This window comes from Dendropsophus ebraccatus, chromosome 14 (genome assembly GCF_027789765.1).
Source record: "Dendropsophus ebraccatus isolate aDenEbr1 chromosome 14, aDenEbr1.pat, whole genome shotgun sequence".
NCBI lineage: Eukaryota > Metazoa > Chordata > Amphibia > Anura > Hylidae > Dendropsophus > Dendropsophus ebraccatus.
In genome coordinates, this window is record NC_091467.1 from 42825365 (window position 1) to 42957370 (window position 132006).

The following is a 132006-nucleotide window of genomic DNA, read 5'->3' on the forward strand; positions in this document are numbered from 1 at the left end:
TGTGAAAAAATAGGGCATGTCCTAATGCAGAGCCGGATGGCGGCATAGACAATATGGCCGGAGATGTTGTGTGTGTACGCAGAGAGAATAGAGATGACGCCGGAAGCCTGCAGTGCTGCGCAGTAGGTAAGTATGGAGTCTTTTATTTTTTCTAAAGAGGCAAAGTGGCTACAGGGTTGTAGGGAGGTGGGACCATATGAGGTGTGAAAGTGACTTCCATTATTTAAAAAAAAAAGGGATCAAAAAGCATCTGTTTTTTTTTCAGCATAAACAGATCTGTTAAACAGACAGCCAGGCCGGGTTCGCACTACCGTATGCACAGCTGATGTTACGCTGTGAGATCGCAGCAAAATCTGCTGCGGATACCTGTCCATTCACTTTAATGGGATGACGTACTCGCAGGGGGATTGTCATTTCGCTGCAAGTATGTCAAAGTCAGCGCCCTTAACCCAGTTCATGCTGCCCTAGGTACTTTGCATGCTGACGAGCCCCCTCCCCCCCATGGTATATACTCAGGTTACACCATGATATATATACCCTGGCACTGGTAGGTTACATGCATAGTGTATTCCCCACAGGCCGGCACCCCAGCACTCAGTACTGCTGATCGGTGCCCCCTGCGCTGACAGTTTACTGCTGAGCACACCCTGTATCTATGTATTCTCATCTCCCACAAAGCATCCAGTGTATAATGCACCTAGTACTCAACTATAACAGCTGTAGGCACTACAATTCCCAGCATTTACTGACAGTTTGCAGCCTTCAGGCTTTGTGGCAAACACGGCCTTGCTTTCACCCCCTAGGCTCCCGGGTACATACTTTACCAGGTCCCTGCTCCGGCTTGCTTCTGGGGCTCCCAGCGCTCAGCCAACCAGTGCGCTGCGGCAGGGCAATCCCGCTGCGAGTATGTCATCTCATTGAAATGAATGGGCAGGTATCGCCAGCGGATTTTACTGCAAACTCGCATCGTAAAATGCGGATACAGTACTTGTGAGCCCGGCCTCATCATTCACCCCGTGCCCCAGCAGGCTGTGAAATTTTTTGAATTGCCGGACTTTTCCATTAAGAGCAGTCAACTGTCAGGGATTGAAGGGGTTGTAGTTTTTTCAACAGTGGAAGAGAATCTGTCTGTCATTGCTTGATAGGGAATGTAGTTCTACAATAACTGAAGTTTTTGCCATCAGGGTACGATGGGAGTATTGTAAAAGCTAGCGAGCCTTCAGATGTCAGCCCATGATGGGGGTTGTAGTGTTGTAAAAGCTAGCAATATTTTAGATGTCAGCACATGATGGGGGTTGTAGAGTTGTAAAGGCTATTGAGTCTTCCGATGTAAGTGCATGATGGGGGTTGTAGTGTTGTAAAGGCTAGCGAGTCTTCAGATGTAAGTGCATGATGGGGGTTGTAGTGTTTTAAAGGCTAGTGGGTCTTCAGATGTAAGTGCATGATGAGGGTTGTAGTGTTGTACAGGCTAGCGAGTCTTCAGATGTAAGTGCATGATGGGGGTTGTAGTGTTGTAAAGGCTAGCGAGCCTTCCGATGTAAGTGCATGATGGGGGTTGTAGTGTTGTAAAGGATAGCGAGTCTTCAGATGTAAGTGCATGATGGGGGTTGTAGTGTTGTAAAGGCTAGCTAGTCTTCCGATGTAAGTGCATGATGAGGATTGTAGTGTTGTAAAGGCTAGCGAGTCTTCCGATGTAAGTGCATGATGAGGGTTGTTGTGTTGTAAAGGCTAGCGAGTCTTCCGATGTAAGTGCATGATGGGGGTTGTAGTGTTGTAAAGGCTAGCAAGTCTTCCGATGTAAGTGCATGATGGGGATTGTAGTGTTGTAAAGGCTAGCGAGTCTTCCGATGTAAGTGCATGATGGGGGTTGTAGTGTTGTAAAGGCTAGCGAGTCTTTAGCTGTAAGTGCATGATGAGGGTTGTAGTGTTGTAAAGGCTAGCGAGTCTTTAGCTGTAAGTGCATGATGAGGGTTGTTGTGTTGTAAAGGCTAGCGAGTCTTCCGATGTAAGTGCATGATGGGGGTTGTGGTGTTGTAAAGGCTAGCGAGTCTTCAGATGTAAGTGCATGATGAGGATTGTAGTGTTGTACAGACTAGCGAGTCTTCAGATGTAAGTGAATGATGGGGGTTGTAGTGTTGTACAGACTAGCGAGTCTTCAGATGTAAGTGCATGATGGGGGTTGTAGTGTTGTAAAGGCTAGCGAGTCTTCCGATGTAAGTGCATGATGAGGATTGTAGTGTTGTACAGACTAGCGAGTCTTCCGATGTAAGTGCATGATGGGGGTTGTAGTGTTGTAAAGGCTATCGAGTCTTCCGATGTAAGTGCATGATGGGGGTTGTAGTGTTGTAAAGGCTAGCGAGTCTTCCGATGTAAGTGCATGATGGGGGTTGTAGTGTTGTAAAGGCTAGCGTGTCTTCTGACATAAGTGCATGATGGGGGTTGTAGTTTTGCCACAGCTGGAGGCATAGGTTGAGGCATTCTGCTCCTACACACCATGCCTTGTTTAGTCCTATCACCCTTAATGTACGATAGAAGATACATCTTTATAAATGTCACATTTTCCCGTCAATATTGCGGCAGGTGACGGGGAGCAGCGTGTGTAACCGGCACACAGCGAGTACCCGCCATCCCCCGCACATAGCGCTATAGGCAGGCAGCCCGTGAGGTTTTGTCACGGAGACGGCGTTCTAATAAAGTTTGTTCAAAGACTTTCTCCGACGTCAGCCAAAATGGCAGCCAGCGGATCTGCGGTGTCGGTCCTGGCTCCCAATGGACGGCGACAGACCGTGAAAGTGACAGCAGGGACCCCGCTCCTTCAGGTAAATCCCTCCGGGGCGCACACCAGGGCGGCCATGACGTATAAACACCCGGCAACCCCGCCCCACACCCCCGGGGTGGGCTTCTTCATAAGAAAGGCTCATGTCACGTGACACACCGTGAATCACGTGACCCAAGCTAAACTACTGTCCTTGCACGAAAGTGTCCGCTAGAACTGCCGCCGTGGGCTGCTAGGACTTGTAGTTTCACAGGATCACGGCCTGTTCCTGCTGTGTCATTGTGTGGCTATGGGTTACACAGGGTTATTCATCAGACATTGTGGGAAATTAGTGAGTCACGTGATCACTATTGGGAGTCAGTAGGTGGGCACCACATACAGCAGCATGGGTAGCCTGGGGCCCTGAGCTTCAAGTAAACTGTACAGCAGTGTTTCATTAGCTGTGGCAAAACTACAACCCCCATCATACCTGGGCAGGTTGGGGGACACAGCAGTGGAGGGAGGAGATACATAATAAGCTGGATGCAGGTCTGCACAGCAGGTGGTCGGGGGCAGTGGGCAGGGCTCAGAAGCCCACTCACTGTCACCAGCAGTGGGGGGTCTACTAGGTCAGACCCTCAGCCATCATAGAGCTGTGACATAATGTGGATGTACACTTGTGGAAACAGCTAGCAGATACGCAGAAGATTATATCTAAATAACTGAACACAGCATCAGATCTGCTGCATATACGGTGTGTGTGTTTGTACCCTCACGAGGCTGAAGTTGGTTTCTTATTCGGCCAGTTTCTTATTCGGGGCTGAAGTTGGTTTCTTATTCGGCAGTTTCTTATTCAGAGGATTTTTCTTTTTCCTGTTTTAGCTATTATTCTTACAGAAAATGTATAATATTCATACCCTACCGTAAGTGAGGGGCCCTGAGGGGACTGGTGATAAAAATGGCAAAAAAGACCCCACGGTTGGCATAAAAATGGGCATGAAAGTAAAACCACAAAATTATTATTTAAAAATAAAATTGACTTTGGGCCACTGATCTCACACTGATAATACACAGAGAGGGATCCCCCGCATCACACCCAAGTGAGTCCAGCCTGGCCCAAAGTGGTTCTGGGTATAAAAACTGGCATCAAAGTGGGCAGATTGGCATTTTTCCCAATTTGAATAAGTAACAGGTATTTTCAAAGGGTTAAATGAGTTTGGGCCACTGATCTCACACTGATAATACACAGAGAGGGATCCCCCGCATCACATCCAAGAGAGTCCAGACTGGCCCAAAGTGGTTCTGGGTATAAAAACTGGCATCAAAGTGGGCAGATTGGCATTTTTTCCTAATTTGAATAAGTAACAGCTGTTTTCAAAGGGTTAAATGAGTTTGGGCCACTGATCTCACACTGATAATACACAGAGAGGGATGCCCCGCATCACATCCAAGAGAGTCCAGCCTGGCCCAAAGTGGTTCTGGGTATAAAAACTGGCATCAAAGTGGGCAGATTGGCATTTTTTCCTAATTTGAATAAGTAACAGCTGTTTTCAAAGGGTTAAATGAGTTTGGGCCACTGATCTCACACTGATAATACACAGAGAGGGATGCCCCGCATCATACCCAAGAGAGTCCAGCCTGGCCCAAAGTGGTTCTGGGTATAAAAACTGGCATCAAAGTGGGCACATAGCCATTTTTCATGATTTGAATAAGTAACAGCTATTTTCAAAGGGTTAAATGAGTTTGGGCCACTGATCTCACACTACATACACACAGATAGGCATGCCCCGCATCACATCCAACAGAGTCCAGCCTGGCCCAAAGTGGTTGTGGGTATAAAAACTGGCATCAAAGTGGGCAGATTGGCATTTTTTCCTAATTTGAATAAGTAACAGCTGTTTTCAAAGGGTTAAATGAGTTTGGGCCACTGATCTCACACTGATAATACACAGAGAGGGATCCCCCGCATCACATCCAACAGAGTCCAGCCTGGCCCAAAGTGGTTCTGGGTATAAAAACTGGCATCAAAGTGGGCAGATTGGCGTTTTTTCCTAATTTGAATAAGTAACAGCTGTTTTCAAAGGGTTAAATGAGTTTGGGCCACTGATCTCACACTGATAATACACAGAGAGGGATGCCCCGCATCATACTCAAGAGAGTCCAGCCTGGCCCAAAGTGGTTCTGGGTATAAAAACTGGCATCAAAGTGGGCACATAGCCATTTTTCATGATTTGAATAAGTAACAGCTATTTTCAAAGGGTTAAATGAGTTTGGGCCACTGATCTCACACTGATAATACACAGAGAGGGATGCCCCACATCACATCCAACAGAGTCCAGCCTGGCCCAAAGTGGTTCTGGGTATAAAAACTGGCATCAAAATGGGCACATAGCCATTTTTCATGATTTGAATAAGTAACAGCTATTTTCAAAGGGTTATATGAGTTTGGGCCACTGATCTCACACTACGTACACACAGATAGGCATGCACCGCATCACATCCAAGAGAGTCCAGCCTGGCCCAAAGTGGTTCTGGGTACAAAAACTGGCATCAAAGTGGGCAGATTGGCATTTTTGTCCTATTTTGAATAAGTAACAGCTATTTTCAAAGGGTTAAATGAGTTTGGGCCACTGATCTCACACTGATAATACACAGAGAGGGATGCCCCACATCACATCCAAGAGAGTCCAGCCTGGCCCAAAGTGGTTCTGGGTATAAAAACTGGCATCAAAGTGGGCACATAGCCATTTTTCATGATTTGAATAAGTAACAGCTATTTTCAAAGGGTTAAATGAGTTTGGGCCACTGATCTCACACTGATAATACACAGAGAGGGATGCCCCGCATCACATCCAAGAGAGTCCAGCCTGGCCCAAAGTGGTTCTGGGTATAAAAACTGGCATCAAAGTGGGCAGATTGGCGTTTTTTCCTAATTTGAATAAGTAACAGCTGTTTTCAAAGGGTTAAATGAGTTTGGGCCACTGATCTCACACTGATAATACACAGAGAGGGATGCCCCGCATCATACCCAAGAGAGTCCAGCCTGGCCCAAAGTGGTTCTGGGTATAAAAACTGGCATCAAAGTGGGCACATAGCCATTTTTCATGATTTGAATAAGTAACAGCTATTTTCAAAGGGTTAAATGAGTTTGGGCCACTGATCTCACACTGATAATACACAGAGAGGGATCCCCCGCATCATACCCAAGAGAGTCCAGCCTGGCCCAAAGTGGTTCTGGGTATAAAAACTGGCATCAAAGTGGGCACATAGCCATTTTTCATGATTTGAATAAGTAACAGCTATTTTCAAAGGGTTAAATGAGTTTGGGCCACTGATCTCACACTGATAATACACAGAGAGGGATGCCCCGCATCACATCCAACAGAGTCCAGCCTGGCCCAAAGTGGTTCTGGGTATTTTGTGAATAAATGTTTAGAGCCGCACTATCCCTTTAAGCAAACAGGGCTAAAGTACTCAGGAGGCATTTGTCAGCATAACAGGATCCCAGAATTAGCTGTCCCATCTCTTCTTATTAAACATTTCTCGGCCCTGAATACATTTCTATAATAACAATACCTGCAGCAATGTTTTCTGCTGACAGGTCTGCTTTAGGCTATGTTAGGCCTCATTCACACATCCATAGTTCAGCCAGTGAATACGGACCTGTAATGGTGGACCGTACTATGAATGTGCAGTAACAGTGCTACGCAGTTTACGGAGCACTATGTAGAAGACAATGATTAGTGCCGCAAATCCAAGTCCACACTATAATCTATCCTTTATTTTTTTGTAGCGCGGGACGTGGACCTGAACACTTGTACAGATGTGTGAACAGGGCCATTGAAATATATTTGTCCTATGTGTTGCCTGCAATGTCAGGGTCCCCTTGTAGCCATATAGGACCCCTTTGTAGCCAGTAAGACCGCTCTTGTAGCCAGCAGATTACGGGAGCATTGATGTCCCTGTACCCAGTGGGATTAGCAGATGCATGCTGCAATACTAATGATCGCACTGCGCACGTGTAGGAAGGCCGTTCTGGGTACGAGAGATGGCTTTGCCCCCAAGTGCTGACGTCACCATACCCAAGAAGATGAAAGGAAGTAGGACATCACTGTAAGAAAGGTTGCATCATGTGACTAGACCAGCAATCTCCGAGTAAAGCCAACAAGGAATATATAAGTTCTTTAGTTAAGGGTTAATTTTGGTTCTTTTTTTTTTTTCAATTTTTCCAGGAATACCCCTTTAGGCTATGTTTAAACAAAGTAAAAATAAGGGCAAATAATGACCATTATTAAAGGGGAACTGTCAGCCAGTTAGATTAATCTAAACTGCTGATAGCCCCCTATTGCACCAAAAACACCATGGATAAAGGCGTGTTTTACCTTAATCCTCATTACCGTTTCAGTAAAGTTTGGCATTTGCTCCAAAGTCTGGTAAGGACCCACAGGGCATCCCTCTCTGTGTATTATCAGTGTGATGCGGGGCATCCCTCTCTGTGTGTTATCAGTGTGATGCGGGGGATCCCTCTCTGTGTATTATCAGTGTGAGATCCGTGGCCCAAACTCATTTAACCCTTTGAAAATACCTGTTACTTATTCAAATTAGGAAAAATGCCTATGTGCCCACTTTGATGCCAGTTTTTATACCCAGAACCACTTTGGGCCAGGCTGGACTCTCTTGGATGTGATGCGGGGGATGCCTCTCTGTATATTATCAGTGTGAGATCAGTGGCCCAAACTCATTTAACCCTTTGAAAACACCTGTTACTTATTCAAATTAGGAAAAAAATGGCTATGTGCCCACTTTGATGCCAGTTTTTATACCCAGAACCACTTTGGGCCAGGCTGGACTCTGTTGGATGTGATGTGGGGCATCCCTCTCTGTGTATTATCAGTGTGAGATCAGTGGCCCAAACTCATTTAACCCTTTGAAAATACCTGTTACTTATTCAAATTAGGAAAAATGCCTATGTGCCCACTTTGATGCCAGTTTTTATACCCAGAACCACTTTGGGCCAGGCTGGACTCTCTTGGATGTGATGCGGGGGATGCCTCTCTGTATATTATCAGTGTGAGATCAGTGGCCCAAACTCATTTAACCCTTTGAAAACACCTGTTACTTATTCAAATTAGGAAAAAAATGGCTATGTGCCCACTTTGATGCCAGTTTTTATACCCAGAACCACTTTGGGCCAGGCTGGACTCTCTTGGATGTGATGCGGGGCATCCCTCTCTGTGTATTATCAGTGTGAGATCAGTGGCCCAAACTCATTTAACCCTTTGAAAACAGCTGTTACTTATTCAAATCATGAAAAATGGCTATGTGCCCACTTTGATGCCAGTTTTTATACCCAGAACCACTTTGGGCCAGGCTGGACTCTGTTGGATGTGATGCGGGGCATCCCTCTCTGTGTATTATCAGTGTGAGATCAGTGGCCCAAACTCATTTAACCCTTTGAAAATAGCTGTTACTTATTCAAATCATGAAAAATGCCTATGTGCCCACTTTGATGCCAGTTTTTATACCCAGAACCACTTTGGGCCAGGCTGGACTCTGTTGGATGTGATGCGGGGGATCCCTCTCTGTGTATTATCAGTGTGGGATCAGTGGCCCAAACTCATTTAACCCTTTGAAAACAGCTGTTACTTATTCAAATTAGGAAAAAATGCCAATCTGCCCACTTTGGTGCCAGTTTTTATACCCAGAACCACTTTGGGCCAGGCTGGACTCTGTTGGATGTGATGCGGGGCATCCCTCTCTGTGTATTATCAGTGTGGGATCAGTGGCCCAAACTCATTTAACCCTTTGAAAACAGCTGTTACTTATTCAAATCATGAAAAATGGCTATGTGCCCACTTTGATGCCAGTTTTTATACCCAGAACCACTTTGGGCCAGGCTGGACTCTCTTGGATGTGATGCGGGGCATGCCTATCTGTGTGTATGTAGTGTGAGATCAGTGGCCCAAACTCATTTAACCCTTTGAAAACAGCTGTTACTTATTCAAATCATGAAAAATGGCTATGTGCCCACTTTGATGCCAGTTTTTATACCCAGAACCACTTTGGGCCAGGCTGGACTCTGTTGGATGTGATGCGGGGCATCCCTCTCTGTGTATTATCAGTGTGAGATCAGTGGCCCAAACTCATTTAACCCTTTGAAAATAGCTGTTACTTATTCAAATCATGAAAAATGACTATGTGCCCACTTTGATGCCAGTTTTTATACCCAGAACCACTTTGGGCCAGGCTGGACTCTCTTGGATGTGATGCGGCGGATCCCTCTCTGTGTATTATCAGTGTGAGATCAGTGGCCCAAAGTCAATTTTATTTTTAAATAATAATTTTGTGGTTTTACTTTCATGCCCATTTTTATGCCAACCGTGGGGTCTTTTTTTGCCATTTTTATCACCAGTCCCCTCAGGGCCCCTCACTTACGGTAGGGTATGAATATTATACATTTTCTGTAAGAATAATAGCTAAAACAGGAAAAAGAAAAATCCTCTGAATAAGAAACTGCCGAATAAGAAACCAACTTCAGCCCCGAATAAGAAACTGGCCGAATAAGAAACCAACTTCAGCCTCGTTGTACCCTCAGGGTACAAACACACACAGCGTATATGCAGCAGATTTGATGCTGTGTTCAGTTATTTAGCTCTAATCTGCTGCGTATTTGCTGCGTATCGCAGCAGTAAATACGCAGCGTATATGCCGTGTGTGTTTGTAACCTTAATAAGATCTCTGCATGGTGCTGTGCCTATCTTCCTCCTTTATACATAAGGCTGGTTTTACCCAGTGTTAGACGGTGGACAGGTCCCAGCACATCCTTTAAATGGCTCCATATCCTTGATGGAGGCCTCCATTCAGGATGGGCAACAGGATCTGCTGGATGGAATAGACTGGACCTCAGATTTTTCTTTTTTTTTTTAACTATGGGACTGTATGAATGACATATGCCACTAGGTGCAATTCATTATAAGGGTAGGTCAGACCTATATGTAGGTGACTTACTCCCTGACATGTGCATCTGGTGGACACTGAAAATGCAATGTAAATTCACATTTAAATGACAACTGGGTGTTACCAGTTAAAGGTGTTTTGTGGAAAGCTACACAGTGAGGTGTCGCACCACAGAAAATTGCATCCATGTCACACAACCACAACTTGGTGACACACGGCCGTTAAAAATAGCCAAATTGCAAACCACAGATGAATTTTTTTTTGCCGCTGTCAAAATGCGGCACTAACATGTAGGCCTAGCTTTATACAATACTGTAGGCCTTGCTTTACAGTACATGTAGGCCTAGCTTTATTCAATACTGTAGGCCTAGCTTTACAGTACATGTAGGCCTAGCTTTATTCAATACTGTAGGCCTAGCTTTACAGTACATGTAGGCCTAGCTTTATTCAATACTGTAGGCCTAGCTTTACAGTACATGTAGGCCTGGTTTTACAGTACATTTAGGCCTAGCTTTATTCAATACTGTAGGCCTAGATTTACAGTACATGTAGGCCTAGCTTTATTCAATACTGTAGGCCTAGCTTTATTCAATACTGTAGGCCTAGCTTTACAGTACATGTGGACCTAGCTTTACAGTACCTGTAGGCCTAGCTTTATTCAGTACTGTAAGCCTAGCTTTACAGTAGATGTAGGTCTAGCTTTACAGTAGATGTAGGCCTAGCTTTATTCAATACTGTTCTGTTTTAGGGATATTTTAGGGGCAAGTTTTTTAGACACATTCATTCTTGATGGTAGTATTTAAGAAAATTCTTGATTTTACAATGGTTGCATAAGGGAAAAAAATCTCCTGTATATATATCCTTTTAAAGGGAACCTGTCACTCCCCGTGCCGGGGTGACAGGCTCCCGACCCCCCGTTAGAGTCCCCTATACTTATCTAATCCCGCCGGGTCCCGCTTCTGGAGGTGGTCGGGTGATGAAGATCTCAGCCGCTGCAGCCCGGCGCGCGCGCTGAGAGATGAGTCCAACACCCATAGAGAATGACAGGAGAGTCCAGCGCTCCGTCATTCTCTATGAGTGTTGGACTCATCTCTCAGTGCGCGCGCCGGGCTGCAGCGGCTGAGATCTTCATCACCCGACCACCTCCAGAAGCGGGACCCGGCGGGATTAGGTAAGTATAGGGGACTCTAACGGGGGGTCGGGAGCCTGTCACCCCGGCACGGGGAGTGACAGGTTCCCTTTAAATGATTGTCCCACCCTAGAGTCTTATGGTGTATAAACTGTACATATGTATATCCCATTCACCTCACTGAAGAGTAGCCACACACCTGCAGTCAGTTCTATGGGAAAGGGGACAGGACATTCAGCTAGATGGAATATGACTTCTTATGCAGCATCAATGGTTTCGAAAGTGAATGAACCCGATAGTTGCAAGAATTCTTGGATGAACATCTGAGCAGTAATATTAAACACAACTTGTGGATAACTTTGATGCTGTTTTAGGGTGCCTTCACACCTACCGAGTCGGCTAGGTCCTGGCAGATCACTGTCAGTACATACACGCAGCAGTCTGAACGACCACTGCGTGTATGTAAATCTGCCGTGGCGTGTATGTACTGACAGTGATCTGCCAGGACCTAGCCGAGTCGGTAGATGTGAAGGCACCCTTAGGGTTCAAACACACACACCGTATACGCAGCAGATCAGCAGCAGATGTGATGCTGTGTTCAGTTATTTAGATCTAATCTGCTGCGTATCTGCTGAGTATTGCAGCAGAAAATACGCTGCGTATACGGTGTGTGTGTTTGTACCTTAAGGTTTTCTAATCCTGGACAACCAATTTAACCAATTGTGTTTGTTTCCAGGTTCTGGAAGAAGTCTGCAAGAAACAGAATTTTAATCCCAGAGAATATAATCTGAGGTGAGGTGTGGACTCTTGTATGATCACTCACCTCCAGTCTACACTTTCATGTTACAGTATATGTGTTTTCGCCATAAATCTGTCACCAGATATTTCTGAATGGTGCCCTAATAACATTACACTAGTAGCAGCTGAGTGGGCTCAGAGTCCTCATTACTGTCCCCATACACCTTATACTTTACAAGTACAGTTTATGAAATATGTGCTGTACCTGTATATAAATATATCTCTTGCTGTTATATTTCTTTTTAGGTGGTTTGAGTTGGCACGTTTATGCACTCTTTTCTGTCTTCTGTTGTTTCCTCTTTGTTTCCTCCTGGGCACGTGTAATAGGAGAGGGACTGTCATCGTGGTTGGGGCCAACCTATTAAGGAGGTGGGTTCCCCAAAAGGCAGGGGCAAGAGGTTATCTGGGTTTAGAGCAGGGTACACCATTACCCCTCTTCTTTTCCCTCCTTCCGTCTCTCATAGTATCCGGCCTACAGCCCTAATCTATCAGTACCCCCTGTATGTGTGGGACTAACAACTTCCTTATTTCCTAGTGCCCTTCAGGAAACTACACTGTATATAGAGTACACTATTGGGTGTTTATGTTTGTTTGTGTGGACCATGTTTTTAATTAATTATTAAAAGTGAAGTATTAGTTAGTCCCTAAGTGGTCCCTGTACGCCGGTGATAACTTTATAGTTTTTCTGACCACTGGACCTGATTCCATTATTGTGTAACGGCACATCTATCTCCGTCAGTTGGATTTTTATGTTCACACAATGGGAATTTGTTACAACGGCCGTGATTCCCACGGAACTTACGTAGTGCGGCCTTCTGAGGGAATCCCAGCCGGGTGTATACACAGGGTATACACTCCGGCCGGGATCACTAGCGGCGGCGTAAAAAACTGACATGTCATTCATTGAATAGCGGCTGCAGAAAACCCTGTCAGTGCACACTGTGGAGCGAGTGGCTCCGGCCGCATGCTCCATAGTGTGCTATGGGGAATTCTGATGGGGGCGCACAGATGCGCCCGCATCAGAACTTAATGGCTGTAAATATCATGGGATGATGTTTTCAGAGACCGGCCGGGTCACGGAATGGCCGGTCTCTTACTGTGTGTGCAGATAGCCTAATAATACAAATTACATAATGTACATAAAGTCACAATGAAAATGTACAAAATTTACTTACAAAAAATAAGCTATGTCAATTTCCCTCTATAGTATTTTGATCAGTATTTTGATATTTTTTATCAAGCCTATAATGGAAAGATTTCTACAATTTTGGACCCACTGCTGATTTTGACTAAAAATACTGACCAAAATGAGTTCCAAATGCTGACATGTGAACCCAATGTGGTAGAAGCTGCACCTTTTGTGGAGACCGTGAATCTCATCACATACACAGAAAGATTATCTGACAAAGATTTGAAGCCAGGAATGGATTTGAAAAGAGAAGAAATCTTAGGTTTACCTTTTTGACCTTATCTCTGTTTATGGGTATAAACACACACCGTATACGCAGCGTATTTACTGCTGCGATACGCAGCAAATACGCTACAAATACGCAGCAGATTAGATCTAAATAACTGAACATAGCATCAAATCTGCACCATCAAATCTGCTGCAGATCTGCTGCGTATTTGCTGTGTATACGGTGTGTGTGTTTGTACCCTATAGTTGGTTTCTGACCTGGATATAGGGCAGCCACAGCACCACACCAGCAGAATACCTTATTTACAAGTGAAATATTTAGGCTGAACAATACATGAATATAAAATATAATAAAGGCTGAATTGTAGCACTCGTGAATAAACCTTTTATTAAAAGGTATTCTTTTAGCAGGGTGCTGTCACCATTCTACATCCAGTTTAGGGCCCTATTCCACCGAACGATTATCGTTCAGATTATCGTCAAATCGTTCGAATCTAAACGATAATCGTTCGGTTGAAATGCAGTTAACAATTAACGACCGAACGAGAAATCGTTGATCGCTTTATAAGACCTGGACCTATTTTTATCGTTGCTCTTTCGCAAATCGTTCGCATTGAATAAGACATCGTTCGGTCGTTCGCAATAGATACGAACGCAATAGCGAAGAAAAACGATCGCAATTACGATCATAAGTAACGATTATCGTTCCATGGAAATGAGTGAACGTTTTCAGGTCTTTCGCAATAGCGGTCGTTTGAGATCGTTAACGATTATGCGAACGATAATCGTCCGGTGGAATAGGGCCCTTAGTCTTTTCTGTCACAAACTGCCGCCTACAGGCATTCAATAGGTAAGGGAGAGAGTGACTGCAGTATCAGACTATAGTGGTAGTCTATTATCCTGGGGTCACATAGCCTGCATAGGAGCTGTCACAGCTGCCATTTTTGCACTGCTTTCTGCATTGTCAATCAGTACACATGGTTACACTTCATATGTAGAGTCACATGTTAAAAAAAAAATGTGTAGGTCACAGTTGTCAAACTCAGGCCCTCCAGCTTTTACAAAACTACAATTGCCAAAGCTAAAGCTTTGGCTGTCCAGGCATGATGGGAAGTGTAGTTTGACACCCCTGCTCTAGGTGATGCTGGTGGCACTGTACTGTAATTGTGCACTTGCTAGTAGCATTCACCACAGATTATATGTGATCCCTGTGGGTCCTAGCAGAGGGACACACCCTGTGATCACCTTATTGTCATTTATCCCTTCTAATAAAGAGTGTTTTTCTTTATTTTTAGATGTGTAGATTAAGGAAATAAGTGCAGAAAATGCATCCCTTCCGATGTACGCTAGGTGTGAGACCATATGCTTACGTATATACCCCTCACGAGATGTTGATGTAGCCATCTTGAATGAGATGTTGATGTAACCGTTTGTTCTTGGATGATTCCGTCTAGGCTGTGCATTGTTATTAAGGTTACCGATTTTATTCATCAACAGATTTCAGAGGACCCTGCTGGATCTTTCTCTGCAGTGGCGCTTTGCCAACCTTCCCAATAATGCCAAACTGGAGATGGTGAGCCGCTCTGAGCAGCGCGCTGGAGCAGAGAGCACGGTGAGTTGCCTTCTTCGCGGTTCCAGGAATTTTGCCATTTTTTGCTGATGAGGAATATTTGTGGTTAAAGCGCGTATTGCATTTGCAAGCAGTTTCACAGTTTTACACGATACTGAGCTGCAATGTGTGCACCCTGTGGAGAGCCTTTCTTTTATGTGCTGCTTGCCTGGTGTCACACATGGATATTAGATCATTATAGGTCTAAGAATAGCATGACATAGTAAATCAGTTATAAAATGGCATCATTCTTTATGTCCTTCATTCATTTGGCTGCATTTCTGCTATTCTAAAAGTCACCACTGCCCATACCAATGTCCAGCCGCAAGGTTCTATATAAGGGCTCTATAATATACAAAATAAGTGTTAAGAACTGAACCCTAAAGCACAGTACGCCATACTTTAGGGTCAGAGTCAAAACACATGTGCTCTGAAAATTACCCAAACGTATTCACGGGCTGACTGTGTTCAGACCATTAAAGTCTATGGGGCCTGTGCCTATCTGTGCCTGTATATGTTGGCATCACATTTTGACAGGATGCTGATGTATATGTGCCACAAATTGCACGATTGTTGTCTGAATGAATTCTGAAATGAGTTACCCCACTGCTAATAGCTGAGAGAAGCCAGGTGTGCAGGATCATCTGGTTGCCAGGCTGTTGCTGTACCCCATACACACAAAATCAGCAGTCAGTCCCACCTAATCATCTGTTTACATCTGCTTAAAGAGGATGGCCACTTTATAGTATAATTGTTTTGTGTGTCGTATAAGTAAATACATTTACGTTACTTACTGGCAGCAGCTCCCTGTGTACCTCATAGAGGTAAAATCAGACTCCCCTCCACCAGGCTGGGCTGCCCTGCTCTGTGGTGAGGCAGTTCATAAGATGTCCGGCATTGAGGAGCATGTGACCATGCCACGCCCCCCAATGTCCTCCATAGGCATATACAGGCTCACTGGTGGTGGACACTGGGGGGCGGGGCATGGATACATGCTCCTCCATGTCAGCCATCTTATGGACAGAAACTCCACAGAGCAGGACAGCCCAGCCTGGAGGAGGGGAGTCGTATTTTAGCTCTTAGAGGTACACAGGGAGCTGCTGTTGGTATATACGGTGAGAACATTTACTAATACTGTACACTGAACTATTTTACTATAAAGTGACCAACCCCTTTAACCATATGTCATCGCGCCGTTAGGGGGGTTCAGAAAGGGGCTTCACTGCGACCCTAGCTGCTTTCTGTAGCCTGGGACCATGGCTATTAGCGGGTGCGGCCTAAAGGCATCCACTAATAAGGGCATTTAAACGCAGCTGTCAGAAATGACAGCTGCATTTAAATGCCTTGCAGAGCCTTGCAGGTCTCCCCTTCGTGATCACATTCTTCTGAGCCGGCTGGGACTGACGCTGATCCTGACTCGGCAATCCATGCATCTGGTCTGCTACAGACCAGAGAAATACAGCAACTATCTAATGGATCGGTGCTGTGTTAAGTATACTACACTGATCTCTATGAGGGGACTTCTAATTAATGTGTATGTTAAAAAAATAGTTTTTTTTATTAATAAAAATAAAAAATAAATAAAAAAAAATGAACATGTTTGGTATCTCCGCGTGCGCAATCGCCCGAACTATTAAATTATCACATTCCTAATCTCACGCGGTAAACAGCGTAAGCGCCAAAAAATTCCAGAGTACAAAATTGAGCATTTTTGGTTGCATCAAATCCAGAGAAATAGTGATCGAAAAGTCACATATATGCAAGTAAGGTACAAATAGAAAGTACAGATCATGACACCTCACAAAGCCCCATAGACCAAACGGGGGTAGGGAGGATGTGGGCGGGGGGAGGGAGGGTGTTTGTGTGCGGGGCCATGCGCTCTGCCCCTTCCCCTCTCTCTTCTCTGCCGCTGTCACAAGGTTGTGACAGCGGCAGGGGACAGAGGAGAGGGGGCAGACATAGGGACATCAGCTTATGGGATCATTATGATCCCATAAGCTGATGTCCTAAAACGACCTCGGCATTGATGCATTCAGGGTTTTTTTAAGAATAAAATTTTTTAAAAGATGTCAAATAAAATAAAAGTTATGCAAGTTGCATATCATTGTAATCGTAACAACTTGAGGAACATATATAACATGTCAGTTTTACCATAGGGTGAACTTAACCCCCCAAATAAAAAAAAATGTGTTTTCTTTTCAATTGCACTGCACATATACATTTTTAAGTCTGTCATTGCAAAGTACAATTAGTCACACAAAAAATAAGGGCCCATGTGGGTCTTTAGGTAAAAACAATACAAGCGCTATGGCCTTTTAACCCTTAGGGGACACAGCCAGTTTTCATTTTTGCATTTTCGTTTTTTCCTCCCCGTGTATATAAGGCCATAGCGCCTGCATTTTTCCACCTAGAGACCCAAATGAGCCCTTATTTTTTGCGCAACTAATTGTACTTTGCTATGGCAGATGTCATTTTTGCCTAAAATGTGCTGGGAAACCAGAAAAAAATTATATGTGTGGTGAAATTGAAAAAAAAATAAATGTTTTTTTATTTTTATTTGGGGGGGTTTGTTTTTACTCCGTTTGCCCTAGGGTAAAACTGACTTGTTATATATGTTCCTTAAGTTGTTACGATTACAAGGATATGTAACATGTATAACTTTTATTTGATGTCTTGTAAAAAATTAAAACCTTTTAAAGAAAATATATGTTCCTTAGAATCGCTCCATTCCCAGGCTTATAGCGCTTTTATCCTTTGGTCTGTGGGTCTGTGTGAGGTGTCATTTTTTGCGCCATGATGTGATCTTTCTATCGGTACCTTGATTGCGCATATACGACTTTTTGATCACTTTTTATTACAATTATTCTGGATTTGATTTGACCAAAAATGCGCAATTTTGCACTTTGGGATTTTTTGGCGCTTACGCCATTTACCATGTGAGATCAGTAATGTGATTAATAGTTCGGGCGATTACGCACGCGGCGATAGCAAACATGTTTGTTTGTTTATTTATTTATTTATTTTTATTTATAAAATGGGGAAAGGGGGGTGATTCACACTTTTATTAGGGGAGGGGATTTTGTGTTATTAAAAATACATTTTTCTTTTACTTTACACATATACTAGAAGCCCCCCTGGGGACTTCTAGTATATGCACTCTGATCTCTCATAGAGATCCATGCAGTATAGTTATACTGCATGAATCCGTTAGATCGGTGTTCTATTGCTTTTGGCTGCTGCAGCCAAAAGCAATAGAATGCCGAGTCGGGATCAGCGTTATTACGGCGCAGACCCCGGCCCGGGATGGATGCGGGCATTCGCGCCGCGGGGGGCATCCCCCCACTAGACCACCAGGTATTGAGATGAGCAAGTATTTAGAAGCAGCTGTCAACTTTGACGGCTGCTTCTAAATACTTAATTAGTGGGCACGGCGATCGGACCGTGCCCGCTAATAGCCCCGATCCCGGGCTACATGCGGCACCCGGGATCGCGGCAGTTCAGAGGGGGGGGTCGCGCGGCTCTGAACTGCCATTGCGGCACGAGGACGTTCAGTAGTGTCCTGGTGCAGCTATGGTTTAAACACAAGGAGGAAAAAAAAAACGAAAGCGCAAAAATTAAACTTGGCTTAGACCTTTAGGGGTTAATGGCTATTTTTTCCAGTATTATGATAAACATCCTGACAGTAATTCAATAGATTTCAGAATAGTTATTGGGTTCCATCAGGCGCTGTTGGTGTCTATCATAAATAATCTGACACTGTCGTCACTTTCCCCCCCCCCCCCCCATAATAGAACTGCTAATGCATGTGTAAACCTAGCCTTAAATTGGGCCTTTTGCAGACTTTCTTTTATTGTATGGTTAACTAAAGGTTAGGTGCGACTTCACTCAAAGTAAATTGAATTGCTTATGCCTTCCAAACCTTTGCTAAATATCTTCCATCTTCTGTATTCGTGTCCTAGAAAGTTCGAGTCGCATTGCAGTTGGAGGGAGCGGCAAGGTTACAGGATGAATTCCTCAGCAGCCAAAGTCTATGGGAAGTCCTGACCCATTTTTCCCAGACTAGGTAAGAACAGAATGTGTCTCCGCTATCTTGGTGGCATCCATTGGAACGACTGTTCATTTCCATGAAATGGTAGGCAGTGTTGGTGTGTGCATTGCCTAAGCTGAAAGGTTTTCCAAGCTCAGTAGTTTCCTTTCTTTGGTCATTGTAGGTGCTATATACAGCAATGAGGGATGAGATTCAATGCCTTACACCTTGTATACTGACAATCCTCCACATAGCATTATAGCAGCAAGAAGGATAGAATACAGATCAGACTGCAGTCAGTATTGGTTCTTGCACTTCTATCCATCTGTTGCTTTGCTAAAATTGCTTCTGCTTAGTTATATATTTTTCCAGTGCAGCTGAAGGATAACCTTGCTTTCCCACCTCATTTTCATAAAACTATAAAAGTGGAATTTTCCGTGATGCATATTTCTTTACAGGGGGATGGGGAACCTCCATGCTTGGACAACCAAAGTGTTGTCCGTCCAGAAATGATGGAGGAGTGAGGGTCCTGATACCTGATCGGTAGTGTGCTGTATATCTAGGCCTATTTATGCAGTAGTCTGGCAAAGCTGAGCGGCACACAACAAATATACTGACAGCCATCTGCTGTTGTCACTGTTAAAGGGGTCCTCTGACAAATAAAATGTTTTGAAATCAACCGGTGTCAGAAATTTATATAGATTTACACAATATTTCTATTTAAAAATCTAAATTTTTCCAGAGGACAGAGGTGGCAGCAGAGAGCACTGTGTCAGACTGAAAAGAATACACCACTTCCTGCAGGACATACAGCAGATGAAAAATACTGGAAGACTGGAGATTTTAAATAGAAGTAAATTACAAATCTGTATAACTTTCTGCAACCAGTTGATTTTTAAACATTTTTTATCCGCAGGAGTACCTCTTTAAGATAAGGGTCGCCATTAGGCCTAAAAGAAAATAGTGAGAACAGAAAGAAATTTAAAGTGTAAGTGTGATTAAACAAAGCTTAGCGGGTTTACTCCCAGCTCTGTGTCACATGACTAGGATAAGAGAAACAGATCACTGATCTCAGGGAGACCAGCCAAACGATAACACTGCCGGCTGCTTTGCCCCCTGGGAGACATGAATATGTAAAAAAAGAACCTGTGGAACCTCATTTAGAAGTCGAGAAAAACAGTACTAGACAGATATCCCTCTGGGAAGGACCCAGCCAAGGGGTGGCTCCTGTAGGTTAACCACCAAAAACACCTTATTAAGTGGCCCTATAAGTCAATGTGATGACAAGGGAAAAACCAAAGCCAGAAATCCATCCACAGACAGGTGTTTCGGGGTGTTGCCCCTCATCAGTGTGGGGCAGGATTCTGGCTAGGCGGAAGCAATGTCTAGTAGAGCCATAAGAGAAACAGATCACTGATCTCAGGGAGACATTACTAGGATGGACTTCCATTAAAGGTTTATAGGACCATCCAGGTCTTGTAGATACAGAGCAGGTAGAGGAGCTGGCGGCAACACGGCTGTCTCCCTCTTTGCTGTATTTGCTGTCAAATGCTGTATTCTTAGGTATGGACAAGTGGGGTTTGCTCATCTCTTATTTATGTGTGATAAAATGCTCTATATAGAAATGAGCCTTAGTTTTGAGTTACTATTATTTATGTGTGATAAAATGCTCTATATAGAAATGAGCCTTAGTTTTGAGTTACACACTTTTTTTTTTTAGAAACACACTGCTGTTGTTTTCAATGCAGAAGTCAAAGCCAGGAGTGGATCCAGCAGTAAGGACAGGTCCTTCCTTTGTTTTTCTCCATCTCTTTTAGCTTTGGCTCAAAAAACTGGATCAAAACCAGCAGCAGTATTTTTCCTAAAAAAAGTAGCGGTGTGATTGTGACTCTGTTCTGTCTGGGAAGTATTGTTGTTCTGGCTGTCAGCAGCATAAATGAGAGGATTTTGTCTGCTTTTTAGGTTTGGTTTAAGTGATGTTGTTTCTATTTTTCAGGGAGTGTTTGGAAGATATTGCTCCTGGAAGCATTGCCGTATGCATTTATATGCGCGATGAGGTAAGGTGACACATAAGTGTACAGACAGCTTGTTAATGAGTGAATTGTGTACTCCTGCACTTCCAGCTCGCACCTCTCTGTGTCCTCAGTACTGAAGAACTGATGTATGACAGTGGCCAGAGAGAGTCCCATCCACAGGCTTTGAAGTTCTAATAAAAGTGCATCATTAAAATGGGCTTAAAAGGAACACAGATGACTTCATTATATACTTGGCATTGCGCTGTGTGTGCCCAGCGTCGCTTAAAAGGACATAGCTCATGTGAGATCAGAGAAAAGCTACTTGTATCTGCGGACATTAGCATCATGTTTCAATCAGTATTTCCGAGGTTTCTACTTTTATAGTCTAATCATCGGTTCCTAAAATATGTGCTGTTAAGCGGTCAGCCATATTGGAGGTATCTGTTTTATATTAATGAATTAGAGAAGTCCAGAATATATTTTTAGGTTAAATGATGTACACTGTAGTCTTTGTGTAAATTCAATGTAAATTTACAGTGAAATGGAGGCAAAGGTCACATGTACATCAGGGCTGTGGAGTCGGTAAGCCGCAGCTCCGACTCCAACTCCGACTCCTGAATTTTGTCAGGACCGACTCCGACTCCTGAATTTTATCAGGACCGACCCCCGACTCCGACTCCTGCTCCTTCATAAATGGCCGCCAGTCATATACCAGGGGAGTTATTTATCACACTGGCTCAGCAGCATGTCCTACATGATCCTGGGGCGACTTCTGAGGGAATAAAGGAATACTGTATATAAAGCAGATTCTCCTGTGTGTGCTGTGGATGCAGCTAGTCTCCAGCCTCAATGAACTACTCACAACTAGACTAGATGGAGCAGGTGGTCTTTTCCTGCTGACAGTCTTCTATGTTTCTAACTAAATATTCACCATACGTAAAGAAACACTGTTAACAATGCCAGATACCTGTAATATAGAGGTCAGTCATAGTGATATAGAGAGGGGTCACACATAGTGATATAGAGGTCACACAGTGATATAGAAGATCACTGTGGGGGCACGCAATAGCACGCACACACACACACACACACACACACACACACACACACAGCCTGCTGCAGCCATAGCATACACACACACCCACACAGCCTGCTGCAGCCATAGTGTGCACACACACACACACCCACAGAGCTTGCTGCAGGCAGCCATAGCACACATACACATAGCCTGCTGCAGCCATAGCACACACACATACAGCCTGCTGTAGTCATAGCACACACACAGCCTACTGCAGCCATAGCACAAGCACCCCCCCCCCCAGAGAGAAAACACCACACTGAGGACAGAGGTTACTGCTATACTACTTATGTCTTCTTCTCCTCCTCTATATTACACAGGATATCTTCATATTACACTGCTGCTCACATACAGTCATCCAGCATCCAGGAAGAGAACAGCACAGATCTCCCCCCACACAATGGACTCTTCCAGCTCAGAAACAAACTGCCAAATAGTGACCCACAACTTTTCCATGACCACCCTTATCTAATAGGGCCAGTGTCCTATTACTGATGTATTCCCTGACCACCCTTATGTAATAGGGCCAGTGTCCTATTACTGATATATCTCCCGACCACCCTTATGTAATAGGGCCAGTGTCCTATTACTAATATATCTCCCGACCACCCTTATGTAATAGGGCCAGTGTCCTATTACTGATGTATTCCCTGACCACCCTTATGTAATAGGGCCAGTGTCCTATTACTGATATATCTCCCGACCACCCTTATGTAATAGGGCCAGTGTCCTATTACTAATATATCTCCCGACCACCCTTATGTAATAGGGCCAGTGTCCTATGAGAATGTTGCTCATAATATACATTCATGAGCAAAACTTGTAAAATTCATATCAACATTCAATTCTAAATTTTTAAAATATTTTTTTTAAGCTGGAGTCGGACTAGCTCCGACTCCGACTCCAGCCAAAAATAGCTACAACTCCGACTCCGACTCCACAGTCCTGATGTACATGTAGATTTTGTCACATATTTGCTGAGGATTTATGGCAAATTGCATGTCCTTAAATCCACAGCAGGAAAATGCACTGCATGTTAATATGATTGTTAAAACCTAATATGGTGCATGTGTGATGGTCTTATGACATGGTAGACTGTACATTATAGGTTTGATCATATTCTGTCCCTCAGGTGTCAGGTGAACAGGCTTTGAAACAGACAAACCTTCAGTCTTTGGGCCTTACAAGTGGAAGTGCCATTATCAGGTGAGTATTTGTTGTATGTCTGGTTATTATTTAGATTTGACATTTGTCTAAATAAAATGGAATAATAACTTCTATCTCTACAAGGTTTATAGTGCGGAAGAATGAGCCATCTGAGAACAGACAGCCTAAGATACTTCAAGAGGAAACAAAAAAGAAGGACACTTATGTCGATGTAACTGAGTTACCAAGTACTTCTGCAATAGAGAAACCTTCTGCTGCAAGTCAGAAAGTGCAGCACTCCAGTGACAGTACTAAGCTAGATGAATCCAGTGTCCAGAATCCAGTGCAGGATTCTGGGCCATCATTGGCAGAGAGGCAGGACCAACATCATGTGAAGGTTGTACGGCCAGATTTGGAGTGTGATAAGCCTGGACCATCCTCTAGAGACTTAAGTGAAGCTTCTACTCAGCCTCAGGTGACTTCCTTTATGCCTTTCCAAGGAGGCGGCCATCGTCTAGGAGGTGCCAATGTCCCTACAGAAGCTAACATGCTTACTGCCACAGCCCAAGAGCCTTCTCATAGTCCAGGCCCTTCTAGGCCAAAGAAGTCCAAGACTGATGGAGAGGAAAGTACTTCAGGGGTGAGCATGGGTGAACGTTGGTCTGGATTTTCTCATTCCTGAAATACCAGACTGGGCTAATGTGTATTACATTAAAAAGTAATACCTAATATTAAAGAGGTATTCCCATCTCCGAAAGTTATCCCTTTTTCAAAGGTTAGGGGGTAGTAAGCTGACTGGCGCACACTGCACATGCACAGCCGGCATTGCATTCAGTCTCTGTGGTACTTCCTAAATGACATGTATGAGTTTTGTGCACATAAACTCAACATATAGAGTGGGAGGAAACTGGAGTACCAAACGGGGAGAACATACAAAGTCCAAGTCCTGGTAGATATTGTCCTTGGTGGGATGTGAACCCAGGATCTCAGTGCTGCAAGTTCTGAATGCTGAGCCACCATATTGCTCTTCTTGCTATTTTAGTTGAAAAGAGACATTTAGAGGGGCAACAGTTCCTGTAACTCCTGCTGGAGTGCCTAAAGGCTGTTTGAGGACAGATGCCCATAACAAGCTGTGATCTTTCTTCCTAATGTCCCCTACGGCCGTATTACACAGCCTGATGACTTGATGTTAGCGAGTGCTGATCTGCTAGATGTCTGTGCAGCAAGGGTTGCAAAGACATCATTATCAATGTCTGTGCAGCCCTTGCCTAATAAGTGTAAAATAATAAACTTATAAATACCTCTCCACGCTCCCTGATGTCCTGCTAGCTTGGGCCCGCTCCCCGCAGTGTCTGAAGTGACAGGCCGCTCAGCCAATCACAGGGACAGTTCTGCGGACAGTGATTGGCTAAACGGCTAGATGGACATCAGGGAGCGCAGAGAGGTACGTATAAGTTTATTATATTTTTTTGCATATTCATCAGGCACACGTAGCAATGGGCGCCCAACAGCAGATAATTTTAGGTCAGGCCCAAAAGATACGATCAGCCGATGATTGTTGTCTTTATTTCCCGAAGCAAATTGGCCTGACGTAGATTATTGCTATATGTAATAGGGCCCTTACATGGAGAGAACCAGGGGAAAAAAATCTCTTCATCTTGCTCCCTGTATATTGCATCTAAACTATTGAACCCGGTATTACCTGAATGCTAAGAATCTAGGCTTTTATATGATGACGGAATAATACGAATGAGATAAAGACGTGGAACAGATTAACTAGAACAAATTAAAGTGTTGCTGTCATTATAACTTTCAAAACCTAAATCAACAGTAGATGTGATATATAGCAAGTTTGCAATTTACATTCATTATTTTGTTTTAGTTATGTAGGGAAAACACAGCGCTTCCTGTGTTCTGACACTAAACACAAGAAGTCCTGTGTTTTCAGCTCATCTGTGCGCTCACAGAGAAGGCAGTCATGTGATTGACGGACACATTAAGCCGTGACACTCTGTACTGGCCAGGGCTTCATGTGTTAAGCCTCTTTTTTTCAACCAGCACAAGACTATAAAGCTACCTTCAGGACACTGGACCTGGATTTCTGGTAAGTATAGCTGTGTTTTACTTACAGCATGATAACTAAAAAAAATAATGAATATATATTGCAAGCTTGCTTTACATCACAAATACTGTTGTTTTACACTTTGAAAGTTGTAACGACAATGACACTTAAAGCTCATGATGTACTACTGTATATACTTCCTTAGCAGTGAATAAATTAAGGTCTAAAACCTTGACCTCTTTGATGTTGCTCCTTTTTTCAGCCAATAGACAGAGAGACCCTGGTGTGCCATTTGGATTTAGAGGAAAGTGCAAGTGCCAGTCTCCAGGAGCTCCCAGATGACTTTTTTGAGGTCACAATGGATGATGTAAGAAGAAGATTTGCTGAACTCAGAAGTGAAAGGTGAATAAGCCATATTTTTTTTAACATCTGTCATGTTTTATTTACTATCTTATGTGTACATCAATGTGTGTCAACAGCTTATCCGCAGCAAAAAACCTGCAACATCAAATCTGCTGCAGATCCTTTGTGTGAATAGACCCTTAACATAATTTCTCTCAACAGAAAGCGGCTTGAAGAAGCTCCTCTAATGACTAAAGCTCTTAGAGAGGCACAGCTTAAGGAGAAAATAGAGAGGTACCCAAAGGTAAGGTCCTGAAACCTGCATGCTCCACACTTATTTATCTCTTGTCCTTCTCTAACTGGGACCAGTATGATTTATCTCTGTCACCGGCTTAAATCAATTCCCGAAGCAATGCCAGTGGTATACAGACCATGTGTAACTGGAAGCTGCTATTCACATTTACAGGAAGGACTGCTCTTTTTATCACTAAATAGTAGTTGCTCTATGTCTGTTGTTTTGGTAATAAAGGGAAGTTTCCTGGTTGGAATCCCTCTTATCATGCTATCAAGGCTATGTTCACACAACGTATTTTTTATGACAAGAATGGCCGTTGTTTGCAATTAAAACAGTGGCTGTTCTTGTCATAGAAAAAAATGTGTTGCATTGAAGTCAATGCAAACAACGGCTGTTGTTCACACAGTGTATTGAACCTATACACTGTATTGAAAGTTTGGTGTGGCCGGGGAAATTGTCAATTATTTCTGGCCATTGTGCTTTTAAATCAGTGCAATTTTCATTGATAAGAACGACTTTTGTTTGATTCTCAAAACAGCTGCCGTTGTTTTTAGAGCCAAATAACGTCCATTGCTTATACGTTGTGTGAACATAGTCTAAAGCTGTGTGGGTATTCTCTGGCCATCTGCAATTTTTCATCTTGGGAACTTTCTATGACCTTTATATAATTCTACCTGGTAACAAAAGATATTGCAATTCCTTTTTATTTGTTTTTTTTATTTGTAAGGGGGCAGTACTGAGTGTACTGATATAATTTATAAGGCAAGACATGGGGCAGTACTATATGTGCCTACAAGATTTTAAAGGCAAACGATAAGTCTGTAGCAGGAGTACCCCCAACCTTAGGCTAGGTGGACACAGTATATTTGGCTGCCATTTAACGTATATGCCAGAAGGTGCTCCTATATTGTATATGTTAAACTCTTTGACTTTGACTGAATTAGTCTTTGATCCCACAGACTTAAGGCCCTATTACACCAAGCGATTATCGGATGTATTTGGCTGATTATCGGACGTTATGGCCAATAATTGCTTGGTGTAATAGCTCATGCTAAAAGGCAATGATCAGCCGACATGCACAATTTCAGCTGATCCTTGTCTTTCAGCATGTTGGAAAAAAATAGAACGATAACAGCCATCTGCTGGTCATCATTCCTAGTATTGGAGCGTTGGCAGCAGACCGCCACTATCTCCTATGGGCTCCCCTCCTTCAGCCCCCCGCGGCCCCCACCTGATCTTACCCACTCACTGTCGTAATAGCGCTTGCTCCTCTAGACCGGCCCGTATAATAGGGCCTTAATATGGGCTCCATTTAGGGGATACATTCCATTTTTTGAACTGTTTATTGAGGATTTTTCATGTACGAGACCCAACCATGTGCCAGCTAGCCAGACAGACAAAGAGAGATGTTGCAGTGCCTAAGAAACAAAATATTTCAAAAAAGGCATAAGAAATATTGCTAGCAAGAGAATCCTAACTGAACATTATTACACTGCACATAACATGAGGGTCAATCATGGGCAATCCGCTTTGCTAGAAAGGCTAATTCGAGTGGTGGTCTATAACCTACAATGGGAAATCAACAATGGGAGAGGAAGGGCAGCATATCAGGAGAAGAAGGCAAGTTTGATAAATAAATGTGCAAAAATACTCAACTTGATGAAGAGTACACGTTTAACTATGTTATTTGAGATGGGACTACCCCTTTAAGTTAAACCTTGTGAGCAACAGATGCAAAATTTTTCAAAGATTCTCTTTGTTCATGATTCCTTGTCAGGTTCCTCATCCAACCTGTGCGCATAGAAGAAAGGTTTAACATCTGCGTCCACTTTTTGTAGTTACCCAGTAGTTCTGAACTAATGGGCGTAACCACATGCCATGCCAAAAATCCATAGATGACATTTACACTTCAGCATTGTTTAACCCTATCCGAACAGGTTGAGGTGACAGAGAGTGTGGAAACCCTGATAGGAGTTATGTATTAACTTAAGATGAGTCTCAGCACTCTACCACTCATTAGGAACTGTTTTGCCAATGTATACCTATCATAATCATGCCCTTCCAAAACCTAGCGGATTCCCATTTAGAGAATTTCTGCAGCTTGAAAATAGCAGAAAAACATGAGCTGTAGCTTTGTAAAACGTAGAGGGTTATGTTTTCTGGGGACATGCATCCACAAAGTCTTTGATGGAGTTTGGGAGGTTGTCTACAGTAGGGGAGTACAGTCTAGATTCGAAAAAAGAGAGCTGGATTCTTTGGGGAAGTACCTCCAGTGGGGAAATCCGTCTCTTTAGTTGGGATTTGCAGTGTGTCAGACTGAAAAGAATACACTACTTCCTGCAGGATGTACAGCAGCTGATAAGTACTGGAAGACTTGAAGATTTTTAAATAGAAGTAAATTACAAATCTGTATTTCTGACACCAGTTAATTCAAAAATCAGATTGGCTGCTATGGACATCTGCTCCAGTGTGACAAGCTTTGGTAAATCTACCCACATGTGTCTTGTGGCATGCTGTCCCCTTGTTGTCGGCGTGTATGGCCTATCTCGGCACAGTGTTGCGCTTAGTGTGGTTGTTAGTTGTTTTTATTCCATGGTAACCGCACTTCTATTTATTAGAAGGGCAGACATTTGTGAAAGCTCCTCCTTAAAGAGGTGACAGTCCAATGACATAGCCCTGATGCCAGTAATCCACTGCAAATGTGTTTTTCCATAGAGATTACATTGCTTGGGCTTCATTCTTTGCACCTGTTGGGTATCTTCCCACCCTGCACTATCCATGCCAGTGTGAAGTATGAGAGGGGAGAAGGTTGAAATCATTGCAAAAAGATATTTCTCTGTTTGATTTGTTGCCAAATCATTCCTTGGGGCCAAAAATAGCCTTTTATATAGCCATCTTAAAGGGTATTTCATATACACAACACTGTATTTCTGTCAGACTGGTTTTTATAGCATTCGGCTGTAAGTGTTGCAATCAAATGTGAGATACAGATGTTTCCTCTATAAAGTGCTGGAAAAGAACCGTGCGGATATTAAGCAGCATTTTATACATAGTTAGGATCATGTCTAGGTCCCATGGTAATAAACATAAGTTACCTGGCGATAAATGTTTGCTTTTCTCAACCTGGGTAAATGAAGCACATAGCAAATTTGTCCCTTTACTGTATTTTACTTTTTAATTCTTGTGCAGTCAGTACACTGGTGTCAGGTCTTTGTTAAAGGGGTTTTCCAGGTTAAATGATTGATGGCCTATCCATTGATGGTTAGGCCATTAATTGCTGATTGTCAGGGTGCCGACACATGGCACTCCTTCTGATCAGCTCTTCGGTGCCCTGCATTACACAGTCAACAGAGTCGGAAAGTCTGTAACATTCATTGTATAGCGGTGGTGCCGCACAACTACAGCTTAGCCCCCATTCACTTCAATGGGACCCGAGCTGCAGTAACACAGCGCCACCACTATAAAATGATCAGTGGTGGCATATCCTGTGGATAAGCCATAAATACTGTACTCCTTGAAAACTCCTTTAATAAAGCATAATAATAATAATATTTATTTATATAGAACAAATTCTGCAGCACTTTTCGACTGTGAGGGTATATAAAGAGGCAATCAGACATTACAGAATTACAGCAATTACTGAAACAAGAAGAATGAGGGCCCGATCACAAGAGCTTACAGTCTATGAGGAGTGAGAATTGAGACAATTGTCAGTAAGTCCTTTATTTGGGTATAAATAGAATTGTATACGGTGGATGAGCGAGTCACCAGCCAATCTGTGTGCAGATACAAAGTGGAGGACATAGAGGACACTGCTGAATAAAAGATGAAAGGGGTATTAGGGAACATTATAGGTTGTCCAGGAAAAAAAATCACTTTTCCCCTATCCACAGGGTAGGGGAAAAGTAGGAGGGTAAGGGGGTGGGGGTCCGACCTCTGTACCCCCCGCCGATTTACGTATCAGGCCACGGTGGCTGTGTTATGAATAGAGCTGAGGGTCTCAATTCTTAAAACTGTAGGTGTTGGGATTGTGTCTGTGAGTATACTAGAGACTGGTGCAGCCAGAGCAAAGACTTGGAGATGGGGATGAGAAGGTCTGATTTTAGAAGATGTAAGTTTTAGAACAAGCTATTCCATTTTTTTATGAAATAAAAATTTTAGTAATGTTTTAAAGACTGACCCATACACTTATCATCCATAACCTTAGGGGAAGTGAAATACATTATTAGGTGACAGTGGCTTCTGAATGTGATCTATTAGACAGCAAGTAATCTGTTCTGGAAGTAGATATGATGGAAGCAGAAAAATGTGATGGCTAGGCGACATGTCTTCCCAGGATGTAGCACTTACAAAATGTGTTTCAAGGTCAACCAGTGAACCGGTGTCGGTCATAGGCTCCCAAGGTCATTGATGTGTGTGGGAGTAAACGCTAGCCCATATGGTCTAATCCTAAAGGAGCTGGGCACCTTTAGAGGTGTAGAGAAGTCTAGACCTCAACAAGTGATACCTATAGGTACTCACAAGTGTTACTTATAATATAAGGGAGGGGCATTCAGTGTTATGTAGTCCTTGCCATGGAAAGAAATACAGTAAAAACAATGTAGAACCTCTTTTGGTGTATGCACATGCTTTTTCTTCCTTGTGTATACAACATGGATATTGTAGCCACCTAAATGTCACGAGGACATTACTGGGATTCCCATGTGTGCCATACTGATACACTTATCATCCCCCTCCCTGGAGCTGACTTTTATATGTCCTTTCTTGGCCCCTCAGTAATTTGTCTATTTTTTTTGCCAGTAATGTGATCCAAATTCCAGAATTGTGAAACAGGTTTTTATCAGGCAATAAGAAAGTGTGACTGTAACCATAAGAGAATGAAGCCTTCCGGAGCACAAATATGCTTTCATCTGGATTAGTGGAAAGTCTGTATTCACCTCCTAAGCACTTCCTATTATTGACTCTGTTACTGATCATTTCACAGTGGATAAAGTGAGAATACCTAAGAAACAGTTTTCCTTTTTAAATAACTAAAGTTTATTGAGGATCCGTATTAAGGATACATCAGTGAAAGCAAAAGAAAGTTCATATATATGATAGACACATATCGCTGAACCCTTGAACACAGCGCCAAGAAAAGCATGACGAGGACCTTATAAATGTGTAAAGTTGCATACATCAAGTTTGGTGTAAGTAACTATACATGAGACATAGATGGAGAAAGAGTAGCTATGCAGTGGAAGATAGATGACCAGTCACTTTGAGGCTATGAAAGAAAATCATGATGTAGGTAACTATAAAAGAGACACAAGCCCTCACTCTCACTCTTGCGCTCACTCCTCATGTTTGACTTGATGTCTACATGTGTATACCAAATTTTTATCTATGTATGTTGAAGTTGTGGGGTGCCCACTGCAGGGTTCATCTTCAACATACTGTTGGAAGGACACTTCTCCCCAAGTGCTTGTGACAACTTAGTAAATGCCCATCACTGCTTGAGAAAGGCTAATACATTGCTTTGGAAGTGCTCGTTCTTTTAGTAAATGCCCATGACAACCCCTAACCCCAGACATGAAACTTGCTTCCTCTGCTGTCTCAAGTTCTACTTGCAATTAAAAATCTTAAACCTCTGATATTTACACAGTTAGGCTATGTTCACACGTAGTATGAGACTAGACATTCCATTCCTTCTCAGAAAAGATCATCCCTGCAGTACCGGCCTGATGATTTCTAGCGCCGCTAAGTTCTGATGCGGGCGCATTTGTGCGCCCCGCATCAGAACTCCTCACTGCACACTTTGGAGCATGCGGCCGGAGTCGATCACTCTATAGTATGCACTGACAGGGTTTTCTGCGGCCGCTGTTTACTGAATATATTATACATAACATATCATACTTTCATATAGTACCAAATTCATTTTTCAATTTCAACTGGAAGGGAGTAAAGCTGGGAACTTCTCAGCCCCCCTCGTATGTATGTATATACACTATAGCTATATCTACACCAGCCAGACCACTGGTTTTAAGCCCCATTTATATGGGCCTATCATTGGCAGAGCTCATTCAGCCAATAATCAGCCCGTGTAAAAGCACATCTCTTGTGTGGCAGCATAATTTAGCGCACATATCCGCCGCACATCTCCCTGTGTAAACAGGAGATTTGCAGCCAATAGCATTATATTTTAATGGCCACGTGATTAATCATGCCTTGTAAAAGCACTGCAAACAAGCGCTGATCTCACTGATTGGCGCTTGATTGCAACGCAGACGGCCATCATTGGCAGGTGTACGTGAACCCGTATAGCAGAGTGGTGGTCGGTAACCTAGACAACAAATTGTCAGCCATAGTTTGGGTATTTAACTTGATGAGCCCTGCAAGTGTAACTCAATACTGTTTGCAAAGCTTCTTTATCTATATATGTTGGCCAATATTCTTTAGAATATATTTTACACTAGTTTTGGTTAGAATCCTAAGGGAGTCCTTACATATAGCATGATGGGTTTTATACATCCTTTTTGATACTGCTGATTGGATACAAGGCCAGGTCTGATATAAGGGATTATATCTACAAAGAGCTTTTCATTTCCTATGATGTCTGCCGGTGTGATTTATTCCCTGCCGATAACCCCTGTCATGGTTCTGCCCACACTGTCCTTTCATGTAGGATTTGAGAAGAGTAGCTTTACGTTTGGTGTGAATGGTTTCCGTCTAGACAGGTTAGCAATCTCCCTCTGACAAAGCCATAAGAAGATAATGATGGATTCTAGCAATGTCTTTGTCACAACGGAAGAGCGTATAACCCAAACAGGAAGGATTTAATCCCCATACATAACCTTGATTGTCTGATTTTATGGCTTTTTATATATATATATATATATATATATATTGGCCCACATAGATTCAGACCTCAGCCACCACATTGCCCATGCCCATTTACCTGTTGCTCCTCCACTTGAACCATTCTTGTTCAGACCTTAAATCTGCCAGGAGATATTGGAGGTCAGACTGTATTTCAGCAGATGTATTGAATTCTAACAAAATCACCAGGATCTGACAAGAAATGCATACTGTGTATGTACCATACTTATACTGCACATAAAGGAGAGATTACAGTTTACATCTGTCAATTAATGAAAGAAAGATGATCCTGAATGGTGGCATTGAAGTTTGCCTTGCTCATGACTGTTCTGTGGTTACTTTCACAGATAGTCCTCCGTGTCCTCTTCCCAGACCGCTATATTCTGCAGGGATTTTTCCGTATATCCGAGACAAGTAAGTTACTAGCTATCTGTTAGTGTTTACTCTGCTCATCATTTACTTCATTAATTTGCCAATTGTTCTTTACTTTCTCCTGCAGTCGGTGCAGTCCGGGAGTTTGTGTCGAACCACCTGGAAGAACCGGAGATCCCATTCTACCTATGTATGTCAATGCCATCTCATGTGCCTCTAGTGCGCTACTAACACTAGTGACCCTATACTGTTTAGTTTTGGGTGGTATAGTGCTATGCTATTTAGTTACAAGTGACAGAAAACATGACTGAACAAGGACTATTATGACAGATGGTCCTAAAGCTGAGCTTTATGCCTGTTCATACAGGTAAAGTGAACAGGCAGATAGAAGTGAGAATTAGGACCACTGTAGACCCCACATACCAAGACTGTTGGTGGACTTACCCACACATGCTGTGCCAATTTTCCACAAAAATGTGGGATTAGGTTACTTTAAAAAAAAAAAACATGCGATTTGCAGTCGTTAGGGATGGTCCGAACCAAGTTCGTACGAACCCGAACCATCCGCAATGATTACCGTTGTCTGCCCGCTCCGTGCAGCGGGCGGATCCAGGGGGAGGAACACCTGGAAAACTAGGATACAGCCATAGCTATAGGCTGCATCCCAGTTTTCCAGGCGGTCCTCCCGCTGTATCTGCCCGCTGCACGGAGCGGGCAGACAGCGGTAATCCGATGCTGAGCGTTCGGGTTCAGCCGAACCCGAACCTCGGTGGGTTCGCACCATTCCTAGCAGTCGTTATTACCAGACCTCAGTCTCTGCAGTGTGGTGCTTCTAGACCCGCTCAGCCAATAACTGGCCACATTGGTGTCCTACTGTTTAGCTGAGCAAAGTTTCCCCCATTCCTGAACATCTTTATTCAATACACATACTTGATGACTGGGAATTTCATGTTTGCTTTGTTGGCTTTCAGTAACTTCAGATAGTTCCAGGTTCTTCCAGATAAAGTTTACCTATACTGATGCATCATTGTCCCACACTCCTTTGCTGTAAAAGTGTAAGGCTACATTCACACGTCCGTAGTGCAGACCGCGACCGCAGATCAGACTCCGAATGTGCATCTGTAGCGCTCCATGCTTCACTGAGCACTACATTGGCACTTCATTAAGATAGCGATCCGTGTCGCAAATTACGGTCCACGTTACAGCAGGTCCTATTTTTTTACATGTGAGTGGGGGTCATTGAATAACAATGGTTCTATGTTCTGTCCGCAATTGCGGACAATTACCCGCCGTGTGAATGTGGCCTTAGACAATTTCTCTTTTTGTTGCAGTTATTACTCCTCCAAGGACAGAGTTGAAGGATGACTCCCTTAGCCTTTTTCAGGTTAGTGAGACATTTATCACAACCAATGATAATACTCTGCACTAATTAACGCTTACAGCTGCCTCCACACTACTGGACTCCACTAGTCCCGTATCTTCAAATATTCAAATCTTCAATACACAACACGTATGGAGGAATAAAGGGTTTCTCACCACAATGTAGATTCAGTCGGTCCGAAAGGAACCTTCACGCTCCGATGATCCGGAGGAGAAAATACTCACAATGCCTTCATGACATATATTTTTTTATTTTCTTTTTAGTCACATATTAAAGCTCACAGCTGATGTACTCATCAGACACGGACGCCCAGGTACGTCCTCACCGCGGACGTTTCGGAGGAAACAAACTCCTCCTTCCTCATGCGCGAGGAAGGAGGAGTTTGTTTCCTCCAAAACGTCCGCACATCCTCTGTTAAACTAGAGATTTGGGGCTGACACAAAATAATTTTTAAGCATGTCACCAAAGGAGTTTTTGTCTGTTCGGCATCTGATTGCTGGCCCCACAACACTGGCCAATATCTGCCTATTTGGCCATTATCACATTATCAACCATGTTATAGCGCTCTTATTCTAGCCCCATGTGGTTTTCTTTCTTTTTTTTTTTTTAAACCATATTTTATTTTATTTTCAAAAATAAGTATACATACATTACCATGGTTGACACACTACTTTCGATGGGGACACAGTAGTAGAATCCAACATACTGTGACATTAGATTAATATAAACAGTTCAAAACTTTCTTATCCCACCCACAGCCATCCGCCATGGTCACGACCTGTAGGGCAACCGCCACCACCACCAAGACGCGCAAACCCTTTGAGATATCACCTGGGCCCTCCACTGGGCCACTTTATAGTAAACTAGTCCAGTGTACAGTGTTAGTAAGTGTACTCATAGCACTCACTGACAGGAGCTCCTGTGTACCTCATAGAGCTAAAATCAGATTCCCATCCTCCAGGCTGTGCTGCCCTGCTCTGTGGTGAGTCTGTCCATAAAATGGCCAACATGGAGGAGCATATGACCATGCCCGGATCCCAGTGTCCACCATAGGCATATACAGGCTCAGTGTTTGATACTGGGGGCTGGGACATGGTCACATGCTCCTCCATGTCGGCCATCTTATGGACAGACTTGCCACAAAGCAGGGCAGCCCAGCCTAGAGGAGGGGAGACTGGATTTAGCTCTATGAGGTGCACAGGGAGCTTTTGTCAGTAAGTACTATGAGTAGTTACTAGTACTGTACACTGAAGAATTTTACCCCTTTAAGTTTAAATAGAGTACCTGCCACATCTTTAGTTAGGTACCATTTTGTGTCCTTGAAGAGTAGAACAACCTGCCTTATTTCTACCTTTGTGAGAAAACAGCAAATAGAGGTTTTATTTCTTCATTTAAAACGAATCTTAAAGGGAACCTGTCACCCCCCGTGCCGGGGTGACAGGCTCCCGACCCCCTGCTACAGCCCCCTATACTCACCTGATCCCACCGGGTCCCGCTTCTGGTTCCGGTCGGGTCACGGAGATATCAGCTGCTGCAGCCCGGCACGCGTCCTGAGAGATGAGTCCAACGCTCATAGAGAATGACGGAGCGCTGGACTCTCCTGTCATTCTCTATGAGCGTTGGACTCATCTCTTAGGGCGCGCGCCGGGCTGCAGCGGCTGATATCTCCGTGACCCGACCGGATCCAGAAGCGGGATCAGGTGCGTATAGGGGGCTGTAGCGGGGGTCGGGAGCCTGTCACCCCGACACGGGGGGGGGGGGGGTGACAGGTTCCCTTTAAGCCACATACATGGGTGATATGGCAACTATTCTGTCAGCATCACCAGCATAGAGGCCAGAAAAATCCAACCATACATCACTGCATGATCACATGCCCGCCATCATTCTACATGTAGTATATTCCAGAAATTGTCGTAATGACCCTTTAGATATTTAGATCATCATTGGGTGTGGGAGATATGTGAAAATGTACATTGTGTGAAAAGTATAAACAAGCAGTATTGGCAGCCATTAGGTTGTTGATGCACTATATGTGCCCCTCCTGTTTATTTGCACCCTCAGCCAAACCGAGCATGCATGTGTTTTCTGTAGGGTGACTGCAGATTCCCTTTTCTAATTGTGGACAAATGGGGCTAAAAAATGTAGTACTCACCAGCAGCCATATCTGCTGCTGTTCCACTAGCTCCGGTCTCTACTTGTCACCCCCTAGTCTCCATCTCAACACAAGGAAGTGGTCGTTCAGCAAACCGATGATTCCCCATTACAGCCAGTGAATGGCAGAAAGGACATTTCCTTTGTGTCAAGGTGTGGGGAGGGCACTGCCTGATTGACAACAGTGGGGGGGGGGGGGGTTATGACAACTCAGTAATGCATATTTTTTTTTTTTTTTTTAGCCTGGTCACTTTTAAAATCAGCTGTATTAAGAAGAAGAGGTTTGGGTGCTGAAGTTACACCTGATCCTTCTTTTCCTCAACGTCATCTAGAAGTCAATAGGCCCCCCCATACACATAGCCATAGTGGGCATGGATTTTTTTTTTGTGTGTATGAGAGTGTTGTATGCATCTGAGTCCAACAGAGTCAGAGAATTGATGTGAATAATCCTAGAATAAGGCGGATTAGCTGTTAGACACCATCTCCACCAGAGAGGTGTACACAACCATTACTGCACTTGTTATATAGGATGCCTTCATACTCGCACTGACTACATCTCTACCTTCTCTTTCCTATGAGAGTCAAGCAGGGGGGTCTCCCCTGCAAGTCCCATACAAAACCCTGCTGGTCATTCTTTATATGATGAGTTTGCTGTGCAGGTCTTCCCATCCTCCTCTACAGTAGTAACCTGAGCCCCCTGCTTGTGTGTTCAGCCTGGAGTAGGTTTCTGGGAGGAGAGGGGGCTCTGAGCTCTTGGCAACTTGTGAAGGGGTCTTTCTTCTCTGTAACGTTCCGGCAGCAGAGCCTCTCCTGCCTCAGACTTTCATCTTGCTGGCAGCCCTGTTATTCTTGGCCGGCTTTCCATGACTGCTGTTCCTAATAGAGGCGCTTCCACTGAACCTTAAACTACTCAATAAAAGTGTCACCGTTAGAGGGAGGTCCTTCCTCAGGGCTCAGAGGGCAACAAGACACATCCTGTCATGATGAAGATTGTGTATGTTGGGGGAAGATCTGAAGGAGGACCGCTCATCTGTATACTGACACATGATTGCTGGGCGGCTATTGCTCATGTGGAAAAGTTATCAGCCTTCTATGCATGTTCTAATCAGAAGGAAAAGTGCTGTATAGATTTCCTCCTCTATAAATCTCTGAGCGGAAGCCAAGCTGATACATTTTATTGCATCTGGAAGATTTCTGCATTGTGTAGACTGAAAGATTCATATATGCCGCCATAAAAGCCTGTCCATGCAGGCTCTCATTTATTTATAAAGCAGGTAAACTATGAAGATGCCTATACAATTCTATGCTATAGACTTCTACTCCCATAATCATTCAGTTTTATCCAAGAAAGAAAAATGCTGAACTTGCGTAGCAAATTTTTTTTCTCTTTATTGAGTATACATATTTAAAACAATTCATAAAAAGAGAGAAAACCTAACATTAAAAAGAACGGTGGCTATCCCGGAGGTGGTTCTTGTATTTATTAACTCATACTATTTGCTGCAATCCCTGACACACAACACATGTTGTTCAACAGATGGATAAAGTGCAATACACTAAAAAATGCTAAAAAATGCTACATTTATCTTGACAATACCAAAGTGCTAGTGCATAAAGTTTATTAGATTAGCATACATCATAACATTAGTCCTATAATCCACCTATTTGTTGTTGTTGTTACCCCACAAATTCTAGGGATCCAGCAAGTAAACTACCTTAAAGGTCCGTTATTGTGTAAATCCTCCGGGACGCCACCACCCGACGCGCGTTTCGTTGCCTTCGTCCGGGGGTCTTTTTGGATAAAACTGTTAGCAAAGCTGTAGTAGCAGCACAAAGGCTGCATGCAATAAAATAGGTGATCATAGTGTATGCAATAGAGTACAAGGTATTGCATTTAGACAAAAGTGTGAGTTCCATAATCATTCAGTAGGTTGTTTTACAGCAGCCTTAACCCACTGCAAAACTGATATTGTACTGCTATTCTTGTTGTTTTGTTTCCACTTACAATGTGTAAAAATGAAATCCTAATAGGCGAGAGAAGGCTTACTGAAGTTCGACCTAAAGTTTACAGTATTGTAGAACTGTAATACTGTAGAAATACAGTATTGTAGTCTCCATTTACAGATCTACTGTAATACCTACTGTGGTTTTAATGAAATTAAGATAGATCAGAATAGAGCTCAGAAACTGACTAAAACGATGCATTCACTAGATCAGTGATTTTCAACCTTTTTTGAGCCGCGGCACACTTTTTATACTTAAAAAATCCCGGGGCACACCACCAACCAAAATGGCACAAAACAACACTAAAACAGTACATATTATACATATAATTAATAATATAGATTATAAATGTATTTATACTCAGTGTGAAACCTGGGCCTGTTTTCTTCTCCCCCCTGTGCTTCTCTCCACCATACTTCTCCCCCCTGTCTCTCTCCTGTGCTTCTCTCCACCATACTTCTCCCCCCTGCTTCTCTCCTGTGCTTCTCTCCACCATGCTTCTCTCCACCATACTTCTCCCCCATGCTTCTCTCCTGTGCTTCTCTCCACCATACTTCTCCCCCCTGCTTCTCTCCTGTGCTTCTCTCCACCATACTTCTCCCCCTGCTTCTCTCCTGTGCTTCTCTCCACCATACTTCTCCCCCCTGCTTCTCTCCTGTGCTTCTCTCCTGTGCTTCTCTTCCCCTTGCTTCTCTCCTGTGTTTCTCTACCCCATGCTTCTCTCCTGTGCTTCTCTCCCCCATGCTTCTCTCCACCATACTTCTCCCCGATGCTTCTCTCCTGTGCTTCTCTCCCCCATGCTTCTCTCCTGTGCTTCTCTCCACCATACTTCTCTCCTGTGCTTCTCTCCACCATACTTCTCTCCACAATACTTCTCCCCCCTGCTTCTCTCCCCCCTGCTTCTCTCCACCATACTTCTCCCCCCTGCTTCTCTCCTGTGCTTCTCTCCCCCATGCTTCTCTCCACCAAACTTCTCTCCCCCCTGCTTCTCTCCACTGTTTCTCTCCCCCATCCCCAGGTTTCTCTCCCCCCCCCCCTTCCTCCTCACCTCCTCCGAGATGGTCGCCGCTGCTGTCCGCCTAACCTACTGGCCGCCCGTAGGGCGCGGATGTGCTCCTCCAATCAGCAGAGACTGGGAGCGTGGTGCGCTGCGGCGGGCCATAGCGCACACGTTGATTGGATGCTTGCATCACGGCCCGCCGCAGCGCACCACGCAACCGCCCACATTATAATCCGCCACTGATCGCTGCGCATTGCCGGGGAACAAAACACAGGGGCACCATAGTTTGGGAAACTTTCCCCGCGGCACACCCGACCATGTGTCGCGGCACACTAGTTGAAAATCACTGCACTAGATAAGCTATAGCATTCCACTGAAAGGTACAGAACATATGACCATAGAAGAGAAAAGTTGGCTGAAGTTGTCCATCTTGGCCTAGCATGGACGGCTGATGTTAGATTACCACTAGTGTTGAGCGAGCACTAAAATGTACTTCTTACTTGAGACGATTATTTTTCAGTGCTCAAGTAACGAACCCCATTAAAGTTCTGCTGCTGGTGCCGAGCAGAGGGTACCTGGTTAACCTATTGCATTATTTTGTTGAAATATTTATTTATTTATTTATTTATTTATTTAATTTGCAGAAATGAATAGTCCAGGTGATTTAAAAAAAAAAACTTTGTAATTGGGTTTATTAGCCAAATATGCCATTATCTGCATTTAAAAAGCCCTTCCTCTTTTCCATTAACTGCAAAAAATCAGGAAATAGTGACTTGTTGCATCAGACGTACCCAGTCTGTTCTAGGGAGAGGGGAGGGGGGAGGAGGGAGTTAGCCAACAGCAGAAAGCTGAGAACAAAATATTACAGGCACTGAGCTGGGTGAACTCTGTATTCAGAGGTCAGAGAGGTCAGTGCTGACTGTCAGAGGAGATAGAGGGTGATGTATTTGTAGATTAACTCTTTGTTGTCCTGTTTTGGTGTTTTATTTAGCTCTCTCCATAGGAGAACAATGAAGACAGGGGCTAGAGCTTCAAACTGCTTTTTCATGATAATAATTTATTTTTCGGCTAATAAACCTAATTACAAAGCTTCTTAAAATCGCCTGGACTATTGATTTCTGCAAAAAAAAATTCACGTCCCTTTAAGGATGGGGCAATTTTCGTTTTTGCGTTTTCGTTTTTTCCTCCTTGTGTTTAAAAGGCCATAGCACTTGCATTTTTCCACCTAGAAATCCACATGAGCCCTTATTTTTTGCATCACTAATTGTATTTTGCAATGACAGGCTGAATTTTTGCATAAAGTACACTGTAAAACCAGAAAAAAATTCAAAGTGTGGTGAAATTGAACAAAAAAAAACGCATTTCTTTTATCGCCCTGGGGTAAAACTGACTTGTTATGCATGTTCCTCAAGTCGTTACAATTAAAATGATATATAACATGTATAACTTTTCTTTTATCTGATGGCCGGTAAAAAATTCAAACCATTGTTAACAAATATACGTTCCTTAAAACCGCTCCATTCCCAGGCTTATAGCGCTTTTATCCTTTGGTCTATGGGGCTGTGTGAGGTGTCATTTTTTGCGCCATGATGTGTTCTTTCTATCGGTACCTTGATTGCGCATATACGACTTTTTGATCGCTTTTTATTACATTTTTCCTGGATTTGATGCGACCAAAAATGCGCAATTTTGCACTTTGGGATTTTTTTGCGCTTACGCCATTTACCGTGCAAGATCAGTAATGTGATTTATTAATAGTTCGTGCGATTACGCACGTGACGATAGTAAACATGTTTATTTATTTATTTATTTACTTTTATTTAAAACCTGGGAAAAGAAGGGTGATTCAGACTTTTATTAGGGGAGGGGGCTTTTTACTTATAACAATACTTTTTTTTTTTTACACATATACTAGAAGCCCCCCTGGGGGACTTGTTACCACTTGTACCTTCGGATAGCTGCTTTTAATCCAAGATCTGTCCTGGGGTCCGTTCGGCAGGTGATGCAGTTATTGTCCTAAAAACAACTTTTAATCCTGCAGCGCTGTGTCTAACGGCCGGGGCTTACATTTGTATATGCATTAGGCTGGCACCACCTCTCCGTCCTAACTCCCCCCCCCCTCATCATTAGGAAAGATCCAGGAACATTTACTGCTGTTTAAGCTTTGCACAGGTGTATTAATGAACCAGCCCATGTTCATTATACACACAGGTGGGGAATAGGAAGCAATCTGCCTGGATCATTCCTAATGATGAGGAGGGTGGGGAGGAAGGACAGAGAGGTCGTGCCAGCCTAATGCATATACAAATGTAAGCCGGCCGTTAGAAACAGCGCTGGAGGATTAAAAGTTGTTTTTACGACAATAACTGCATCCCCTGCCGAACGGACCCCGGGACAGATCTTGGATTAAAAGCAGCTATCCGAAGGTACAAGTGGTTTGGGGGGGTCAGATTGTGGGTACAGAGTTGCTTTACCTAAATATCAAAAAATTAAAAAAAATGTGTTTATATTTTATACCTGTTATGCATAGAAAATATCCACAGGGCATTGAGCTTGGTAGAGATAGGACACCTACTTTTTATAGATCAGTGAAGGTCCCACAGCTCGGACGTTCTCTGATCACCAAGATGTTACACCTCTGTATAGAAAGTAAGACAAGTTACTGCAGTGAAAGAAACCCTTTAAAGAAGATCTGTGGCTTTTCTGGACCTGGCTGTTTTAGTAAATACTGTACTTGTGTTCCATTCTGGCATACCTTTTCCTATAGCTCTGTTTTGTGCCATTCCTCTGTTATTGTTACTAGAAATGTATGACTAAATAGGTTAACCTATTGGGTGTGGCCAGTCAGAGAGAGGGCTGTCCCCTACACTGTCTGAAACTATCCAATCAGTGCTAATACTGTCAGACAGCGGTAACACCCAATTGGCTATTTAGTCAAAGTAATAATAACAGAGGAGCAGTACAACACAGAGCTATAAGAAAAGATATTCCAGAAATATTGTTTCAGGAAGAATACAAATATTTAGGCTACGTTCACATGTAGCAAAACTAGCGGAATGGTCCGCCGTGGAATGCCGTTAGCCTCCCTCACATAATGGGAGTCTATGGGAGAACATGTTCATTCTTCAGCGCAGAGAGACGCTGTGAGAACAGCAGCGCGCGCCTCCCATAGACTCCCATTATGAGAGGGAGGCTAACGGCATTGTCCGCCGCGGAATTCCGCTAGTTTTGCTATGTGTGAACGGGGCCTTAAAGTGGATCAGTCATGAATACCATCCCATTTCCCCCAGCAGCTTCCCGCCACCCCACTAGATATTAATAAATCTCTCTCTATTTGGGTATAGAGTGAGATCTATCAAGGCCAGCGAGGCAGGCAGAAGCCACCAGGGACTATCCTGGTGACTCAAGGTTCAGGCTGCATTTATGGTTCAGGCAGGTCAGGAGAGTCCTCAGACCTTGTACATGTACATGTATATTACCTGCTACCCTACAGGCAGCTATGTATTCAGAAACCGGGGCCAAGCTGGTGGGAGGACATACTCACTACTATACTTGTAAAACATGTAAGATGGCCAACCCCTTTAAGCTACTCTCTGGCATGGTCCTCCGAGCACCTTTATTTTTGATGGTTAAAGTAACAGTTGGCATGTGTGGGGATCATCATGTATTGCCTAAGATGAAGCGCCGCAGCAATGGTCGAATATTACAAAGTTTGTCTATTGCTTGAAGACAACATTGGAAATCATTGTCCTTTAAATAATATATACACGTAATATAACACAATATATACACACACATATAACAATAATTTGTGCTAGTGTGTAATTCATGGAATCACTCTGTCCTTCGACCATCACAATCACAGGATGTTTTTGCCAAATGCTAGTAGTAGTTTTAATAATTGAAATAGTTTGGGGTTTGTCGGGGTCGCACTCGGATTCCCCTGGTCGGCCGCAGACCCCATAATTATAGCCTACTTGTTCTGGGTGCCTAAAACTCGGTGCTCTGGTTCCTCTCGGTTGTTTGCTGGTGGTTCCTTCCTGTCTGGAGCTTTTGATCTACTCCCTGTGAAGAAATCCTCAACCCTTAAACGTCATTTCAAAAGCTGGCTTTGCCTTCCAGCTCGTCCGATGTGTCTGTAAATGTTTGCGCTCTGGATTCTGCCAGTCATCCCTGCTCGCCCCTTTGAAGTGCTCTCGCTTCCATTGATCTTCAAACATCAAACTAAAAAGACCTGTGGCACTTTAATCAACGACCATCCCGGGATGGAAGGAATGCTTCACATGCCACCAGCTTTCCCTGCTTGGGGACACTCGATTGTTATGTTCTTCTAGAACAGTAGAGCTGTTTATGTCTAAAGAACCAAACATAGATTTGGTGACAGATGTACAGATCACCTCCCCTCTGTTCTCTCGTCTCTGCCTCTCTTTTTTCCCTCTCCACTATTTATTTTTATACTTTTTTTTTGTTCACTCTATGACTTTATTCTTTGTGTATCTGTGTCTCAGTGTCGCCGAGCCCTGTTGTCTTTGTGTTCCTATTGCTGGGTGTATGTGCGGCCTGTTCCTCCCTGCAATGAATTCTCTGTGACCCTCAGGGCCTTTTTCCTCACAAGGCTTTGAAGTGTTTGCCCAGAGATTGACTGACAAGGAAGTTTTTAGTGGCGGCACCAGGGGGAATGGACAGAAAAAAAGGGCCATGCTTTGAACTAAAGATCTTTCAGTGGGGAGATGCTGGCTTTAGTTATCTCCTTCACTATGTTAATTATTCAGCACGATAATTGGGGGGGAAGAGTAAAGAGCGAGAGGAGGTTATTAAAAAATTCCAGCACTAACACGCTACACAAACCTCATTTTCCAGCCTCCCGAGTGCATAAAAGAAATGTTGTGTTTAAAGGGGGCTAGTGCGTTTCAAGGGGGAGCGAGGGGCCCTTTCTAAGCTGTCCTTTCTCTAAATAGTGAAATCCCTACAGATGAAACTTCAAAGCGTTGGCGAGTGTTCTCTCTCTGAGTTTTGACCATGTCTGCTACTCTGTAATTAAAGTTTACGGAAAGCTGTCTTTGTTTTCAGATGGCATGCAACCTTACACAATAAAGACTGAAAAGGAAATGTTAAAAAGCCCCACACTGTGTCCTGCCGCTGTCCTGTTTCATGTGCTGCTCCCATCTGACCCGATAACACAGGCAGCACTCCTAAGAGGAGTCCGTGTCGCATCTCCTGTCAGAAACCCATCAGAACATGTTCTGAATGACAAGTGGAATATATGCTCCAGGAGTGACATAGGCTTGGCTTCATCCTTGATAATTATAGACTTTATATGTATGTGTTTTTGTACATATGCGTACTTATGCTTTATTTTAAGCCTATATCATGTTATTATCTAGTCCCATTGAATGATGTGATATCACCTGCTAAAAAGGAAGAGCAAACAGGCAGCAGTCCCACTACCAAAGTCCAAGAGAAGAAAGCTGTGACTATCATTGTATAGTAGATTGTGGTGCTTATAGAAATTGAAAGCTCTGTGCTGGTTTACATACCACAGAAGGAAGGAAGAAAGTTGGATAAACCTGCAGCTCCCACGTCACTGACTGCCATTGCCGTTCATCTTTCTAGTTACTTTTACATGCTTGCTTAAAGGGCACAGCACTGCCTCCTCTTCATTCTCAGTAATTCTGGGTCCTATCACAACGCTATTAGTTTGTAAAATTGGAATACCCCGTTAGTGCCCGGTCGGTCGGCAAGACCACCTGGAAGTCTCAGAATGCATAGATGTCTGTAGGATAAACATTGTACACGCTGGTGACAGCAGTTCTCACCACTTGTTTACACCAGTTGTCTTGGGTTGAGAAGAGCTTCGTTTGAAAAGGAGAATTGCCTAGTTTTTCTATGGTCCTCAGAGACCACCTTGTTACAATAAACACTTCCCACATTTCACTTCAAAGGCCTCACTTAATATGGAGTTTTATGTGAATTTCAATTGATGTATTTCATAGTCTCTTTCTCTTACAGTAAGTGTGTGTGCACAGGAGCAGATATACGACAGGTTATATTTATCATTGCCACCAGCTTCCTATGATTCATATATTTGCATTTTCCTGTGCCATTTCTTTCCTTTACTGGCTTCTAGCAGCCCTCACCTTTGGCGTAGCTACTATAGAGGCAGGGTAGGCAGCTGATATGGGGCCCTTAGGGGAGGGGGCCCGGGGATGCACAGGAAAGATGAAGAGTCTCCTGTGTCATTCTGCTTAACCTCTAATGTACTGCAGTTTGTAAGTTACCCAGTGTTCACTTACATGCTGCAACATAATAAAGGGATAAAAAGCAGAAGACAAGGAGATCTCTGCTTATTTGGGGGGCCCCGTACAGTTTGTTGTGCCATGGGGGGGGGGGCTACCTTTACACTTATTGCTGCCGATCCTCACGTTGGAAGAGATATTCCAGTAAACACGTTTGTATAATAACTTTCAAAATCAACACTTTTACTACGATTGCTATGTCAGTTCCTTCCTGTTCCTTTTATTTTTTTTTTCTGCCCTGGTCATGTGTTGGATGCATACTGTAGGTACCCGGCTTGTTACAGGACACAGCTGTAGACCTGTGTGACCACCATGACCTGGACAGGTTTTCATTTGCTGGATATAAACAATGAAGGTTTATATTGGAGAATAACAAGCAGTGTTGTCCACATTCAGTCATCCATTAGCCAGGTACTCTCATTGACTAAAAATAAATAACATACCATGGAAGAGTTGTTGGAATTGAATGAAAGTTACATGTGTAATTGTAATGATGATATATGTAAGTGATTAGAATATTGGAAACAAAGGGTAAGTTTATTAGGGAAAACTGTACAATAGAAGGGAGGTACCATGTTGGGCCATGTCTTGCCTGGATACAAGATGAGATATGGTTAGATATGGAAGCATACAGGTCCCATATGGCATTCTGTGGAAGATTTGCGCACAGGAGTTGTAGCTTAGCCTGTAGTTCCTGTGCACTCCTAGGGCTGTATTATACCAACCAATTATCGTCTGTACTTGGCCAATTGCCGGCCGATAAGTCATTTTAAAAGGCAACGATTAACTGACATGCATGATGTCGGCTGATCGTTGTCTTAAAACATGACCAATCAAAACAACAATGATAGCGGCAGTAGGAGCAGCGGCAGCAGACCACTACTATCGCATATGGGCCTCCCCGCTCAATGTCTGTGCATATAGTAGCACAGACAGCGAGCAAGGAACGAGGAGCAAGCGAGCTCTGACCTGACTGGTCGGTGCTTGCTTGCTCGTTACTTTCAGGTTGTGTAATACGGCCCTTATATTGCCAAAGCTGACATCCCAGCTGGTCCCATAAAAGCTCCATTGGTGATAAATTTGGTCACTGGGCAGCCCAAAGAAGTGTTACAATCTGGCAGAGCCATCCTGGAAAAGCCTTGCTGTGTATGGGGAGCATAATGCTGCTGAAAAACACAAGTTGTTAGCCCTATCATGAGAGGACACTAATGTTGAGCTGTTAGCACCCCTCGTGTCCCTACTAGGGCTGACAACTGTTGTATACAATGGCTGCTCAGGTCATCACCGCAGTAGTTGGGACAGTGTCTCGCTCAGAATTGAAGGGCTTCACAGGACACTCCATACTCAAACCTGACTGTCATCAGACTTCACACCAAATCTGGATTTGTCACTAAAGACGATACGATTCCAGTCTGTAGCAGTCCGGCTCATGACACCACTGCAAATAAAGGCGACGGTACATGGCTGTCAGTGGCATGATACATAATGGTTGCTGTGACACTAAATTTTTTTCTGGAAAATAGGGTGTGTTAGAAAGGTGCTTTGTCTGAATGGTGGACAAGGAAGCAGTGGGAACTGCTTTTACTTTTTGGCGGATCAAATCATCCCCTCTACTGGTGATCTGTATGTGCCTTCACATAATCACTGCTCCCAGAACCCCCTATCTTGGTTAAAAAAGTCTAGACGGCAGGCATTTCATTGAAGCAACCGTCCTACTACTACTCAGTCCAGTGATGTGAACCCCACTCAAATTCTGTCAGCTAGGCAGAATGTAAAGACAGTGAGTGCACCTTCTGTCTGTGATCTTTTCCTAAGAGGTACATTAAACTACCCAAAAGTTTGTGGCAAGACCCAGTGTCTATTCAGATGACCACACCTGTAATCATTTAGAAATCTGCCTGGTACATAACTGTATGCTGAATTTTGCTGCTATACGACCATTCTTTATGAACGGGTGTATTATATTATGTGATGCTTAGCAATTAGTAGTTCACTTTTCTGTGATGTTTCAGCTCTTCCTGTAGAAATCTTTCAGCATGATTAAGGGTATGTTCACACTACAGAATACAGGCAAAAATGTCACGCAGGGGCCGCACGGTGGACTCCTCTTGAAGTTTCGCCTGTCCAATTGACTCAATGCATTTCTCAAGCTCTATCTGCCGTCCGCAGAAAGAATTGTTCATTGGGACTTTGGGATATAAATTGTACATACAATATTTTATGCATACATTTATGTGTGTTCTTAGTTGTGTCATCTCTCCCTCAGGCCCAGCTTTTTCCTGCTGCTGTTATTCACTTTGGGTCACCAAAACAGAAAGGTAAGATCTGATACTACCTTCTATCACGACATATATTATTATAATGCGGGTTCATCATACATGGCTTCCATCAAGGTTATCTTTCCCTTCTGCTGAAGTCAATCATTTCTTTGGTCGAACGCAATCTCCATGTTCTCCATGTGGATAGAAAAGTGGCACACCATAATAAACGGGGTGGTGTGTCCTCCCTGTGCAAAAGATTTATTAACATTTGCACCTTGACAAATATTAGACTACAAATCTACACCAGCTCAGACATCTTTCGGCCTGCTGTGCAGCAGTCTCCTATACACTGAATTTATCAAGAGACACGTGCCTCCTGATAAAACCACTGGTGCGAACCCGGGGACATTTAAAATAAGTGTGGTGCTAAAAAAAGGCGGCTATTGATGCATCTTTTCACATGCCCTTTTATATCATAAAACCTACTATAGATCATTATAAGCATAAATATATTCAAATATCTCTATTCCTAGCACAGGAGTAAAACCACCTTCATAGCCCCACCTCACATTTGCCTGACAGGCGCCACTCTTATGTCGTGGACATATGTCATCAGCATCAGGCGACTTGACTCTATTCACTTGGCTGGTTAATCACTAGAACGACCACAGTCATATCGATTTGACATCCTGGGGAATGCCCCAGCTGCATCGCCCACTAAAGTAACACTGCACAAGTTGGCTCTTCTTATAACTCTTTAGAAGAGAGGATGTTTAAATCCATACAAAATCTATACATATCTCTAAAATATTAAAATGTTTATGCTAAATGCTGGATACAGCTTCTAGTGCACATTTATAACTGCAATGTATTAAAGGCCATAGCAATTATATATATATATATATATATATATATATATATATATATATATATTCAGCAATTTAAAAAAAGTTTCTATATCTAAAAATCAAATCATTAGAGATAAAGTGAATGGAACAAGTAGTTGTTTGCTTCTAAAACCATTAACTTCCCACCAGCTCTTTATATGCTCTCAAGTGTCTAACAGGGGCTAAGCCCTGTAGCCGGAATGTACAGTATGATTCCTGTTTATTCAGTGCACTCCTACATGGGTCACCCAGAATCTGCTCTGAGTTGATTTCTATAGCATCAAAAATCCCCACATGTTCTAATATCAAGAGACAGCATGGTTGAGAAGTTACACTTAACGTTATCTCTATGGTTATTTATGTGTTTTTGCAAAGATTGCGAGGTACGGCCTACATATTGCCAGCCGCACTCGGATACCAAGAGATATATTGTATAGCTGAAATCACAATCCATGTGGTCTGTCATAGTAGGTCCTATTACACCTAAAAGTTCTTTTTATAATAAAATAATAATAATATTCTTATAATATAGACATAATGGGACCCTACGTCTTAAAGAGTCTTTTGCCACTTCAGTGTGATCCTACATTTATCTATTATAAGCCATTATCACCATTATAAGCATAAGAAATTACTTTTATTCTCCCCTTTTTCTTTCCATTTTTACCTGAATCATATCCGGGCTACAGTTTTTAACTCCCTGATGACCTCAGTGAGACACTTGAGAACATATAAAGGGTTGGGGGGAAAGTTAGTGGTTGTATATGCGCAAACACCTATCTCTTTCATTTTTGGTATCCCTAGTTAGACTCTAGCTTAGACTAATCTAACCTGCTGATAGCCCCCTATAGAGGCCAGGAGGCTGAGGAGGAGGGTATGTGTCTTACCTTCCTCCTCTGCGATGAGCCTGCGCTTTTAGTCAGCGTTATCTTCGGCCCGGAGCACCATTGATAATCAATGGAGTGAGCGGACCGGATGATGCTGTGGGGGGGGGCAGTGCTCCTAACAGTGCTCCCAGCCAAAGATTATGTCGACTAACAGTGCAGGATCGGCACCAAGGAGGGAGGTAAGACACTTACCTTTCTCCTCAGCGTCTCCTGGCACTATAGGGGGCGAATCTAACTGATAGTTCCCCTTTAGTTTTTACATACAGAACCTTTATGAATACCTTATATTTCTATAGTATGCACACCGCCTTTATTTGTATTACTAATATTATTACCAGTATGATTACTATGGTCTCTATGTAATGCAGAAATAAATGTGCACTAGAAGCTGTAGAATGGATTGCATGCTCTACTTTTTATTCAGCATTTAGCATAAAATGTTTTATATTTTAGGGATATGTTTAGATTTTGTGTGTATTTAGACATTTAGTAAGAGCCAGCTTGTGCAGTGATTTAGTGGATGCTGTAACTGGGGCATTAATAGACCAATGCTGCTAAGAGGCTTTGAAAGCGTCAGGTATGGGTCTTGATAAATAGCAACAGTAGTATTAGAGATGAGCGGGGGGGATGAGGTACAGGTTCATACAAACCTGAACTATCGTCTTCTGAGTCCAGCTGTCTGTGGATAGGGTGGATATAGCCTAAGGACCGCCTGGAAAACTAGGATACAACCTATGAGTGTTATGTACTAACAGAGCTGATGATTGTCCATGGCGTAGGAGTGAAATGCCCACTAGGCAAAGTGAAGTGGGGCTATTAGGAAGGACCCCCGGACAAAGATCGCGAAATGCGCGTCGGGGTGGTGGTGTCCCGGAGGAGTGCGGTTGTCATTGACTCATAGGTAATATGTCTATCCTGTCCCAAACCTTTGCAGGGTAATAGAGATTGAAGTGCGAAATGTTGTCCAGCTATATCAGTGGGAAGTGAAGTATGTAATTATTTGGATATAGCACTTCACTTTATACATTGAGACTCCCAGGTAGCTTATATTTTTTGCACTTGCACATTATTCTATTTTGATATGGACCCTGTAATGATATGTGTGATATAATGCCCTAACGTTTGTAGCTTTTGTGAGGTGGGCAGATAGCAATAATATAGTATTTTGCCACTATCTTTTTAATGCATGGTTTTTCCTCTTTTTAATAAATTGTATTTTTAATGCTATATAATAAAGATTTATTTATCAGCTGATCCTGACAGAATTGTCATAATTCCATTGTGGTGCTGATTGTTTGGACAGGAAGAATAGTGTTTCATGCTGCATTGTTGTTTTCATCAAGTCTGACAGGACTGCCGAAGGAAGCAGTAGAGTGAACAGAGCGTGAAACTAGACTTAAAGGGGTTATCCAGCGCTCCAAAAACTTTTCCCCCTACTGTTGTCTGCAGGTCAGGTGTGGTTTGCAATTAAGCTCAATTTACTTCAATGGAACTGAGTTTCAAAACCCCACTCAAAGTGGAGAGGGGAAAAGAGAGAGAGGGGAAAAAGTGGCCATGTTTTTGTAGCGCTGGATAACCCCTTTAAGTTGTGTTTTCTAGAGACCTCACATTAAAAAGGACATTGATAAAATAGAATGGGTCCAAAGACGGGCCACAAAAATGGTGGAGGGTGTGAGGCATAAACCATATCAGGAAAGACTTAAGGATTTGAATCTGTATAGGAGGAAAGAAGGAAAAAGGGGGGACATGATTGAAACCTTTAAAGAGAACCAATCATGGCCGAAATGAAAAAACATTTTTTTGCTAAGCAGCTGTAAATTAATATTTTATTAATATTTGTAATTGGAATTATTTAATTTTACGCCAGCGTTTTTACAATATACACATTCTCTTTTCCTGTCTCGCGCCGGCTCTTTTCAAAAGAGCCGGCGCGAGACAGGAAGCTCCGGGCATGCCGAGCGGCGGGAAGGGCTCCCATGAGCCTTTGCCGCCGCTCTGTAAATACACAGTGAGCCCGCGCTATACAGCGCAAGATCGCTGTGTATGTCTATTCTGGGCCTATTAGTCTGTCCCTGAAGATACAGACTGCCTGTGCAGTCTGCATCTTATACGTTTACCTAATCCTGTAAAGCGGAGCAGTAAAGGCGGGGGCGGCCATCTTGATGACGTCACTGGTGCGTTCCAGCGCTGGAACGCAAGGAACGTAATCAAGATGGCGCCTGGCTTAACTGCACCGCTACAGAGGACTGGGTAAAGTATAAGATACAGACTGCACAGGCAGTCTGTATCTTCAGAAATAAACTTCATGAAGATACAGACTGCCTTTACAGTCTGTATCTTATACTTTACCTACTCCTCTGTAGCGGTGCAGTAAAGGCGGGCGCCATCTTGATTACGTCCCTTGCGTTCCAGCGCTGGAACGCACCACTGTGACGTCATCAAGATGGCCGCCCCTGCCCTTACTGCTCCACTATACAGGATTAGGTAAAAGTATAAGATACAGACTGCACAGGCAGTCTGTATCTTCAGGAATAGATTTAGGGAGAGAGAATCTTTTATTATAGGGACAGTTAATTTCAGGTGATTGGTTCTCTTTAAGTATGTTAAAGGACTAAATAAGGTTCAGGGGGGAAGCGTTTTTTAGTAAAAAAAACTAAGCTCAAGAACAAGAGGACACAGTGAGAGGTTATTTGGGGGAAAAATCAGAAGCAACGTGAGAAAATATTACTTTATTGAAAGAGTAGTAGATGCTTGGAACAAACTTCCAGCAAATGTGGTTGGTAAATCTACAATAATAGAATTTAAAAATGCTTGGGATAAACATATATCTATCCTAAGATAATAAGAATGGAAATACTAAAAGGAAAGACTAGATGGACCCAGTTGTCTTTTTCTGCCGACTATCTTCTATGTTTCTGTGTGTGCATAATTTGTCTCTGGTTTCTTGCGAATTTAGGCTGGGTTCACACACAGTATATTTCAGGCAGTATTTGGTTCTCATGTCAGGTCCTCATAGCAACCAATGGATGGCCATCTTTTAATGGCAAATATTTGTGTTATCTTAAAACAACGGCCGTTGTATTGAAGTAATGGCAATTATTTACCGCAATTATTTACACGCAGCGGTCTGAACGACCGCTGCGTGTATGTAAATCTGCCGGCCGCTTAACCCCTTCTGATGCCGCCAGCCTCCCACTCCAGCTCATTACCTGTCCTCGCTCCACGGGGTCCCGGCGTCTTGCTCTCCCGCCCGGCCAATCAGTGGCTGCGGCTGGGCAACACACTGATTGGCCGGGCGCGAGAGCAGGACGCCGGGACCCCGTGCATCGAGGAGGTATGTATACAGAGCGGAGCGGGAGGCGGCCGGCCAGCATCAGAAGGGGTTAAGCGGCCGGCAGATTTACATACACGCAGCGGTCGTTCAGACCTAGCCGACTCGCAGCCTTATTAACGCTGCAAGTCAGTAGGTGTGAAGGCACCCTTAAAGAGAATCTGGCAGCCCATCTGCATGCTATAAGAGATGGACTGGCAGAGACTTCATCACATCACCATGCATGTGCCCCATTAGAATGCACAGTGCAGGCACTGGATCTGTTTACAGCCAGAAGCTGGGAGATGCTGCTGAACTTCAGGAGCTCCCCCTCTTTGACTTTCAAGCCCAAGACGAAAACTTGAATTATGTGAATTATGAAAAGGCCAATAGCTTTACAAAATGTAGGGTGTGTTTTATTGCCCCATTGTCTGCCAGCCCATAGATCATAGCATGCAGATGACAGATTCCCCTTTAACCCACAAGATGGAGTTATACTATCTAAGTAACGGCTATATTTTAATGTTTATATGCTTCTCTCTGCACAGAACATTTCCTGAGGCAAAACCTTGTGAATGAACCAATGTCTCCTTCCCAAGCCGACATCATAGTTGCCAGGTAACAGAGGCCCTAAATTATAATCGTAGGACAGAGTGTGTTGCTGCCCTCTTGTGCTCAAGAATTTCTTTATACCTTGGCAGGGCCATGCCACATGTCCCGGTCATGTCGTCAGCACCTGTGATAGACGACCATTCAGAAGCCAGAGCAGTGGCAGCTAACAGAGCACCAGAGGATTATGAAGAACAGGTTGGAATCTCAGATCCTCAGCAGCAACCTCAAAGGGATCAAGGCAAAGTACCAAAGTGGCTAAAACTACCAGGTAATCTGTGCACATGGCTTAGGGTCCTATTAGACAAAGCGATTTTTAACGTTTAACAATTACAAACAGGAGCTACCTGAAATCGTTCACCATATTACACAGAATGATAGTCGCTAGTTACGATTGTTACTACGATCATTCCTACGATCATTTACTCCATCTGTTCCCAGCAAATGAAATAACTGTCTGGAATTACACTGAACGATTAGCAAAGAAATGTGGAATTGCCGCAAACGATTAACAGTGATTTTAGGTTCAGCTCAAAAGATGCAATCAAAGACACCCGAACGATTTTCAATTGTTGCCTACATTAACACGAAATGATTATTGTTTAAATTTAAATTTGTTTAAATTAAATTAACAATATAATGATTTTTCACGTGATAACTGTCCCCTGTAATAAGGCCCTTAGCACACCTTGGCTACTATATGAGACTATGGGGGAGGGCTGGCTACTATATGAGACTATGGGGAGGGCTGGCTACTATATGAGACTACTGGGGAGGGCTGGCTACTATATAAGAGACTACAGGGCCCTTAGCCACACCTTGGCCCAACATGGCTACTATATGAAACTATGGGGGACGGCTGGCTACTATATGAGACTATGGGGAGGGCTGGCTACATTAATAAGAGACTACTGGGGAGGGCTGGCTACTATATAAGAGACTATGGGGGAGGGCTGGCTACTATATACGAGACTATGGGGGGGTGGCTACTATATGAGACTACAGGGAAGGGGTTGGCTACTATATAAGAGACTATGGGGCAGGGCTGGCTACTATATGTGACTGTGGGATAGGGATGGCTACTATTTGAGACTACAAGGGAGAGCTGGCTACTATATGAAACTATTAGGAAGGGCTGGCTACTGTAGGAGACTATTGGAGAGGGCTGGCTACTATATAGGACACTTTTTTTATACACTTAAATTCCACTGGACATACGCTGCCGTATCTCAGCATAACACTAGCCTGATGCCCATTAAACAAAACTTAAAGTCCATAACAATACATTATCTACCAAGAAAAAGGACCAAGTATAATAACAATGAATCTTTATTAATCAAAAAACACTACTCATGATATGAATTAAAAACTACATTACATGGTGTATTATGGCAATCCAGATAAACTGACACAGTGAGGTAGGTAACATAGGCTTAAACAGGCAACTGCACTTGAAAGTGCCCAGTGCAGTGCAAACTTCGGTTATACACAGGGGGAAGGGACAAGACCAAGCACAAGCTACCCACAATGGGGACTATCTCCCTACTTCCTCCCACAAAAAAACATAAATCCTGTAAGCCCGTAATAATTCACCACTCACCCATGTCAGCGTCTCCCCAACGTACGTTTCACGTTTGGCGCTTCCTCAGGGGGCCCCCTGAGGAAGCGCCAAACGTGAAACGTACGTTGGGGAGACGCTGACATGGGTGAGTGGTGAATTATTACGGGCTTACAGGATTTATGTTTTTTTGTGGGAGGAAGTAGGGAGATAGTCCCCATTGTGGGTAGCTTGTGCTTGGTCTTGTCCCTTCCCCCTGTGTATAACCGAAGTTTGCACTGCACTGGGCACTTTCAAGTGCAGTTGCCTGTTTAAGCCTATGTTACCTACCTCACTGTGTCAGTTTATCTGGATTGCCATAATACACCATGTAATGTAGTTTTTAATTCATATCATGAGTAGTGTTTTTTGATTAATAAAGATTCATTGTTATTATACTTGGTCCTTTATATAGGACACTTGTGTGGCTGGCTACTATTTGGGCACTTATTTGGGCACTACTGGGAGGGCTGGCTACTATGTCGGGCAATTTTGGTTGGGTTGGCTACTACATGGGGCAATATTGGGGGTTTTGGCTATTACATGGGTTGGGGTTTAATCATATCATAGCAATTTATCTTGTCATTTATCATAGTGCACAATGCTGGGAGACTCACACCACTGACAGTGCCAGGAACACCGCATTCGCGCTTCAATAATTATCAAGTTACCCTATCACCCCTCCCCCTTCCCTGTATTCATCCCCTCCTTGGTTGAACTTGATGGACATGTGTCTTTTTTCAACCGTATTGACTATGTAACTATGTAAGTTTGGCCCACGACTTTGTCCAATTTTTTAATTTTGGCCCACTGTGTATTTGAGTTTGACACCCCTGACCTACTACATTGACATGCTAATCGTGCTAATGGTTATTTCTTCTTTAGGAAAGAAGTGATCGACATTCCTCTTCTGTTTGAGGCGCTAAGATGTCTGGTTACCAGTTATTCCAAGTTCCTTCTGCAGTTGAACATGTTCTAGATTGTGTTGTGCTGTTGATAGGTCCTTGCGAGTTCTTAAGGTTGAACTTCTGAAGACGTGAATGAAGTCTTGCTTCAGCGGTGCTGAAGTAACTACGCACAAGGAAAGTTGTTTGCATCATTAAAGTAATTCAATTAAAATTTCTTTTTTGCTCTGCCCATTTTTTTCTCTTTTATTTATATGTTCCACACCACCCTAACCTTTGCTACAAACATGTGAGCCAGTAGCGTGAATCCGGTAAGTTTGACATTAGGTATAGCGTAAAGACTCTTGTCCAGATTGATGGTAATGTCCTCTAAGTGGAAAAAATAACTTTTAATGGATGAACATGTCCTTTTGGAAGCTGTTTTCTAGCTGCCTTGGATAATGATCCAGGATGATGCCTCGGACAGCACAACACGGCCTTGTGTGAACGATGCAGGAGACTACTTAAAATGTCCCTATGTCTTTGAAGTCAGCTCCTTGGCTCTGATCTCTTTCCACTTCACCATATTGACTTTGCTAATTACTCATCCTCCGACAACAAGGAACCCAGGCTGAAAAGGGCCTTTCTACCTAGAGTTTGTCTGCACTCCCCGTTTCCTCCACCTCGTGCTTTCCTTGGCTGGTGTTTTTCCTGGGTTGAAATTGTCCTTTGTTGGCACAACTTCCTCGGTGAGGTTGCGTCTGAGCCACACATGAGATGCCGGAGCTGATAAAAGGGACAATCCTTGGCATTTATAGCCAGCAGGGAATAAAGTGCACTCAGTGTTCCTTACAATCTTTTGCATCACTACATAATTTTCTTGCCTGGAAAACAGAGCCACATCTATAATGCCCCCCTTCCCCCCCAGGTCTTTGTGTTTATGTGCTAAGAGGTTGTTCACTGTGACTGCCTTGACACCCAGATCCATGTGGAAAGTTCATCAGGGGCCTGCACCTTTCCATTGGTGACTGTCGCTACTCCCCTCCCTAGGCACACAGCTTAATATCAATTGACCCAGCATCAAAGCAACACCTGTCTTTGTCTCTGGTCAGGGAATGTTTTCCTTCATGCCTAATGACTTCCAAATGCTTCAAGCCAAGCGGAGGGGGTGGGTTGACTGCGAAGTTAAGAGGAGCTATAGTTTTAGCAGACGCAAAGGGAAGGCTTGGTATTTAGACAGATTGAGTTTAAAGAGAATATAGGGGATGGTTTAAAAAAGGGGGGAAGAAAACTTTTTGGAAACTCACTGGACAGAGGAGTCACACAGTCTGAAGGACGCAATCTGTTTTCGGAAGTGTTTCTGAAGACGCTTATGAAAAAGTTCAGTTTCCCCCCCCCCATTTCCCAATTTGCTCCATAAAATTCTTTGAAGAGTGGCCAAAATTGCAAATGACGAGCAGCATGTTCTAGGAGATGAGATAAGCAACTTGTGATCCGGCTGCAGATTCATCAGAGGAGAATGAATACATGTGGCTGGATTCTGTCTCTCTGTGCTCATTCTGTAAGTGTGATTTGCCGGGACAGCCAACGTAGAGCTCAAAGAATGCTCAGAAGTAGTATTTGCTAATAACTTTTTCAGTCCTCCTTTTCTAATAAGTTAGAGGTTTGTTTGCTTCTTCTTAGTTATAGTAAAACCACCATGCCGGATAAATTCCGGTTCAACACAAGCCCTACAATACTTCTGCAAAGCCAAAGTTGCAGACCTTACAGCTACAGAAAAGTCAAACAAGTTTGGTAAAAATGAGGGAGAGGATCAATTCAGTCTGATATCTATAGATGGGCAATGAATCGATGCCATATTAACAAATATTGTTTGGGAAGTAGGAGGTGGAACTAAAAAATGGAACTGACCGACCAAAGGGATTGTCCGTACTTAAGCCAAATCTGTCACTCCTTAACCGTATACCTAGTTGGTGGCACCACCGGCCAGATATCAATAAAAGCCTTCAGAACATACCTTTGTTGCCTGTGTCTGGGCTAATATTTTCATAAAGAAACACTTTTTTTCATCAATAGTATCTAAGCCTACTGTTCCCTGGGCCCTAGCTTTGCCAAGCCTCACGTATACCTTCCCCTTTGTATAATCAGCAACATGCACTGAGCATACAACATAGTGAGGGGGTCGGGAATAATAGGCCCCACCTTTATGTGACTATTCATGGTCTGAATAAAGGTGTTTTTATGAAAATAAACAGACAACAAAGTTATGCCAACAGTGGTTCTGCCAGATCGGTAGGTGGTCAGGGTTACAGATTTCCTTGAATGCTGTTAAAACGCCCCAAGTGTCAGTGGATTCAACCCCTAGAACATTTCCACAGTGATCCGAACTTCTGTCAGAAAACTGGAGGATAATGCACATCTGTATAATACAAAAAGTGACATTTTGGATAGAGAGGTCCCCGCTCACTACTTTAAAATGACTCTGTACCCACAATCTGACCCCCCCCCAAAACACTTGTACCGCCTCTCCGTCCCTCCTGCTGACAGTCTCTACAACACTGCAGATGACAGTCTCTACAACACTGCAGAATAAGTTGGCGCTAAATAAATAAAGGAATTATATTTTTACTATACATATATACACTTACCGGCCACTTTATTAGGTACACCTGTCCAACTGCACGTTACCACTTAATTTCTAATCAGCCAATCACATGGCGGCAACTCAAGACAATCTACTGCAGTTCAAACCGAGCATCAGTATGGGGAAGAAAGGTGATTTGAGTGCCTTTGAACATGGCATGGTTGTTGGTGCCAGAAGGGCTGGTCTGAGTATTTCAGAAACTGCTGATCTACTGGGATTTTCACACACAACCATCTCTAGGGTTTACAGAGAATGGTGCAAAAAAGAAAAAACATCCAGTGAGCGGCAGTTCTGTGGGCGGAAATGCCTTGTTGATGCCAGAGGTCAGAGGAGAATGGGCAGACTGGTTCGAGCTGATAGAAAGGCAACAGTGACTCAAATAGCCAACCGTTACAACCAAGGTAGGCAGAAGAGCATCTCTGAACGCACAGTACCTCCAACTTTGAGGCAGATGGGCTACAGCAGCAGAAGACCACCCGTTACTAGCATGGTGTACCTAATAAAGTGGCCGGTGAGTGTGTATATATTATATGTAAAGGAGGACAAACTTGCTGGTTTTAGTTAAGTAACTTACATCACTGTGCCATTTTTCTCCCCATGTATCTGATTACCTTGAGTAGAGTATGGTGTGGAGCAGGAGGCTTGCAAAATCTGAAATATCAGCACTGCTGACCAGTGCAACCTGGATATGTCAACTGGAAGTTATGTAAATAAACACACAAATCAGAAAGGCTTCAAAACCGGCCCAGAGACCCGGAGACAAAAAAGTTGGAGGGATACAAACAGTTTGTCTCCTTTCATTGTTAATGGAGGCAAACTGTTTCCAGCCCTGTGTAGTACAGGTGCCAAACAGCTGATCAGCATGAGTGTCATCACCTCAACACCAATAAGTGGCTGATGAACTATCCTGTGGACAGCTCATAAGTCCATCTTACCGGTACCTGTCATAATGAAACTTTTTTCCTATGAGTGTGCAGTCGCTCCTGCTGCTAGAAGAACTGATAACTATGGATCCAAGCTGGGTGATTTCAATCGGCAGCAGATTCAGCTGTCAATCTAAAGCCCCTTTTTCACGGGTCGTTTTAGAGGGGCAAAAGAGCGCTCCTCGTTCCTCGCTCGCTGCCACCGCTATTCAACATGGCTGCAGCGAGCGGGTGAGTGCAGGGGGGGGGGGCTGCCCGGGTGATCGCTGATCATCTGGGCAGCCCATAGGATACAGCAGCGTCTGCTGCCGATGCTCCTATTCAACGGAGCAACGGCAGCAGATCGTTGCTGTATCAGTCGCTTGTTTTTCAACATGTTGAAAAACAAGCGACAGCAACGATCAGCCGACATGAACGATGTCAGCTGATCGTTGCACTCTATTCCAGGGGACGATTATCGTCCGTAGCGGCCGAATACGGACGATAATTGTTCCGTGGAATAGGGCCTTTAGGTGTATGGAGCTCTCCCAAACATCCACTGATAATGTCAGTGGTGATTGGGGTCAGTTGTGATGAAAAGTCACTGCCAGACCTCTTTTTGTTCTGGGAGAGATAAGCTGCAATGAGAGCTCTCTGGCTGCAGCCTACCCCACCCCATAAAGAACACAGGAACGTTTGGCTGTGACTAACGTTCCTATGTATAGGAAAGACAGCAAGCAAACAGGAGAGATAACCAGCAGCTGGATGGCATTTGGCTATCAGTTTTTGAAGGTGTATGGCCACATTTAGGGCACCTTTACACAGAGCTTTATCTGACCGATTTTTGACGCCAAGGCCCAGGGATGGATTTGAAAAGAGAAATCTGTCCGTTACCGGCCTTCCACGTCCGTGTTCCTTGCGGAACACATAACGTGTGAATGCAGCCTTATAAATCAACATATCCGATCTTTCTCTTCTCCGACATCCTCTGTTCGGGGGGGGGGGGAGAGGTATAAGGCCTCCATATACATTAGGCAGTCAGTCTTCGATATCGGTTCAAAACTGACTTTTTTTCTAATGTGAATACGCTTTAGAATAGGCAATAGTAGAGGCTCAGTATGACCCTCACTAAGGGGACAATCACATGTTCCGTGCACAGTTTGTATGCAAAGACAATTTGCAGAAGAATTAAAAGCAGAGCTCCTGGCATCATGATTCATTATGATACCGAGAGCTCTGAATCTGTTTAGATATTCAGTTTAAACATGTCAGTACTGTAGAGCAAAGATTTAAACTGATTCAGAGCTCCTGGCATCATAATGAATCATGATGCCAGGAGTTCTGTGATTCAGGTCCGCAGCACATCTTCTGGGTAAATGCCCCCTAACTGTGCCAGTCCATGCATAAATGGAAAAAAAAAATCCTTGGACGGTCAATACGTGTTCCTACAGTGCATCCTGGACTGGTGTGAAAATTGCCTAACAGTTAGGTCCAGCTCAACCATAAAATTATACTATTGTGTAGGCCCTCTTCCACCCAAATAGGTTTCACTTACTGAGGCGTGAACTCTACAAGATTTGAAGGAGCTCTGTGGTATCTGACACCAAGATGTTAGCAGTAGAACCTTTAACCAGGAGTCATTAGGGTGGGCTCCAGTGGCTTGTTCTAACCCACCTACTTAGATAAATTTCATGTGTGTAGTAAAGTAACCACAGTGCATCCTGGTGTCAACCGTCCACATGATGTAAAAAGAAAGTGTCATTCATCAGACCAGGCCACCTTCTTCCACTGCTCCATGGACCAGTTCTGATGCTTACATGCTCTATAGCATGTTTGTGAAAGACAGGTGTCAGCATGGCCACTGTGACTGGTCTGGTAATTCTTACAGTACTTTGCTCTACAGTCATCGTTCTATGGCTGCAAGACTGCACCAGGAGGGATAGCCTTCACTCCTTATCTTCAACAGTGAGACTTGGGTGCCTATGTCCCTATGACAATTTGTCCTTCCTTGGATAACATTTGGTAGGTATTAATACAAGGAACAGCATATACTGGAGATGCTTTGACCCTCTCAGAGTCATTCAGATCCTTAAGGCCCCTTTACATGATTATCATTTAAGTGAGCTTTCTCAATAATCAGCCCATGTAAAAGGGCTGACGAATAAGCCAACGTCTTTTGTGTGGCCAATGCCTAAAGAGATTATGTGCAGCCCATACTGATGCGTCTGAATGGCCACACAAATAATCCAGTTAATGTTCGTGCGGCCTGGTCGCCTGACTGGTTGTGCTTTGTGAGGGCACAGCAGACAAGTGCAGATCACAGAGATCAGCGTTCACTTTCTGTAGCTAGTCAGCTATTGTATAAGGGCCTTTCCACTTACCTATTTTTCCTTCTTCCAAGATATCAACTTCAACAACTGATGGTTTTCTTGCTGCCTAATAGACAGGAGCCACTATCACCATATAATCCATGGTATTGACGTCTGATCAGAGTATACATGCTTACCAGATCACTGTACAGAAGAAGTTCCACAAAAAAGGTATAGCCATCAGAAAGCATGACAGATTTATTATAAAGGATTTCCACTTAGAACTCTTAGCCAGCATCAAGGCCTTTCTTCACATGAGTTTTCAGGCTAGAGCTCTTTTATTAATACAATAGAATATTGCCACCTACTGGTCAGAACATACAGCACGCACAATAGTCAATTCTGCACATGAATATAATCAAATATCATCAGCCCTTGTGTTTGGCAGGTAAAGAGTTACCAAGCAGCAGAAGCTCCAACAAACTACTGCTCATAAGGTAGTCACAAGGGTGACAACCACACTTCTCCAGGGATGTTGGTCTTGGCAGCAGCAGAGAAGAGCTGACGGAAAAGGCACAGACACCGTAATGGTGTGTTTATTACTAAATCCAGGGTGGTGTTGGTGAGGAGCTGGGAAAACTTATGACAAGGCATTAGCTCTTGGCTGACAAGTTTAATAAACTCATTTCAAAGGTTTGTGGTTTTCAGAAAATTGGAACAACTCTTGGTTAAGGCTTTTTCTTGAAAAGCTTTTCCACCTCCAACCATGCAATGATATTTACTGAGTATACACATCTGTGTCCTGTAGAAAGCGAGACCTGGCTTGGTGGTATCGTCAGCTGCATGATGGACTGCGGAGAAGTCTGGTATGGCTGTGCAGTACACAGGGATGGAAAAGGGTGGCCAGATTAGAAGTCCAGGAGCTGGAATGAGTGAGAAGTTACTGTAAAGACCTGTTTGCCAACCCTGCCATGAATTATACAAGGTTTCTGACTTACCAGCTGAGGCAAGACCTTCTCTACATGTTCTATGTTCACCACAGACACTTCCTCAGACTGGGCCTGACGTGCTGCTCGGTAAGCGGTCTCTGTAAAAAACAATGGAAAATAGGTAGAGTATTCACCACAGAGGGACCAGAGACCGAGATCTCTAGTACACATCCAGTATAAACAAATGCAGGATCTACAGGGAAAATGTAAGGGCTTCTCCACATCTTTTAAGTGACTCTGTACCCACAATCTGACCCCCAAAAACCACTTGTACCTTTGGATAGCTGCTTTTAATCCAAGATCTGTCCTGGGGTCCGTTTGGCAGGTGATTTAGTTATTGTCATAAAAAAATACTTTTAAACTTGAAGCCCGTGCCAAACGGGAGTATCTGTGCCCTAACTTTGCACAACCTCTCTGTCCTTCCTCCCCACCCTCTTCATCATTAGGAATGCTCCAGGCAGATTGCCTCCTATTCCCCACCTGTGGCAGCTCGGCACATGGGCTGGATCATTAAAGGGGTAGTCCACCCAAAAAAAATTTCTTTCAAATCAACTGGTGCCATAAAGTGCCAGAGATTTGTAATTCACTTCTATTAAAAAATCTTAAGTCTTCCAGTACTTATCAGCTGCTGTGTGTCCAGCAGGAAGTGGTGTTTTCTTTCCAGTCTGACACAGTGCTTTCTGCTGCCACCTCTATCCATGTCAGGAACTGTCCAGAGCAGTAGCAAATCCCCATAGAAAACCTCTCCTGCTCTCTAGACTGGAAATAATACAACTTCCTGTTGGGCATACAGCCGCTGATAAGTACTGGAAGGCTTGAGATTTTTTAATAGAAGTAAATTACAAATCTCTGGCACTTCATGGCAGCAGTTGATTTGAAAGAAAACATTTTTTGGTGGACTACCCCTTTAAGGCACCTGTGCAATGTTCAGCATGGAGAAAATGTTTCAGTGGCATTCCTAATGACGAAGAGGGTGGGAAGGAGGGGCGGAGGGGTGGTGCAAAGTTAGGGCACAGATACTCCCGTTTGGCACGGGCTTCAAGTTTAAAAGTATTTTTTTAGGACAATAACTGCATCACCTGCCGAACGGACCGCAGGACAGGTCTTGTATTAAAAGCAGCTATCCGAAGGTACAAGTGGTTTTGGGGGGGGTCAGATTTACTTCAATAAAACTGAGCTGCAAAACCACACTAACCAACCAAACTAAAGACAGGAGTAGTGCTGTTTCTGAAAGAAAGATGCCATGTTTTTCTAGGCCTGTTATTCCCTTTAAAGAGAACCAATCACAGGCGAAAATGATTTTTTTTTTTTTTTATTCCCTAATTAGATGTAAATCCTAATTTTAACAATATATGTAAATATAATTAATTAATTTTAAAGCTGCGTTTTTAAAATATTCCTGTTTTACTTTCCTACCTCGAGCCGGGTGGGGTGGGGGGTGTTGTTTTTATGCTGTTCGCCCTAGGGTAAAACTGACTTCTTATACATGTTCCTCAAGTCAGTACGAATACGACGATATGTAACTAGCATAACTTTTATTTTATTTGATGGCTTTTAAAAATTAAAACCTTTAAAAAAAAATATATGTCCCTAAAATCGCTCTACTCCCAGGCTTATAGCGCTTTTATCCTTTGGTCTATAGGGCTGTGTGAGGTGTAATTTTTTGCGCCATGATGTGTTCTATTGGTACCTTGATTGCGCATATGCGACTTTTTGATCGCTTTTTTAACAATTTTTCTAGATTTTATGCAATGCAATTTTGCACCTTTTTTTGCGCTTACGCCGTTTACCATGCAAGATCAGGAATGTGATAATTTAATAGTTCAGGTGATTACGCACGCGGCAATACCGAACATGTTTATTTATTTATTCTTAAATGCTTAATTAGCGGGCACGCCAGGACGTACAGTAACATCCTGGTGCATCTAGAGGTTAAGTGGTAGTGCATGGCATCACATTTAGGTTACAAACCCACTTGGCGGGTCTGCAGCGAGTCTCCATGCTGCGTTTTTGCAGCGAGACTCGCTGCAGATCCCGGCCCTATGCTTTTAATGGCAGACAAACACGCAGCAGGGATGTACATCCCTGCTGCGAGTTTGTCTGCAGCCCACCCCATTAACCCCCCGGCCGCCGGAGCTGATACTTCACCTGATCCCGGCTCCGGCGGTTCCCGATGTCTTCAGCAAGCCGGAGCGGGGACCAGGTGAAGTATATGCTCCAGCCAGCCGCCCGCAGCCCCGGCCGCCCGATCGCCCCCCCGCAGCCCCGGCCGCCCCCCCGCAGCCCCGGCGGGGGGGGGGGGGGCCATCGGGCGGCCGGGGGGGCGATCGGGCGGCCGGGGCTGCGATCGGGCGGCCGGCTGGCTGGAGCATATACTTCACCTGGTCCCCGCTCCGGCTTGCTGAAGACATCGGGAACCGCCGGAGCCGGGATCAGGTGAAGTATCAGCTCCGGCGGCCGGGGGGTTAATGGGGTGGGCTGCAGACAAAATCGCAGCAGGGATGTACATTCCTGCTGCGTGTTTGTCTGCCATTAAAAGCATAGGGCCGGGATCTGCAGCGAGTCTCGCTGCAAAAACGCAGCATGGAGACTCGCTGCAGACCCGCCAAGTGGGTTTGTAACCTTAAAAAGAATGTACACACTCCCTTATGCTGTATGCAGCCATGAACACGGCAGCCACATCAAACTACACAGGAGTTAATAAATGGCAGGCAAAAACAGGTCACGTCACTTTGTACACAGCTGACAAGAACTGCTATGTGTTTAGTGGAAGCGAGTGAGGATGCATACTGCATAGCTGTACTCCATACCCATCTACGAGATAGTCACAATGCTCCAGCTGAGGCATAAACACCCCGTGTTCAGGATTCTTCTCACCAAAGATCCGTCTTGTAGCAAGCTGAAAAGCCGCTCGCTCCATAGTGTGCACTAACATGGCTTTCTGCGGCCGATATTAAATGAATAGCAGCCACAGAAAACTGACATGTCAGTTGTTTGCGGCACCGATAGGGATCCCGGACGGAGTGTATACGCTCTGGCAGGGATCCCATAGACAGCAAGGTAACATTTTTCGTAATAGTTATGTGAACATAGCCTAAGATTGCCCGGGGGGGGGGAGCAGAGGACAGAACTTCCATGATCAGCTAGTTATCCCTTTTTCTATGGATAAGGGGATAACTTCTCAAGATGATGAGAGGAATCGCTATTATACTTACCATGGACAAACACTTTAAGTAACTCCATTAGAAGTAGTACGGCGTCACCACTGACTGAAATACAAGAAAAACAATGGAAGTATCACCTTATGCTGTCACACACAATCCTACAGGGAGGGAATGTTCTCATACTGTAAGTGTATGGCCATCAGCTGTAATATATAGAATAGCTGGCTCTTACCTTTAGTCTTCTCTTCCAGATACATATGCAGCAGTTTGGAGACCAGGTCCTATAAGAAAAGCAGAGGTCTATGTTACCATCAGGGGTAGCACTAGCAATGTGACTAAGTAATAACTGTATTTCCCATGAAACTGAATTTCGGAGCACAGTTTGCTAGACTTTGTAGTGCTATTCCACTATTACTCTTCCTAAAAATGACGACTTCTCCTTCACTCTATAACAGCGCTGTGCATCCGCAGTGCTGGATCTTAGTGGGGATTGGCAGCTCAGCAGTTCCCAACAAGAAGGTTGGTGGCAGCCACTTGGTGTCCCTTACTACTGCAACTCATAAAATGATGTATAAATAAAAGAAGTTATACAATTTAAAAACATTACTAGTAATATAACTTTATTAAAGCACTGTATTAAAAAAAAATTATAAATTATAATATATATATACATGTTTCTCTGTGACTGGCACTGTAATAAAGCATTTACACAGAGAGAGTTATCTGAACGATGCTGAAGTTGGTTTCTTATTCGGCAGTTTCTTAGTCACAGGATTTTTCTTTTTCCTTTTTTAGCTATTGTGTGGTGTACCCCCGGGGTGATGTTATATTGGAGGAGCGGCTGGTCACTTGCCAGATGGTGAAGTGTGACTCCACGCCGGAGGTGGTTGGCCGAGATACAGCCGGATCCTGGAGTGTTACTTCGTGATGCCAGTGCCGGGTAGGCACACAGGTGTGATGGCACACCTGCTTTTATTTTACAAAGCCGATTGTACCTTTTTCCCCTGTGGTCAGTGTCCTGCCGGGCAATTCAGAGCTCCTCTCTGTGTAGTATCAGTGTGACGCGGGGTCCCCCCCTCTCTGTGTAGTATCAGTGTGACGCGGGGTCCCCCCCTCTCTGTGCAGTATCAGTGTGACACAGGGTCCCCCCCTCTCTGTGTAGTATCAGTGTGACACGGGGTCCCCCCCTCTCTGTGTAGTATCAGTGTGACGCGGGGTCCCCCCCTCTCTGTGTAGTATCAGTGTGACGCGGGGTCCCCCCCTCTCTGTGTAGTATCAGTGTGACGCGGGGTCCCCCCCTCTCTGTGTAGTATCAGTGTGACGCGGGGTCCCCCCCTCTCTGTGTAGTATCAGTGTGACGCGGGGTCCCCCCCTCTCTGTGTAGTATCAGTGTGACGCGGGGTCCCCCCCTCTCTGTGTAGTATCAGTGTGACACAGGGTCCCCCCCTCTCTGTGTAGTATCAGTGTGACACGGGGTCCCCCCCTCTCTGTGTAGTATCAGTGTGACGCGGGGTCCCCCCCTCTCTGTGTAGTATCAGTGTGACGCGGGGTCCCCCCTCTCTGTGTAGTATCAGTGTGACGCGGGGTCCCCCCTCTCTGTGTAGTATCAGTGTGACGCGGGGTCCCCCCCTCTCTGTGTAGTATCAGTGTGACGCGGGGTCCCCCCCTCTCTGTGTAGTATCAGTGTGACGCGGGGTCCCCCCCTCTCTGTGTAGTATCAGTGTGACGCGGGGTCCCCCCTCTCTGTGTAGTATCAGTGTGACGCGGGGTCCCCCCCTCTCTGTGTAGTATCAGTGTGACGCGGGGTCCCCCCCTCTCTGTGTAGTATCAGTGTGACGCGGGGTCCCCCCCTCTCTGTGTAGTATCAGTGTGACGTGGGGTCCCCCCTCTCTGTGTAGTAGCAGTGTGACGTGGGGTCCCCTCTCTCTGTGTAGTAGCAGTGTGATGCGGGGTCCCTCTCTGTGTAGTAGCAGTGTGATGCGGGGTCCCCCCTCTCTGTGTAGTAGCAGTGTGATGCGGGGTCCCCCCTCTCTGTGTAGTAGCAGTGTGATGCGGGGGTCCCCCTCTCATGCCCATTTTTATGCCAGCCGTGGGCTCCTTTTGGCCATATTTGGGCTCCTCACTTATGGGTAAGTTATAGTTATTATAATTTTCCTGTAACAAAAAAGGCTGAAAAAGGAAAAAGAAAAATCCTGTGAATAAGAAACCAACTTCTACCTCGTTTTATCTGACAGATTTTTGAAGCCAAAGCCAGGAACAGACTATAAACAGAGAAGAGGTCATAGAGGAAAGACTGAGATTTCTCCTCTTCTCAAAATCATTCCTGGCTTTGGCTTCAAAAATGTCAGATAAATCTCTGTGTAAACACAGCCTAATGAAATAGATGGAAACAGAGAAGATTGTTGGTTCCTCCATCTATCTACCCCAGGCTGGTATACACTGTACACACAGTGTCATTATAAATCTCATGTACACAGTATCCAGGTGCGGGCAGGTTACATCCACAATACACAGCACATTAGATCCATACTACTACTCAGACACTCAGTGAGCGCCCCTCCGAGGACTACAGCATTAGGACACCTGCCTTACGGAACTCCACGGACTCTCTTTCCCGCTCCATGCTTCCTCTCTGCCGCTCAGCTCCGTTCCTCCTCTCCTCGCGCCCCTAATCTAAACAAGGCGCCGAGCAGAAAGCTAATTGGTGGATGGGACTGTCAATCAGGACATTCCACAGCACGAGAACCGTCAATGGTCAAGCTAGGCATGAGTGTAAACACAAGAGCCTAAAGTGAAGGCCGCTGTTTGTCTCAGCAACTTCAATCAGGGCCGCCATGTTTCTGACGACGAAAAGCTACTAAGTTTTATAATGCGTCCTCACTAAAATGGCGCCTATAATTAGGTCGTGATTTTTTGAAGCATTCCTCTGGGTATGACAGATTGCTCCCAGTGTCTTCCTGGATACATGTTGTGTGTACATGGAGAAACAAGTAGCTGGTAGAGGTAAGTGGCTGCTCAGTGTGATATTCCTGTCATTGTATACTCTATAGGGTGTATTATTAGTACCCTATGGTGGCGTTGTGTGTGTGCCCTTAGTGCTTACAGTACATGGTCAGGACTCTGTGACTACTGGTGGCCACAGTCATGTTATACCTAAAGATGCATGTTCTACTGAAAGTGAATGGGGACCAATGCAGTCATGTGATCATTCAAAGTTGCAGGTTGCATGCTTACTGGTGATAGTATGGCAGCCACTGTCATGCATACTCTATCCCAGCACCATGCTGCTCCGACGTACCAGAATTTAGATGTCGAAAGACATTTCAACTTAAACCTGTATAATAGGGTTGTTACAGTGAGGACAGGGCGAGCCTCCACTGGCAGCACCTGGGATCCCCTTTGTCACAGTGGTATCCCTGCCTTATACCGGTTCATTGTATACCCATTGTTTGATGAGCGGGCACCACTTAATGACTTTATGGCATATAAATATTTTACATTTTATTCTGGGCATAATACTTACCCAGCTCTTAAAGGGTAGAATTTGGCCGGTAGTAACATACGGTAGCACTACAACTTTAACCTGAATTGAAGAAAATGCATGGGAGCACCATTGACTACTGTCACTGCAGTTGGGATCAGCACCAACTCCAGGTACTGTATGTAATTTGTAGACATATGTCCTGCATTGTTGGAGAGAAGCTCAGCCCCAGAGGTAAGCTGCCACTCTGACGGGCATTTGAGGCAGTAATGGTGGTGGACATCTATGTTCAATTTATAATGAAATTAATGAGTATGTCATTGTACGACTTATAGACGTTGTCATCCAGCCACAGTCATCTCCTTCTTGCACCTGTTGGGGAGGGTATTATACATTACTTGCTGCACAGTACCGTGATGTCAGTCATGACCGAGGCAAGACGGTCTGGATGGTAAACCTTCCTTCTTATCATTAATATATCTCCCACTCCCTAAACCCAAGTCCAGAAGACCAGATCTTAATAAAGCACGTTGGGTAATGTCTGAAGAGATAATAAGCCATTTTTGGTCGGCATATTATTTTTCTTTCAAATCAACTGGTGCCAGAAAGTTATATAGATTTGTAATTTACTTCCATTTGAAAACCTTTAAATCTTCCAGTACTTATCATCTGCTGTATGTCCTGCAGGAAGTGGCAAATTCATTCCAGTCTGACACAGTGCTTTCTGCTGCCTCCTCTGTCCATGTCAGGAACTGTCCAGAGCAGTAGCAAATCCAGATACGTCCCCTATCTGGGGACCATATATTAAATGGATTTTTAGAACAGGGAGATGGAAAAAGAGCTTGTTCTGTCCTCTCCAGGCATTGACCTGGTATTGCAGTGCTTCCAGGTTCAGTGCACCAAAAAATAAAAATAAAAAAAAATCCTCTACTGCTTTGTACAGTTCCTGCCATTGATAGAGATGGCAGCAGAGAACACTGTTTCAGACTGGAAAGAATACACTGATTCCTGCAGCACATACAGCGGCTGATAAGTACTGGAAGACTTGAGATTTTTAAATAAAAGTAAGTTACAAATCTATATAACTTTCTGGCTGCAGTTGATTTGAATTGTTTTGCAGGAGTACCCCTTTAACCACCTTGTATCTTTTTCAGATCCCCCTGACCTCTCCCTGGTGTTCCTGTGGGTGGCAGCATCTGAGCCCTGTGGAGCTTCTCTTTTGGCCCTTAAGTGATGGATGAGCATAAACGGTTATATACAAGGCTGTGCCACGAGAAGGGGGCAGAACCCCAGGATGCAGTGTTAAAGGCACTGCAGGGGATGAAGGAGTCTTCTGGAAAGGAGAAACTGGATTTATCCGCCCAGAATCTTTCCATAGAGTCCTGTCAGGTCCTGGGCCCCCTTCTACAGAATGATGTCACTTTCTCCCATGTCATCCTCAGTGACTGCATGCTCAGTGAAGATGGTATGTGCCGCATTGTGCCTCTAAGCTTATGTACTTGTGTCTTTATGGAGATAATATATAATCCTTTTATCTGTTCACAGGTTTAAAACATGTATTACAAGGCCTACGCAATAATGTTGTCGCAAAGTACCTGGACTTGAAGGTTAGTGTAAATTTAATAGACTTTCCTGTGGTTTTTGGTGGAACCCCAGGGACCTATGTGATGGCAGAATACGTTGACACTATCTAAATGAGTAGAAAAGTAACATGTGGAGTAAGACAGTCTGTATTCTTCCAGGGCAATAATCTACGTGGTGAAGGTGCAGAAGCATTGGCGAAGCTCTTGAGACACAACACCTCTCTGGTCAGGTCTGTGATGTTCTATTCCGATAATGTAATTGTGTCCTAACGTTATATTGAACGAGAAATGTATTTCTATCCGTAATTATGTAATATAATACTTATGATGTTAATGAAATGAAACTAGAAATGTATGTGTATGTTAAAGGGAATCTGTCACTAGGGTTATGCTGCATTAAAGGAAGGCAGTGTAAACTTATGACAGAAATACTAAACAAAACAATGTATTACTGTTCAACTGTTCTCCTGATATGTAGGAGAATGGTCTTTGTGATGCACTACTTCCTCTACCCTCCAGCTGCTGATTGACAGCTGTCTATCGATACACAGCATGGATAGATAACTGCCAACCAGCGGCTGGTGGGCGGAGTGTGCTGGTGTTCATGAATATCCAGGACTACTGAGCACATAATGGAGAGGACTACTTATTGTTCTTGGTGATCAGGAGGATTTCTCTGAATCAGCTGCACAGTATATCATTCTGTTCAGTTTATCTGTCACTAGTTTATGCTTCCCTTAGATAGGGCAGTATAAAGCCCCCTGACAGGGTCTCTTTAATATTAGGTAACAGGTTGTCTACCACAGGTACAGAACCCAGTATCGACCAGATCTACTGGTCACAGCAAAAACAGTAGAGGGCTTCAAAACAGGGCTAGACAAGTTCTTAGACCAAAATAATATAAATGCATATGTATAGAACCTATCACCCCTACCCCTTCCCTGTATCCATCCCCTCCTTGGTTGAACTTGATGGACATGTGTCTTTTTTCAACCGTATTAACTATGTAACTACTGCAGGAAGGGTTAAAACAGTGCTCCTATCTGTAAGAAATGATCCCTTATCGACAGGAGAGGTGGGAACAAGCTGATTGTTGGGGGTCTGCCTGCCACCAATTGTGGAAACAGGGACAAAATGAATGGTCTGCTCTGCTCATGGAGCCAGTGCTTCTATCATTCTCTATGGTGCTGCTGAACATTGCCGACTTCACAGTAATGCCCTGTTATAAATATACTTGAAACCATCCGGTAACTTTTTCAGATGGGAACACCCCTTTAATGTATACTGTTTGTTGCAGTCTTACTTTAGAGTGGAACAACCTTGGTATGTGGGAAGATGGATTCTCTTCTCTGTGTGATGGACTCAGCTGTAACCAAACTCTTCAAAGACTGGATCTCCGCAACAACCAGATCAGCCATAAGGGAGCAGAAGAACTGTCCACAGCGCTGAAACACAACTTCACTCTACGAGAATTAGGTAGGGATCTAAAAAAGGTTAGCCAGTCACTGACTAGTGGTCACCTGGACAAGGCTGGATAAGATACTGTATATGATAACCTTTGAGGTTTAATATAATGCGAAATTAAATAGCAATTTTTCTTTCTGATGTCTGTATGTATCAGGTAGGTTAACAGGTATCCCCTATCAGTGTCATTATACTCTTTGCATTATGGGTAGTTTTAAATACTTTGGTATCACTTTTCACAGACCTGCGATGGAATAACATTGGTCTCCTGGGAGGTCGAGCCCTTCACGATTGTCTTCAGAGCAATAAAACCATAATGAAGATGGAGCTGTCAGGAAACAACATCCCCAGTGACATCTTAAAGGCTATTGGTAAGAAAAGATTATCATATGGTTGGCACTAGCCTGATTGGGCCGCTGTTTACCTGTGCCAGTGACTCCATATTTCCTACTTTCTGGCAGGTTTCTTATTAATGGCCACTAGCTACATGGGAATGAGCGTGAATTTCTTCCCACGCACCTGGTGCATTTCCATAATCTTTCATTTACACATTTAGGCTGGGTTCACACTATGTATATTTCAGTCAGTATTATGGTCCTCATATTGCAACCAAAACCAGGAGTGGATTAAAAACACAGAAAGGCTCTGTCCACACAATGTTGAAATTGAGTGGATGGCCGCCATATAACAGTAAATAACTGCCATTATTTCAATATAACAGCCGTTGTTCTAAAATAACAGCAAATATTTGCCATTAAATGGCGGCCATCCGTTCAATTTCAACATTGTGTGAACAGATCCTTTCTGTATTTTTAATCCACTCCTGGTTTTGGTTGCAATATGAGGACCACAATTCTGACTGAACCCAGCCTTAAGCCACGTTCACACTTTGTAAGACAGCGGCCACTCTGTGACACGGCTGTGTCATAGAATGGGCGCTGTCTGTGTAGTTCATTTGAAGTACCAGCCAAATGAACATCACTTCTTTGGAATTGGAATGCAGGCACATTCAGGTGTGCCCGCGTTCCAATTACCCATTGCAGACAATGTAAAGTCCGGCCAGAGCCGTACTTTACATTGTCTGCACAGTCAATTTCACTCGGCCTCTATTCAATGAATAGCGGCCACACAAAATTGTTTTTTGTGCGGCCGCATAGAATCACAGCCGAAGTGTAACAGTGTATATACACTCCGGCCAGAATTCCATAGTAATTAAAGCGATCAGCCTATGTCATTTAAGGGAACCTGTCACCCCCGTGCCGGGACAGAGCCTGGCCGACCCCCTGGTGCAGACCCATATACTCACCGCTTCCAAGAAATCCCGCTCCTGTACCCGCTCCCGCTGCCGAGATATCTCTGTCTGAAGCCCTGTGCGCGCTCCCAGAGATAAGTCCGCTGCCCATAGAGAATGACTGGAGCCGTCATTGTCTATGGGAGTCTGACACATCTCCGGGAGCGCGCACGGCTTCAGATGGAGATACAGTATCTCGGCGGCGGGAGCGGGACTTCTCGGAAGCGGTGGGTCTGCACCGGGGGGTCGGCCACACTCTGTCCTGGCACGGGGGGTGACAGGTCTCCTTTAAATAACAGCTGTTGTTGAAAACCTGCAGCAATGGTCGTTGTTTAATTAAAACAAGTTGTGTGAACATGGCCTTACCCTGCAGCACTGAAAGGGTCAGTGGAGGACCATGTGATACATTGCTGCACTGAGCAGCTCCCATCTCTGACTTATAGACCTTCTTGGTGAAGCCCTTCTGTGTGTAAGAGTCTTACATGGTGACATGATGACATGATGAGGCTGCTCTTTGTCCCAAGAGTCTCAGTGGCTTGTCACTTGATACTGTAGTATGTGTAATTGTCTGCTAATATCACATACAGTTTATAGTCTGCAGAAGATCCCTTGAGGATACAGGAGATCCCACTGGTGAAACTTGTCTGTGAATCATTCTGCTGAGAGCAAAGCATTACACATATATTTGTAGATGTCTGTTTGTCTTTTACTGTGTCACTAACATTGCATTACTTGGTATTCTCATTCTTTTAAGTCTTCTTTCTGCTTAGTATCTTGTTTGCCTACCCTGGAAAACCTTCTTCTGGTAAAAGAAAATGTAAAAATGCAAACACATGTCACAGCTGTTTCCTATTTTTATGCTACTGTATGATCAGCTGAAGCCTAATGTTATCCATGCAGATGATGTTGGAAAAGCTTCCAATTGTGGTGGGACAGGTGGACCTTGTAATAAGCATTGAAGCCTGCTAAATCTTCCCTTATGTCAGCAAAGAGAATGGTCGGGCAGTTGGATGTCAACATGCCTGTTTTTTTGTCTTAGGGAAGATGAATCACCCTCTTTAGAAGAGTCTGGCTGCAGTTTACACATGTAGATGAACAGTTGATGTGAACATGCAAATGTATGTACAGGTCAGAAGAGATAGCTGCCAGTAAGGTGTTCAGTGTTTGGGCAAGGGCTGCATGGACATCACTAACAATGTCCATGCAGCCCTTAGTGCCCGATTATTGGGCTATCTAACAGTTTACTAAAATGATAAGGCTGTAAGTCTGCACTGCTAAGAGACCATATGATGACACGTCCCAGTTTGATCTGTCAGGCATAGTCTTGTCATAAAGTCATAAAACCTTGAGTACATTCAAGTCACCACCTACATCAATATCTACATCCTACCCGGAGACAGTTATGTGTATATATGGCGACACTAATGTATTTGGAAAAAACAGGAGGCACTTATGATTCTTTGATATCTTGAAGTAAACTGGATATTTTGTGCACCGTATGTATAGGACTCCTGCTTTTCTGTTCAAGGTGGGGATCCGCTCTGATGCATTGTGTCCTAGATGTCAGAGGGACAAGGGAGGGATCCTGCATATGTTTTAGAGGTGCCCCAAATTGACCAGATGCTGGCATGATGTAGCCTCTACTGTTCAGAAGATCTATTCTATACAGCTGGAACAATCCCCTTTAGTTTGTATCTTAGGTTACGTAGAGGACATAGACTTAGTTGCTCCTGAGAAACTAGCAGTAGCCCAAATGCTCTACATGGCCAGGAAGCTGCTGACGCAATCCTAGCTTGATCAAAATCCCCCTACACTATCCTCATTTATAGCCAAAGTAAACTAGCTTAAGCCACTGAGAAATATGCTTATGAAAAAAGAGAAGCTATAAAAAATACAAAAAGATCTGGGCAGGGTGGCTTGACACACCGGGTTTGGCACCTTCATCGCTCACTAGGGACAGGACCCCTTCCCTCGTCGCAGACCTAAATATATGGGGTGGGTTGAACAGGTGGGAATGTATAGTTCGGTTCTTGGATAATTGTGTAATTCTGTGTAGTTGTGTAATTTCTGTCGGTTTGCTGTTCAAGGAGACACCTAGACTGCTTTATTTCTGATAGATGATCTCTTTATTGTAATCTGCTTATAACATTCATGGTGGATTCTCTGATGCACAATACGGGACATTGCCAAAAGGTTTTCGTTTGATCTTTGTATGTTTTTTCTCTTGGTCTGTTTTCCATCCCTGCTGTTGTTGTCAAAATAACAATAATAATTGGACTAAAAATGCAAATGTGAATAGACCCTTCTGATTATTACCTTTTTTAATATTTTTTTTTCCTTTTGTTTAAGGAAGCCGTTCACAAAAAAATATTATTGCCCCCCCCCCCCTTCCGGTAGCGGCTGGCACGTATACTCACCACAGCTGATCGGTGGCCCGCTGCGCCGTTCAATTCCAGCCCGCGCTCACATCCGCCTCTGCTGTGACTTCTTTTCTCTGTCCTGTCATTATACGCCGGATCTCACATGCTTTCATGTATTCTCCATGGAAAAACGTGACTTTCTGCGTTCAATTACAAGACAGAGAAAAGGAGTCACTGCAGAAGCTTAAGTGAGCGCGGGCAGGACACCGATCAGCTGTGGTGAGTATACGTGCCAGCGGCTGCCAGGGGGGCAATAATAATTTTTGTGAACTGCTTCAATAATTGTTCCACATAGGAAATGGTGCCGCTAGGTAATGGTATCAGATATCATCTCCTAATACCTATCCATACAGAAACATGGGAATTGGTGGAAGGCATCAGATGTCTCTCTTGTGGGTTTTCATGCTTTAAAGCTGAACACATTCAACAGCTGGTGACAGAATGAGACCCGGTAGCAACAATCCCATAAAAATAAAAACTTATTATTAGAAAGGGAGATTCATGGATGACTACCATGTACCCACCTGTCCTCACTCCCTTTCCTCTATAGTCTATTCAGACTTGCCCCAACTCAACTAGATGAGAAGTGGACATAGAGTTCAGACTTAAGCTGTGAAACACTCAGAGACATCTTATAAGTATTGATAGTCTCAGAATTAGGGAAGGGCCCTTTTACACTGCCTTAGAATGTGCTGTAAATAAGTACTGATCAGCAAGATCTGTGCCTGTCTGCAGTCATGTGTGCAGCCTGTCAACCTCATCATAGTCAGCCGCACATTCCTGTATCCATGGGAAGATGTGTGACCGACTAACCACTAGGTCATTCATCGGCTGATCGCTGGTGCTTTTACATTTGGCCATTAATGGCAGTGAGTGTTCCAGCTTAACCGGCCTGTGTAAAAGGACCTTAAAGGGGTAAACTCAGATGTGTACATATGTAGAAATGTGCTTTTTTATGTCAGACACATTTCCGGTAAATTCACACGATTTTTCATGCATATTTTATATGAAATAGCATGTAACTGTGTCATTGGTTTGTCATACATGTACAGAAAATTTACAAGGCCATTACATCTTACATATTTGTATGTTTAGGGCTGAATTTTCAGCCACCAGACTAGAAAGTTCCAGAAGTTAAAGAGGAATTGTACTGTTATCTATGTGTTACAGAACAGGCCATAGATAATAACCTGGAGAGACAAACAGTGAAGATAGACAACCTGAATCAGAGGCAGATCATTATCAAGGAAGTCCAGAATTTAAAGCAAGAGAAGAACAAGCAGGTATGTGATTGGCAAAGGCTTTCTCCTGTTTTCCATCAGAGTTCTTGATAACTATGTGATTTCTCCTATAGTTCCTGGACCTGATGGGAACCATTGATAAACAGAGGGAGGAGATCAGCCGCTCCACCAGGTTGGTCTGTCTACAGGATAGCTTTACATACAAAATCATTTTTCTTTGCTGTTTCTTATTTTGTTCTTCCTCATCCATTACAACCAGGAGTACAACTTTGCAAGTCAGCAAACTTCAAGATGCTTTGGAGGACAGGAAATCGACTGTAAATTCACTGACTACCAAGTAAGGACATCTGTGAGTCATTTTTATTCTAGGGCAAGTCATCAGATTAAAGTGAAGCTCCATCTAAGATTTATTTCTCCTCTTCCTGATTTATTGTAGCCAACAAGCTGCTGTTGACGGATCTGTAACTCTTTAGTATTTGTCACGTATGTTCTAAGAGATATACAGTAAACCTAGACAGAAAAGAAACTTGTGCTGCTGCTGTGTTTAACATACAGGCACTGGTGCCTATAGTGATGCACTGTGATGTGTGAGTAAAAGTGGCCATACTTGGGGATGCCTCATCAGTAACTGATTGGCAGGATGCTGACACCTGGCACCTGTGAGGATCCGCTATTTGGCACCTCTTTACACAGGGAAAGGAGTTTGTCTCCTTGTGTAGATGTTGTCATGTGTAACTGAAGATCAGTGAATAGGAGCTGAGCTGCAGTTATACATTACTGTTTTTAAGAACTTTGTAGTTTATTTGCTATGTAAATGAGGTGGTTTGGTGCCCTGGGGGAGGGACTACTACCCTGAGTGCACTGATCCGCCCCTTTTAATGAATATTGGGGCAGTTTGGTGCACTAGGGGAGGGACTACCTCCCTGCGTGCACTGATCCGCCCCTTCTAATGAATATTGGGGCGGTGCTGTGCAGGGACGTCACTCCGGCACTTATAACTGCAGAGCGCTGCATGAATAGTCATCAGAAGGGGAGGATGGTGCACTGAGGGCCCTATTACACAGAGCGATAATCTACTGAATGATTTTAGGTCTGGACCCAGCAACGTGATCAGCCAATGATCGTAGTCATTATCTTTATTACATGGAGCAATAATCCACCGAATTAAGCAGATTCGTCAGATTATCGTTCCATTTAAAGGTGTAGTGCGGCGGTAAAAAATTACTCACAGAATAACACACATTACAAAGTTATACAACTTTGTAATGTATGTTATGTCTGTGAATGGCCCCCTTCCCCGTGTCCCACCACCCCCACCCGTGTACCCGGAAGTGTAGTGCATTATACATACCTGATCCGTGCCGACACGCGTCCGCCATCTTGTGCCAAACGTCATCTTCGGCCGGCCCAAACGCCTCCGATCTGATCCGCGATTGGCTGAGCATAACTGTGCTCGGCCAATCGCGGCTCAGCGGCTGATGACGCGGCCGTGTTCCGGCCGGCAGAAGATGACGTTTGGCACAAGATGGCGGACGCGTGTCGGCACGGATCAGGTATGTATAATGCACTAAACTTCCGGGTACACTGGTGGGGGTGGTGGGACACGGGGAAGGGGGCCATTCACAGACATAACATACACTACAAAGTTGTATAACTTTGTAATGTGTGTTATTCTGTGAATAATTTTTTACCGCCGCACTACCCCTTTAATAAAGACAATGATCAGCCAAAAACAACCATCACCGGCTGACCACGTCTTTTGGTCCAGACCTAAATTTATCAGCTGCCGACTGTGCGTCTTTACGTGTAATAGCAATGTGTGGCAGATGGCTGATGAATCTGTGTATGAAAATAATAAACTGTATATGTTACCTCTTCACGCTCCCCGGTGTCTTCCTGGCTTTTGGTGCAGCTTTTGGTACAATTTCAGTCCCCGTCTCTAAAGTGACAGGCTGCTCAGCCAATCTCTGGCCAGGACAGGACCACTGCAGCCATTGATTGGCTGTGTAGCCTGTCACTTTAGTGACTGACTCTGAAGTTGTACCAGCAGCTGCGGGGAGAAGTCAGGAAGCCACCAGGGAGCGTGGAGAGGTAATACTTTATTTTATACGGTATACAGCAAGGGCTGCACGGACATAGATAACAATCAAGCCATGTAATAGGCTCATTAAATGAGCGCAGATCTGGCAGATTGGTGTTTGTTGACTAAAGTTATCGGGCCGTGTTGGGGGGATAATCCCAAACCCAGTGCATCAAACCACCTCATTTACATATCTAATAAACTACAAAGTTCCTGAAAACGGAGCAGAGGATTAATACACTATAGGGATATATCAGCAGATTACATGCTTCTTACCTGCTAATAGTTTCTCTTTAAAGTTGATGATAGTAGATGATTTCAACCACAGTGATCATCCACTGGCTAAAATTTAACAATGAACAATTGCTTTGGCCAACGATAGAGTGACTGTGTCTGCTGTGTTAGAAATTTTTGGACAATAGACGGATGAAAGATTGTTCGCTCAAGAAAGAGCTGCTGTTCATGAACGATCTTTCGGGTAATAATAATTTCAGAACATTCTCCCTTCACCAAATGTTATGGGCAGTTTAAACAAGTTTAATGGTCAATATGTACTACAATGCATATGGCTGTGTCTATAGAAAAATTGTTTGTCAGAGGATTGTTAGTTCAGTGGTTATTCAGCCATCAACCTACTTTCATCTTGTGTGTATGGCCGTCTTTAGTTGGAGTGAGACATTGACTCGAAGGGAATCCTTCCTTGAAAGGGTGGTGAGAGAGTGATACGCTGTATATCCTTTCTTTTCAGAATTTCCACTGGGGCCTGAATGGCCTATAAAGGTGCCAAAAGCCCCCAAAAATCTATTTACCTAGTTCCTAAAGATAAAATATAACTTTTATTAGGCTCTAAGTAAAACAGAAGTAAGGCACCTGTAAACAAAACATGTGCCCACCAGATGGTGCTATGACCCAAGTAATAGAACCTGTTAGCATTGTATAAGTGCTGATACAATTAATCCAGGCGTTTACTGTAACGGTGTCTAGTGTTGTCAGCTAAATATACTTTAGATACACCAGTATAACAGTCTAGAGGGGGGAGGATAGGTACAGCGGCACTGGTTTGAAGCCTGATGACGTTCCTACAAGAACTAAACTAGTCGCTAAATGTTTAAACCTATGCATCTATCCTCCCCCCGCCAGTGTACTATATTGGTGCATCTAAAGTATATTATCTGACAACACCAGACACCAGTTAGCGTCTGGATTGACTTTACTTGCATGTATACAGTGCTAAAAAATTTTATTACTTGTTTAATAGCACCATCTGGTGGGCACATTTTTATTACAGGTGCCTTACTTTTTCGGTTTTAATTAGAACCTTATGAAAGTTATCTTTTAGCTGTAGAAAGTAGGTAAAAGGATTTTTAGGGGGGCTTTTGGCCCTTTGTGGGCTTATAAATTCAGTTGATTTATAATCCCTACCTCCTTCATATTATTTGACCCTTTTTTTGGTAATCCACATCTATATGTGGTCAGACGTTGTATATTTAATTTTGTCAAACTTGTCATCTCTACAGGTTACACATGACTGATACCGCTCTGGCTTTATCACAGCAGAAAGCGCAAGACCTTGGGGTGATCCTGACTCAGACGAAGCGAGATAGCTCCAGCATGAGAGAACTACATGCCAAGGAACTGAGAAAGGAGAAGGAGGTCAGAAGAGGTGTGAGGGGAGGGGTGCTCTTCAGGGGAGCTGTAGGACAGGCAGAATGAAAGGCTTTGTGCTTAGTAAGACAGAGAAGGGTCATAAAGTAAATTAAATGTAATAGCAATAAACGGTAGATTGCCTTTCATGACATTTCACTTAAGTGCGTTGTCTTTTCAATTCAGGAATCTGCAATGCGGGAAGCAAAACTCAGACAAGAACTGGCAGCCACTAATGAGAAAGTACTGGTCTACCGTAGTAAGGTATCACAATGTCTCCATCTGTAATGTACTAGGCTGGGGGTTCTAGGTAATACACAGTAACATGTCTTACATAATAGCTTATTCTGTCTGAGGAAATTTTTCTTCCTATACAAAACAATGAGCTGCTGCCTTACCTTGTTCTCCAAGTCATTGGTCGTATCTGTTATGTTCACTTGACCAAGTTCTATAACCAAGACTTTAGATGTTATATTTGTATTAAAGCTATGCTTGTCACTGCTGTCTCATGGAAGATTAGGCCTCCATACAATATAATGTAATATGTTAGGAAATTGCAGAAAAAAAATCCACATCCCATTGATACTACTAAATACATAGCTGTACAGTGACTTGTGGGTGCATGACATAAGAATACAGTGTGGTGGCAATAATTCCTTTATTTATATAGGAGTCCACTTATTCTGTAGCAATGTACATAGCTTGTCATCACTCATATCGGTCCCTGTCCCCATTAGGGCTCACAATCTAAATTCATGTACAGTATAAGTATGTTTTAAAGTGTGGAAGTTACCCCACACAAACATGGGAAGGACATGCAGAAATAGATCTCCTTGTAGACGTAGTCCTTGATGGGATTTGAACCCAGCACAGACATGCTTCCAATAGGTCAATTTGCAATAAATTAAGAGCTGTAATGTATGGAGGCACTATATGCTTGTAGCAGTGTGTTTGGTAGTGGTATTTTATCATTTTATTTCTTCTCTCTGCTTTATACCCTATAGGTGGATGAGCTAGAGAGAAAGTGTAAGATGCAGCAGGAGCAGCTGTTTGATGTGAAGCAAGAACTTACAAACACCAGTGCGGAGCTGAAGCTGCGGGCTGTGCAGGCAGAAGGTAAGAATCGGACCATCCGTCCGGCTCGCACTGGATGAGATGCAGATATTTATTGCTAGTATTTGTCCTAATGGGATCTTGTTCACAGAACGCCTGGAAGCAGAGAAGAGAAGATTCCGGCAGTCTCAGGATGAAGCCAGTGTGCTGCGTCAGAAAGAAGTAAGAAGAAAGACTGACCATTAACACTGTTGGGTGATACTACTTATGACTGGCCTTAATCCTGTTATGTAACCATAGGTAGAGCACATGACACGTCAAATGGAGGGCACGGAGAGAGTGGCGCAGGAACGGATGCAACGTCTTGAAGCTACAAAACTGGCACTTGAGGAGGTGAATTCACTTTTAGCATCTTTTATAATACACGATAGATAGATAGATAGATAGATAAAGTATGTATCAGGAACTCTTGCAGCACTCCGAGATAAGGTGAAAACAAACCTTTTTTCTTTTTATTCCATAAATGCCAAATTCACATGCAACATTTCCACTCCTCAGTGGAGCCGTTATCGAGCTTAAAGGGGTTGGCCACTTTATAGTAAAATTGCTCAGTGTACAGTATTAGTAGGTCTACTCACTGTATATACTGACAGCAGCTCCCTGTGTACCTCATAGAGCTAGTATGAGACTCAAAGAAAATGTATCTGTCCTCTAAGCATTAAGTGCTAATAGGGTGTTTTAATCAAAAACATATAAAATACATCAGCTTAACTCTGTCTCGGATGGCTCTTGCTGGGTGCCTCAGTCTTTGGAGGCACACATTAGTGTCTTACCTAAACCGGGCAAGGATCATACTCAGGTTGCCAACTATAGGCCCATTTCCCTTATTAATGTGGATATTAAATTGTTCTCCAAAATACTTGCCACCCGTCTGACGCCGCTTCTGCCTGGGATCACACATTTGGACCAGGTTGGGTTTGTACAGGGGCGGGAGGCGAGGGACAACACCAACAAAACTCTGGCTCTCATATCTGGGGCCCAGGCTCGCGCACTACCGTTTTGCCTTCTATCGGTTGATGCGGAGAAGGCCTTTGATCGTGTCGACTGGGGGTTTCTCCAGGCTGCTTTGCGGCAGGTTGGTGTTGGTCCTCGCTTCCTCAGTAGAATATTATCGCTATACACTGGTCCCACGGCGAGGGTGCGAGTCAACGGAGCGCTGTCAGACCCCATTCCCATTTCCAATGGCACGCGGCAGGGGTGCCCCCTATCTCCCCTTCTGTATGTCCTGGTAATGGAGCATCTGGCGACAGCCATACGAGACAACCCCAATATTCATGGCCTGTCACTGCAGGGGACGGAATATAAGGCCGCTCTTTACGCGGATGACCTTCTCCTGTACGTTACACAACCTCACATTTCTTTTCCTTCTATTATATCTGAATTTCAGCGCTTTGGCCGGGTATCTAACTTTAAGGTGAACTATACGAAATCTGAAGTGCTTAACATCTCTCTTCCCACTAATGATGCCGCCTCCATTGCCCATAATTTCCCCTTTAGATGGCAACGAGATCACCTCACATATCTTGGGATAAATGTCTCTGCCGACCTCACCCGTCTATATTCCCTTAATTACCAACCCCTCTTGGATCGCACACTGAAGGACCTTCAGGCATATAATAAGAAACCTCTGTCCTGGTTCGGCCGCATTAATGTTATTAAAATGGACATCCTCCCCCGGTTCTTATATCTCTTTCAAACTACCCCTATCATGCCCCCCCCCATCTTTTTCCGCAGGCTGCGTACAGCATTCCTGAAGTTCATTTGGAACAGTTCTCGCCCTAGGATTAAATACTCCACACTTTCCCGGCATAAGTCGGATGGGGGCACGGGCTTACCTGATTTGCGCCTGTATCATCGGGCATCCATTCTCATGCGCCTATTAGACTGGCGGTATGGTGCTGGCACTAAACACTGGGTTAGGCTTGAACAAATGGAGACACAATGCCCTATATCTAATGTTCCCTGGCTCCCCTTAACTGTTGCTCCTTCTTTCTCCATGGACTTCCCCTTACCCAGAGTTGCTGTGCAACTATGGCGTCGCCTAGTGCGAGGTAACGTACTCTCCAGACCTTATGGCCCACTCACCCCAATCTTTCATAACCCTGACTTCCCTCCAGCTTGCGGGAAAGACACGTTTTTGCTTTGGCAGGCTCAGGATAATCCCTGCTTTCAGACTGTGTTGGGCGATAAACCCCTTCCCTCCCTTGAGGATTTGCAGATGCGCGCTGGCTCCACCATGCTCTCCTGGCTTGAATATTCACAGCTTAGCTCCTACCTTAGCCCTCGTGGGGGCCGCAGCTCTCTGAAGTCAACCCCTACCTCCTTTGAATCCCTATTTCTTTTGGACTCTCCTCCTGAGCACTGTATCTCTGTGATATATCGCCTTCTTCAGCAGGATGGGGTGGACGACCCCCCCGGGTTCTGGTCTGCTTGGGAGAGAGACCTAGCTGCTACGATCCCACCAGAGGATAGACAGAAAGCACACATTTTTACCCATAAATTGTCCACGGCCTGCTCTGCACAGGAACGAAACTATAAGGTATTGTCCAGGTGGTATCGGGTCCCGACGAAGGTGCACTCTATGTTCCCGTCGGTATCTGATGTCTGCTGGCGGTGTAACAGTGAAAGGGGCACCATGCTCCACATGTGGTGGGGGTGCGACAAGCTGACTCCGTTTTGGTCGGGTGTTTTTGATACCTATCGGTTAATCTCAGGGCGAACGGCACCCAGGACTCCCCAGGTGGCGCTTTTATCTATTCTCCCTGGCGCTATAGGCCGACAGAAGAAGAGTATTTTACGTTTCTGTCTGTCTGCAGCTAGGACGGTTATTCCCCGTCACTGGCGCTCTACGCAGATCCCCACCATGGCGGAGTGGCAGGCTGAAATGTCGCACCTACACCGCATGGAGGAGCTATCAGCTGAGGCTATGGGGTCCACTAAGAGGTATAAGACGGTCTGGATGCCTTGGTTGCTCTTTAAAGATACCCCTGCCTTCCAAACGTTGTTTGACGGGGGGGTGACCCGATGAGTTTCTTGGACCCACGATGTCCTTTCTTACCCCTATAGGGGGATGGCCCCCTTGGTCGGGGTAGTTTTTCCCCTCCTCTCCCCCTTCCCCTCCGTTTCCCTCTTGTTGTGCCCTCTCCCCTGTCTGTTTGTTTTTCTGCCTTCTTTGCTTTTCTCTTTCTTTTCCCCTTTTTTCTACCCTCCAACTGAGGGTTTTCGTTCCTAGACTGTTATAGTTCTGATTGTCCCGCTGCACGTTTTTTTTTTTTTTTTTGCAATGATAGTGGCTCCTTGGACCCGGTGAGACTTATGATCATCAAACCAGTAATGGTCCTGGGGGGCATTTGTTCCACACCATTGTGTTAGTCGGTGGGAACACATTGGGGTCCCAGACTCCTAGACTCCCTGTTGCCTCAGCAGGTTGCGCCCATCTCCAGGCATAATGATATGTTCTCTCACCAGGGGCTCCTTTAAGGGCCCTCTCCATTTCATTCGCAGTTCGCAGTGGATTTTTTGATTGTGATGTGTTTTGTGTTTTCCTTTTTGTTCTGTTTCTGGTCCTACATGTGTATTTTGGACCCCCTGTATGTACTGTTTTGTGTTTTGTTTTTGGTCTTCTATTGAAACTAATAAACATTGATTACACATAAAATACATCAGCTTGAGGGCCCTTGTGGTGCAATAAAATCAAAACAAATATTTAAGAAATAAAATACAAAGCGGTAAAATAACAATGTCAAAGTCCTTAAAACATGATACTTCAAACATACAGAGTTCATATAAGCTTCATTTGATGGGTAATCTGGTCTTTGAATTCAGATCTGGAGAGTTACTCCCATCATCCTCTCAATAGCTTGCAGCAATACCTGTCAGTGATAGTGGACAGATGAGGGTTATACTCCTTACCCACTGTGCTTGTGCAGCACTGCTGATGCAGCAAAATTCAGTTTGCTTAAAATAATATATGCCATGTTCCTCCTTATATAGGGTATATGTATGTATCTTCAACCAGACAAATAGTACTGCCCTCCTGGCGATCTGTCTATAGTACAATGTGTATACTCAGTCTCTCTGGCTTTACAATTGCTAGTTGTCATAAAGGGAGAACTTAGACACATGCAAGTCGTTTGGTGCAGGTGCACCTCTCACCCATGCAGGATCAGCGTGTCCTCCGGGGTCACCGGCGTCCCGGTCTGGCCACGGTAAGTGTGATAACGCACCAGCCTTGTTTTAACTCTGTACCAAAGCGGGGCCCCGCTGCTGGTATATAAACAGAGTGATAGCCGGGCCAACTTCTTCCAGACTTGTACAGTTGCAAAAGTGGATACAGAAGTGCAGATTTGTTTTTGTGGGGCGTAGACAAATGTTAGAGTGACTTCCAGACGCTTTTCGGGGTCTCTGCACCCCTTCATCAGTGGCCACAAGGGCACTTAATGCTTAGAGCAGTGATTTTCAACCTTTTTTGAGCCGCGGCACACTTTTTATACTTAAAAAAAATCCTGGGGCACACCACCAACCAAAATGGCACAAAATGACACTAAAACAGTACATATTATACATATAGTTAATAATATAGATTCTAAATGTATTTATACTCACTCAGTGTGAAACCTGGGCCTGTTTTCTTCTCCCCCCTGTGCTTCTCTCCTGTGCTTCTCTCCACCGTGCTTCTCTCCACCATGCTTCTCTCCTGTGCTTCTCTCCCCCATGCTTCTCTCCTGTGCATCTCTCCCCCATGCTTCTCTCCTGTGCTTCTCTCCCCCATGCTTCTCTCCTGTGCTTCTCTCCCCCATGCTTCTCTCCTGTGCTTCTCTCCCCCATGCTTCTCTCCTGTGCTTCTCTCCACCATACTTCTCCCCCCTGCTTCTCTCCTGTGCTTCTCTCCCCCATGCTTCTCTCCTGTGCTTCTCTCCACCATACTTCTCCCCCCTGCTTCTCTCCTGTGCTTCTCTCCACCATACTTCCCCCCCCCCTGCTTCTCTTCTGTGCTTCTCCTCACCATACTTCTCCCCCCTGCTTCTCTCCTTTGCTTCTCTCCCCCCTGCTTCTCTCCCCCATGCTTCTCTCCTGTGCTTCTCTCCACCATACTTCTCCCCCCTGCTTCTCTCCTGTGCTTCTCTCCCCCATACTTCAACCCCCTGCTTCTCTCCTGTGCTTCTCTCCACCATACTTCTCCCCCCTGCTTCTCTCCTGTGCTTCTCTCCCCCATGCTTCTCTCCACCATACTTCTCCCCCCTGCTTCTCTCTTGTGCTTCTCTCCCCCATGTTTCTCTCCTGTGCTTCTCTCCACCATACTTCTCCCCCCTGCTTCTCTCCTGTGCTTCTCTCCACCATACTTCTCCCCCCTGCTTCTCTCCCTCATGCTTCTCTCCACCATGCTTCTCTCCACCATGCTTCTCCCCCCTGCTTCTCTCCTGTGCTTCTCCCCCCCATGCTTCTCTCCTGTGCTTCTCTACCATACTTCTCTCCCCCCTGCTTCTCTCCACCAAACTTCTCTCCCCCCTGCTTCTCTCCGCTGTTTCTCTCCCCCCCCTTCCTCCTCACCTCCTCCGAGATGGTCGCCGCTGCTGTCCGCCTCACCTACTGGCCACCCGTAGGGCCTGGACGTGCTCCTCCAATCAGCGGAGACCGGGAGCGTGGTGCGCTGCGGCGGACCGTAGCGCACACGTTGATTGGATGCGTGCATCGCGGCCCGCCGCAGCGCACCATGCAACCGCCCTTATTATAATCCGCCACTGATCGCTGCGCATTGCTGGGGAACAAAACACAGGGGCACCATAGTTTGGGGAACTTTCCCCGCGGCACACCCGACCATGTGTCGCAGCACACTAGTGTGCCGCGGCACACTGGTTGAAAATCACTGGCTTAGAGGACAGATACATTTTCTTTTATTCTATATTTATTTGTTTATGCTTGGGTATTGGCATTTTCTGTTAACCTCAGCATTGGGATTTATTTAAGTGAGCTGCACCTACCCCCAGCTAGTATGAGACTCCCCTGCTCCAGGCTGGGCTGCCATGCTCTGTGGTGTTTTGGTCCATAAGATTGCTGACATGGAGGAGCATGTGACCAGGCTCCGCCCCCCAGTGTCCACCACTGAGCCTGTATATGTCTATGGAGAACACAGTGGACAGGGCCTGGTCACATGCTCCTCCATGTCAGCCATTTTATGGACTGAAACAAAACAGAGCAGGGCAGCCCAGCCTGGAGGAGGGGAGTCTGATATTAGCTCTATGAGGTACACAGGGAGCTGCTGTCCGTATATACAGTGGGTATACTTACTAATACTTTGTACTTACCTATTTTACTATAAAGTGGCCAACCCCTTTAAGAAAGGCTCCACTGAAGAGCACTGTATAGCACTGTAATATTTTATTAGATAAAGAGATAGATATTGATTATAAGTAAATCGTGTCCATTAGGCACCATAAAGGATCTTTTTTCTTTTTCACTCCTGTGCTGGAACAGATAAACTGAAATTGAGTATGCAGGCGTGAACTTACCTAAATCTGCTCTTAAGGCCTTAAATGCTAGTCCTTAAAGGGTTTTTTAGTAAATAGGGAACAGACTGTCTTTGCCAAATAGAATTCGGCACACACTCCCAGCCACTCTATTTGTTCTCCTTGGAACTCTTGGAGATCGCTAAGCAGCATACCTGTGGATATGGAATTTTTTTATCGCTGGAATACCCCTTTAATGAGGTTGATTCTAAATCTGTAATTTTCACATTTACTATGATAGACATGAAGTAAATACACTCTCAGTATCCCAACACGAGAAAGGGCAAATGTTCCCTCATTTAGTGGCATTGTTCCATAAATAAGTGTATCTTCAGGCTACTCCATTATAACTTAAGCTGTCCCTCCTATGACTTAAAGGGATCCCTCTGCTATAATCATTACAACCAACATCATTCTTCTAGTCTCAGGACAGATTAACCAGATTGACAATGCGAGAACCCCCCCAAATATCTCAATTTCCTGGACCTGTGTCTGTGTGATATGGCGGTAGAAGGATATTCAGGATAACTACAGATAGCTGCTTTTTTTATGTTTCATAGAAGGAGGTTGACCATTCATATAAGGACTAAACAGGCCTTTAAAGTCCAGACATGTGTTGCCTGTGATGTCAGTCTGCTTTAAACAGTGTTTGTAGGAAAACCCATTTAAAAAATCATGACTTTTATGTATGGATATGATACATATTGTTGATGTGACAGGTTTGGGTCTTTTTATGTTTTGCTGGGGTCTAACAGAAAAAAGCCCCTTACCATTATACCATGTTAGTGTAAATCTTTGCCAGGTCATCTGCTCATCACCTTCATCCATGCTGTTATTCATCTTTCTCTATAGGAACTGAGCAGGATGAAGGTAACTTTGGCCCATGAACGTGCCCAGGTGGAAGAAGAGATTCAGAAAGCCAGGAGCACAGCCCAACAGGAGAAGGTGAGGTTTATCCGTAACCACAAGATCAGCGACATCTTTGGCTTTATGATTTTTGTCTGCAGTTAGACATGATATCAAATGCAGCAATGAAGCTGAGAGCAGCATACCTGTCACATAAGTGCATACTTCTGGTATCATCAAGTAATATTACTTCCCATCATCACATACCGCAGCCACCTCACTTCCTCTCCATACCAGAGACCACCTCACTGCCTCTCCATACCAGAGCCCACCTCACTGCCCCTCTATACCAGAGCCCATCTCACTGCCTCTCTATACCAGAGCCCACCTCACTGCCTCTGTATACCAGAGACCACCTCACTGCCTCTCCATACCAGAGACCACCTCACTGCCTCTCCATACCAGAGCCCACCTCACTGCCTCTCCATACCAGAGCCCACCTCACTGCCTCTGTATACCAGAGCCAACCACACTGCCTCTCCATACCAGAGCCCACCTCACTGCCTCTGTATACCAGAGACCACCTCACTGCCTCTCCATACCAGAGACCACCTCACTGCCTCTCCATACCAGAGCCCACCTCACTTCCTCTGTATACCAGAGCCCACCTCACTGCCCCTCTATACCAGAGCCCACCTCACTGCCCCTCTATACCAGAGCCTACCTCACTGCCCCTCTATACCAGAGCCTACCTCACTGCCCCTCTATACCAGAGCCCACCTCACTGCCCCTCTATACCAGAGCCCACCTCACTGCCCCTCTATACCAGAGCCCACCTCACTGCCCCTCTATACCAGAGCCCACCTCACTGCCCCTCTATACCAGAGCCCACCTCACTGCCCCTCTATACCAGAGCCCATCTCACTGCCTCTCTATACCAGAGCCCACCTCACTGCCCCTCTATACCAGAGCCCACCTCACTGCCCCTCTATACCAGAGCCCACCTCACTGCCCCTCTATACCAGAGCCCATCTCACTGCCTCTCTATACCAGAGCCCACCTCACTGCCTCTCTATACCAGAGCCCACCTCACTGCCCCTCTATACCAGAGCCCACCTCACTTCCTCCATAAGAGCATTACTTTACCCCCCTTAACAAAGCCACCTCACTGCCTTATAAAAGAAACACCCACTGTTCCCATAATGGAGCTACATCCCTACAATAACAGCAGTGAGAGATGAAAAATGACTGTCACCAGTCTGAAAGGTAAATATGACCAAACCATGCAGAACGTTTCATTATACAATAAATAATGTTCATTTACCTAGTTATTTTACATATTAGAGATCTCTATTTATGGGGGATGTGTTCCAATGATTGCTATCAGCTTGCTGTGCACAGATACCTGTGAATGGGTGCACCCCTGTGTAGAGAGAAAATGTGCAAGATTAACCGAATGGAATGGTTACTATATCACATGGCCTTAGCTGCACTGTGTACAGAGACTATTACACGGCTCGATGATCGTGTGGCCAGGGCTGCAAGAATAATCACTAGATTGCGCAATCGGCCAACAAGTGAGATCATTGGCCCTATCACACAGTTGTGACATCTGCCTGATTTGACTGGTAGAATCTTCTATATGGGATTAGAAAAGAATCTCAACTGAATTACCTAAAAAAAAAAAAAAAAAAAAAATTTATATATATTATATAGATATAGATGTGCTTATCAGGGATGTAGTGACGTGTGACTGTTTTTCTTACTTTCTCCTGATCAGGATCAGCATGCCGCCATTCTGCAGGACAAGATACGAACCTTGACCCAGTCCCGGGATCAGGCTCAGATTCAGATTTTGCAGCAGAATCAACTAGCAGGAGAACTACAAGCTCAAAACAACCAACTGTCCCTGGAAATAGAAGGCCTAAAAAGGCGAATTGATGGCTTGCAACAGGTAAGCATGATTGGAAAGATATCCATAACAACAGTCAGCAGGTGGCAGATCTTATAGTTTAGTGCTGACACTTAGCAAAAGCGCATCTACTGTGCTGCTCATTGAGTGTAGGGCATCTGCACAGAATTTCTAGATTGTATGGGAATGGCTAGAGGGGCCGAAGCCTGCAGTAGACCATTACAGTAAATGATGTGCTTAATAGGATGTATTTGAGTTTTACTGGCATAACACACTGCGGTACATAGGTATTTACCTTCTTATTTATCCTGTAAGGTGTTAAAATTAAATATAAAGGGTCAGAAAGTCACAAAGAAAACTATCATTTCTGTGCAATGCTTTTGTTTTCTCGCCGCCTTCTAAGAGCCTTAACTTTTTATTCTTGTTATTGTCACTTGGTTGCTCCGCATAGGCAGCCCATACCTCTCCTACTCCCACTAAGGTTAGTCTAGTGTCTGTATTAGTGTGAGCTTACCAAAAGGATAACCCTGCTTGTGACCTGGATCTTCTTTCTGGGGTAAGGCCATTGTAGGTTCCAATTTCCTATCTGCTTTCTTATTGCCTTTTCCACAAGCTGGTTACCTAGTGTAAGAGGGGTATAGCATGCCAAGGCAACACTTCGTATCCTACTGTCAGCATCCTAGTTGCAAGGGCCTTCATGTTTGGTGCTGTACTCATCCCCAATAAAACCATTGAGATTTGAGGAGTACAAAAATCCATTTATCTTTCCATCAGCATAGTTTTGGGGTTTTTTGGGGGTTTTTTTCAGAAAAGTTTTGTTCTTTGTTTTACAGTTTAATATTTTGTAATACCTAGTAATACTCAGTGCTAGGAGTATTAAGATAGCAGGTTTATGTGTATTTACTTGGCCCCCCTGCTGGTTATGTTGCAGAGGCCAAAAAGACAATAGAAGGAGCTACCATCTGGCATCTTTACTTTCTAGATACTGTGGTAAATAGTATAGGAATCTAGATGTCAATTCACATATAGAGGGTTTTTTTTCCAATCATAGCTGCTGCTTCTACGTGACCGCTTGTAATACTAAATTGGTATCACTGTATATGGAGTGAATTCAGCACCTGAGTCCACTACCTATATACAGCCTTAGGCTATGTTCGCACATTGTATGACACCGGCCGTTCCGTGACCCGGCCGCGTCAGGGAACGGTCGGTGTCACGTAAGATCATCCCGGACGGTACTGCAGTACCGTCTGGATGATCTTTAGTGGCGCTAAATTCTCATGCGGGCACATTAGCATGCTCCCGAATCAGAACTCCCCACCGCACACAATGGAGCTTGCGGGCGGAGCCACACACTTCATTGTGTGCACTGTCAGGTTTTTTTGCGGCGCCGCTAGAGATCTCGGCCGGAGCGTATACTATGTGTATACTCTCCGGCCAGGACTCCATAGACTGCAACCTAACATATATTTTCGTAATAATTCCGGCCGTTGTTTCAGTTGGCAACAATGGCCATACTTTTACAAAAATATACGTTGTGTGAACATGGCCTTACTGCTATTATGATGTATGTGTATGTCATATGTAGGGTGGGAGTTAAAAATTTATCTTAGCTTGCAAAAGAAAAAAAAACAGCCCTCGTATGCTTATGTCGGTGCAAAAATAAAAACCGCTTATAGCGCTAATTGCCAACAAAAAAAATATTGGTAATTCTATTGGTATTCCTTTAGGAATTATTGAAGAAGGAACAGGAAAAGCTTTCTGAAGTAACAAAGGTGCGAGTTGAGCTGCAAGAACAGATAGGACACCTTGAAGCTGAGTTGACTGCACAGGAAGGGTTAAAGGAGAAGGTTTCTGCATTGGAGAGACAGCAGAAAGGTACGGCCTAGGAGAAGGTGTATAAGTCTCTGCATAATAGGTACCGAAAATACAGTGGTGGCCTTTTTATTTCTAAAAGTGTGCAATGACCAGGATAAGGCTGCGTTCACATTGCGTTTTTAGCATACGTTTAACAGATCCGTTTTTTTTAACTGACAAAAAAAATTGTGTCAGCAACGTTTTTTGTGTCCGTCAAAAAAACGGATTTTTTTTTTTTTTTTTTATAATGGCAGTCAATGGAAAAACGGATGCACACAAATGCATCTGTTTTTGCACTCCAATTTTCATCCGTTTTTTTTTTTTCTTCAAAAAACGGATGAGAAAAACGGATTGCAAAAACGCAGTGTGAACCCAGCCTTAGATGTGTTGTATAACTGATCAGTGGGCATCAGTTATACATATATGGCTCACTACACCACTGCCAGGACTGAAACCAGCCCACACTTTGTTTTACTAGCGTCCCCAGCTGGGCCCTAAAGTCAAAGACATTTTGAAAAAAACTGTGGGTTAACTCCTTTAGCTCATTCCACTATGATATGTTCCACTGTTATTTCTAGGGGGTTTGTGCATATCAATGAAGCTTTATCATGTGAGCATTATTTAATAGGAAGGATTGCAGTAATTCACCCCTTCACTGTAGACTGTATTATAAGACTATTTTTTTTGCCATTGTAGTACAGGCCAATACCCACCGGGAGATGTTGCTGGATAAAGAAGGTGAAATCTCTTCCCTTTTGGAGAAGCTAAGACTGAAGGATGCTGAAATTCTAAGGATGCGAGAGGAGGAAGCACAGAGGGCCACCCTTCTACAGAGCGCCATCCTAAACTATATTAGTACTCCCCTTGGTTCCACCAGTGGAAGGAAATAAGCCATGGGGAGATTTATCAAACATGGTGTAAAGTGAAACTGGCTCAGTTGCCCCTAGCAACCAATCAGATTCCACCTTTCATTCTTCACAGACTCTTTGGAAAATGAAAGGTGGAATCTGATTGGTTGCTAGGGGTAACTGAGCCAGTTTTACTTTACACCATGTTTGATAAACCTCCCCCGTATGTCCAGTAAGCCATAAGTGGTGGACACTCAGTAAGTGCCTTCAATTATTAAGCCTGAGACACATGCGGATAAAGTTACAGGAGAGTTGAAGACTCTTCTGAATACTGTACCCACATCCTTTATCATGAGATATTAATTTATTTTGTACTTGATGCATTTTGTATGTTTAATAATTAATTTTAAATAAAAAAAATTATGTTTCACATTTCTGAAGTTTGTTCATTTTATTTTATATCAACCACCTCACCTCATAGCTGGTGCCCTGTGCATTACCTTCTACTGACTTATTCTTCCGTTTGGTGCCCAATCAATGAACCTGATAAGGTAGAATATACCTGTTTTTCTACCAACTTATGGTGCATTTATACAGACAGATTTATCTGACAGATATTTGAAGCCAAAGCCAGGAACAGAATATAAACAGGGAAAAGGTCATAAAGGAAAGTCTGAGATTTCTCCTCTTTTCAAATCAATTCCTGGCTTTAGCTTCAAGGATCTGTCAGATTAATCTGTCTGTGTAAACACACCATTAGGCAAGATTGAGGCTTGGGTTGCACACTCTAGGTGGCCAGGCCTTCAAGGCCAATGGTGCCCCCTTTAAGGCTGGGTTCACACTGTATTTTTGCAATCTATTTAACGTATATGTTTTATGGAAAAAACAGATGCAATTGTGTGTCATCCGTTTGGATACGTTTTTCCATTGACTTCCATTATAAAAAAAAAAAAAAAAAAGGATCGAAACAGATGCGTTTTTTTTAACGGACACAAAAGTAGTGTTGACTACATTTTTCTGCCCGTTAAAAGTAACCAATTAAAAACGGATACGTTGAACGGATTGCAAAAATGCAATGTGAACCCAGCCTAAGTGGTGACTGGTGATGCACCTTGTGCAGCCACATAGGTTGAACAACTAAAAGTCCAGTCCTGTTTACAAGATCCTGGTAGTAAATAACATTGGTGCATTTCTATCTCAAATGTGCAAGAAAGAAAGAAAGAAACAAACAAAAAAACTGGTGTAAAGGGGATTTACCTTTTGGCTTGGGTATATATGGTATAATCAAATTGTGTTACACCAGTCTTACACTGTGCTCCTTTAGGGTGCTATATTGCTTCCAGTAGAGGAACCAGAAGAGTTATAAATGCCCCCTTTGCTTGTTAATTAGATACATTTTGCAGCAAACATGGCCTAAATAGTATGTTTTGCACTACAAAAAAATATTGCAGAGTTCAATGAGAGAGGTCTTTTTTGTATCTGACCTTTCCCAAAACTTTTCTTGATGGCTGCAGAAAAATGCTGGGAAGCAGGAGCTCAGCGTTGTCCATCCTCTACTGTGGGTATGCCTCTACGGTGGATACGCTTTAAGGAGGGTATGCCTTTATGGCTGTTTACCAATCCTGGGCCCCCCTACCCTACTGTACATATGGCAGCACTAGCATGGTGTTCATAGCACAGGATAAATAATGTCATGCTGCCCTGATCTGTGCAAAATCATGGTAAAAAAGCATAATTTTTTTGCTAATAATTTCAAAACTGTATCCAGGGACAATACTCCACTGAAAGTCTAAGTCTGTTTGGGTGACTATGGGCCCCGGGCTACCGCCCAAAAAGGACCTATTATAATCCACTACTGCCTTTATGTGGGTATACCTCTACGGTGGATACACTTTAAGGTGGGTACTATGCCTTTATGATGTGTAAGCCTCTGTGGTGGGTATGCCTCTATTGTGGGTAAGCCTTTATGCGGATATTCCTCTGCAGTGGGTCTGCCACCATGGCATTAAATTGTTTTGTTTTGTTTTTTTTTTTAAACTATCTCCTCTATGGGGGAGGGGGTTTAAACATATTGTTAAGTTCGAGACTTTTTTTTAGAGCATCTGAGGCATCTGGCGGGTAAAGTAATGTTATGGTGGACAAGCCTCTGTGGTGTGTATGCTTTTATAGTGGGTATGCCTCTACAGTCTGTATGCCTCTATGATGGGTATGCCTCTATGGTGGGTATGACTCTACTGTGTTTATGCCTCTATAGTGGGTATGCCTCTACTGTCTGTATGCCTCTATGATGGGTATACCTCTACTGTCTGTATGCCTCTATAGTGGGTATACCTCTACTGTCTGTATGCTTCTATAGTGGGTATGCCTCTAATGTCTGTATGCCTCTGCAGTGTGTATGTGTCTATGGTGGGTATCACTCTACTGTCTGTATGCCTCTATGGTGGGTATCACTCTACTGTCTGTATGCATCTATGATGGGTATGCTTCTAGTGTGTATGCGTCTATGGTGGGTATCACTCTACTGTCTGTATGCCTCTATGGTGGGTATGCTTCTACTGTCTGTATGCCTCTGCAGTGTGTATGCTTCTACTGTCTGTATGACTATGATGGGTATACCTCTACTGTGTGTATGCCTCTGCAGTGTGTATGCGTCTATGGTGGGTATGCCTCTAATGTCTGTATGCCTCTGCAGTGTGTATGCCCCTATGGTGGGTATCACTCTACTGTCTGTATGCCTCTATGGTGGGTATACCTCTACTGTCTGTATGCCTCTATAGTGGGTATGCCTTTACTGTCTGTATGCCTCTGCAGTGTGTATGCCTTTACTGTCTGTATGCCTCTGCAGTGTGTATGCCTCTATGGTGGGTATGCCTCTGCAGTGTGTATGCCTCTACTGTCTGTATGCATCTATAGTGGGTATGCAACCAACCAGGGAAACGACAACTGTATAAGAATAAGATAGACATGTTGTATATTCTTATTCAGAGTATTGTACCATAGTAATATCACATATATAAGGGTGTTCAGGAAGCTCATCCAGTTTGCTCAGCTCTAGCACTATTTCTGTACTCGGCCATTTCCGCCTCTGTAGTTCTCGTCTCGTCTGTTTCCGGTAACACTCGGGGCCGCTCGGCTCTTTCCGCCGTCTTCGGACTGACATTCGGCTATTTCCGTCTCCATAGAAATGTGTCTCATTAATTTCCGACAGCTTTCGGTTATTTCCGTCATCATTCGGATGTCAGTTCCCATCACTCCGGCTCCTCCAGCCTCTCCAGCTCCCGGTTTCTCCGGTGTTTTGCCTTTAGCCCTTTGACAGTCGCTCGTGAAATGCAGGCCATCAAATGCGTGGTAGTGGGAGATGGGTAAGTGTCTGTAGAGCAGCCGTGCTGTGACCCGCCGGGTGTATGGTGATGCAGAGGCGGAGCCCGGGTGTAATGATCCTCTATCATCCTGGCTGCACCCACTGATATGGCCAGGTATCCTGTATGGCCGGGCTGTGTGCTCACACATCTGGCCTCCATCCATACAGCATTGTCATCTCCACACACTGCACATGGACCTCACACCCTGGGGGCTCCTGGGGCTGAGCACTGTCTACACCCAGCAAATCCTATGCAGACAGCTACCTGCTGGCAGCACACTATAGCAGACAGGCACATCTGCACAGGGGAGTATATACACTGCACTGGGCCAGGCATACAGCATGCTGGGGATATATACACTGCACTGGGCCAGGTATACAGCATGCTGGGGATATATACACTGCACTGGGCCAGGTATACAGCATGCTGGGGATATATACACTGCACAGGGGAGTATATACACTGCACTGGGCCAGGCATACAGCATGCTGGGGATATATACACTGCACTGGGCCAGGCATACAGCATGCTGGGGATATATACACTGCACAGGGGAGTATATACACTGCACTGGGCCAGGCATACAGCATGCTGGGGATATATACACTGCACTGGGCCAGGCATACAGCATGCTGGGGATATATACACTGCACAGGGGAGTATATACACTGCACTGGGCCAGGCATACAACATGCTGGGAATATATACACTACACTGCACTGGGCCAGGTATACAGCATGCTGGGGATATATACACTGCACTGGGCCAGGTATACAGCATGCTGGGAATATATACACTGCACAGGGGAGTATATACACTGCACTGGGCCAGGTATACAGCATGCTGGGGATATATACACTGCACTGGGCCAGGCATACAACATGCTGGGAATACATACACTGCACTGGGCCAGGCATACAACATGCTGGGAATACATACACTGCACTGGGCCAGGCATACAACATGCTGGGAATACATACACTGCACTGGGCCAGGCATACAGCATGCTGGGGATATATACACTGCACTGGGCCAGGTATACAGCATGCTGGGAATATATACACTGCACTGGGCCAGGCATACAGCATGCTGGGGATATATACACTGCACAGGGCCAGGCATACAGCATGCTGGGGATACATACACTGCACTGGGCCAGGCATACAGCATGCTGGGGATATATACACTGCACTGGGCCAGGTATACAGCATGCTGGGGATATATACACTGCACAGGGGAGTATATACACTGCACTGGGCCAGGCATACAACATGCTGGGAATATATACACTACACTGCACTGGGCCAGGTATACAACATGCTGGGGATACATACACTGCACTGGGCCAGGTATACAACATGCTGGGGATACATACACTGCACTGGGCCAGGTATACAACATGCTGGGGATACATACACTGCACTGGGCCAGGCATACAGCATGCTGGGGATATATACACTGCACTGGGCCAGGTATACAGCATGCTGGGGATATATACACTGCACTGGGCCAGGCATACAGCATGCTGGGGATACATACACTGCACAGGGGAGTATATACACTGCACTGGGCCAGGCATACAGCATGCTGGGGATACATACACTGCACTGGGCCAGGCATACAGCATGCTGGGGATATATACACTGCACTGGGCCAGGTATATAACATGCTGGGGATATATACACTGCACAGGGGAGTATGCCTGCAACATGCTGGGGATACATACACTGCACTGGGCCAGGCGTACAACATGCTGGGAATATATACACTGCACTGGGCCAGGCATACAACATGCTGGGAATACATACACTGCACTGGGCCAGGCATACAACATGCTGGGGATACATACACTGCACAGGGGAGTATATACACTGCACTGGGCCAGGCAAACAACATGCTGGGGATACATACACTGCACTGGGCCAGGCATACAACATGCTAGGGATACATATATAGTATTGGAGAAGGTATATAACATGCTGGGAGTATATACACTACACTGGGCCAGGCATACAACATGCTAGCGATACATATACTGTATAGTATTGGAGAAGGGATATAACATGCTGGGAATACATACAGTACACTGGGCCAGGCATATAACAATCTAGGGATACATATATAGTATTGGAGAAGGTATATAAAATGGTAGGAGTACATACACTACACTGGGCCAGGTATATATAAAGAAACACACACACACTATATATATATATATATATATATATATATATATATATATATATATATATATATATATATAGATATATATATATATAGAGATATATATATATATATATAGATATATTAGTATTGGTCCAGGTATATAAGTATATAAGATGGTAAGGATATGTTTATATATAGTATTGTGCCATGCATATAACATGCTAGGGATACACACAGTGTATAGCATTGGACCAGGTATATAATTAGATAGATAGATAGTATTGGGCCAGGCATAAATAAAGAAACATATATATAAATTGGGCCAGGTATATCTTCATCAGCTGTATAGGTCAGCAAAGCATTACATGATTCTATTATACAGTATGCTATCTAGTCTGTATCTATATGAGTAGATGATGTTACATATATTCCATAATATTGGCTGTATTGCACAGTTCACATATATGTGTGGTGAGGTTGACAGATGTTCTGAAATATTTAGGTGGCCTTTTATCCAGAAATGCAACCTGTAGCATTATATAGTTAAAATATTGCATTGTAATATAGTAAAGAAAAACATTCATACATCCAGCAAATGCTAACATTTAGAAACACTGGAGGCACTACATGCCTTATAGTTGTAGCAGCCCTTTATCTGCGCCCATTACACCTGTTTTGTTGGTCACCTGGCAGGACCCTTTTACTGCCAGCCCCCAGCAATCCATCAGCTACAACAACATGGGTGACTATTGGCCATGTGAGAACAATGGCATCACAACCATGTGCAGTGTTGGTGCCCTGTAGCCCCAGGCTAGGGGTAGTTGGTCTTTCTAATGGTGCAATGGTAATGGGTTAGGGAACCCAGTGCTGGTTCATAAGCTCCATGGAAATCATAGGGGCCTCCTTTATGGAGTGTATGCTTTACAGTGTATACTTTCCTATATAAAATGCACCTACATGTCATAAAATAGAGATCAGCCAAATGAATGGTTTTCTGCCGGCATTTTGTCTTCTTCAGCCTCACACTAGGCAATTTTGTGTGTAATTTAATGGGGGGGGGGGGGGGGGGGGGGGGTGTTACTGCTGTGGTCACATCCTGCCATGGGTCTGATGAAGAGAACAGTAAGGGGTGTAATTTCAGGCCTTGATCACATGTAAAGTCATCATGTAGGGTTTTTAGTGCAGATTTTGCACAACAGAGTATATACCAACTAACTAAGGAGAAGGGGTTTTGGCACAGATCTCGCCAAGGAGGGTGAAATCCATGGTAAAACCTTAAAGGGCAACTCCACAGAATTCTTTTTTTAAATTAACTGGTATCAGAAAGTGATAGAGATTTTTTAATTTACTTCTATTAAAAAATCTCAAGTCTTCCAGTACTTATCAGCTGCTGTATGTCATAGACATAGATATGTAGGACATTCAGCAGCTAATAAGTACTGGAAGACTTAAGATTTTTTTAATAGAAGTTAGGGATGCTCCGAACCTGCCGAGGTTCGGACGAACCCGGACTTTCGGCAATGATTCCCGCAGTCTTAAACCTCCGTGGAGAGGGTGGATACAGCGGGAAGACCGCCTGTAAAACTGTGATACAGCCTATGGCTGTGGCTGTATCCCGATTTTCCAGGCGGTCCTCCCACTGTATCCACCCTCTGCACGGAGGTTTAAGACAACGGGAATCATTGCCGAGAGTCTGGATTCGTACAAACCCGAACCTCGGCAGGTTCAGACCATCCCTAATGGAAGTAAATGAGTTCTAATAAGTCCTTTTGAAAGAAATAAAAAATCACTGGAGTTGCCCTTTAATATTTATATATGTGGAAAATGCATTACCTTATTTTCCTTTCTTGGAGTCCGTAGGCAGCACAATGCATTAGATGTAACAGAGATGTCCCAAAATGCAGTTTTCCCCTATCCACAGATGTTAATATAAGTAGCTAATTGGTGGGACCCCTGCCAATTCCAAGAACAGTGGCTGAATAAATAAAGTGGTTCACATGCATTCTATTAAAGGGGTTGTCCAGTGCTACAAAAACATGGCCACTTTCTTCCAGAGACAGCCCCACTCTTGTCTCCAGCTTGGGTGTTTTTTTGCTGCTCAGTTCCATTGAAGTGAATGAAACAAGAGTCATGTTGTCTCTGAAAGAAAGTGGCCATGTTTTTGTACCACTGGATAACCCCTTTAAGGGTCTTTTGAACACTGCTGAGGGCTCAGCTCTTGTGGATGGGGGCAACTTTGTATCTGGAGTTAGGTTAAAAGATTTCCTGCCGGATACATTGATGGCATATCAATGACTTCTATATGTGATATGTTTCCTAAAACACCCAGGCTGTGCCTCATTTCCTCCAATCTTGTTCTGTTTACCTAGTGTACACTGTAATAGGCTGACCTGGAGCTTAGAAGAGCCCCTTTATGTTATTGATCATAGAAGGTTGGACCAATACTGATCAGAGAGATATTAGGCTATGCAGACCGAATCTAATGATTTCTAAAGTCCTATATAATTCTTATATCTGACTATAAATGCAGACAAAACAAGGCCTTTTTTTCCTTGAGTATTTAGTGACTCCATGAATGTTACATACACTTCGATATAATATTCAGCCATTTGTATGGATGCCAATGCTTGTGTTTATGTCTCTGCAGAGCCGTGGGGAAAACTTGTCTTCTGATCAGCTATACAACAAATGCATTTCCCGGAGAATACATCCCGACTGTGTGAGTATTCAGGCCCTGTGTGTCTGAGGGTTGATGGCTTTGGGGACTGGAAAGCTGGCATAGGTGCCAGACATGTTGGCAGGATGGCCAGACATCGCTTGGATGATATGCAGTTTGTGATCATTCCCCTCAGAATAAGAAAAATCTGATATCATACTAAATCTAAAGCTTTGTGTAATACTTTGTAGGAAGCTAAAATATGTGGAGCTCCTCGTGGGGCCTCCTCTCCCTCCCTGCCTGTAATATGAGGCAAAAACAATGGAAGCAAATGACTCTCCTTATAGATTGTAGATTTCATTTAATCCAACATTCCCAGGACTTGATAGAACTTAACTAGATCATCTGTTATATGAGGTTCTGGACAATTAGATTTTACTGTATATTAGATTTCACTATACTGAGGACCATCCATGCAAAAATGCTAACATATCTCCTCTAGGGTTGTTCCTCAAAATGGGCACACACATTCAATCCTCCTCCAAGCCAACAAATATTGTGCTATTTTTTATCATCTGGGTTTTGTTATATGGATTAACATTACAATACCCATAGTGATTTCGACCATTCAGCCACGTTTTAATGGGAATCTCTGGACAAGTTAACTACAGAATCTTATGTGTATGGGACCCCCCAACTGTCCCCCAACAGATGATGCTGTGGAAAAGCAGGATTGGATGTATTAAATCTAAATGCTCTCAGATCTAAATCTAGCTCTCAAGGTATTATTAGTCAGTGCCCTCACACATGGAGTACACATGACCTTCTAATCAAGCATATATGTTTATAAGAAGGACAGGGAAAATGACGGCTGTGGGTAGCTTCACACACACTGCATCGCAGCGGATTTTCTGCTGCAGATCCGCAGCTGATCCGCAGCAGATTTGATCTAACTAAATGAACACAGTATCAAATCTGCACCATCAAATCTGCTGCCGAGCTGCAGATCCTGTACGTGTGAACGCACATGCAGGATCACGTACAGATTTGCAGATTTGATGGCGCAGATTTGAATCTGCAGCAGATCCACAGCAGATTTGATGGCCCAGAGTTACTTTACATTGAGGCTATGTTCACACTACGTATATTTGAGGCTGTATAGCAACCAAAACAAGGAGTGGATTGAAAACACAGAAAGGCTCTGTTCACATAGTGTTGTAATTGAGTGGATGGCCGTCATTTAATGGCAAATATTTGCTGTTATTTTAAAACAACGGCTGTTGTATTGAAATAATGGAAGTTATTTACCATTATATGGCAGCCATCCACTCAATTTCAACATTGTGTGGACAGATCCTTTCTGTGTTTTCAATCCACTCCTGGTTTTGGTTGCTATGAGGACCTGACATGAGGACCAAATACAGCCTCAAATATACATAGTGTGAACCCAGCCTGAATCTGCAACCTCAAATCTGCTGTATGTGTGAACGCACCCTTAATGTTTGTTTGTTTTTTGTACTACAAGTGAAATGTTTCCTAAATCTTATTGCATAGGTTTGATAACTACTCCGCCAATGTGATGGTAGATGGAAAACCGGTCAATCTGGGGCTTTGGGACACAGCAGGTCAAGAAGATTATGACAGACTCCGGCCCTTGTCCTACCCTCAGACGGTGAGTGAGGCATTTATGCTACTTAGCACTGGAGGTTGTCAATGTGCTGACTGACAGGAGACAGCCTGTGATTGCTGACCCAGTAGGTGCAGCTTCTGTCGCCATTGTGATCTGCTGTGATCACCGAGTCGCATCTAGTATTACATGTTCCTTTGCTGGGGAAATGTAGCAGTGCTTGCTAGCTATTGAAAGGATGTCCGCCCATGTAATTTATGGATGCTTTAGTTCCTCCTGAGCAGGAGACACTTTTCCAGGGCACATTGACAGAGGTTCATGTTTTGGAGACAATCCCTTCAACCCCATTCTTTAGAGTAAAAAAAATGAAGATAAGTAAGCCATAACATGAGCTTAGATTGGCTGGGGATTGGCTGGTACCAGTCTGGCTGCAGTTAATAGTTTGTTTGTTGTTCTTATTTGTTTTACTTCAGAAGCAGATACTGTTTTCCTAATAAATTTCTGGCAGCAATGATTTGCTATTACGGTTAACTCCAATATTTATTATGAACCTGAAATAACATCTACTATATGGAAATATTTTACATCTTTTCTGCAATTTTCTTTGTTGCTGGTATACTATAACAAATTTCAGGCATGATCTTGTTTTATTGTATTTAGACAATAGTGTGATACTATATGTCCTGTACTGCTGTGTGTGTCTGATATCTCCTCTCTACAGTATAGTGTGATACTACATGTCCTGTACTGCTGTGTGTCTAGTATCTCCTCTACAGTACAGTGTGATACTACATGTCCTGTACTGCTGTGTGTGTGTCTGATATCTCCTCTCTAAAGTATAGTGTGATACTACATGTCCTGTACTGCTGTGTGTCTAGTATCTCCTCTACAGTACAGTGTGATACTACATGTCCTGTACTGCTGTGTGTGTCTAGTATCTCCTCTCTATAGTATAGTGTGATACTGCATGTCCCGTACTGCTTTTTACCTGTGCCAGGCTGAGCTGCTCCTTTGAGCACCAGGTGAGGGCGGCTTCATTTTATTTTTCTGGACCCTGAAAACACTCTGGTCCTCTACATAGAAAGTACTTTACAGGCTCCAGTAGCTCTATCTGACTGTTGTGTATAAGGACGTGCTTTACCCATATTACTTAGGCTAGGTTCACACTGTGTTTTTGCAAAACTTTTTTTTTTCATCCATTTTTTTTGCAAAAACCGGATGGAAAACTGATGCATTTGTGTGCATCCGTTTTGATCCGTTTTCAATGTTAACACTACTTTTGTGTCCATCAAAAAAACGGATCCATTTTTTTTATATAATGAAAGTCAATGGAAAAACGGATCAAAACGGATGCACACAAATGCATCAGTTTTTTTCTCCCTTAAATCCTAATTTCTGCTTATTTCTGGATGACATGTTGGGGCTTTAGAAGCAATTATCAGTTTTCCATAGAGTTTTAGTCTCAAGATACAATATTTTCAACATACAATGGTCGCCCTGAAACCAATTAATATTCTAAATTGAAGGACCACTGTATTGATCTACTAAGCTGAGGAAACTTATTGGTTACAGTATTGATCCATACTAATATATCATCATTATTTTCTCCTCCAGGATGTATTCTTGATCTGCTTCTCCCTTGTCAGCCCTGCGTCTTTTGAGAACGTCAGAGCAAAGGTAACAAGCAGTAAATATATACCTATACTGTGTAAGCCAACATAATCTTACATCCAAGGGTCAGCAACGCAGTGCAGGCTGGGGGCAGTTTTCAATTAGGTGCCCATGATTCAGACAGAGGGGTGTAACTATAGGGGGTACAGAGGTAGCAGTTGCACATAGGCCCTGGTGCCAGAGGGGGCCCTAAGACATCAGTCACTCCTGCTGCCGGAAGGTCGGGTTGCCATGGATATGCCCATGCTGGGCGAGATCAGTGCACAAGCCCTATTGAGATACAATAAGGCTCGTGCACAAAACTCACCCACTATGCGTTATTCCACCAGTTTTCCTGCCTTTGACATACATTGACTAAATCCATTTGACATGTATGAGATTTGACTTGCTTCTCTCTAATTTCCTAATAATAGTTATATCCATGACAATATATAGATAATGTATAAATGATGTATCTTCTCATAAACATATGTGATGATCGCTCAGCAGATGTGATGTAAGCTTCTAAACATACACATTTCTCTGTAGTGGTATCCGGAAGTACGACACCATTGTCCTAACACACCTATCATTTTGGTGGGAACAAAACTGGATCTGAGGGATGACAAAGACACCATTGAACGATTAAGGGACAAAAGGCTATCTCCGATCACATATCCCCAGGGTCTAGCCATGGCTCGAGAAATAGGTAAGGTACATGAAAGAAAATGGATAACTGAATGGACATGTTGGACTGAGATGTGTCAGGGATGCTATCTCCACCTTCTATTTGTATCTGACTGGATTTTAAAGTGATACTGTAACCCACCCTTACCCTCGCTTCATTTTATCGGTGGGCAACGTCAACTAGCTGGGGCTTCAGGGCAGTTGGGGCACACCTGTCATGAAGCCCCACCTACTTGACAGTATCCACTGATGAAATGAAGCAATATTAGAGCAAAAGGAAGACACAGACATTTTTATACAGGTACATATTGAATTCTCTGCATTTTTGCTTGTGGATGGTGTGGAGAACTGCACACAGGGGGGTGACAGTACCACTTCAAAAGACTGTAATTAAGCTGGGAATATTTTAAATGTACAGATACTGGACCATTGCCTTTTGTCTTGGATACTTGCCCCATAGACGTTGCCCTGCACTGATCTGTGCATCTGGCTGTTTACGACATTGCTAGGACCCTCACAGATTCTTTCTCTGCACTGTGCTGTGAATTTTTATGATCAGTGAGGGTTCCAGAGATCAGAGCCCCACTGAACATTAAAGTGATGGTATACCCTAGCAATATTCCATCCCTTTCTGAGATGGAAATACTCATATGGATCGGCAGCATGAAAGCAATGACAGGTTGCCTTTAAAAAACTGAATCTAATTTCAACCTGGTTTTTACATGGGCTCATTATTGGGCAAATGGACGTTCCTCATCACACTCGTTCCCGATAATTGGCCAGTGTAAAAGGACCAGCTATCAGCCAACAAATAAGCAAACGCACTGTAGTTGGGCGATTGGATCTTTTGGACACCCATTTGAAAGATGGGCACAATTTTAAATTTAAAGGGATGCATAATTGATTGAGCCTTGTGGAGGATCAGCAAATAAGTGCTGATCACTCAGATCAGAACTCATTATCTACAGCCTGTTGGCCCATATACAAGTCACCTAAAGCTCTAGTTTTATGGGGGAAAAAAATAACATTTGTAATTTCCTATTGTAGTTGTGGGCTTCTACAGTTGGTTAAAATAAGGTTTAGGTAGTAGTATTCCAGTCTTTTTGCCACTTCCCCCAAAAATCATTCCTGAGTCCTGAGCAAGGCTTCTTCAATAATGTGGATCAACATAGCTTATTCTACTGATACTAAGTAGTGCTAAATTCATTCAGAAAAAGACACTTTACCATAGTGTTCCCTCACTGATGACAAGAACAGACGTCCCCTGTTTGAATAGTGTGAATGAGCATGTGTACTCCTCCTACTCAGAGTCTTCAGGATTCCAGCAGTCCCATACAGTTTGAATGAAGTGACAATGTACGTGCTCGGCCACCACTCCATTCAGACAGGGGACAGGAGACCCCTGTTCTTGTGTACTTGTGGTTGGAACTCCACTGACATAAATCACTTATAGGATGTCATGTGGGATGTTGTTGTGGCCATATTGTTAATCATCATAATATATAACTAGAAAATTAAAATTAAAAAAAGGAAAAAGTTCACACAAAGAATTTTAAGACACATTTCTTAAATTTAATCTTAAAGCGGCATATCCTAAATCACCTATATGTAGACTACATGACTGGGAAGCAGTTGGTAACTATGATTGTTCTATGTGTAAGGTTCTGTCAAGTACTTAGAGTGCTCGGCCCTCACCCAGCGTGGTCTGAAGACTGTGTTTGATGAAGCTATCCGTGCCGTCCTCTGTCCTCCCCCCGTCAAGCGACCTGGCAAGAAATGTACAGTTTTCTGAGCACCGATAGACTGGAAGCTGGACCAAACTCATACCATCTCTTTCCAAAGATGTGAAACCTCACCGGAGTGGAACGTGGGGTGGACGGAGACCTGCAGATGTTTTCCGTGGTTTAGTGTTTTGTGAATGTACAGAGCATGGGGTGGGAGGGGGATGGGTGACACAGCGAACCACTCAGAGGAGGTTGACTTCTACTATACTTCCAGTTCGAAGTGATGGGTCTAGACATGGGCGACCCCCTCCGCATGAGTATGCGATACCTGACACTGTGTATATGGCACAGCAGTAGGATCCCTTTTGCAGAGATGCTATACGGACCGGTTTACCACCTGCAAATGAACTTTACTGGTAAAGGAAGAGGGTGGTCTGCCTGTGTCATGGTGCATTATTAATCACTGGCCATCTGATATTTCTATTGCATGGGGATAATGTCTGGTTTTCTTGTTCTGTGTCCTGGTTACAAGAAATCTGTGAATCATGTAGTTCATGTTATCAATTTGGTATTAACTTGTGAGTATGTGAACACCTTGCTTTATGACAAGCCATGGTAATCATTTAATACTTCAGCCAATGTACTGATGGTTAAAACAACATTGCCAGTGTACAAGCTGTCTATATAAGAAGGCACAGTTTAATATCTATGGGTGTACTTAAATAACATTTTGTTTAAAAAAAAAAAAACAAGTTGTCTGCTATCTTTATTACTATGATTTTATGTATTTTTATGTATAAAGGCTTTTGGTGCATGGCACTTTGTCACAGCATATCGCAAAACACTACAAGTCTTCCAGGGTCAATACGACAACTGTAAGGCCTCATTCACACGATCCGTGCCGCGATGACCAGAGGAGGATCGCAGCATGGATCCCTCAACAGAAAAGCAGCCCCCCTGCCACATGGCAGCAGAGATGACAGCAGCACAGAAAACAACTACTCTCCTATGTTTACTGGCACGCGGGGAGTAGGCGAGTAGTCTTCTGCGCTCCTGTCATCTCTACTGCCAGGCGGCGGGGGGGATCCATGGGGGGGATGGAGGAAACCGTGGCTAGGCTTGGTGTAATGCCGCCCCTGCTTTCTTAGGGTATGCGCCAACCCCAGCATTTATACAGTATAATACAATCAGCAAGGAATGGACCCTGACATTTACAGGTTTTAGATTTCTAAACAACAGGCATGAAGTGGCAGAAATACTTACCAGTTCAGCATAGCTGGGTACAAGGTTCATTTTACACTGTCTGGACAGTCACCAGCCAAGGTCATGTGCACAGAGAAAGAACAGTAGTGCAAGAAGAATAAACAGAGCTGAGGAAAGTATTTGCCCCCTGCAGATGTTTTCTGCACGTTTTACACATACCCGTGAAGGTATTGCTTGAATAATCATTCAGCTTAGAGTATTGACCTTTTAGTGCATAATATACTGTACATGTGCGCAAGTAATAGAAAGGACATTTAAAGAGACATTTCTATCATAGTCATTTATAGCATACTCACGTGAAACACTCTGATGATAGCAGCAGCTCTCATTCATGTTTTAGTCATTCCATCCCTTTAATGCTTTAGATGTGTGTCAGTGGATGTATGCGTATATCCGGTGCATGTCTTTCCCTTATAGTTTTCTTATGTTCATGTCCCTCTCCTGGTTCTTGCTTAGGACATATTCATACATGGTAGATCTGTTGCTAGAAATTCAGCAACTAAAAATTAGTTGCTGAAATCAAAAAATTTCCGTGCCATGAGTGTGGCATGGTTTAAATGTGCCAAAATGTGTGCGATTTGGCCATTTAACGTTCTGTGCAATAGAGACATCGATCATCCGATCGTTTCTTTAGGCCCAGACCCCAAATCATTGTCCGCAGACGCCGAATCGCTACATGTAATAGCGATGCACACCCAAAGGCTGACGATTGCCCATACAGTAAATAATTCACCTGTCCACACTCCCAGGGTTTTCTTGCGCTCTGTATGCATCCCGGTACTGTGCTGTGGCTTCAGAGCGGCCCGTCTGAGTTGACAGGCCACTCAGCCAATCATACAGAGCACAGGAAAACACCGGGAGTGTGGACAGGTGAAGTATTTACTGTTTGGGCAAGGGCTTCACAGACATCACCAATAATGTCACTGCAGCCCCTGCTGAACGATTATCAGGCCGTGTAATAGTCCCAATAAACGAGTGCCGATCTATCAGTTCGGCGCTCCTTTACAATATTGATCGGCCTTTATCCGAACATGTAATGGGACCCTTATTCTTCGTCCAATCTCTGTGTGACTGTAGATATTATACATAATCTGTAATGATATAGTTTAAGGCTGTACATAATAAATCTCACCATGCTGCTCGTGGTTTCACCAGTCTCACTACCCCTCCCCAAGCCCATGGTCATCCAGTCAATTATCCAGGCCCGAGTGTTTCCAGTAATGGTTTATTGATCAGGCTGTGAGGCTGGCAGAGCACCAACTGCTTGCTGGTCCTACAGATATATGCTTTCATTACACAAGCTTGTTCTAGCTATAATCACATTTCCTCTCACAAGGAAAGCTTAAAGGACAAACAAATATATCCAGTGCTATGACAGAATATCAGGTTTGTTTTACAGCTCAGACATGTAAGGAGCCAGCGCACCAGGATTCTCCACCAACCTGAGGAATCCTTACTCTGTCAGTCAGGTGACCAGGTATCCTCCATCCACAGGGAGGCAGGAGCCGGTGATCATGGCGCTTTTATCACTGAGCAGGAAGAGAATGCTGTGCACCACCTCATCCACCTCTGAAACGCAGCAAGAAACACAACATTATTAGCCCATACAACAGTCAGTTTGCCTCCGATCTACAGTACTGATTATAGCGGCGTCTACTGTACACCTAATATATATGGCCCTCTGGTTGTTCTATAGAATATATGCCTTAAAGGCTATCCAGTGCTACAAAAACATGGCCACTTTCTTTCAGAGACAACTCGACTCTTGTCTCCAGTTCATGTGCGGTTTGCAAGTAAGCTCTATTCACTTCAATGGAACTGAGCAGCAAAACCCCACCCAAGCTGGAGACAAGAGTGGGGCTGTCTCTGGAAGAAAGTGTCCATGTTTTTGTAGCGCTGGATAACCCCTTTAAACTTGAAACTCCTCCGTTCCATTGAAGTAAATGGAGCTTACTTGGAAACCACACCCGAACTGGAGACAACAGTAGGGGGAAAAGTGGCCATGTTTTTGTAGAGCTGGATGATCCCTTTAATCAGACATGTGGACAAACCTATCTAATGTATTGCTTCATGTATGATCGATAAACACATGATGGGGGTTTTCGTGCGCTAGTCTTTAGGATCAATGTATGATCAGTGGGACCCCCACCAATAAGATGACGCCATAGGTATCATAAAGCAAGGCTTCAGTACCAGATACTGCCCTATACTAATATCTGTCGCACTGTGTACCTGGATAGACGGTGAAGCGGACACAGTGTCCCATCACACTGCCGATTGTAGGGGTCCTCATTGATCCTATATTATAGTGCATCCTTAGTAGTCTTGGAGTACTACATCATGTAATAGTGCCAGAACTGTATATTGCTCTAGATATCACTCATAGGTTCTCAGGTTCCTGTAGTCATTTGATCAGACATTACTTACCAGCAAAGCGACCTAATGGGATCCGATTCAGCATTGGAGCAGCTTTGTGAGCGTCACTCCAGTTGGCGCGTCCCATGTCAGTCATCACTACAGTAGGATTCACACAATTTACACGAATCTGTAACAAAGAGGAGAATTTCACTGTATACTGTACCTCCTTGTATACAGATCTGAGAGAGTTGTTGTGTGGCCAATTTACTATACAGTAGGGTATTTGTTAATTGTTAGATACAACCTAACCATGTATCCAAGGACTGGTCTATATAGTTAATGTTTAAAAACAAGTCCTGTGCTTGTCCACTTGCTAAAACCTCTGCCAAATGTGGTCTTAATATGCACATGCCATTAGTTAAATATTAAAAACAGATATACAGCGGTGCCTTGAATTACAAGCATAATTCTTTCCGGGACTGTGCTTGTAATCCTAATCCGCTCTTAAACCAAAGCAAATTTTCCCATAAGAAATCATAGAAATGCAGACAATTGGTTCCCCACCCCAAAAATAGGGATTTATTATTCTGAATAACATGTAAAACAAATGATACAAACATTCAGAAACTAGCAGAATATGTGATATAAGTTACTGTACAGTAATGGAGAGGATGGGAAACACAAGGGCTGACAGAGACTGCAAGGAGCATGAAGGAATGAGCAGGGCAGATAGGGCACATACATGCAGCACTCTCTGGGGAGAGAGGGGTTACTGCTATGGAGAGATTACCTCCACAGTCCTGTCCCCTGATGCAAGCCCCAGCCTGAAGTGTATCTGCTATGATTTGGAAGGTGAGAGAGACTTCCTGGGTTAGAGTACAGTGCTGTAGACCATCCTGTGCAGTCCATGCCCCTCCTCCACTCGCGCTCCCACGCAGTACAGGGAGCTCTTAAACCAAAGCAATGCTCTTAAACCAAGTCATAATTTAAAAAAACTGAGCTCTTAAACCAAGTTACTCTTAAACCAAGGTACCACTGTATTTACCTTCTTGGGTCCCAGTTCGAGAGCCATCACCTTAGTTAACATGTCAAGGGCTCCTTTGGTGGCACCTGTAGATTCACAATATAAAAGGTTTTTCTAAATGCTTCATTTTCATTTAAAAGTCTGACATTTTTTTTTTTACAGTTTACAGGTCCACACAGTGTTTCTTCTATCCATTTAATGTGTATGTGAAACTGGCTGCTGTTGTTTGCAATACCGCAGAATCTGTTTTTCGGATCCATTTATTTATTTATTTATTTTTAAATACACAAAAAACATATTTTCTGTACATAAGGGAAAACTCTAGCCTTACAGAAGAAAATGAGAACTGACGAGTCTCCTATATTCTGCAGTCACTTGGGGCCTAACATTGATGGCCTAAACCCGTCACCATGAAAATGCTACCTAAGCTATCAGCATCATCCTAAAGAGCAGAAGGAGCTGAGCAGATTGATATATATCTTTATGGAAAAAGATTCAGTATAACTTGTAATTTATTGATTGAAATCTCTGATGTTTGCATGCTGAGGAGTCCAGTCCATTGAGTGACACCGCCCACTGGACTCCTTATCACAAAAGGAGCAGAGATTTCAATCAAGATGTTACAAGTTATACTGAATCTTTTCCCACAAAGATATATATCGATCTGCTCAGCTCTTTCTGCTCTAAAACATGGCGGTGATAGATAAGATAGCATTGTCTTGGTGACAGGTTGCCTTTAAAGTGACTGTACCACCAGGCCCAGGCAGAAGCACTGGAGGCGGCTGACCCATCCCCAGTGGGAAGAAACCCCAGCCCCTCCATGACGTGACTCCATTAGAATCAATGGAAACCTATCATAGAGGGGCTAGGGTTTCCTCCCACTCCCAAGGGTGGGTCGGCCCGTCTCCAGTGCTTCTGCCTGGGCCTGGTGGTACAGTCACTTTAACAAGTGATCTTAGCACTATATGCCGCCACATACATAGCATAGTAAAATATTTTGTAAGGCTGAAAAAAGCCATCCATTCACTGTTAGGGTGTGTTCACACTAAAAGTAAAACTAACTAAAACAGGCAGAATTCTGTGGCGGAGCTTCGCCTGCCTCAGTGTGTCAATATGATACCTCGCACGCCTTAGCTCTCCACTCGAAGAATTGTGAACATACCCTTTATTCAGAGAAAGGCAAAAAAAAATTTCCTCATTTTAAAGAGAAAAATTCCTCCAGATCTGGCAATCAGAATAAGTCAGTGGATCAATAACCTAAACAAAATAACTGTTAGCCGACAGAGCCTGACACTCCGCAGACAGATAATGTCGGTGGTGATAGGGGTTGGGTGTGATAGAATATCAGTGCCCCAACCCTTTTGTTCTGGGAGTGACAAGCCGCCATCAGAACTGCGGCTTACCCCTCCCTATAGGGGACCATTCATGTGCATGGAGGAGCAAGGAAAGATATCTGTTGGCAGATGGTTCAGCTGACAGTTATATAAGGTGTATAAAGGCACTCCTACCTTCCTGGGCAGCAGTTGCCCGACACTGGTTAATACAGTCAAAGTGTCCCTGTCGTAACTTTCAAAATCTAAATCAACAGTAGATGTGATATAAAGAAAGTTTGCAATATACATTCATTATTTTTTTTGTTGTTATCATGCTATAAAACAAAGCTGAACTAACCAGAAATCCAGGTCCTGTCTCCTTCAGGCAGATTTTCTGACTTGTGCTGGTGGAAAAAAAAAACAGACTAAACACAGGAATTTCGGCCAGTACAGAGAGTCACAGCTCAATGTGTCCATCAATCACATGATTGCCTTCTCTCTGTGAGCGCTCAGATGGCCTGGGATATACAGGACTTCCTGTTTTCTGACTGTTTCCTGTTTTTTGAAAAAAAAAAAAACTCAAAACAGGAAGTGCCGTGCTTTCCATGATAACTAAAAAAAAAATAAAAAATAATGAATGTATATTGCCAACTTGCTTTATATCACATCTACTGTTGATTTAGATTTTGAAAGTTACAACAACAGTGACACTTTAAAGTGATACTGTCACCCCCCCCCTTACTCTATGTGCGATTCTCTGCATCATGCACAAGCTTAGATACTGCACATTCCATCTATACCTGACCTGTATAAAACTTGTCTGTGTCTTCTTTTTGCTCTAAAATCACATCATTTTATTGTTGGATAGTGTCACCTAGGCGGGGATTCACAGCAGTTGGGCTCCCTCAGCCAGGAGGTGCGGCCCAACTGCAAAAAAGCCCCGCCTAGGTAACATTGGCCACTGATGAAATGAAGCAAGCATAAAGGCCCTATGGTATGAAAAATCGTTATACTGTTCAAATTTAAGCGATAATTTGCAGGAATGCAGGAAACGATCAATTCATTCCGGGTCCATGCTTGTAATCCAAATCCACTCTTAAACCAAAGCAAATTTTCCCATAAGAAATCATAGAAATGCAGACAATTGGTTCCACACCCCAAAAATAATGATTTATTATTCTGAATAACATGTGAAACTAATGAAACAAACATTCAGAAACAGCAGAATATGTGATATTATAAGTTACTGTACAGTAATGGAGAGGATGGGAAACACAAGGGCGAACAGAGACTGCAGGGAGCATGAAGGAATGAGCAGGACAGATGTGGGCACATGCATGCAGTACTCTCTGGCCGGGGAGAGAGGGGTTACAGCTATGGAGATATTACCTCCACAGTCCTGTCCCCTGATGTAAGCCCCAGCCTGAAGTGGATCTGCTATGATTTGGAAGGTTAGGGAGACTTCCTGGGTCAGAGTACAGGGCTGTAGACCCCGCTTTGCAGACCATACCCCCCTCCTCCACTCGCACTCCCACCCAGTACAGGGAGCTCTTAAACCAAAGCAATGCTCTTAAACCAAGTTACAATTTTGAAAAACTGTCAGCTCTTAAACCAAGTTACTCTTAAACCAAGTTACTCTTAAACCAAGGTACCACTGTTCTTTGGTGAATGATTTCAGGTCGTTTGCAGAACTGCTAGTTTGCAGTCGTTTATCGTTAATCAGAGAAGAAGAAAAACAGCTTAGTCTAATAGGGGGTGAAAGTATCTTTTTTATTCATTCAGCTAAAATTCTACAAATCTATAAGCCACAGAAATGTCTCCTGATGAACCAGCTCAGAGCTTCAATGGGGCTTATTAAATGTAGATGTAATATCTCACTTATCACTGCCAATTGCCCCAAACCAGAAAAAAATCCCTGGATCAATGTCCTATCATCTTACATCTAGTACCCCAACTAGATTTAACCCACTCCACCTCCACCTCCACTATGGCCAGGTCATAGAGCATGCTTAGAAAACTCATAGACCCATTGAAGTGAATAGGGTCCCTTGCAGTCTATTGTTTCATGAAGCTTGCTATAAAGCATATCTTTAAATGTTATTAAAAGCAAGATGACTTCCTCCAAAAAATGAAATCACACGAACTGTGATAATTCATCCAAGACCTGCATTTAAAACCTAACTTTTCATACTTGACAGGTAAAAATACACATTGATACACCATCCCTGTGATCAATAATACAGATAGCTGCCATTTGTAATACCAAATCAAAAGATAGGTTTTCTCATGGTATAGTATATATTCCTTACAGTCGAGGAGGTATAGGACTCCAAAAAAAAAGCCCCTTACTCCTGTGTTCTTAGAGCCGAGTGCTATACTTACAGTAGACAGCGTGGTCCTGTAACGCTACTTGTGATGCTTGGCTGGACACATTGACAATGGCTCCACCAACACCGCGCTCAATCATCTGACGGGTAACAATCTGTAGGGAAATACAGGGAGCATTTACAATGAGAACCTCAAAGACTATGTACTATGCTGTACTACGCCAATGGCTCACCTGCGACACTAAGACGGCAGCTCTCACATTTACATCAAAGCTCCTAAAATATATGATGGACAAAGGATAAAACACAATGGAGGCATACTGTTTGCCAACACCATTACTGACAATCATTAATTTACCTGTCAAATGCTTCCTGTGTAACTTCCAGAAAGGGCTGCAGCAAAGCGACCCCCGCATTATTCACAAGGAGGTCCACAGGTCCAATATTACTGAGAGCAGCCTCTGTCGCTGACCAGTCCCCCAGGTCCACGCACACAGTCTCCACTCCTGGACACTACAAGGGAAAACAAGAGATGCTGTTCTAATGTGGTCTACCAACCTATACAGTACTCTAGCATATGTGTTAATGGCTGTGCTTTTTAATCCTACAAAAAAAGCACATACGTTTAAAGTAGCATAAAGTTTCAATATGAATGGGGGTGGGAGAGTAGTAGCATCACAGGTATCTGTTGGGAGTCTTTAAGGCATGTGCACACTATGGAATCCTGGCAGATCACCCGCCGTGAATTCCGCGTCTTGCCTCTGCTAGCGGCCGCGTGCATCTCCGCCGGTCCCATAGGCTACACTGTGAAGCATACACTCCATAAAGGAGGCCCCTATGGTTTCCATGGAGCTTATAAACCAGCACTGGGCTCCCTAACCCATTACCATTGCATTGCACCATTAGAAAGACCAACTACCCCTAGCCTGGGGCTACAGGGCACCAACACTGCACATGGCTGTGATGCCATTGTTCTCACATGGCCAATAGTCACCCATGTTGTTGTAGCTGATGGATTGCTGGGGGCTGGCAGTAAAAGGGTCCTGCCAGGTGACCAATAAAACAAGGGTAATGGGCGCAAATCGAGGGCTGCTACAACTATAGGGCATGCAGTGCCTCCAGTGTTTCTAACTCTGTTTGCATCTTCTGGATGTATGAATGTTTTTCTTTACTCCATTTGGGTATGTGCACACTCCAGAATCCCGATGTAACACCCACTGCGGATTGCGCAAGTTGCTGGCGGCCGTGCCCATCTCCACTGCTCCCATAGACTTCATTCTATGGTTTGCCAGACTCCGCCATGAGCCTGAAGAATGAGCGGGTTCATACTTCGAGTGGATGGCGTAATCTGGCAAACCATAGAATGATGCCTATGGGACCAGCGGAGATGCGTGTGTCTGCCAGCTGAGGAATCCACGGCGGGTGATCTGCTGGGATTCTGTAGTGTGCACATACCCTAAGGCTGATAGTATGTATCCCGATGTCCCCTTGCCGACGTATGACCCAATAATGATTACCACCTAAACATGAAGCCTATATTTCTTGGAAGGACAAAAGCACCCAATTTTTATTTCCTGTTCTTTTGTCTGGAATTGTTGTTGTCTTATGTATGTTGGACGCTGTTGGCGTCCCTGTTTGTATGGGGGGGGGGGGGGTAGTATGTACATGTGGCTATCCCTCGCCTTCCAGAAATTACATACATATGACACTAGAGGGCAGCAGAGTACTGTGCTTACCACCCAGGTCAACTACAAAGCAGAATAGTAGTATCATTGCCTTCTGGGCCCTCTAGAGTGCAGTACAATGCTGAAATTACCGTCCACACCCTCTAGATGGCGGTAATTACTATCCTGGACCCATAGGGCAATGTGATACTGGCAATACATACGGAGGCCGCTAGAGAGCGATAGAGTCATGCGATTACCACTCAGGTCCAACAGCGAGGAATATATTTATGTAACTACCAGCTGAGTCCTCTAGGAGGCAGTAGAGTAGCGCGCTTACCTCCCGGCTCAGGCTCTCCAGGTCCTCAGAGCTCCTGCTCAGAGCGATCACCTCGGCTCCCGCCGCCCGCAGCGCCCTCGCTGTGCTGCGCCCGATCCCTGCAGGGAGAAGCCGCGGTCACTACTCACCGCACTGACGGCAACGTCTATCCCTCCGGCCCCGCACTCACCCTTCCCCGCCCCGGTAACCAGAGCTCGGTGTCCCGCGAAGCTGATCTCCATTGTGGCTGGAGAGAGGAGGCTGAGCTGCCGCGGGCGCTGGGGGAGGAGGAGGCGGCGGCTGCGGGGAGGAAGGCTGGATGTTTATTAACCCGAGGAGCGGAAAATATGTCAACTCTGCAAAAAAAAGATGAGGAAGTGACCGGGGTGACTGGGCACCTCTCCAATATACTGCCCCCTGTATACTGACTGGAGGAAGTGCCCCCTGTGACTGGGCACCTGTCCAATATACTGCCCCCTGTATACTGACTGGAGGAAGTGACTGGGCACCTCTCCAATATACTGCCCCGTGTATACTGACTGGAGGAAGTGACTGAGCACCTCTCCAATATACTGCCCCCTGTATACTGACTGGAGGAAGTGACCCCTGTGACTGAGCACCTCTCCAATATACTGCCCCCTGTATACTGACTGGAGGAAGTGACCCCTGTGACTGGGCACCTCTCCAATATACTGCCCCCTGTATACTGACTGGAGGAAGTGACCCCTGTGACTGAGCACCTGTCCAATATACTGCCCCCTGTATACTGACTGGAGGAAGTGACTGGGCACCTCTCCAATATACTGCCCCCTGTATACTGACTGGAGGAAGTGACCCCTGTGACTGGGCACCTCTCCAATATACTGCCCCCTGTATACTGACTGGAGGAAGTGACCCCTGGGACTGAGCACCTCTCCAATATACTGCCCCCTGTATACTGACTGGAGAAAGTGACCCCTGGGACTGAGCACCTCTCCAATATACTGCCCCCTGTATACTGACTGGAGGAAGTGACCCCTGGGACTGAGCACCTCTCCAATATACTGCCCCCTGTATACTGACTGCAGGAAGTGACCCCTGTGACTGAGCACCTCTCCAATATACTGCCCCCTGTATACTGACTGCAGGAAGTGACCCCTGTGACTGAGCACCTCTCCAATATACTGCCCCCTGTATACTGACTGGAGGAAGTGACCCCTGTGACTGAGCACCTCTCCAATATACTGCCCCCTGTATACTGACTGGAGGAAGTGACCCCTGTGACTGAGCACCTCTCCAATATACTGCCCCCTGTATACTGACTGGAGGAAGTGACCCCTGTGACTGAGCACCTCTCCAATATACTGCCCCCTGTATACTGACTGCAGGAAGTGACCCCTGTGACTGAGCACCTCTCCAATATACTGCCCCCTGTATACTGACTGCAGGAAGTGACCCCTGTGACTGAGCACCTCTTCAATATACTGCCCCCTGTATACTGACTGGAGGAAGTGACCCCTGTGACTGAGCACCTCTCCAATATACTGCCCCCTGTATACTGACTGGAGGAAGTGACTGGGCACCTGTCAATATACTGCCCCCTGTATACTGACTGCAAGAAGTGACCCCTGTGACTGAGCACCTCTCCAATATACTGCCCACTGTATACTGACTGGAGGAAGTGACTGGGCACCTCTCCAATATACTGCCCCCTGTATACTGACTGGAGGAAGTGACTGGGCACATGTCCAATATACTGCCCCCTGTATACTGACTGGAGGAAGTGACCCCTGGGACTGGGCACCTCTCCAATATACTGCCCCCTGTATACTGACTGGAGGAAGTGACCCCTGTGACTGAGCACCTGTCCAATATACTGCCAATGGAATACTGACTGGAGGAATTGACCCCTGTGACTGGGCACCTGTCCAATATACTGCCCCCTGTATACTGACTGGAGGAAGTGACCCCTGTGACTGGGCACCTCTCCAATATACTGCCCCCTGTATACAGACTGGAGGTGACTGGGCACCTGTCCAATACACTGCCCCCTATATAAAGACTGGAGGAAGCTACCCTGACTGGGCATTCCTCCCCTGTACTGCCCCCTAAATACAGACTGGAGGAAGCTACCCCTGTGACTGGGCACTCCTCCCCTGTACTGCCCCCTGTATACAGACTGGAGGAAGTTACTGGGGTGACTGGGCAATCCTCTTCTGTACTGCCCCCTGTATACAGACTGGAAAAGGTGACCCCGTTGACTTAACACTCCCCCTCTGTACTGCCCCCGTATACAGACTGGAGGAAGCTACCCCGATGACTGGGCATTCCTCCCCTGTACGGCCCCCTGTATACAGACTGGAGAAGGTGACCCCGTTGACTGGACACTTCCCTTCTGTACTGCCCCCTGTATACAGACTGGAGGAAGCTACCCCGGTGACTGGGAACCTCTCCAAACTACTGCCCCCTGTAAAAAGACTGGAGAGAGCGCGCTGGAGACTTGTCACTCCTCACCTGTACTACCCCTAGTACACAGACTGGTGAAAGTGACCCTGGTGACTGGGCACTCCTCCCCTGTACACAGAATGGGAAAGTGACTTGGCACTCCTCCCCTGTACTGCCCCTGTATATAGACTGAAGGAAGCGACCCCAGTGACTGGGCACACCTCCCCTGTACTACCCCTTGTTTACAGACTGGAAAAAGCGACTCAGTGACAGTGCACTCCTCCCCTGCTCTGCCCCATAGTAATGTCCCCTACCCTGCTCTGCCTCCATACTAATGTTCCCTTCTCTGTGCCCATAGTATTGTCCCCTGCTCTGCCCCGATAGTAATGTCCCTTGTTCTGCCCCCATAGTAGTGTCACTTGCTCCACCCCCACAGTAATGTCCCTTGCTCTACCCCCATAGTAATGTCCCTTGCTCTGCCCCATAGTAATGTCCCCTGCTCTGCCCCCATAGTAATGTCCCTTGCTCTGCCCCATAGTAATGTCCCCTGCTCTGCCCCCATAGTAATGTCCCTTGCGCTGCCCCATAGTAATGTCCCCTGCTGTGCCCCCATAGTAATGTCCCTTGCTCTGCCCCATAGTAATGTCCCCTGCTCTGCCCCCATAGTAATGTCCCTTGCGCTGCCCCATAGTAATGTCCCCTGCTGTGCCCCCATAGTAATGTTCACTGCTGTCCCCATAGTAATGTCCCCTACCCTGCTCTGCTCCCATAGTAATGTCCCCTGCTCTGTGCCCATAGTAATGTCCTCTGCTCTGCCCCATAGTAATGTCCCCTGCTCTGCCCCATAGTAATGTCCCCTGCTCTGTGCCCATAGTATATGCCCCCTACCCTGCTCTGCCCCATAGTAATGTCCCCTGCTCTGCCCATTAGTAAAGTCCTCTGCTCTGCCTCCATACTAATGTCGCCTCCTCTGCCTCCATAGTAATGTCCCCTACTTTGCCCCCATAGTAATGTCCCCTGCTCTGCCCCATAGTAATGTCCCCTGTTCTGCCCCCATAGTAATGTCCTCTGCTCTGCCCCCATAGTATATGCCCCCTACCCTGCTCTGCCCCCATAGTATATGCCCCCTACCCTGCTCTGCCCCCATAGTAATGTCCCCTGCTCTGCTTCAATAGTAATGTCCCCTGCTCTGCCCCATAGTAATGTCCCTTGCTCTGCCCCATAGTAATGTCCCCTACCCTGCTCTGCCCCTATAGTAATGTCCCCTGCTCTGCCCCCATAGTAATGTTCCCTGCTCTGTGCCCATAGTAATGTCCAATACTGTTCCCATAGTAATATCCGTTGCTCTGTCCCCATAGTAATGTCCCCTACTCTGCCCCATAGTAATGTCAATGTTCCCTGCTGTGCCCCCATAGTAATGTTCCCTGCTGTCCCCATAGTAATGTCCCCCACCCTGTTCTGCCCCCATAGTAACGTCCCCTGCTCTGCCCCATAGTAATGTCCCCTGCTCTGTGCCCATAGTATATGCCCCCTACCCTGCTCTGCCCTATAGTAAAGTCCCCTGCTCTGCCTCCATAGTGATGTCCCCTGCTCTGCCCCCATAGTAATGCCCCCTGCTCTGCCCCATAGTAATGTTGCCTGCTCTGCCTCCATAGTAATGTCCTCTACTTTGCCCCCATAGTGATGTCCCCTGCTCTGCCCCATAGTAATGTCCCCTGCTCTGCCCCACAGTAATGTTCCCTACTCTGCCCCATAGTAATGTCCCCTGCTCTGCCCCCACAGTATATGCCCCCTACCCTGCTGTGCCCCCATAGTATATGCCCCCTACCCTGCTCTGCCCCATAGTATCCTCTTCTGTACTGCCCCCTGTATACAGACTGGAAAAGGTGACCCCGTTGACTTAACACTCCCCCTCTGTACTGCCCCCGTATACAGACTGGAGGAAGCTACCCCGATGACTGGGCATTCCTCCCCTGTACGGCCCCCTGTATACAGACTGGAGAAGGTGACCCCGTTGACTGGACACTTCCCTTCTGTACTGCCCCCTGTATACAGACTGGAGGAAGCTACCCCGGTGACTGGGAACCTCTCCAAACTACTGCCCCCTGTAAAAAGACTGGAGAGAGCGCGCTGTAGACTTGTCACTCCTCACCTGTACTACCCCTAGTACACAGACTGGTGAAAGTGACCCTGGTGACTGGGCACTCCTCCCCTGTACACAGAATGGGAAAGTGACTTGGCACTCCTCCCCTGTACTGCCCCTGTATATAGACTGAAGGAAGCGACCCCAGTGACTGGGCACACCTCCCCTGTACTACCCCTTGTTTACAGACTGGAAAAAGCGACTCAGTGACAGTGCACTCCTCCCCTGCTCTGCCCCATAGTAATGTCCCCTACCCTGCTCTGCCTCCATACTAATGTTCCCTTCTCTGTGCCCATAGTATTGTCCCCTGCTCTGCCCCGATAGTAATGTCCCTTGTTCTGCCCCCATAGTAGTGTCACTTGCTCCACCCCCACAGTAATGTCCCTTGCTCTACCCCCATAGTAATGTCCCTTGCTCTGCCCCATAGTAATGTCCCCTGCTCTGCCCCCATAGTAATGTCCCTTGCTCTGCCCCATAGTAATGTCCCCTGCTCTGCCCCCATAGTAATGTCCCTTGCGCTGCCCCATAGTAATGTCCCCTGCTGTGCCCCCATAGTAATGTCCCTTGCTCTGCCCCATAGTAATGTCCCCTGCTCTGCCCCCATAGTAATGTCCCTTGCGCTGCCCCATAGTAATGTCCCCTGCTGTGCCCCCATAGTAATGTTCACTGCTGTCCCCATAGTAATGTCCCCTACCCTGCTCTGCTCCCATAGTAATGTCCCCTGCTCTGTGCCCATAGTAATGTCCTCTGCTCTGCCCCATAGTAATGTCCCCTGCTCTGCCCCATAGTAATGTCCCCTGCTCTGTGCCCATAGTATATGCCCCCTACCCTGCTCTGCCCCATAGTAATGTCCCCTGCTCTGCCCATTAGTAAAGTCCTCTGCTCTGCCTCCATACTAATGTCGCCTCCTCTGCCTCCATAGTAATGTCCCCTACTTTGCCCCCATAGTAATGTCCCCTGCTCTGCCCCATAGTAATGTCCCCTGTTCTGCCCCCATAGTAATGTCCTCTGCTCTGCCCCCATAGTATATGCCCCCTACCCTGCTCTGCCCCCATAGTATATGCCCCCTACCCTGCTCTGCCCCCATAGTAATGTCCCCTGCTCTGCTTCAATAGTAATGTCCCCTGCTCTGCCCCATAGTAATGTCCCTTGCTCTGCCCCATAGTAATGTCCCCTACCCTGCTCTGCCCCTATAGTAATGTCCCCTGCTCTGCCCCCATAGTAATGTTCCCTGCTCTGTGCCCATAGTAATGTCCAATACTGTTCCCATAGTAATATCCGTTGCTCTGTCCCCATAGTAATGTCCCCTACTCTGCCCCATAGTAATGTCCATGTTCCCTGCTGTGCCACCCATAGTAATGTTCCCTGCTGTCCCCATAGTAATGTCCCCCACCCTGTTCTGCCCCCATAGTAACGTCCCCTGCTCTGCCCCATAGTAATGTCCCCTGCTCTGTGCCCATAGTATATGCCCCCTACCCTGCTCTGCCCTATAGTAAAGTCCCCTGCTCTGCCTCCATAGTGATGTCCCCTGCTCTGCCCCCATAGTAATGCCCCCTGCTCTGCCCCATAGTAATGTTGCCTGCTCTGCCTCCATAGTAATGTCCTCTACTTTGCCCCCATAGTGATGTCCCCTGCTCTGCCCCATAGTAATGTCCCCTGCTCTGCCCCACAGTAATGTTCCCTACTCTGCCCCATAGTAATGTCCCCTGCTCTGCCCCCATAGTATATGCCCCCTACCCTGCTGTGCCCCCATAGTATATGCCCCCTACCCTGCTCTGCCCCATAGTATTGTCCCATGCTCTGCTTCTGTGCCCATAGTAATGTCCCCTGCTCTTCCCCCATAGTAATGTCCCCTGCTCTGCCCCATAGTAATGTCCCCTGCTCTGCCTCCATAGTATATTCCCCCTACCCTGCTCTGCCTACCATAGTATTGTCCCCTGCTCTGCTTCAATAGTAATGTTCCCTGCTCTGTGCCCATAGTAATGCCCCCTGCTCTACCCCCATAGTAATGTCCCCTGCTCTGCCACATAGTAATGTCTTCTGCTCTGCCCCCATAGTAATGTCCCCTACCCTGCTCTGCCCCTATAGTAATGTCCCCTGCTCTGCCCCTATAGTAATGTCCCCTGCTCTGCCCCCATAGTAATGTCCCCTGCTCTGCCCCATAGTAATGTCAATGTTCTCTGCTGTGCCCCCATAGTAATGTTCCCTGCTGTTCCCATAGTAATGTCCCCTACCCTGCTCTGCCCCATAGTAATGTCCCCTGCTCTGTGCCCATAGTATATGCCCCCTACCCTTCTCTGCCCCCATAGTAATGTTCCCGGCTCTGCCCTATAGTAAAGTCCCCTGCTCTGCCTCCATAGTAATGTCCCCTGCTCTTCCCCCATAGTAATGCCCCCTGCTCTGCCCCATAGTAATGTTGCCTACTCTGCCTCCATAGTAATGTCCCCTGCTCTGCCCCCATAGTAATGCCCCCATAGTAATGTCCCCTGCTCTGCCTCCATAGTATTTTCCCCCTGCTCTGCCTCCATAGTAATGTCCCCTGCTCTGTCCCCATAGTATATGTCCCCTGCTCTGCCTCCATAGTAATGTCCCCTGCTCTGTCCCCATAGTATATGTCCCCTACCCTGCTCTGCCCCCATAGTAATGTCCCCTGCTCTGCCCCCATAGTAATGCCCCCTGCTCTGTGCCCATAGTAATGTCCCCTGCTCTGCCTCCATAGTAATGCCCCCATAGTAACGTCCCCTGCTCTGCCTCCATACTATATTCCCCCTGCTCTGCCTCCATAGTAATGTCCCCTGCTCTGTCCCCATAGTATATGTCCCCTGCTCTGCCCCCATAGTAATGTCCCCTGCTCTGCCTCCATAGTAATGTCCCCTGCTCTGTCCCCATAGTATATGTCCCCTACCCTGCTCTGCCCCCATAGTAATGTCCCCTGCTCTGCCCCCATAGTAATGCCGCCTGCTCTGTGCCCATAGTAATGTCCGCTGCTCTGCCTCCATAGTAATGCCCCCATAGTAACGTCCCCTGCTCTGCCTCCATAGTAATGATGATAGGTTCTATAGGTTCTATACATATGCATTTAAGTTATTTTGGTCTAAGAACTTGTCTAGCCCTGTTTTGAAGGCCTTTACTGCTTTTGTTGTTTTGTTGTTCCACAGATTCACAGTTCTCATTGTAAAGAAGGCTTGTCGCCTCCGGAGATTGAACCTTTTTTTCTCGAGGCGGAGGCAGTGCCCCCTTGTCCTTTCAGGGTATTTTATCCGGAACATCGTTTCCCCATATTTCTTGTAGGGGCCATTTATATATTTAAATAAATTAATCATATCTCCCCTTAAACGTCTCTTCTCCAGACTAAACATATTTAATTCTTTTAATCTCTCCTCATAACTAAGATGCTCCACTCCCCTTATTAGTTTAGTTGCCCGTCTTTGTACCCTCTCCAGCTCCAGAACATCCTTTTTATGAATGGTTCCAAAACTGGACAGCATACTCCAGATGAGGCCGCACCAAGGCTTTATAAAGCGGTAATATTATATCCCTTTCCCTAGAAGAAAGAGAACAAAAAACAGCCACCGGCGCCTCGTGTAAAACCTTAGGATAAATGAGATGATGGGTAGGGAGGTATTGCGCTCACCTAAAAGCCACTTGGGCTTGATGCATATCACCCAAAGAGGGTTGAGATGTGTAGAGATGTCCTGGTCCTAGTAGCTGCTAAGCTAGACGTAACGTCGGACGGGATGCTCCCACCGGGGGCCCGTATAGGAATATAGCAAAGTGAAAAAGGTAGTAAAACAGGTACAAAGGCTCCAGCGCTGCTACTGTAAGACCATCACGGGACTCCAATATTTAAGATCAAAGTGGGTTTATTTTCAAAACAGAGCATGAGGTTAACATGTTTCGGGAAAATAACTCTCCCTTCCTCAGAACCAGTATGCATACTGGTTCTGAGGAAGGGAGAGTTATTTTCCCAGAAACATGTTAACCTCATGCTCTGTTTTGAAAATAAACCCACTTTGATCTTAAATATTGGAGTCCCATGATGGTCTTACAGTAGCAGCGCTGGAGCCTTTGTACCTGTTTTGCTACCTTTTTCACTTTGCTATATCCCTGTCCCGAGAGTCCATGCCTGTTTTAATGCACGACAATATCTTGCTGGCCTTAGAAGCAGCTGACTGACATTATGTGCTGTTCTGTAGTCTATTATCTACAAGTACACCCAGATCCTTCTCCATCAGCGACTCTCCCAGAGTAACTCCCCCTAGGACATATGATGCATGTGGGTTATTAGTGCCCAGGTGCATAACTTTACATTTATCCACATTGAACCTCATTTGCCAAGTGGACGCCCAAACACTCAGTGTGTCTAAGTCATCCTATAACAGCTGCACATCCTCCATAGACTGTACTGTACTACAAAGCTTGGTGTCATCTGCAAAGATAGAAACATTGCTGTTAATTCCATTCTCAATATCATTAATAAACAAGTTAAACAGAAGAGGGCCCAGTACTGACCCTTGGGGTACACCACTTATTACCGGGGACCATTCTGAGTAGGAATCATTGACCACCACTCTCTGGGTACGATTATTAAGCCAGTTTTCAATCCAGTTACACATTAAACTTTCCAAACAATAGACTTTAACTTACCCATCAGACGTCCATGAGGGACTGTGTCAAACGCTTTAGCAAAATCCAGGTACACGATATCCACAGCCGCGCCGCCATCCAGGCTTCTACTCACCTCTTCATAGAAACATATTAGGTTGGTTTGACAGCTTCTGCCCTTAGTAAAACCATGCTGGTTATCACTTATAATACTATTAGCCACTACATATTTCTGGATGTAGTCCCTTATAAGGCTAGGTTCACACTGCGTTTTCAGCATCCGTTTAACGGATCCGTTTTTTTTTAACGTCCAGAAAAATAGGGTCAGCAACGTTTTTTTGTCAGTTTTGGTCCGTCAAAAAAAACGGATCAGTTTTTTTTTATAATGGAAGTCAATGGAAAAACGGATGCACACAAATGAATCCGTTTTTTGCAATCCGTTTTTCATGCGTTTTTTGCAAAAAACGGATGCGTTAAACGGATGCTGAAAACGCAGTGTGAACCTAGCCTAAGCCCCTCAAATAGTTTCCCCACAATGGACATTAAGCTTACGGGTCTATAGTTACCTGGGGAAGTTCGAGAGCCCTTTTTGAAGATCGGCACTACATTTGCCTTACGCCAGTCCCTTGGCACAATACCAGTAAGCAAAGCATCACTGAATATTTCTTACAAGGTCCTGTGATTACAGCAGCCATTGAGACCCCTACACCTCAGCAATGACGTTTCTGACACTTCTATGTGCTCTACACTGATTGGCTGGCAGAGAGGTGCTCGACCGCTAACTCGCCCCTATGTGGTGGATAGAATAGCGCCCCCTGTAATTCACCACCAGATGGCGTCCTAGGCCATCGCCTACCCCTGCCTACCCTTTCTACTGGCCCTGTTGCCATGCTCTGCTTCTTCAAAGATGGAGCTGCAGAATCAGTGGCTGCAGCCAGGACACTGCTGCAGCCGCTGATTGGCTGAGCTGACTATGCTCAGCCAATCTATCTTTGAAGAGGCAGAACCTGGCACACTTGATGTTTAAACATCTCACCCTGTACACAGATACAGTTTAGGTAGGAAGGTTTTGCCAATTTACACTGTCTCACACACACTTCCTGTGTAGGTCAGTCAGTATTAGTTTTGGCTAGAGAAGAGACAACACCTGTTTTTCAATGCCAGAGACTACAGCAGTCATGGACTGCTGAACTTAACCCTTGGGTAACCAGTGTTACAGGAGTAACCCCCTTGCTTATGTCATGGATTCCTTACTTCAATACAGTCAAGCCCCTTGAGAAGGAGAGGGAAAAAAAGGCTGATCTTCAGTAGAGCACAGATGCAAGTTAACCGCTCTCTATTGACTACACTTGGCTAAGTAGAAAGGTGTCCTCAAGTTAGCTTCACCCAGAGACAGAGGCTTGGGACTCGTACTACCTCGCAGACCGGTCACCGATACCGGGAGGCAGAAGGCGGTCAGATACACAACAGTTATCTAAACATTAATACGAGAAGTTCTTGAAGTCACACACTTCACCTACATCCGGCAGAGTACTTACTAATTAGGCAAGGGCCTCTATCCGGCCCTTATCTACTGCTGCAGGGTTTCCTATCCTATCTCACTTCAAGCTATTGTTGTTACTACTGTTTTATAGCACCAAAGTACCAAAGCACTGTTATTTTTCTGTATTGCACTGAAGATATTTCCACGTAATGTTAAGCATTGTTTAAAGTGTCCCTTTCGTTAGAACTTTCAAAATCTAAATCAACAGTAGATGTGATACAAAGCAAGTTTGCAATATAAATTCGTAATTTTCTTGTTATCATCAGGGTTGGTGTCAGCATGCGGCTTACTCAGGCAAGTGTCGGGGCCCACAGCCGTTCAAAGGGCCCCCTGTTAGCCACTGGACACCCCCGCAGCAATGCCACCCGCAGCAATGCCTTCCTATGCATCCCCCCATAGTTGACTGGGCATTCCTCCTCTGTACTGCCCCCTGTATAAAGACTGGAGGAAGTGACCCCGGTGACTGGGCACTCCTCCCATGTACTGCCCCCAGTACACAGACTGGTGGAAGCGACCCTGGTGACTGGGTACTCCTCCCCTGTACTACCCCCTGTTTACAGACTGGAAAAAGTGACTCAGTGACAGGGCACTCCTCCCCTGTACTGCCCCTTGTATACAGACTGGAGAAAGCTACCCTGGTGACTGGGCACTCCTCTCCTTTATTTGCCCCTTTATATAGACTGGAGAAAGTGACTCCTGTGACTAGGCTCACCTCCCCTTTATTGCCCCCAGTATACAGACTGGAGGAAGCTACCCTGGTGACTGTGCACTCTATCCCTGTATAAATACTGGAGAAAGCAACTCAGTGACTGGGCACTCCTCCCCTGTACTACCCCTTATATACAGACTGGACAGAAGCTGTTTTTCTTCATGCTTCTGCTGGCCAGACCAGATCTCCTGCACATTAGTAGACACAGGCAGTGGAGTGTGCTCTTCCGGTCTGGATGCCGGGCTCCTGTATGCGACATGCATGGAAGTCCTGGAATCTCCAATGTGCTGGAAGTGACGTCAGATGTGGGGCGCTCTTCAGTGAGGAGCTGCCCAGGAACTAGGGCCGGACTGGGACTGAAAATCAGCCCTGGCATTTCAGAGCACACAGGCCCACTTGCCGCGCTGTGAAAAGTTATGAGACGATGTTGTGAGTGCAGCATGGCTACATGTTGTATCATCACGGCCATGACTGAAATTACAGATAATAACACATTAAATGGGGTCAGAAGCTTCTGTCTGTACTGTGTAGCGGTGCTGCAGTTACAGGTCGTCACCACTACACAGTGTACAGAGACAGACTGCTTCGAGCCCCGGTCACCATGCTGAGTATAACACCACCACCACATACTGACTAATACCACCGCATACTGACTAATACCACCACCTACTGACTAATATCACCGCCACATACTAACTAATACCACCACCTACTGACTTATACCACCACATACTGACTAATATCACCACCACATACTGAATAATTTCACTACACACTGACTAATACCTCCACATACTAATGTCACCGCACACTGACTAATACCACCGCATACTGACTAATACCAATGTCACGGCATACTGACTAATCTCTTCCCCCCTTCCCTTATAGATGGCCCCCTTCTCCTCTCCCTCCCTATAGATGGCCCCTTCTCTCCCCACCCCATATAGATGGCCCCCTCACCCCCTGTTGTCCCCCCCCCCCCCCCCCCCACCACCGGTATAGATGGCCCCTTCAACATCTCACCAGAAATCTAATGCCCATAACTTGTAACATATTTTTCAATAAAAGCATCACTGCCTCCCTTGAACTTGTTTAATGAATGGGCGATGACAACATCATGTGGCAGGGAGTTCCACAGTCTCACTGCTCGTACAGTAAAGAATCTGCGTCTGTGCTGAAATCTTCTTTCCTCTACACGTAGAGGATGCCCCCTTGTTATCGTTACAGACCTAGGAGTAAAAAGATCACTACAAAGATCTCTGTACTGTCCATTCATATATTTGTACATTGTAATCAGATAAGACATCTTTTTTTTTTAGAGTAAATAACCTCAAGCTTGATGACCTTTGCACCCGCTCCAGTTCAGCTGTGTCCTTATATATCGGTGCCCAAAACTGTACACAGTATTCCACGTGTGGTCTGACCAGTGACTTATAAAGAGCTAAAACTATGTTCTCATCTTTAGCATCTATGCTTCTTTCAATGCATCACATTATTTTAATAGCCTTGGCAGCCACTGCCTGGCACTGTTCACTAAAGTTGAGATTACTGTCCTCCAATACCCCCAGGTCCTTTTCGAAAGCAGTTTTACCCAGTGTTTTATTATTTAGCACATAACAGTACTTATTATTTATACGGCCCAAATGTATAAACTTACATTTATCCACAGTAAACTTCATTTGCCATTTCTCTGCCCAAGCCTCCAGCTTCTCCAAATCCCTCTGTAATATATTATCCTCCTCTGTGCTGATTACTTTACCCAGTTTAGTATAATCTGCAAAAATGGAGATTCTACTCTGTAGCCCTTCTATAAGGTCATTAATTAACATATTAAAAAGAAATGGACCAAACACTGACCCCTGTGGTAGCCCACTAGTAACTAAAACACAACCTGAATATGTTCCTTTAATGACCACCCTCTGTTGTCAGTTACTTACCCATTTGCATATGTTTTCCCCTAGTCCCAGCATCCTCATTTTATAGACCAACCTTTCATGTGGCACAGTATCAAATGCCTAGAG

The 132006-nt window shown here is 44.6% G+C and overlaps 5 protein-coding genes and 1 pseudogene across 6 annotated transcripts; 4 read left to right on the forward strand and 2 right to left on the reverse strand.

Moving 5' to 3' along the window:
• The first annotated feature begins 2700 nt into the window (after nt 1–2700).
• Nucleotides 2701–56378, forward strand: ASPSCR1 (ASPSCR1 tether for SLC2A4, UBX domain containing). Of its 2 annotated transcripts, XM_069952128.1 has the most exons (16): nt 2701–2819; nt 11578–11633; nt 14554–14668; nt 18625–18728; nt 20689–20749; nt 22918–22991; nt 23076–23571; nt 25256–25395; nt 25558–25639; nt 32836–32902; nt 32988–33050; nt 34192–34244; nt 47959–48010; nt 53586–53655; nt 53739–53917; nt 56129–56378. In XM_069952128.1, the coding sequence occupies exons 1-16, from the start codon at nt 2730–2732 to the stop codon at nt 56137–56139; spliced, it is 1713 nt and encodes a 570-aa protein (XP_069808229.1). In that variant the 5' UTR covers nt 2701–2729; the 3' UTR covers nt 56140–56378. The 2 variants fall into 2 exon arrangements, with proteins under 2 accessions (XP_069808229.1, XP_069808230.1); XM_069952129.1 differs by lacking the exon at nt 11578–11633 and having other exon boundaries at nt 2730–2819.
• Nucleotides 56379–62214: 5836 nt separating this feature from the next.
• Nucleotides 62215–68828, reverse strand: CENPX (centromere protein X). Its single transcript, XM_069952796.1, has 5 exons — nt 68723–68828; nt 66368–66416; nt 66187–66240; nt 62981–63069; nt 62215–62905 (listed from the first exon to the last, which is right to left on the reverse strand). Exons 1-5 carry the CDS (start codon nt 68756–68758, stop codon nt 62891–62893), a joined length of 243 nt encoding a protein of 80 aa, XP_069808897.1. The 5' UTR covers nt 68759–68828; the 3' UTR covers nt 62215–62890.
• A 199-nt stretch (nt 68829–69027) lies between these two features.
• Nucleotides 69028–94500, forward strand: LRRC45 (leucine rich repeat containing 45). Its single transcript, XM_069951794.1, has 18 exons — nt 69028–69138; nt 70771–71081; nt 71162–71223; nt 71359–71429; nt 72497–72675; nt 72906–73034; nt 77545–77657; nt 77729–77787; nt 77875–77952; nt 81213–81348; nt 81526–81603; nt 82344–82455; nt 82544–82614; nt 82693–82785; nt 89811–89903; nt 91585–91758; nt 93447–93594; nt 94270–94500. The coding sequence occupies exons 2-18, from the start codon at nt 70850–70852 to the stop codon at nt 94461–94463; spliced, it is 2022 nt and encodes a 673-aa protein (XP_069807895.1). The 5' UTR covers nt 69028–69138; nt 70771–70849; the 3' UTR covers nt 94464–94500.
• LOC138773644 (U2 spliceosomal RNA) lies at nt 70347–70521 on the forward strand (annotated as a pseudogene).
• A 3040-nt stretch (nt 94501–97540) lies between the features above and the next one.
• RAC3 (Rac family small GTPase 3) lies at nt 97541–109012 on the forward strand. The gene is made up of 6 exons (XM_069952134.1): nt 97541–97783; nt 102597–102668; nt 104160–104277; nt 105847–105909; nt 106432–106591; nt 108231–109012. The coding sequence occupies exons 1-6, from the start codon at nt 97749–97751 to the stop codon at nt 108359–108361; spliced, it is 579 nt and encodes a 192-aa protein (XP_069808235.1). The 5' UTR covers nt 97541–97748; the 3' UTR covers nt 108362–109012.
• A 1753-nt stretch (nt 109013–110765) lies between these two features.
• DCXR (dicarbonyl and L-xylulose reductase) lies at nt 110766–118859 on the reverse strand. The gene is made up of 8 exons (XM_069952132.1): nt 118752–118859; nt 118583–118680; nt 116937–117091; nt 116812–116854; nt 116634–116733; nt 112960–113024; nt 111984–112101; nt 110766–111125 (listed from the first exon to the last, which is right to left on the reverse strand). The coding sequence occupies exons 1-8, from the start codon at nt 118801–118803 to the stop codon at nt 111022–111024; spliced, it is 735 nt and encodes a 244-aa protein (XP_069808233.1). The 5' UTR covers nt 118804–118859; the 3' UTR covers nt 110766–111021.
• Between the last annotated feature and the right edge of the window lie 13147 nt (nt 118860–132006).

Bases quoted from the DNA above. Each gene is read 5' to 3' on its own strand.
- ASPSCR1 (XM_069952128.1), top strand. From the start codon at position 2,730: ATGGCAGCCAGCGGATCTGCGGTGTCGGTCCTGGCTCCCAATGGACGG. The intron at 11,634-14,553 runs GTGAGGTGTGGA...ATTCATCAACAG, and splicing joins CCCAGAGAATATAATCTGAG to ATTTCAGAGGACCCTGCTGG. The intron at 53,656-53,738 runs GTAACAGAGGCC...ATACCTTGGCAG, and splicing joins GCCGACATCATAGTTGCCAG to GGCCATGCCACATGTCCCGG.
- CENPX (XM_069952796.1), bottom strand. From the start codon at position 68,758: ATGGAGCGGGAAAGAGAGTCCGTGGAGTTCCGTAAG. The intron at 66,241-66,367 runs GTAAGAGCCAGC...CTTGTATTTCAG, and splicing joins TCTGGAAGAGAAGACTAAAG to TCAGTGGTGACGCCGTACTA. The intron at 63,070-66,186 runs GTAAGTATAATA...TGTTTTTTACAG, and splicing joins ACTTAAAGTGTTTGTCCATG to AGACCGCTTACCGAGCAGCA.
- LRRC45 (XM_069951794.1), top strand. From the start codon at position 70,850: ATGGATGAGCATAAACGGTTATATACAAGGCTGTGCCACGAGAAGGGG. The intron at 81,349-81,525 runs GTCAGAAGAGGT...TTTTCAATTCAG, and splicing joins AACTGAGAAAGGAGAAGGAG to GAATCTGCAATGCGGGAAGC. The intron at 81,604-82,343 runs GTATCACAATGT...TATACCCTATAG, and splicing joins TACTGGTCTACCGTAGTAAG to GTGGATGAGCTAGAGAGAAA.
- RAC3 (XM_069952134.1), top strand. From the start codon at position 97,749: ATGCAGGCCATCAAATGCGTGGTAGTGGGAGATGG. The intron at 97,784-102,596 runs GTAAGTGTCTGT...ATGTCTCTGCAG, and splicing joins TGCGTGGTAGTGGGAGATGG to AGCCGTGGGGAAAACTTGTC. The intron at 104,278-105,846 runs GTGAGTGAGGCA...TTTCTCCTCCAG, and splicing joins CCTTGTCCTACCCTCAGACG to GATGTATTCTTGATCTGCTT.
- DCXR (XM_069952132.1), bottom strand. From the start codon at position 118,803: ATGGAGATCAGCTTCGCGGGACACCGAGCTCTGGTTACCGGGGCGGGG. The intron at 112,102-112,959 runs GTAAATACAGTG...TCTTTGTTACAG, and splicing joins TCGAACTGGGACCCAAGAAG to ATTCGTGTAAATTGTGTGAA. The intron at 111,126-111,983 runs GTAAGTAATGTC...GCTGCGTTTCAG, and splicing joins CCCATTAGGTCGCTTTGCTG to AGGTGGATGAGGTGGTGCAC.